The 144,179-nt window shown below is 41.3% G+C and overlaps 5 protein-coding genes and 1 long non-coding RNA gene across 10 annotated transcripts in view; 3 read left to right on the top strand and 3 right to left on the bottom strand.

Moving 5' to 3' along the window:
* LOC147140106 (cGMP-dependent protein kinase 1) overlaps positions 1–50,595 on the bottom strand; it is a 100,592-nt gene extending 49,997 nt beyond the window's left edge. Inside the window, exons 1-2 of one of the 2 annotated variants that reach the window (XM_086045157.1) lie at positions 50,206–50,595; positions 30,583–30,749 (exon numbers count right to left, since the gene is read on the bottom strand). In XM_086045157.1, coding sequence (XP_085901283.1) covers positions 30,583–30,749; positions 50,206–50,462 — 424 coding nt within the window. In that variant the 5' untranslated portion in view covers positions 50,463–50,595. Of the gene's footprint in view, positions 1–30,582; positions 30,750–42,639; positions 43,193–50,205 lie in introns of those variants that run through there. The other variant, XM_086045156.1, reaches the window with a different exon arrangement.
* Positions 50,596–69,896: 19,301 nt separating this feature from the next.
* Positions 69,897–92,689, bottom strand: LOC147140105 (phosphatidylcholine:ceramide cholinephosphotransferase 1-like). 2 transcript variants are annotated; one of them, XM_086045392.1, is made up of 7 exons: positions 92,563–92,689; positions 83,133–83,275; positions 76,981–77,790; positions 75,725–75,842; positions 75,440–75,593; positions 74,485–74,651; positions 69,897–73,632 (listed from the first exon to the last, which is right to left on the bottom strand). In XM_086045392.1, exons 3-7 carry the CDS (start codon positions 77,580–77,582, stop codon positions 73,456–73,458), a joined length of 1,218 nt encoding a protein of 405 aa, XP_085901518.1. In that variant the 5' UTR covers positions 77,583–77,790; positions 83,133–83,275; positions 92,563–92,689; the 3' UTR covers positions 69,897–73,455. The 2 variants fall into 2 exon arrangements, with proteins under 2 accessions (XP_085901518.1, XP_085901519.1); XM_086045393.1 differs by lacking the exon at positions 83,133–83,275 and having other exon boundaries at positions 92,563–92,670.
* Positions 91,762–100,582, top strand: LOC147140104 (multiple inositol polyphosphate phosphatase 1-like). Its single transcript, XM_086045391.1, has 6 exons — positions 91,762–91,941; positions 93,970–94,729; positions 95,742–95,936; positions 96,614–96,711; positions 98,374–98,504; positions 99,802–100,582. Exons 2-6 carry the CDS (start codon positions 94,153–94,155, stop codon positions 100,205–100,207), a joined length of 1,407 nt encoding a protein of 468 aa, XP_085901517.1. The 5' UTR covers positions 91,762–91,941; positions 93,970–94,152; the 3' UTR covers positions 100,208–100,582.
* Positions 100,583–101,636: 1,054 nt separating this feature from the next.
* On the top strand, positions 101,637–117,870 carry LOC147140103 (bifunctional 3'-phosphoadenosine 5'-phosphosulfate synthase 2-like). The gene is made up of 12 exons (XM_086044686.1): positions 101,637–102,195; positions 106,530–106,644; positions 107,248–107,483; positions 108,901–109,039; positions 109,120–109,238; positions 110,641–110,754; positions 111,033–111,144; positions 111,547–111,752; positions 113,447–113,582; positions 114,340–114,608; positions 115,486–115,715; positions 116,820–117,870. The coding sequence occupies exons 1-12, from the start codon at positions 102,169–102,171 to the stop codon at positions 116,959–116,961; spliced, it is 1,845 nt and encodes a 614-aa protein (XP_085900812.1). The 5' UTR covers positions 101,637–102,168; the 3' UTR covers positions 116,962–117,870.
* LOC147140102 (uncharacterized) lies at positions 108,148–121,648 on the bottom strand. 2 transcript variants are annotated; one of them, XR_015088597.1, is made up of 5 exons: positions 121,380–121,648; positions 119,870–119,939; positions 115,475–115,732; positions 113,412–114,600; positions 108,148–111,182 (listed from the first exon to the last, which is right to left on the bottom strand). It is a non-coding gene; the product is annotated as an uncharacterized LOC147140102 (long non-coding RNA). The 2 variants fall into 2 exon arrangements; XR_015088598.1 differs by lacking the exon at positions 108,148–111,182 and adding an exon at positions 112,993–113,053.
* Positions 121,167–138,726, top strand: ptena (phosphatase and tensin homolog A). Of its 2 annotated transcripts, XM_086044687.1 has the most exons (10): positions 121,168–122,120; positions 131,199–131,283; positions 131,388–131,432; positions 131,512–131,555; positions 132,449–132,687; positions 133,369–133,510; positions 134,857–134,925; positions 135,601–135,767; positions 136,358–136,669; positions 137,823–138,726. In XM_086044687.1, the coding sequence occupies exons 1-10, from the start codon at positions 122,042–122,044 to the stop codon at positions 138,006–138,008; spliced, it is 1,368 nt and encodes a 455-aa protein (XP_085900813.1). In that variant the 5' UTR covers positions 121,168–122,041; the 3' UTR covers positions 138,009–138,726. The 2 variants fall into 2 exon arrangements, with proteins under 2 accessions (XP_085900814.1, XP_085900813.1); XM_086044688.1 differs by lacking the exon at positions 134,857–134,925 and having other exon boundaries at positions 121,167–122,120.
* The last annotated feature ends 5,453 nt before the right edge of the window (positions 138,727–144,179 follow it).

Raw genomic sequence — 144,179 nt, 5'->3', positions numbered from 1 at the left:
GGTCACTTGTATCTGAAGGCACTGCTGAATTGTTAAATTAATACCTGTTTGTACTAGATCTCAAACCTGATGTAATAGTTAAAACTTGTGAGAATAACAAATGTTCTTTGAGTAACACGAGGCACTGTGTTTGCAGTGGAGACTAAAATATAAACGCAATATCACTTTTCTACATACCGGTTGATGCTTAATAACTAGTTTAAAACAAACACACACACACACACAACCAGGCCCTTGAAGGTATATCAGAGCCAGGGCAATGCCTGTAAAGAAAAGGCACGGTACAACGCCAGGACAGGGGTGTGAAGTTTCACACACTTGTTCGCCCCCGTCGACAGCAATTGTCTATGCCCGGCAATAATTTTATTCCTCACATTATCTGGTTGCTGAATGCTGTGGTGTGAAAGCACACACAGTTGCATCAATGTCCTGCCTTTCTTCGATGGGTTCTGTATAAAATGGCAAAGGCGGTTAAATCTGTTGTCTCCTGTTCCGGCTTTGAAATTGATAGTTCCCCTCTTTAAAAAGGGGTTTCTTCTTTCAATTTCTTCAACCTTCAACCACTCGAGGAAACTTTTTTTACGTCAAAGAGAGAATACAATTCCAGTTTGCGCGTCTTCTTTAAACTTTTATGGAATACCTTTGTTTTCCTGGGAAAGACGACTGGAGTCAAAGATCACAGCAGTGTACATTTTGTACCTTAACGTCAAATACCACCACTGGTAATTAGTCTTTTGCGACTTGTACTTAATGAGTAAGTACGTAAGAAGCCTCAATAACATAATGCTACCACTCGCTTGAGCAATTACCATAAGTTAGCGCTGAGTATTCTTTCTTCAAGACCCTCATCTCTTGATAGTCATTGGCGAGCAAGTGCTTATTAAAGTAATATACTCCAATTACCACGAAGCCTCGACACTAAAACCTCACGAAGAGACACTCGATCCACACAATTTTCCTCCGCCTTTAGACAGGACTCACAGAGGACGCACGCTGTTGTGGAAACACGGAGTACCGGCGGGATTTTAAACGACTGCAATGATTCAAGAAGCGCAAAGTCGAAGAAAATATTTCGAGGCAAGCTCTGCGGGAAAGTGTTTTGATTGCTTGTTCTTGTTAGAAAAACTGAAGGGGAAAAAACAGAGCATTTTCCATGTCTTTGTGTTCACAAGAGAGGCAGTCGTCACCTCTTTGAATGTGTAACTATATTTTGGTCCAGCACCCTGCTGTTTTGATTGCACTCATTTGTCTTCTGTTTTGTGTCCAAGTCATACAGGGGAAAAAAAACAAACTTTTGCACTCATGTAGCAACAGGTTTTCTATGCTATAAAATGGCCTTCAGTGCTGTTTTTATAAATCTTTTATGAAAGTGACTATTCACTGTGGGAGTTTTAATATAAAATCATCAACACCACAGGCAATCGAATTTATCTTAATTACAGCTGTGTAGAGCCAAACGCAAGACAACAATATATTTTTTTGCTTATGGTGACCCGTGAAGCAGGTGACGCGTTACTAAGTAACAAGTTACTGAATGATGAGCAATATTTTTGAGTAACTAGTAATCTAACGTGTTACTAGCTGGAAAGTCAGTTTCACTTTGTGTCGGCTAAAGATGAAAATATTATGGTTGGTTGAACCCTCCGTGCTGTCGAGAAAGTGTTATCTTGGTTGGTGTTTAAAAATTTTTTTTAAATATAAATACAATCAAATCAAATGGGCTGTCTATTTTATTTATTTTGAAAATATCCTTAAACATTTGTGTTAAAAAGGCATTTCCAATAAAGTACTCGTAAAACTAGTTGCCATTTTTGTCGAGTTATGTTGTCGGCGTCTGCTGAAAGTAATTAATTAAGTAACTGGTAATCTAACTTTTAAAATCAAGTAATCAGTAAGGTAACTAGATTACTTTTTCAAGGCAACTGTTGCAACACTGATGGCGACACATTTTCTACACACTCACGTCCGCAATTATGGAAACGATGGTTTGTAGTCTGCCTTGGGCGCCCTCTCAACACGTTTTAGTCAAGTATCATATAGATGACTTCACACGCCGTTTCTTTCAGGAGATACTGAAAGCATTCACGTGGTCCCCCGTGAGCAAGTTTCTGACGTTATTTCACAAAAAAGAATATGAAGAAAACCCACTGTGAGGTTTAATTTTTAGAGGTCAGCCTTTGAGAATCGATTGAGCTTTAAGCATGTGATAGTCTCAGCTGTTTATCCCCAAAGGGATGCGGAAGGGTTACGTCATGCGATGAATAGCAATTGGAAAATTAGTTTTCACGCTTCAATTTAATGGAAATGGGCAGGACCATAATAATAATTAAAAAAATAAAAAAAAGCTCTGTTAGAACATCAGAATGCTGCGATAAATGAGGCCAAGTTATTGGGCAATTGCTGCAAGTCATTCATTTGCTCTCGAGGATAACCTGATAAACATTTGAACCATTCTGAAGTTTGCCTGGAACCGTAATTCTAAATCTATATTAAGATCAATCGAAATAGAAATTGTGATCGATTTAATACCTTGAGAATACAATGACCTGGACAAATAAAAAACATTCACAGGTATATTATTAACAAAAATGAGTCAGGTCAGTTTTGGGTCATTCAAAGCTACATACCAAATTTCATCCAAATCCAGATTTCAAAATGTTTTCGCAGTCTAAGCGGGTTGAGCTTTAAAACATCTGTGAATAGATCTGAATCCAGAATTTGGATATTAACCCTGATCGGGATCAAAGTGTAATCATTTTATCCCATATGGAAACTACAACAGAAATTTAAACCAAATCTAGTCTTCTCAAAATTTCAACCCCAACTTTTAGAGTTACAGTGAAGGGATTCAAGAATGTGGTTCTGACTCAGGACACAGATCCAAATCAGAATCAATGAGTAACAAATGTATCCTTTGGTCATACTAACTATAGACCCTAATTTTCATCCATCATTATAATTTTTTTGAGTTACAGTACAAATGGAGCTCAAATCTAGTCCAGACTAAGGATACTGATCCAGCTCAGGATAGAGAGTTAATCAATTTTTCCATTGGTCATACAGACGCTACACGTCAAAGTTAATCCAAATCCATTAACGTTTTACACCATACATTATTAAGAAATTGAGGATGTGAATCTGGATTTGGATACTGATTCAGATCAGGAATGAAGATTGATTTTTCTTCAGCCGTACTGAAGCCACACACCCAACTGCATCCAAATCCATTTGAAACTTTTTGAGCTACGCTCATGTCACTTCATGTGATTGGAAATCTGTAGTTAAAGATGAAAAGTTAGAGTTCATCGATTCTCCTATGGCATAAAGCTACACAAAATCTTTTAGATAGAGTGTAAAGTGGTCTCAGATATCAGGGCAGAATTTGGTCGTATCTAAGTTTGTCCATTTGTCCTTCTGGCATATTAAAGCTCCACTACTTATCTATTTTCAATGAAACATTTTGACTCAGGATTACCAAAAGACATCCAGGACCTGGATCCAGATCTTGATTAATCCAGCAAAACCACCGAGTTCTTTGGTCATACCGAAAATGCACAACAAAGTTCATTCAAATGTGTCCTCAGCCTCTTATGTTAGGGTTACAAAAAGAGATTCAAGATTAGGATCGATAATCGAGATAGTGATCCGGATGGAAGATTGAATTCAAAAATGTATTTCATACATAAAATGCATCAAATTACATCCACATCCAATCCCAGAATTTTCAGTTATGCTCTTGTTCCAAAAAGGGAATCTGGATCAGGATTTTGAAAACGGACTCAAACTGTCCATCAGAGCATTTGAGTTTTTCCAGAAACAAACAAACAAAAGTGCATCGTCTCGTAATAACACAGCAGAGGGCAAACCGATCCAAACGTTGCAATTGTTCGTCATCCATCAGGGTTTGGTCTGTCAAGTGAAATGACGGATGGTGTGAGAACATCGTTGTCTGTCTCTGAGGAAAAATGATTGATATCCTTCCCAAGATCTGGGAAGTTTAAGCATCAAGATTAGTTTAATGGGGCTCGAAAAGAAATGTCCGCAGGGATGCGACAAACATGAGCTGAGAGCCTCCTGCTGTGCGAGTCGTGGCTTTTCAGCCGATTGGCTTTACTACCCCGCATGTGAACATGATCGCTTAGCGGCACCGATGCATTTGGCTGCAGGGCAGGACGAGGTCAAGGCGAGGATGTTAACGCGGTCTTGCTGAATTTAACTACTCCTTTTAAACGCCGTCGTTTTCAACAAGGATTGATTTGACGCATTCCAACCGATTTGGCGGCATTCTTGCCGATTTAATCATGTCGACGCTACGGCTCAGGTTTGGTGTTAAATCGTCAACGAACTGACTGGAGTGCAGCCCGGTCGATGCTTTAATGGAGTGAAAGTAAAACTAAAAACGCCTCATCGCTACTTTGAACAGATCATCGTCACAGCTCCTTACACCCCCAAAAGAAATGGCATTATTGTACTTTTAGCGGTACAAAGGTGCTGCTTTTGACACTTTCTTTTAAAAACGTTTTTTTTTTTTTCAGGATCTAAAACACGATAACTTATTTCTTGCCTTTCAGAAGTTAGAAGTCTCATGCAAGTTAGCAACTGTACACTGAATCCCATATACGGGAGGGCCAATGGCAAATTTGGCTTTCATTACCATGACAACCAGGGGCTGTGAATTGACTATAGAACAGAGTCCAGCGTGCGGGAAATCAGCGAATGCCCCTTTAAGACAATACATACATTTTCTCTCATGGAGGAAGTACTTAACCTAGACCTAAGAGAAGGTTGATAGATGGAAAAGGTCATGGTCATTGTGAGGACCCTTAACGGTACAAGTCCCCTTCAAATACTAAGAACATGCTATTTCTAAAAGGCACAACTAGTTAACTTTGAGATCAAATATTACACTTGTGGTCAAAAGTCAAAATAATTAACCCAACCTTGGGTAAAAGTAACCCAATCTTCTCTTTGTTTTCTCCCAACTGGCACTGTCCATGCTCCAGTTGCAAATTCTAGCTTATTTATAAGCTATTTAGCTTTATATTTATAGGACAGGCGGATACATTCTCATCCTATCTTTAGGTCTCTGACAATTCACTGGGAAAGTCGTTTTAAAAGGCTTCTACTGTACCACTTTTCAGGTCAGTGTCAGGTAAACATTTGAGGAGGGTGTTGAACAGCCGTGAAGAGGAAACATTTGTCACCGTTTGCTTTAACCGGAATGGATCCCCAGCATCGTCGGATAATTGTCGACCTTTTGAAAAGGACACGACTCAAGCAAGCAAGGATGTAATAACGCGGACTTGGCTTTGGATCCATGCGAAGATAAACGCTAGCGTATTTTCACATCGTCATGCACAAAACTATTAATTTCCTGTGTAGAAGCATGCCGTTAATTATTCAAGTCAGAGGAGGATGCCAGTTTTTGGACATTGCTGGAATGCTTGCTGTGAATGGCCGCATTGAATTTGATGAATGCAGCTGAAGTTCATTAAATGCAGGCAGGTTTGGCTCTTGGTTTAATGTATTATTATTTTTATTTTTTTTAGCATCTCACAAGGCCCGCTTTATGACAGCGTTGGGTACAGAAGCTTCCAGCTCACCTCTCGTCGGAAAGAGTTATTCAAATCTTATGCAAATAGCACCACAGGCAAATAAACACCTCCACTGGCCAGCACATCTGAGGGACGAGTAACCCCGCAGCTTTGGACGTGTGGCCCAAAGTCAAATACAGAGCGGGACAGTGCAATGTACAGGCATGGAATTAAGAATGCATAAAATTCGGCATGTTTAAATGAATGTCATTACATATTTTGTTTTGTTTTCCCCCCCCCGCCACGCTGGATGTGTCTCAGCATGCCATCTTTCAACCCCACCCTTGAGGATGTGGGCTTTTGTCTGTGATGGATCATTTGAATGCACGCAGTATAGCGCGCCACATAGCGGGACATTGGGACGCACCTACGTCCCCTGCGCCAATTGTGGGATTGTGGAGGCCTTCCGGAGAGCCGCTGTCTTTTGGGTTGACTTTATCTCTCACTGGTGCTAAAAATATCTCGCAGTATAAGCAACACGAGTGACTGCTTGCTCGTTCTCAGCTGAATCATTTGGATGGTACTTTAGTACTTTAGTTTTCTTGCTGCATACAAGTATTGATGAGATGATTTACTGTTTGAATACTATATATATATATATATATATATATATATATATATATATATATATATATATATATATATATATATATATATAGTTTGTCAGTTAGTCCGTCAAAAGTCCATTGGTCCATCAATCAGTCCTTCAAAAAAAAAAAAAAAAGAACAAAAAAAAAAAAACGGGATGCCCACCTACAGTATATATCGCTGTCAGGAGACCCCAACAATGGAAAGTTTGTTCGATCATTAAAATTGCATCATGAAAGAGAACAAGCCTTTTTCAACACTTTAGATTGGTCGGTAATGTGTAAATAAAACAGCCACGCGTGTGGACTGTCTGGACTGTCCAGTATTATCATTTTTTTTTTAAAAACATGAAAATCTCCAAAATGTGACTCATGAGGTTTTGACCTGACACCAGTGATCGTTTTTTTCATCAATACTTTTAGTGCATTACAATCGCGTTATGTTTTGTATTTTTATTAAAATATTCAAGGCTTTCCTTACTTTAGTGAGACTGGTCAAATATAATGTAATTTTTTTTTTTATTATTATAATGTATACATTATTTTACTGATTGCGGTTTTAGTATACTTTTATTTATTTATGGGTTTTTAATATACAGAATGTGTCATTATCATTAATCAGAATTCGCTCACAATAATTGAGTTAATTGTTGTTTTTTTTTTTTTTTTTCATCAGTAACTTTTGTTTATAAGGTGCACTGTAGAATGAGGACGAGCGCTATGAAAGACGGATGGATGATGGATGGCTGTGAGAAACCACCGTGTGCTACTACCTCAAAGTACATCTTACAAAATAGAATTTGCACCGCACTTTAGCTACCATATAGTCCCCTAAAGGGTTAAACAGTCAAATTAATCTGTGAGAAAAGCACATTAAATTCATCCCGAGTGGTTCACACTGAGGCCATAACGCTGAGGGGTCAGAATGTGCTCCCCCCTTCCCCTGTTGTTTTGCTATGGAAGGGGGGCTCGTGATCATCAAGCAACAGGATGCTGGGGAATAGAAATCCCGCAGAGGATAACAAAGTGTACATGCTGACCAGTCATTCTGCTGGACCTCCCGTCGCCACCCGGATTAGTCAATTTTATCCCAATCGAGCCGAGTCACAAAGGAACTGATAGCATATCATGTAGGACATTTGTTTTTTGTCCCGGCGATGAATGGGGCCATTGCCGTCGGCTTACTATACGCGAGCGGCACAATGCGCCTCAAGTTTGTGACCTCACAAGAAAACCCTTAAATCACCTTCTTTGTGACAGTTTGAAGGGTTTGCTGAAATGAGCCGAAAGGCAAGCATTGCAATCTCTTTTGGTCAGACACGAGATCTATTCAGCATAGGCTGGAAAGGCTTCAGAGAAATCACCATCTGCTGTCTTTGATAGATGAAAGATGGTAGAAATTGCTGTTTATTCACACGCATGAAAGTAAGCGCTCCTTTAAAAAAAAAAAAAAAAAAAAAAAAAAAAAAACGGTGTCCCTTTTTCGAGCAGAAAATCACAGGATTGATTTTGTCACGCGAAGAATGACGACATCTTAAAACATACCAAAAAATTAGGGTGTAGAAAAATACCAATTTAAAGCAGTAAATAAGAAAAACTTTGTTTTATGTGCTTGAGTGCTCGCCCGCAATAATTGACTTTTTTAAAGGTGTTAATAAAGGCTACAAAAATAAACAATTGATTTTTAAGAGTCTGGCCGCAACTGAGTCAAAATGCATGTCGACCAACATCCACGCAGACCTTCTGGCATGGAAACGGGAGTTCAGAACATTCAAGGTGTATATAGTCAAAACAACAAACCAAACGACTTTCACAAGGAACTAAAAGCTAATGAATGCACATACTAACTACAAACAACAGCAAAAGCATCACAGACACTGATACTAATGCAACTGGTGAAACTGATTAAAGATGACCCACGGTTGCCTTGGCAACAAGATGCTGCTCCAGATTGTTGCTTTAAGAAACCGCAAACAGCCCCAAGAATCAACACCGTAAAGAGCCATCTTCCTAAAACCCAATAAACCCATACAAAGATATTTATAGCAGCATCGGCTCAAGTGAAATAATATTCTTGCGAAAAAGCCAGTGAGTCCAAACTTTGCTGGCTAATTTATGACACAAAACCACAATTTTAGGACGTGTAATTCCTTCTGATCAAAGAAGTGCCATGTTCCTAGAATTATGGCTTGGGTACAAATAGAAGCATAAAGTGAGCGGGAACACAAAAAAGGAGCAAAAGAATGATGTGATATTAATGAGCTGAGAAGAAGCCGGTGCTGGAGATGACAAGAATACCGCCGGTTGTTGTTTTTCACTTAATGTAGGCGGAGGGAATAAAGGCTGGAGGAGGACGCACAGTTGCAAAAGCAGAGCTAGAAGGTGAGGACAATATATAATGTAGAATACAATCAAAAGTCGGATCACTTGTATCCTGCAGGAAGCTGTACTGTGCAAACGTCTGAGGACACCATTACATTGATTTTAAAGGCGCTGTCGTTATTAGGGCCTGGCCGAAATTGTTTTTTGTTTTTTTTTTTTAGGCCAATGCCGATTCAGATTTTTGCTAGAATAAAATTCCAAAAACCAATTAATTGACCGTTTAATTAAAAGAATACATATAATGAATTCAATATCTTCCTAAACGCTCACAACATTAAAATATGAATTACAGGCAGAACACTCGACTGTTTTACAATAACTAGTCGTTTAGTATTTAGTCATTTTACAAAATCACCCTTTCTTTTCCACCAATTTCTTTGTAGGGGGAAATTTTTGAATGTCATTATCGTATGTGTTTGTGAAATATTAATACAAAAACAAATTTGTAGAACGATTGCTGCAGATTTTAAAGAGCAAATATCGGCTGAATCATTATTAACAACCACGTCAACCGGACATTCATGTTACGCTACACTGAAATTAACTTGCTAACACAATTAACTTTACAGATGGTCAAATTATGTTTAAGGGTTTTTGTCATCTACAAGCCTAACATCACTAACTTTTTATCCCTAACTTACAGTGGCCCTGAAGTGCAAAACACAACAGCAAACCAGGTCCGATGTGTGTGCAAAGTTTGGAGAGTTTTTTTTCATGCTTAGTTCTTCAAAAATGCAAGTTATTACGGAGAAAAAGAATTTCTACCAAAACAATTGGGTCCTTGCAGCATTCGGTGCTCAGGCCCTAATAACTAAACACAACAAAAGCCAAAACACAAAAACATATCAAAAACACAACATCAAAAATGACAAAAACAAAAAACTAAAAAAAAAAAACATGTTTTTTAAAAAACCTAACCGCAACCACAAACCCCTCCAAAAAATCGTTCTGAGTAAAATCATTCCAAATGATGTTTAGTTATTTGTTTTTGTGATTTTTTTATTTGCTGCTGTGTTTTGCACTTCAAGTCCATCGAACCATCGTACTAACTCCTTTGAAAATAAAAACATCAAGAAATGGCAACCTTTAAAAAATAAATAAATAAATAAAAATTGAATGCCATTTATTTTAAAATCAGCACCAAATGAAAACACTTTTTAGGATTCAATTCCCTGTCTTGTAACGCTAACAAAAGCGCTGTGCTTTGGTATGCTGTGCTAGCAGTTGACTGTGGCATCGCAACTGGCACGGCGGTCCTCCTAAATTAGTTTCATTAGCACGCACAAACTAGTTCACCCATTTTCTTGTCAAAGCAAACTTTTGAAGCAGAGAAGAGCCGTAAAAATAGATGGCGTTGAACTAAATGCCCAAATTGGACATAAACAACCTTCAGCGTTTCCTCATCCAGGAAGTGGTCCGTTCCAAACTCCCCACTCGTGGCACTCATAAGAAGCCTTGAACGACGTCAACGCGACTGTGAAAAGCGGGAAAGGCTCGGCCTGCTCCTTCAACGTCACCCTCGAGCATTGCATCCGGCCCGATGCAGCTGCGGAAATGAAAGAGGTCCGCGATGGCAACGCGAGAGGCGGGCCATTCATCTGCATTCTGGTATTGTCTAATTGAGTCCGGTCGGCGTGAAAGAAACGGTACGTGCGCGTGGCGCGGTCTCTTAACCGCTAATTACGCTTGGAGGATATGACAGTTTTTTTGGGCTTGCACTCCTGCTCGGGTGATCAATCAACTTGTCGACGCGCAGGAGCCGCTACGTGAAGCTAATGAATGGAGGACTCGCGGGGCTACACTGATTCAGCTGTATTATTTGACTGGTCTACGAACAGCGGGCAACAGATTGCGGACTGCAGCTTTGTTACCGGCTCACACAGAGCGACTGAAGGAAAATCATTGTTCTAGTAACCCTGCAGTTGCTAGGTGAATTGGTGTTAAAGTTCAACACAACTTGTAGTTTTTTGGGGCTAAAACGCGGATTGAAATGTTGAGTTTGTTTTTTTACAGTGTATAAATTCCGACTGTCTGCGGGGGACGTGAAGCTGTCTGAATGTGATTGGTTGAGAGAGTCAGGGGGTGGAGCGAGCGCGCGGAGGCGGAAAATCGGGCTGGGCAATATGAAGTTAAAATTAAAAAACGTGGTCCGCCTTTGGCAGCGACTAGTGACCCACTTTGAAAGTTAACCCTTTTTTTTTTTCCTTTTAAAAGCAATCGCCACGTTTCACTGTAAACGCTGCACATATAATGCCGAGATAAAATAAACAACATTGCTGAGATTTGTGCTGTTGTTTGCGTGTGAATGTAGTTTGAGCCGTAAAAAAATAGCCATCGCGACTACCTGCTGGTTACGAAGTGAACAGCTAATAAGTTGTGGTACCCGCGTGATTCTCAAATGTAATGACCGTATACGATGGCCACGGTTTCTGTACGCAGAGGTAATTTCCACCGTATAAATGTTCATTTGTGTCAGTGTTTCAACTTAATACCTTGCATGTACGTAGTGAAGGTGTTCAATTGTAAAAAATAATGAGTTTAGAATAATTTGGTACTTGAGTGCTCAGTGTTTGGTATGATGTAACCAATATGAAACAACAGTTTCACGACATTCAACAACGCCTTGCAAACAAAGGGCTGAGTAAACTAGTAATCAACTATCTTTATTTATTCATAGGACACTGCAAGAAGGGTTGATTTAAAGCACATATCATTTTTAACCGGTTTTGCCCCAAGTTCATTTTTGGGCTTACATGTCACACACCTGGACCATGTTTTCTGGGGACCACCTATCTCAGATTTTTATCCCCCCAAAAATCAGATTTCAATTCATTTTTTACCCCCTTCAACAAAACTGTCACTGAACCTGAACACAACCTGAATAAAAGGTTGCTGAAAATGGAAACAAACCTCCGCATGCAATACATTGCACTCCAGGATGCCGCTGAGAGAAAAACGGAGTTTATTTACTCGGTGTATCAGCATAGACAGATGAACAAAAATAAACTATTTGTAGTAAATCAACAACAATTTTTGTGCCGATTGAGCGACGTTGGCTGATTTCCCACCTCTCACGGTACTCTAATGTGCCGCAGCGCAGTGGTTGGAACTCAGAGCCCTAAATGTTGGAATTGGGAGTCATTTCCGAAATTCCCCGGCTGGAATGATGCAAAAAGGTGAAACCAGCCCGAGTGGCACAGACTGCGGCTTGACTCAAGTGTCAGGAGTTAAATATTGACACTGACTTCATGATGATGTTTGGCTTTGAAAAAAAATGAATCTAAGTATTCTTCACACGTCAGATGAGCGCAAATGATGAAGGCAAAAGATGTCAGTTGTTACTTTGCTTCAATAATCTGAGTGCAGAAAACTGTAGATTAAGAAGCCATTATTACATTTTTTTTTTTTTTAACGCACACCTCCCACGCTCACTTTCTAAAGCAGACGTTCGGCTACAGTGAAGATGATAGAGGATCATTGTTACTTTGTTTTAATCATTTAAGTGCCAACAACATTAAAAATGATGTATACAATTTTTACAAACCAACTTTTTTATTTAATTGTCAAAGTTACCAGTTAGGGGCTTTTGTTATCATTACAAACACATTTTTATATTCAACATTTAAGATTCCTTCACAATAAGCACTATTATTTTTAAAATATGTGGAGCCAGAAAACTGACAAAACTTAGGCACTGAAAACAAACTGATATTGCCACTATTGGCAGTTTCCATTGACAATTTTTTTTTTTTTTTAAATATTTAATAATATATTGTGTTTTTCAATGTCCATATTTTTTTTTCTGTCACATTTATCAATTTCGTGATTTTCATTGTTTTGTTTTTGTTTTGACTTCTCATCTATTTGGGGAGATTAATTGCGTTGATCTGTCTATTACAATGGAGGACATTATCTGAGAAAATGCAATACATTATTTCCCGCATATTTGCGATCCACTGATCACCTATTCGTGGATTTTGATTTTTTTTCAGACCTATCCTCCATTACTTTGTGCTCAAAGCCCTGTTTAATATAAAAGTATGACACTGGCACCATCTTGTGGTATATTGATGCCAAGGAACTATGTTGATGTGAGGGGAGGAGCTCTTTTCCGCCAGGACATTGCCCTGTCTGATTGGAAAATAGTGCTTTGCCTTCATCTTGTGGCATCTAAAGGCAATTACAAACCTTTTTTGGGGGGGGGGGGGGGGGGGCGTCAATTCCTCACGGATTTTCGCTATTCTGAGCATGGCTTGGTCGCTAACCCCCACAAAGAGCAGAGAACACTGCATTTGTGTTTTATTTCAGAATGTCAAGGGCTATGTTTCTGTAGAGTAAACACAGACACGTTTTCACCTACAGACTCAGGCACACACACACACAAAAAAGGATACATGTATTGCACTATGGCGGAGTCTGAAGGTGCTTGGTGAAGGTAATCAAAGTTCAAAAAGAGATCAAACAGTGTAGCCTGAACTGAACTCAACAAGGAGTGTGAAGGGAGAGAAATTGAAAAGAAAGCCTTACAGTATCTCAAAGTCACTCGATTCTGTTGACTTAACCAGATTGAAAAGTCCCTCTCAGGCAAACACTTTCCCAGCAACCTTAAAGTATATGTGCAGCAGACACAGACCTTTTTTTTTTTTTTTGTCGCAATGTTTTGTAGCTTAAGAAGCGTAAAAGGTAGCGTTCATTTTATTGATATGAAGGCAGAGGTTGGTTGATGGAACAGCCTATTATGTAAAGGGGATATATTATGAAAAAAATGACTTTTTAATCACTTCTATATAAATAGTTGGTCTTTGGAGTGCCTGCCCACCCGTAAAGTGTGAAATTTAACAACCAGGTGAGTCTTTCGTCAGCTGCCTATTTCTGAAAATGTGTCTGTGAGCGAGCTGTTCTGAATTTTGATGGGTTTTAACGTAACAGTGAAGCTAATTTACATAATACTGTCCCCACACTGAGTTCTACGCCCATGACTTGGCAGCTGGATAGGAAAAGATAAGCCATTTCCAAGTGACGGTCAGAGACCAGTTGTCATGATAATGATCAATTCAGACGAAACAAAACGGAATTGTGTATCCAAAAACCCCAAAACATTCAACAAAACAATATTTGTCTAATAAAAGTCGGCTAACTTAATACTAATATAGAGTGCAAGGCTAACACAAATCTTACCGTAATTGTAAACCTTCAAACAATTGCAACAATGAAAATCTTTCACAAAATATGCTATGAGGACACCTGGGAGCCTTTGATTTGTGAAAAATCACATGTCCCCTTTAAGCATCCTGAAAAATCAAAGCACGCACAGCATTTATCATGCTTCAAGTTGAGGAACTCTCAAAAAGGTATCAGAGCTCAGGGATCATTACTAATTACGTCTTTCGCGGCGGTGCATTCATCGGCCTCTCAGGAGCTAAAACTGGGCAGCCCGGCTGACACAAAGGCCACCTCGGCCTTTATCTGTCGGGAGAAAATGAGGGACAAACAAAGACGGAGGATAGTAGGATGGAAATGAGCCGAAAATGGCTGGACGGCGGACGATGAGGGGGAAAAAAAGACAAGGCGATGAGCGAGTGGAGGACGCGAGTGACAAGAGGACAGATTGAGGTCAACGGGGGTAGAAAATATGAGGCGGAGTGAAATGGAGGGAAATGTGTCTGTCTCACGGAGTTTGAGGAATTGGAATTAAAAAACAAAGTACCTGTGAGAGTGTGCGTGGGTGTAAAGGGACAAGAACATGACGGGGCAAAATGACAAAGCAACTTGTTGATGTCCAATTTTGGCCGGCTAGTTTCGCATTTAAATATTAGCATGGATGTAAATGGACCAAGTATCTGAAAATCTACAACACTGAGCTAAAGAAAATATTTCATTATTTTACTTTTTACGTTTTATGCCCTTATTGTCCAAGGAATGAATTGTGTCAAGTTTCAAGTAAGCAGAGCCCCCTTCTCCATGCTAGTTCGTTAGCTACTACTTGGCTCAATAGTGTTGCTAGTTTAGAAGTAGCACACAACAGCAAACAAACATTTTGTGTAATTTTGCACACATATATCACTTAGTCACATTTTAAATTATGTTTTTTTTAACTTATTTTCCTTGCTAACATTAGCTCTTAAGCAAGAAGACTAGCAAAGCAACACTTGCCATCATTAGCATTGTTCCACTTCTGTCTAGAGGAGAACTGTGTGCCAATCTTCCCTACAATGCTGCTAAACTCTTTTCATGTAAGTATATGCCAAACCGGAATCTGTGGATGAATCTAAGAAGACTTGGAGTCTTTGATCGACGCCTGCAGTCTCGAACTATTCAATCATGAAAATTTAACGGACAGTGTTGAAATACTTAATGACATCACAGAAGTTCTACAACTCTTCAACTCCATCCAAATTCCAGAAAAAAAAAAAAAATCAAACGGAATGTAGCTCCCTCCACAACAAAAGTGACACAGGCGGTTCTTGGGAACGAGCGTCTATTGCTTTCGCATCCTCTGCCGTGGTCATGACTTGCACACTGCACGCGCCTTGTACACGCCATCACACGGCTTGCGCACGCCGTGAGAACTCGTTGGCCGCTTGCCGTGAAAAGAGGTGAATGTCCAGTAATCCACAAAGGAATTTCTTTTGTCTTCATTAGTGTCCTTTTGACGTAAGTTTAACTTCGTAGCACGAACAGTAGCATTGGCATGAACATGTGGACAGACATGCGCAGTTAATGTCCCTCACTCCAAACTTGCAGTGTAGCGACACAAGAAATAAAAGTTCCGGACATGAACACTTGACATTATCAACAGTAATTAACATGTTCCCTTTTTGTTACATCCAAGCAATACATTATATTTACTTAAAATTCTGTATTAATTCACAACAACGACAAAAATCACTGAATTTCTGACTCTACTGGCAAACTATGAATTATTTATTCTCAAATTCAAGAGTTGCAGAGCAACACTTACACGGAAGAAGATTTCGCAGAAATGTCATGTTGAACTCTGAGGGACAACATAACTCACATGCTAGGTGAAGAAGACAAGGAAACTTACCAAAAGTTGGAACGGCTCATCTGGTTAGCCATGAAGGACACCCTGAAGGTATTCATTACAACAGAGTTCACCATATTGGGAAGACCAAAGCTGAGAAACGGCACTCCCGTCACATTTTAACAAAGCTCACGTACTTCAAGATGCTACTTTCCATCACAAAAAAAGGCCGGCGAGCTAATAGGATCCAACTTCGCCATAGTGACCAGTTCTCATCTGAGATCCTGAGAAGATGCAGGCTACTGAACCCTATCATGAAAAAGTCATCCTTGAGTGTTCATAGACAAACTCTTTATTGATAGGAAATTACATAGAAACCTAGAGACAACATACTAACTGCAAAATGCTAACTGGTGAGCCAACGTCAGATAGGGTGTAAACATGTGTGCATGCTTGATACATCATGAAAAGCAACTGTTGCTATGGCAACATAACAATAGCCTTTGCCACAATGATGATTTGATTTGAATTTTGGAAATGTCTTTTTCAGAACATTTTGGCTATTAAGCATTGCAGCAAGGGAATGGTCGCAGTTGATTTTCCTTGTACTGTTCCTTTGAGTTTCTGTTGTTGTTGCTGCTTTGTTTGGTTTTTGTTATGTTTCGTGTTTAGTCCTAATTTAGGCTTCAATAAACCACTCGCTATGGCAAAACTTAAAACAAAACAATATCGCGATTATAAAATGGAACGAATGGGCATAAAATGGAATGACAAGGCTCATCCATACGCCTTTCAGTAGCTGTTGTAAAACTTTGAATGAGTTAACAGACTATAATATCCCCAGAAGCAACAATAAATGAAATAGTTTTTCGGAGGGAAAAAAACACCAGAATACCGACAAATTGAAAAAACTCCTCTTTACTACTTGTGTTAAGAACATTGTTAAAACGTTCAACTGCACCTCAATGAATTAAAGCACCATCACATCATTCAAGACCCGTGCGATGAAATTTTAGTGGCCTCATACCTGTCAAACCCGGGCTGCGCTGAATCTTACAAAAGTCGTAATTTGCCCGTACATTTCTGTATATAAACTTAAACAGTATTTATCGCTCAGCGGGAGAGGTGGGGGGGAACGGAACGGATATTTCTATATAGAATCGTAGACAATATTTATCGCTCAACGGGGGGGGCGGGGGGATTTTGCTTGTGAAAATCGGCCGAAGTTTGCAGTCGGAATCGTTAACAGACGCTCCGGATTAGAGCCGAAATGGGCAAGACGAGATCGGTCTAACAAAAAATGAGTTTTATGAAAATTAAAAAAAAGAATTCCCGTACAAAAATTGTTATACGGCGTACACAATTTGAAATGATCAAAAAGCGTACAAGTTGACATGTATGGTGGCCTACCTAAGCCAGAGGAAGATATTTCTTAGAAGGAAATATGGAAATAAAATTAAAGCAGCACCGCCATTGTACACAAAAGAAAATGAAGCAACTTAAGATTCTTAACAAATTGCATCACAGTGTAGCACAGCTCAATAAAATGGCCTTGCATGCATTAAATGCAGTGCTGTTGAAGGAACTGCGCTCCATTTTGTGGCGCTGTAATAAAATCAAAGATATCTGGTTGAGCATAACAAAGCAAGCAATGATTAGCATAATACGGCCAATCCACTCACACCACAAACATGTATCGCGGGAGACTTGCCTATCTGCGGTGCGTCTCCGAGGAGTAAAAACATCTTTCTCTCCTTATATATGGTCACACAAGAGGAACCCGTGAATAACCGGATTGCTGAAAAGACACCAACCATTAAAGCGGGCTGGGGAAGGTTGCCTTTCGAATGGGAAATAATGAGATTGGCTACGCTGAAACATGGGCGCCACTGAAAAAGTGCTTAATGTCACCATAATACTAATTTGTGTTCCTTTTTTCCAGCATTTTGGAATGAATTCTCGAAACCAGTGTTTCCCTACCACTGTGTTGCGGCACATTTGTGTGCTGTGAGTGATCATCAGGAGCGCTGCGGGAAATGATCCAATTTCACCTAATTGAAAGTGATTATTTAGTTACTAGAAAATCAAATAATGTATATTTGTTCATCTGTCCGTGCCAGCCGTATATAGAGACAGTTAAATACGCTACCACTTAATGGCAGAACCTGTTGCCATAATACTGGAACAGCTTTGTGTTCAATTTATTAAAGAGGGGGGAATCAACCCAAACATATTTTTTTCAAGAATATGTTCCCAGCAGGCCCGCTAGTTGAAACACGGCATTCTGATTAATATTGCGTTTGTGGAATTACAGTTAATCCACACGTTTTTAGCCATCTGAGGGGGCGGCCATTTTGTCACTTCTGTCGACTGAAAATGACATCACAACTACTCAGGGCTCAGGTAACGACCAATCACGGCTCAGCTTCAGAAAACGGGTCAGCCGTGATTGGTCCTTGTGAGCAGTTGTGATGTCATTTTCAGTCGACAGAAGTAACAAAATGGCCGCCCCCAGAGACGTCTTAAAACGAGTGGATTAACTCTTATTGCACAAACGCAATATTTATCTGAATGCCTTGTTTCAACTAGTGGGCCTGCATAGAACATATTCTTGAAAAAAATACGTTTGGGTTCACACTAAGTAGATTTGGGAGTAAATTAAGAATAGGTGATCATTATTTCACTCTACCTTTTGTAACGTTTTTCCTTGGTTGCTAAAGGTTGCCAAACGCTGCTCTAAACGGCATGAATTTTTCAAGGCTGAACATTGTATCAACACAGTCGGTCAAGCGGAGAAGCAAAATACAATCACTTCAGTTCACGCTGAGCTGGAAGTGAAGTCATAATTTCACGTGTGCTTTATTTCATAACAAACTTTTGATTTAATAACACGGAGCCTTTGTTTCTTTGCCAGAAATCGTTTGCGCTTTTCCCAGCAATTGAAGTGGACACGCACAGCCGTCTGCATGCCGACTGTTTTTGTTGTTGTTGATTCATTTATTTGTTTACACCAAAAAGCCAAGATAACCAAGTGAGTGTCATTCCAATTCCGGACCGCGCCATCAGCCTTATCCGTGATGGAATCCTGATGAGCCCCCATTGAGACCCTTTTATTGTCGTGATTGACTTTACAAAAAAATGACATCATCACGGTCCCACTCCACGTCGGGACACGACATCACAATGGATTTGACATTTTAATCCCAAGTAGTTGAAGCGGCGTTCCCTGGTGACCATCAAAGCAAAGTGTGTCAGGCTTACTTCGCTTCGAGAAGCTTTCCCCAAAAAAGCGGCGGCAACGCTCGCAACACTTTTAAGCTCTGCTTCGCTTAAGTTGCCAGGCAACCGTGACAGAACAGTGGCTTTTGTGTGTGCATTTGTCTTTCTGCAATCCCAAGCATTTGCTATTTTCATACTGCTTATCAGCACGTAAAGAGATGGGGGATCAGACGCGAGGGGGGGGGGGGGGGATCCTTATCATTAGTGCATGAACAGAGTCATAATAACGCCAGAGTGCCGGTAGTAGTGGTAACCAAAGGTGCGCCTTCTAATTAGCTTCACAAATTGTGTCCTTTTCACACGGGTGACACCCAGTCACACTCTAGTGCCTTCGCTGATTGCTTCTTTTAGGTTACTACCAGATTACAAACAGATGCCACGGGCGAAACCCATAAGGGGACATTCAAGAATGTTGAAGGAAGTTACATTTAAGACTTGAACATATTTTTTGAAGACCGCCTCAATCAAATTTAAGATCGGATACATCGATCTTTTTTTTTTTTCCCAATAGCGCTTGTTCTCACTCGGGTCACGGGGGACCTGGAGCCTGTCCTAGCTGACTTTGGGCGAGAGGTAGGCGACACTTCAGACTAGTCATCAACCCACCGCAGGACACGCAGACAAACGAGCAGAGGTGGGCATTTTGCTCAATTTTGCTGGTCCGTCATTCGTCTGTAATTTTTCGTGACGAGCTGTATTGTAATCGTCAGTCCGTCACTCAAGTCCGTCAGAGGTCCGTTGGTCCGTCAGTTGGTCACCCCCAAAAAACAGAAATACGGGCATTCACCAGTGACGGACTAATGGTCGTTTTTTTCAGACCCTCACTGACGGACGTGGTTAGTGACGATTACAATGACGGACGAAAACCCACTTCCATCATTCGTTAATCCGTCATTTTCAAAAGGTGTCCCGTCATTCGTCGATTGTCACTAAATTGACAATTTTGTGATAGAATAACGGTCTGTCAGTGACGGACGCAATTAGTGACAATCACAATGATGGACAAAAACCCATTCCCGTCATTCGTCAGTCTGTCATTTTCAAAAGGTGTCCCGTCATTCATCAATTAGCGGTAAAATGGTCTTCCGCCAGTGATGGACATGGTTAGTGATGATTACAATGACGGACAAAAACCCATTTCCGTCATTCGTCAGTCCGTCATTTTCAAAAGGTGTCCCATCATTCGTCAATTGTCTGCAAAACGGGCGTCCGACAGTGATGGACCGATGGACCGGTCCGTCAGTCTGACGGAATGCCCACCTCTGCAACTACGGACGGACATTTAAGAGTCTTCAATGAAGCTAACACCAGAGTCCGCGGAGAAAACCCACGCAAGACTGGAGCCAAGATTGTAAACCAGAACCTCAAAACGTTCAGCCGCTTGTACTGACCAACTATTCTAACTTTACATCTCATTTCAGTATATGTCTGTACTTTTCACACAATTATCCTTATTTCATTAAAGAAGCTTTCTAGGACATCAATGTTTAACTTTGGTTTTATCTACTCTCGCCGTTGTTCGATTACTGCCAACACCAAATGGATTTTTGTCCTCAGCTTTTTGGGTATTTCCGGTCAGTCTGAAAAGTAAAGCCCAGAGCAGAGTTCCCAAAGCGACACCAAGTTCAAAACCAGCCATCGTCTCCCTGCCTTTCAATTACGATTATGATTGTTGTGAGTCAGTGAGACTACGACGTTTACAAGCGCAGCAAACGATGAGCGCTTAAAGCCATTACAGACACATTTGCGCGTCTGCTTTTCAGCCCGGAGGCTGGAGTGCAAGGTGACAGATGCGATAAGGCGCGGGAGAGAGCCAAAAGGAATCATCCCATGATGACAAAATATACGGACGCAAAGAAGTGCCGACAGACACCTGGGATTTTCAATTCCCAGATGTTGTTTGAACTCGATTAAAGATGCGCACAATAACGTCAAGCAGCTGCCTGAGTGTCGCACTATAAAGAGCTGTTAAACTCTGCTCTCGCTACAAGTGGTGAGCAGGTAAACACTGACGCTCATTGTTATTCACGGGTATATCCCGGGAAAAAACGCACACATTCATCATCATCAATTCATCCATTTTGTAGGAGGTGTGTCGGAAAATGCCTAGCCCCGTCACAAAAGATACATTACAAACCCAAACTACTAGACTTCCCCTACAACGTGGTCCAGACAGTCGACCAGTACAATGAGTTCCTGCGGCGTTTGGTGCGCAAAAAGAGGAGATTGTGTTGAGTTGTGGCTGCACAAAAAGCCCTGAGCATCTGACAGTTCCTGGCCACGAGAAGAACGTCGCCGCGTTGGATGGGAAATTATTTGAATTTAGCGATCCGATTCCTTGTCGATTCTCGTACCGATTCTCATTGTGTGTGGAAATGTTTGATTGTTTGAAGTCGTTCATAACTTTAACTTTGGACTCAAGATATAGCATACCCAGTGTGCTCGCGGGGAAAAAAAATGAAGGGGACTTATTTCTCAAAGTATGTCAAGAGACCAAAAAGCTTGATGCAGTATTTGTATACCTTACAAGATTTCAAAATGGCTTTGGAAATTGCGAAGTTCCATTCTTATTGGTCCGGAGAAAATAGTGTCTGAGAACAGTCAAATATATGACACTTTGTCAACTAACATTGAGGAACTTGATCCAAAACCAAGTCAGACGTTTTAAAAAAAGATTTTTATCAATAAAAATGAAAAATTTCAAGCGGTTTACGGCGCAATTATAGGAACCCCCTTTTTAGGAACTGCCATCTCCAGAGAATCGGGGAAGCCTCCCTGAGAAGTGAGCCCCCCCCAACCCTTGTGACGGCTGGTTCTCAACACTTGAGAATTTTTTCTCCTCCTTGTACGTCCGTCATTCTCACCAGGACGTGAGCCCAATCCCAGCCGAGAATACGCCGCTTTGAGCCAACTCGCCAGCGGCCAAGCGCTCGTCAAAGTTGCAGTTCTCTTTTTTTTCCTGTCTCTTCCTATCGCTGCCTTCTTCCCCTGCACCGCATCGGCCAAATCAAATCGGAGAACAAGGTGCTTTAAGCAGCCTCACCAGCGACCGGGCCTTGATCAAAGCGCCGGTTCTTCAAAGTGGAATCAATGAACTGAATCGTCAGGCAGGCAAATCAATGATTGCTAGGAATCGAATTGCTCGAAATCAGTTCTCAAAAAGAACCGTTTTTTTTTTTTGTTTGTTTGTTTTTTTCACAACTTCCAGTCCTGGAACTTTTCGGACGAATTCGTCGAGTCTTCAATGAACAAGTTTTGGGGCATGCATACAATTATTACGTCGCCACGTTTCAAGTTAAAGCCGCACTTCAATTATAGCAGTCTGTCAGATTTGCTACCTTTGCAGAAGGTATGTCAAAGCAAAAAAAAATAATTGGGGACTTTGTAGTGAAAACCTGTCAAATCCAGCAGGTCTTCACCAATACTTGGAGCTGAATAAGAAAGTGCTCTGAGCATCAATGGCCGCATTGAATATGGAAGCCCGGCATAGAAACTGTCAATGTACATTGAGCACTCAGACTCTCCACTTGTACACACTCCGCTCTCCATTTCCCTCCCCGCTCTGCCCACTCACTTACTCCAGCTAGTAAAATGTGCACGAGGGCAAGCCGCCAGCCAGCTCCTCTAAAAGGCAACATGCATAATTCAGTATCAGCGGTATGACTGCAGACACCTTTGTCCATGGAATGTATTTGTTTTGTTCTGCGTGTAAATCCCAAAACTAGTACTACTCTTTAGCTTTCAAACTTTTTTTTTTTTTTTTGAAAGGCCGAGTAACAAGAACTAAAACACAAAGTGACATTGTAAATCGGTTCTTTGTACTTGTGGCGATGAAAGGGTTTAGCTTGGTCAAAGAGATTTGAGTCGCCTCTGATCGCAATGATTACGTATTTCATTTAGCCGTTTTCTATAGCACTTGTCTTCATTCGGCCGCGGGTGAGCTAAAGCCTATCCCAGATGACTTTGGGTAAGAGGCAGAGTACACCCTGGACAAGTTGCCAGTCAGTCGTAGGGCACGTATTGGACAAACACTTCTGGGCAATTTTGAACCTTCAATGAAGCTAACAGGCTTGTTTTTTGGAACATGCTAACGCCAGGACATCTGAAATGCTAAGCTGGTGTCTCCACATTGGAAACGGTCATACATACTTTAATACTGATTTACGAAATACGGTAGAGTGTGAACAATAGTGTCTGGGAAAAGAAATAGTATTGAGGGTTTTTTGGGTTTTTTATGATGGAAAATAGAAAAATCTATTTGAGGAAGGAACTTATTTTAGTGGATGACGCTCCCATGTACTAATTTGGGCATTATATCAGGGACAGCAACTATTTGAGGAACTATGGTCATCCGTTTCTAGGTCTAATCGTTGTCATGAAAGCTTTATGAACTGTAACATTTTAACTTAATGTTAGCTTTATAGTTGACCACTGATCATAGTTCCACGCGGCTTGGCATATTTTCACCCACATTTTGTTGAATTTTTAATTGCAGATTGCCGCCCTCTGCGTTTTACGATAAAAGGATTAGTCCAATCTAAGTGATTTTGAAGCATGCAAAAAACGATGATTCACTTGAAAAATCACGACTTTATTCTCAAATTTAAAATTTCTTAAATACTCATTTGTAGTTTTAGAGGTAAGCAATTACAGGTTAGTTACGACTGAAATCTTATCGCTAACTCCCTTGTGTACAAAATCTTACTTTATTATAATCACACTATAAAATGATTGTAAATGTACATTTTTCACATGCAAATTGTTTTGAAAATGGGCTATATTGCACACTTGTAGTCATTTGACAGGACAGGCTGATGTGATATTAAATTTATCAAGGCACACAGTTGTTGGAAAAAGTTTTCACTTTCTTGTCAGATCTGTGACGCTATCGACATCCCACTGTCCGTTTGTGACCGCCCAGCTATGAGAAGATCCCCGAGAGAGAAAGTCATCAATGGAGGAGCCATTCTGTCTTATCATCATCTTAAAAATATATATATTGAGCTGGAGTCTACCAGAAAGAAGAAGCACTAAGGAGCGACATTGAGAAAAAGACTCACATTTGATTCAACTCCAGATGCTGAGAGGAGATGCGCTAGATGTGCTAAATATCCTTTTTCAATAAAAAATATACACATTTTTTAAAATATGCGTCGCTTTTTCAAACAGCTTTTGTAGAAACTCCACCTTAAATTTGTCAAATAAGTTTGCTTGATTGTAAACGAATGAGGTTTTGAGCAATTTTTCGGAAAATTGCCTGCAAAATTAGGCATTTTCGACTGCCGGCGAAATCCTGGAGGGACTAGTTATTGTGAAAAATGGTGACGTATTTTTACGGCACTGTGCAAGCTACTTAATAGTAGCCTGGAAACCGCTAAATTATAAACGGAGGACCCCCTGTATGACAATTATGTTTACTGTTACAGTATAGAAAATTAAATTTAAGATCAAGGGTATATTGACGGAAGTATCACTTTAAATATTCCAAACCAAAAGGCAGCCTCATATTTGCCGAAAGTCGTTTTGTCCATTTGGGGAAACGTTCATTCACAAACAACAAATGAGCAAAAGTTTTCGCTACAGTGACTCGTTATAGTAGCTGTTTATGCCAACATGTCTGTGTGTTTACAATTCCTCCCTTTACTTAGTTTCAACTTGCCAGGCAAGCTCATTATTCCGCCCTTTTTTTCTGCGAGTCATTTGCCAAAATATTCCCCCAGCTGCAGCGATTGAACCCATCGTGTTCACTTTGCAAATGTTTGGCCCTAGCCCAGTCTTGCACTGTATTTATGCCATCCAAACAAATCCATAAATCTCTTTTCCCAGTGCTCTGGATTAAAATCCGCCAGGTTCACGCGTTACTGTTCGCACCGTCAGCTGAAACACTGTACGAGAGTACAGGTGTAAATTGGGTTCCGGGTCTATTATTTTGCATACTCTGTTGAATTTGATTATGTTTAATGGTGACTGCGAGGCATATTCTGGCTGTTTTATTGTCAATACAGTACTGGATTACTTATCGTCATTAGCCACCTGTCCCGGTTGTTTGTGGCTCGTATCTCCATGGAAACACTTTTGTGTTGAGTGATGGTCTGTCTTTCAAACAGGATCCATGTGGGCAAACAACATAATACAACAAAAGTTCATTATGGCGCGCCTCATCAAAGCGGCGAGCCAGCATCCCTTCTGGCTCGTCTAATGTCTCACGATGATTCATGCAAACTACCGGGGCAAACGGGGAGGCTGTGACGGAAAAAGATCATGCTTTTCTCGGGAGAATTTGGGGAGAAATTATACAAAAGGTTAGGCACTACAGGTATAGCTGGATTCATTTTCAACAGGTGATTTCCAAAAATGCATTGAAATAGAGCAAGACATTCCACGCACGTAGCCAACATCAAAACGCTACTTCCCAACTGAAATGTTCAATGTTGCCATTAAAACGCTCGATTTTGTAAGCAGTTAGGGTTTGTTAATTTTTGACAAAAACACAAAGCTTTCTCAAGCAATGCAAAAAATAAAAAATAAATACAAATGAAAAATGACAGCAGTGGTGAATTTTTTAATTTCTAAAATAAGAAAATAAAAAATTTGACGATAAAAAAAGTCAGCTTTAGTAAAAAAGTGCACTGCAAAATCCAACTAAGTTATCATGAGAAAATGGCCATAGCTTTTTCAAGCAATAGACAAGAAGAAAAAGAAAAACAATAGTTTCCTACCCGGTACGCTGCGTTATTCTTTTTTTTCTTGACATTTATAAAATAAAAAAAAAAAGAAATTGGCTTTGTCTGTAAACCTAAAAGCTGTCAGTTTTCTACCAATAACAACGCATGATTATTTTAAGACAGAAACTCACTTTTCCATGAGGCATATTTCTATTTGTAACATTTCTAAATAAAGGCAAGCTTTTCAAGGAAATGTCAGTCCTCTACTATTTATACTGCAAAATCCTGATAATTATAATAATAATAATAAATTGCATTAATTATCATTGATATCACTTTCGGAGCCCTCAACAACACTGTCCAAAAATAACAATAAAAATGCCGGCCAGACGGCAGGTATACTCTCTATGTTTTCATATAAAATCTCATAAAAGCACACTATACGTTTGGAAAAGACAATTTGTTCACCGTTACCTCGCGACACCATGCGTGGCAGCCATCCTCTCACACCGCCCGATAGCAAAACACTAACGATCAGCGAGGCGAGCGAGCGACACTTCATTTGCTGCGACAATGATGTACGACACGGAGCTGACACCATTTGACATCATCCGACGGACGACAGAGCAGGCGGCATGGATCAAAAAATGGACCGCCGGTAGCCTGTGGCCTGACACTGAAGCAGAGGCCTGGGACAGAAACGCACTTTGTTACCAGAGATGGGCATTTCACTAATATACATATACATATATATATATATATATATATATATATATACATATATATATATATATATATATATATATACATACAAAAATATATACATATATATATATACACATACATACACATATATACATATATACACATACATATACACACATATACATATATACACACTTGTACATATATACACACATATACATGTATATACACACATATATACGTATATACACACACATATACATATATACAGTATACACACATATAGACATATATACAGTATACACACACATATATACATATATACACATATATACATGTATACACACACACATATACACACATATATAAGTACATACACACATATATACATATATACACACGGTATAATGGAAGTTGACTTTTCAAAATGTTATTTCTGACCATGGAAATCAGCGACACAGCTGTAACCGTGCACTCTCATGTTTTCTGTACATGATTTCTTACAAACAAACAAACTAAAACATAAGCGAGTGAAAACTGTAAATCGACATAAACTCACTCAAAGGATCCCACCCCCCGCCCCCCAAAAAAAAGCAAAATGGCAGCCGAGTTGACACATTTCCAATGCGCTTCAAATCACAAAGTCCCTCCACAATTAAGTGTCGTGCAGATGTGTCTTTTTTCCCGTCATCGTGTATGTCGCCAATTCATCACATCTCGTGCGACACCCTCGGCTCATTGGAGGACCCAAAAGTGACGAGACAACCTCCAGGACGTTCATCTTCTTCCAGACACGATCAACCCTCATTACCAAAACACTATGGGGAAAAATAAATATAAATAAACACAATAGACACCGGATTTTGTTTTCCAGCTCAACATCTACAGGCGTATTGTTTCTACCATCACAGTACTCGCCATAAGCAAATGCGTTTTGTAATTATAGTCAAAGATACAATCCCTGATTTGCTTGGAGCCTCTCATCAGCGGTGGGCACTTTTTTGCATTTTATATGCACGATGACACATTAAATGGATCGCACCCCCCCCCCCGTGTGCGTGTCGCAGATAAGCGAGTGATGTCATTCTTGCCACACCATGGCAATGAAGTACACATAAAGTATCCGTGAAGTCAATGTTTACAAGTCTCGTTCGAGCATTTAGGAAGTTGTCGCTCGCGCTTCACTGCTTGGCTGTTTAATCCTCCGCTTTTGCCGTCACATGTCGCCTCTTGATATGGCAAGGGACCATATTAAAGGCAGGTCAACATTGACAAAGTAAATACAGTAAGCCCCGCCCCCCCCCCAATGTATCGTTGGGGGAAGCACTACCTGCGTATAAAGGAACATGTTTTATAACGAAGGACAAAAATGTTTGGCACATTTGTTATAAAAACGCTTCTTGGCAAAACATCTTAACCGTTGGAAAGTCTGTTTATGACTCTTTTGAATGGTGCCACATTTGTAAGGAACATTAATTTTTGGAATCGGTTGCTATAAAGTGCCTTTGGTGTCCTCATCGGAATCAGTCAGTCATCTGGAAAATGTACCAGAATCATGAAAACGGAGTTCTTATTATAAGAGGCCAAACATCTGCACAGTACATTGAGTAGTCTCTTAAAATGTGTTTATGTTGTTGTTGTTGTTTTTTTCCTCAATTAATGTGGGCATGTCCCACACACTGCTCTACGGTGTGTGTAAAAAGTGGTTAAATGATTCTGAATCCGTTTTTAACATTATTTTATTATCCAACAAGTTATGTCATATGTTATTTTACATATGTGATTATTCTTATTTTTATCCATCCATCCATCCATCCGTTTTTTGGATCCACTTATCCTCACAAGGGGTTATTTTGATATGATATATTTTCTGAATCTGTCTGCTTGTGCCTCGATCAAATGCACCAAAATCGCGTTACACCACCTGCGCCACAACTTAGACCTGCTCTGAGCTGGTCTAAAGTCGAGTTCTACTTTCAGTCACCAAATGGTCAAAATGCCATATTCCCAAACAGGGTAAAAACCACAACCGCCCTGGCCTGAAAATCAAGAAGCACCAGTTTTTACGTGGAATGAACATGCTTTCCAACTGTATATTATGTATTGCCCAAGTATCTTTGTTACAACAAAGCAACAAACTACCAAATGTTCTTACTTTAGCTAACCGTAGCTCTAACCCTGCCGCATGCTTTAAACACATGTAAACTTGTGAAAAGTCTTTTCAAAATAACCCTAAATGTCTCAATCTCTCGCTCCCACAGTTCTTCCAAAAAAAAAAGAGGCAAGCCTCAAGCTGTTTCTTTATCACTCCCAGTTGCACTGTAAAACTGACAAATAAAAACTAAGGAGAATTAAACATTAAACCCTCAACTACGTCTTGAATCAAACGTATTAGGCAACACATTGGAAAAAAAAACTTAAAAGGCACGCCATCACCTGCATGCTAAAAGAAAAGTTTTCAATGACGCTAAGAGAAATGCTTGGACTTTGTCCGATATGACTGATTCATATCCCTAATGTCATCCTGTTTTAAAGTCAAATTGACTTTGCCCTTCACCAAATGTTTTGGAACAAGGCCACCAATGACTGACGAGATTAGATGAGGAACAAAAGCAGCATTTAACATTCATGCTGTCATCACAATACTCGTTGTCTGCTCAGGTTCGCTTACGCAAGTACAGCATACGTGCCTGACATGCTGTTGGTATTTAAAAAAAAAAAAAAAAAAGTAGCTCAAATAGCTTTGTCTGATCCTCTTTTCCAATAGATCAGCTCAAAATACCGCCAGGACAAATCGAACCTCCAGGAAATGTGGGTGAGATGAAAAGATCAATATCGGCATTCTCCAAAGTCTGTCATTGACCTTTCAGTGTAATATCGTTTCACAAGACGCCGGCTTATTGCTTCTTGCTTTCCGCACACATTCTTGACACTTGAGCAAAGACTTTCCGCGCGGGTCGATTGTAAATCTTTAGTTGCAACATTAAGTCGGCATATAAGACGCTAAAGTGGACAAATTACGAACCGATAAACGGGGCGAATTTCAGCGAGCAGAGGCCCGGCTATCGGGCATCTCTGAATGATGATTCTTCGAGATTCCTGCAGGGTGCGGACGTCGCACGCCATCCCGCCAGACCCCGCCTCTTAAAGACACATGCACGTACACGGACCAGGGTTATCGTTAACGAAAACTAACACTGAAAAAACATTTTCGTTAACGAAATCAAATGTGGTTTCGTTTTTGTTTTTTTTAAACACTCTAGTTTTTATTTTATGTTTACAAAACTAAAACTGACCAAAAATGTAGCAAAAATGTCCTTCGTTTTTGTCTTTTGTCATTTGGAATGTATTTATAGCCGCTCGGCCAGTTTGACGACAGCTGTTTGCAGCCATACGGAATTTGGTTATCTGCTTTTTTAAAAAAAATTTTAAAATGATAACTTGTTGAGTTTTTATGACAATACTATGACCTTTTTTTTAATCTTGCGCTGTATTTAGAATAAAAACTAAAACTAATACTAAAACATACACAGAAGAAATAAAAGGTAACAAACCCGCTCTACAAACTAATCAAAACCAACTGAATTAAAAAAAAAAAAAATAAAAAAACTATAATGGAAAAACCCCAAATAAGTCTGAATTAGACACTACCATTTGTACAGTATTTTCTGGATATGTTATGCCTGCAATTCGTGAGCCTAAATGCATAAATGCCCAAGTTGAACTTGTTGTCATAATAGCAATAAAAAAAACAGATGTGCTTGCTTAAAATTGTGTTTTTTCTTGATGTCCGTGTGGATTCTCGGTCATCCAGGTTATGGATCCCGTATTGTTTTGCAAAAAATGTTTCTAAAAAAAAAAAAAAAATTGAAAAAATGTATATATATGTGTATATATGTATATGTATGTGTGTATATATATATATATATGTATATGTATGTGTATATATATATATATATATATATATATATATATATATATATATATATATATATATTATATATATATATATATATATATATATATATATATACCTGGGTGTTTTTAAATGTAATCCTACAATAAACAGTCGTTCCCTGTACATTTAACTGACCACATTTTTAGCAGTTAAAAAACACATAAATAAAATCGTGCCCATTCGTGGTCAGTAATGAATTATGATATTTAATGTGCCACTGATATTGCCGCAGTATATTCTGTGTGCTCATCCCTACAGTGATTCATAAAAAGATTTATTGGAGCACTTGATCATATTTTACCGTCGCAAAATATCTTTTCATAGATCCAAACAAAGTCTCTCTGCAGCAGTCTCTCAATTTATTATTTGACCAAAAAAAAAAAAAAAGACTTGCAATTTCCCTGCATTTTTCCGTGTGTGCTCATACCTTCCATGACGTACACCAGCGAGCCCACGTCGCCTTCCTTGATGATGCAACTGTCCTTTCCGTACTCCACGGGATACATGCAGTCCACGATCTCTTGGATCTGCGACAGCTCCAGATTCTTCATGAAGTCGTTGTCCAGGATGGCCTCTTTGATCAGATCCTTAGACCTTGGAGACGAACGGGCAGGAAACAGAAAGTGGCGTTGCCAGATCAGACATCAGACTTAGAAATGTCATGGTGGCGTACGTTAAGGGATCAAATGGAGTGCGAGAGTCACCCAGCGCAAATGTCAACTGATGATGAAGTTCTGCGGGGTTGGGTGTCGACCAGCAAAAGAATTCTTCAAACGCAAACATATTCTCTGTGTGTGTGTGTGTTCCAAAGTGCGCAGCCCACTTGAATAAATCGCCTCCCTTCTCACCATACCGGTAGAATAAAGACGGGTGGTGGCTGTAATCAACCACCCTATGACCTGATTCTACCATGTGCCGTAATGGCCGTCATTCACACACACAATAGCAGACGTGACATCTGTAAAGCTGAAAATTTTTAGGCGAAGCTTTCTAGAACATAAGCTGCAAAACATCTACATTCGTGCCCTATGCTTGAATAAACAGTCGTGCGTTGCAGAGGATAAAGAAAATATGCCCGCGAGTATTGCGATATTGTCAGTCTACGAATGTCGCTCCACCAGTTGTGTTCAAATACCCTTTTGCTAACACCAATGCTAGTTGTTTTACACTGTTTGTTAGCATTAAGCTAACCGCAATCCTTAGGGCGACTCGCTTGTGTGTATTTCTACTCGCTTGTGCTGAATGCGGCGCGCGGGAAAAACAAAGTCAATCAACGGCAATATATTGAATGCAACTTAATTGCTTCCATTCATGGGTGCAACTCTGAAGGCCAAACTGGCCTTCACGCATCGACGAAACGAGAGCATGCCGCCAGTGCGTAGCAAATAATTGATTGTCAGGCTAATGTGGCGTTGTCAAGGTGCGGCTGGGCGCGCAACGAAAGCGCTCAATGCCAAGATGGAATCGGACAGCATGAGGAGAGGGCCCGTCAACTCATTTGAGCGGCGCGCAGGGGCCACTTGATCTCGGCCAAACAAGAAGGGAAGAAGTTTGACCACATCCCGGATAGTCGTCAAAGGCGCTCATTCGACGGAGCGTGTCGCCTTTGTTTCTGAGGGATGGACCAGGTTAATGAAATGCATCGAGGTTAATCCAGCGGCAAAAACAAAACAAAACAAAAAAAGGGAGTCCTTTTCCGCTAAGAAGCGAGCGTTTTCTACATTTATTCATGACCTGCCTCCAACTTGTGCTCATTGGCCTTTAGACCAGCACATTTCTCTGCGCATTGTGAACGTGGCTCACCTGGGGCGCTTGAATACAACAGCAGAAATGGATTTGTAAAAAAAAAAAAAAAAAAAAAAAAAGACTGTATATACAAACGCCTCTGCTTAAGTACAGCCTGTAGCGCTCTGACACAAACTTTCTCACTATACCAATTTAAAAATACCAAACATTTATTTTTTTCAAGAATACGTTCTTTGCAGGCCCACTAGTTCAAACAAAGCAATAGGATTAATATGAAATAGGAGTTAAACAGGAAAATCCACCCGCTTTAAGCTAGCTCAGGGGGCGGCCATTTTGTCACTTCTGTCGACTGAAAATGACATCACGGACCTTCAGGGCTCAGGTAACGACCAATCATGAAAACAAGTGAGCTGTGATTGGTCGTTACCTGAGCCCTGAGCAGCTGTGATGTCATTTTCAGTCGACAGAAGTGACAAAATGGCCGCCCCCCTGAGCTAGCTAAAAACGGGTGGATTTTGCTGCTTAACTCATATTCCACAAACACAACATTAATCAGATTGCTGTGTTTCAACTAGTGGGCCTGCATAGAACATATTCTTAAAAAAAGTATGTTTGGCGTTGACTTCCGCTTTAAATGATAACTTACCAAGATAATGTTTTACATGGCTGATGATGCGAAGTCTTAACTGTACTCTTCTCACTCCAAATGCAAATGTTTTAATGTAAATGTACACTTGAGGATTAAGCTACTGTTCCCTGCCTATAGATGTCAACGAATCGTGGCAGAGTACTTCTTTTATCTAGATAAAGCTCCTCAACTCACTTCAACATAGTGGCGTGGCAGCAAGATGTCACAAGATGGCACGAAAGCACAACTTTTGTCTGACTGAAGATGCTCAACTCACTTTAGCATAGTTCCTTGGCAACAAGGGGCTCCAAGGTGGTGACAAAGTGCTACTTTTATCCAAATAAAGCTCCTCAACTAACATTATTATCATAATGTTGGCACCAATATGCCACAAGATGGAGGCAAAGGCACTACTTTTGTCCAAACTAAGCTCCTAACTCACTTCAACCTCAACTAATCTCAACTCATTTGATTTTACTACATAAATTACGATAAAATAAGACGGGATGTTAATTTACCTCATCTTTCCTCATCTCAGTTTTTCTTTTTACATGAGGTTAACTGAGATGAGACCATGTTATCGACTGTATTTTATTTTATTTTTTGAATGTCAGGACATTTAATCCTCCCTCATGGCCTACTCGACCACATCTCAAGCCATCTCAAAAGATAAAAAGAAATGAGATGAGATCACATGTATCTATTTTATTTCCTACCCTAAGTCGAGAATCGCTTGACACCAACGACTCCGTTTCAGGGCTCGGCCCCATCTTGCGGCATCCTGCAGACTTCTAGAAATTGCACATTCTCATCTAAGATGTCATCTCACCCCTCTCCTCCAACCGTGTGTCTTTTATCTTTCCTAAAGTCCAATACAGCAATACCTCCTTTCCCTTATCTTATCCGATTTCATTTGACCCTCTGTTAGATGATCTCGTGTCATTTTCCGTCCCCTCCGCTCATCTCATTTTTTGTTTTGTTTTTGTTTCATCTCATCTCATTTCACTCGATCTTATCTCAGGTGTGCATCCGTTTCGCGAGGCGTATCCGTCTATATATCGCGTTTGGCACATTGTCACCTGCAAAAAAGCTTTTGATCCCCCCACCCACTCTCTAAAAGCTGACTCGTGTCTTTGTGGTGGGCGTTTAAAGCTCCTGAGAACGACGCCGAAGATCGTCCTCGGAGATTTCTGCTGATGCGGGCGTCGCTTCTATTTTTATTTTACAGTGTCTTTTTTTTTTTTTTTAATTCCTCAGCAGGGCATGGGGACTCATTGAAGGGATTTGATGCTGACGACCTTGTTAAAGGGGACATGGTGAGTGAGGTAAGGCAGAATGTGAAAGATAAAGTGGCAAAACATTGGAAATCTATTATTTTCTGCTTCAAGAGCCTGTGGAAATGCGCCTCATTACCCTTGTTACACTCGGGAGGTTTGTCGCCTCTTCACATTTATATGTTTGGCCTCTTGGGGCAACACTGAGCAGACGCCAATAAAAAGGGAAGAAAAAAGCAGCCTTCCTCTTTTTTTGTTGAGGGTGATGTATTGGACTGCATGGCAATGTTTAAGCCGTGCAAGTCGGGCTTTCCTTAAAAGGACAAACTATGCTATTTTAAAAGCGGGGGACATTAGAGGGGTGGTGTTAAAAGTGGGGGAGGCTCCGGGGGATAAAGTGGAAGGGAGAAGAGGACGGATGCTTGCGGAGCTCGCGTCTCTGTGGGTCTCGTAACAAAGATGGAGTGGGTGTGAGGCAACTAAAAGGAAAACAGGCACACTCAGCCAAACGCAACAGGCATGATCAAAGGACATCACAATGCTAAAGGTTTTTATGATGATACTGGGGGGGGGACATGGACGAAGATAAATTGAATGCCATTTAGTGAATAAGAGCATGTTTATGCAAATAGCAACCCCCCCCCACCCCAATGAGGAAATATATTATACATATATTCTTTATCATATGCGAAGAATGACCAATATTGTTGCAGCTATTTTTATTTAAACAAATCAATAATTGTTTAATTTAAAAGCATCGATGGTATGTTTTTTTTAATAAATATAAATTTGCCATTTTTTTAAAAATACAAAATGATCAATCCTGTATTTTTAATTTATTTTATTTTTTTTTTAATTTTGAAAAATCAAAAACCAAACAAACCTTTCAAACCATCACCACGTCATTTGATGTCAGCAAATCTCGTGAGACTTCAACTCAGTCTCAAGGATCAGCCCCACATTTGCTTTTTCATCCTTTTTTGGGGGGAGCGGCATGACATTTTACCTGTAGAATATTTAAATGATTTGATGAACATCTCTCACCTAGGATGGACTATGTTGTTTATGGGAAATTAAAAATGACATATCAGAGCATTGCACTTTGTTTGATTCTATCTAATTGTTTTTGCTGATTAGCTGGGAGAAAGTCAATGCTTATCATGATCGTCAGCCATTTTCCACTCAAGTTACCAAATATGGTTACTGGCCTTAAAAGGCTACCAAAGGAAGCTGCTCAAAGTAAACTGTTGATCCAGCCCTCAAAAACTAAGCCCGAATTTAGAAGAGAGGGGGAATCATTTACCGGCGTTATAATAAAGAGAAATATGCCATCAGGATGTCACTAAAAGCCCGAGTGGGCCGTCTCTTAATGGTAAAGGCACACATGATAAAAGGTTTAGTGCGCAAATGATTATTGTAATGAAATTTTCATTCGAGCGAGTTGTCCTTATCTCACATTCCAGGGCCGCGTCCAGACTCTTGCATTTATTTATGAAAGTTTAAAGCCAAATAAAGCGCTCAAGATAAACGGGAGGGGGAAACAGTTCCAACGCAGACTCAGTAGTGACCTTTAAGATGCTCCAAACAATAATGAACTTTGCTGTTAATGACATTCTACAAGCTTTGTTTACTTTTTTTTTTTTTGACAGTTGGCATGTTTTTAGATGAGGCATCTCCTCCTAGTGTTTGTGTTCTCTTCGCTTTCTCTGTGCAGACGTATCAGTGAGCTGCTTTGTTGTTGTTCTTTTCTGTAAGCTGCGTTAAAAAAAAAAAAAAAAAAATACCTGGAGAGAAAAACGTTCCATTTTTGTGAGTACAGCAGATCTATTTTACATTTGCATTCACTTATTTCAAAAATAAATAAATAAATCAAACCTCTGCAAGGATGTGTCTCTTAGCGACCATCCTGCTATCAATGCACTGGCAGGATTAACAGTGGAGAGAGGTTGTGTAAGATCTCCCATGTTAAGTCTCTATGGAAAAAAACTAATAATATATATATATATACATTTTTTTTTTTTTTTTAAACATGAACTTCCTGTTCAACTCACTTCTTTAAACAGAAACTCTTTCGACATCCTTCAACTCCTTTCGGAATTCACTGAGTGAATCAACACTCACTCCAACTTGGACCACCAACCAACTCATTAACTATAACCACACAGCAACCAAACTATCAACCAGAAAACTAACCAACAACTGATTAACGAGAAGCACCCAATTAATTACTTCCTCAACTAACTAAGAATTAAATAAGTGAACTAACTAAAAGAACAAATACCGGTAATAACTAATCCATCAACCAACAAACTAAGCAGAGAGTGGACCTATTAACCACTCACACAACAAACCAATCAATCAAGTAACCAAATAACTAGGCGACTAATAAGCAAAACAATCAACGAATATATTAACCAGGCAACAACTCAATCAATTCATTGACCGCCCAACTAGCCAACCAATAACTGAACCAATTAATTCTAAATTACAAATCTTCCCACAAAAAATGTAAGAACTAACCACAAAATAAAATAAACAAACAAAACAACATATTAGCCAATGGCTAACAGCCAACCAATTAACTAAACAAGCAACCAGGTAACCAAGCAATTAACTAAACAGTACGCAAAACAACTAACAAACTAATTAGCCGGACAACCAAGCGATTAACTACTTGGACCAGCAATGATAGCAACCAATAAATAAACCAATTAACAAACAAAATATCTAAATTGTTAATCTGCCAAACAACTAACTAAGCAGAAAGCAAACCAATTAATAATTAATGAGGAAAGACTTCCGGCGCCGCGCGAGTGGCAGCCCGCTACAGTAGCTCCGGCTCATCGGTGAGCCTTTTCGTGTGTTTTTGTTCTTTAATATTACTCTACCTCATACCTTTTTCGTATAATTGATAGTCGTAACTTGCGTAGCAATGGACACCCAAACTGCGGTATTCTTGCTGCTGCTGATGGCTATTTTTTGCGCGATCGTGTCCGGCGACTTGGCTCGGAGCCGAGCCCCCATTGTTTACAGCCGGAATCAGCTGTTAGCACTCCGTGCTAACCATGCGCCGGCTCCCGGGGCGAGACCCGATATCCCCCGTGAGCTGAGGAGGAAGAGACGGGGATCTCGTGCGGGGGTTAAACGCAGGGAAAGGAGGAGACGATACCATCCCGTCCTCCCGTCTGTTATCATGGGGAATGTTAGATCGCTCCCCAACAAGATGGACGAGCTAGCGGCGCTTACCCGGCACGAGAGGGACTTCCGGGAGGCTAGCCTGATGCTATTCACGGAGTCGTGGCTAACAACGCTAACACCGAACGCGGTCGTAGAATTGGACGGCTTCCAAATCATACGCGCGGACAGGACGCTGGAGAGTGGAAAGAGGAAAGGAGGAGGGCTGGCTGTGTTTGTGAACGATAGATGGTGTAATCCTGGGCACATCACGATTAAGGAGCAGCTTTGCAGCAGGGATATTGAGCTGCTAGCTGTTGGCATGAGGCCATTCTACATCCCGCGAGAGTTTAGTCACGTGATCGCGGTGACTGTCTACGTCCCACCAGCTGCCAGCAGCGACACAGCCTGTGATGTCTTGACTGCAGCAGTGAGCAGGCTACAAACACAGCACCCAAATGCCCTGGTACTCATCTCCGGTGACTTCAATCATGCCTCCCCTTCCTCCTCTCTGCCTTCATTCACACAGTATGTCACCTGCCACACCAGAGACAATAAAACACTGGACCTTTTCTATGCCAACACCAAGGAGGCATACACATCACTGCCCCTCCCCCCGCTGGGCAAAGCTGATCACAACCTGGTGGCTCTCCAGTCTGTGTACAAACCTCTGGTCCGCAGGCAGCCAGCTGTGACCCGCACGGTTCAGAGATGGTCTGGAGAGGCCGAGGAGGCCTTAAAGGACTGCTTCAGCACAACTGTGTGGGAAGTATTCAGCGATGCTCACGGGGAAGACATTAGTAGTCTAACGGACACTGTTACAGACTATATAAATTTCTGCATGGAGAACACCATACCCACCAGGACAGTAAGGTGTTTCTCCAACAACAAACCCTGGATCACACCAGACATAAAAGCTCTCCTGAAGGAGAAGAGGAGGGCTTTTGCGTCAGGCAACATAGAGGAGCGGAGGACTGTGCAGCGCCAGCTGAGGAGGAGGATCAGAGAGGGGAAAAGGTCCTACAGGAAGAGGATGGAGGAGCAGCTGCTGCAGAATAACGCCAGGGGAGTCTGGAGGGGCCTGAAGACCATCTCAGGCCACGGACAACCCAAGACCCGGACTGGGGGGGACCTGCAGTGGGCAAATGAGCTAAATCTCTTTTTCAATAGGTTCGATCAGATGCCTGCCTCCACTCCGTCTCTCCTGCTGCAGTCTCCACCTACTCCTCCTGCTGGGCGTGTCACCCCCTCCCCTCTTTTCTCCACAGTCTCCAGCTCCCAGCTACACCAGATAGCCACCACTCCTTCCTGTCCAGCCTTGGCCTTCACAACATCTCAGGTGAGGAACCAGCTGAAGAAGATGAAGGCGAGGAAGGCAGCGGGTCCAGATGGCATCAGCCCCCAGCTCCTCAAATCCTGCGCAGACCAGCTGTGTGGAATTGTCCAGCACATGTTCAACCTGAGCCTGAAGCTGGGCAGGGTCCCCCAGCTATGGAAAACATCCTGCCTGGTCCCGGTGCCAAAGACCCCCCACCCGAAGGAGCTCAACAGCTTCAGACCGGTGGCGCTGACGTCTCACCTGATGAAGACCCTGGAGAGACTGGTCCTTGTCCACCTGCGCCCCCTGGTGAGCTCCTCAATGGACCCACTCCAGTTCGCATACCAGCCTGGCATCAGTGTGGATGATGCCATCATCTACCTCCTCCACACTTCACTCTCCCACCTGGAGAAGGCGGGGAGCACTGTGAGGATCATGTTCTTTGATTTCTCCAGTGCTTTCAACACCATCCAGCCCACCCTACTGGGAGACAAGCTGGAGCGGGCGGGGGTGGCGCACCACCTCACCACATGGATCCAGGACTACCTCACAAACCGGCCACAGTATGTGAGGACACAGGACTGTGTGTCTGACGTACTCCTCTGCAGCACGGGGGCCCCACAGGGAACTGTCTTGGCTCCCTTCCTGTTCACCCTCTACACCTCGGACTTCAACTACAACACCCCTACCTGTCACCTGCAGAAGTTCTCTGACGACTCTGCGATTGTCGGCCTCATCACAGGCGGAGATGATCGGGAGTACAGAGAACTTACTCAGGGTTTTGTGGACTGGTGCCAGCAGAACCGCCTCCTGATCAATGCGGGGAAATCCAAAGAAATGGTGGTGGATTTCGGTAGGCGCCAGCACTCTTCACCTGCACCAGTGAACATCCGGGGAACAGATGTTGAGAGAGTCTCAACTTACAAGTACCTGGGTGTTCATCTGAACAATAAACTGGACTGGTGCGACAACACAGACGCCCTCTATAGGAAGAGTCAGAGCAGACTCTTCCTACTCAGGAGACTGAGGTCTTTTGGGGTTCAGGGGACACTCCTCAGGAACTTTTATGACTCGGTGGTTGCATCGGTCATCTTCCAGGGAGTGGTCACCTGGGCAGGCGGCGTCTCGGCCCGGGACAAGAAGCGGCTGGACAAACTGGTCAAGAGGGCCGGCTCTGTCCTGGGCTGCTCCCTGGACTCTGTGGACTCGGTGGGGGACAGGAGGATGTTGGCCAAGCTGTCATCAATGCTGGGCAACCCGGACCACCCCCTCCAGGGCACCCTAACAGCACTCCACAGCACCTTCAGTGACAGACTGTTACACCCTCGCTGTGCAAAGGAGAGATTCCGCCGTTCCTTCTTGCCTGCTGCTGTCAGACTCTTTAACAAGAACATTGTGTAGTCTCTACAAACTGGCGGTCATTAGTGCAATTGTGCAGTCCTGCACCTGAGCTCGTATCGTGCAATACCCAATATTCCCCACTACTGTAATACCGTGCAATACTCAACATTCCCCACTACTGTTAGTCTAGTTTTATTTTTATCCAATGCTGTTCCTTACATTTCACTACAGCACTGCAGCACTGTCACTTAGAGTATTTTTTCCTCTGTACTATGTACAGGCCGAAATGAGTGTTCCTCATATTTTTTATGTAGATGTAGGTTGGTGTGTATACACATGTGTATATACACATGTTACTGCGTATATCTACATAGGTTTGATTCTAAATGTTTGCCGTCAATGTTATACATTAATGGCCACATTATGCCGCCGCCCCTGTGTGACCTATATCTTTGCTACTGTAACAATGAAAATTTCCCCACTGTGGGATCAATAAAGGCATTCTTATTCTTATTCTTATTATTCAGCAACAAACCAGCATATGGACCAACCAGTTAACTAATGAGCAAACTTCCTACCTTACCAAACAAACCTGAAAATAACCATACAACCAACCTAATAGCCACCGAGCCACCGACCAAGAAATCAATCAATAAACTAAAAATCTAAAATCATAATAACTAACCACACAACCATCCAACCACGCAATTAACTAACTATCAACAAAGCACCCAACAAACTCAAGAATTAACATGAGCACCAATTATTTAACTACTTGATCAACCAACTACCCAATCAATTGACAAACCAATTAACAGAAAAGTGGACAGAGAACCCGTTAACTCAGCAACTAATTAATGAAATTAACAAATTGTTACGGTTATTTGTAACAAATTGCAAATTGAGTGGGCTCACATCATTATTTTTTTTTTTTTAATTGAAAAATCAGAAATGTTATAATCAGGCCGCAGTAGATCAGCGCAAGGCAAACCGGAACCTTTTGTCAGCTCGGCTGACGCAAGGGGCCAAACGGAGAGAGCGTGAAAGAAGGAGGGAGTCTTAAAGGAGGAGAGATAGTCAAACCTTCAGGTAAACACGCAGCGGGGGCCTGCGAGAACTCTTCGTCAGCATACTGGCAGTTTGTTTAAAATACGCTTTGGCACACTTCAACCCTTCCAAAAAAGCCCTCCACTAAATCTGCTGCCAGCATGTGGAAAATTCTCCCGCGCTGAATCAGACTGCTTTTGTCCGCTTCCCGTAAGATCCCTCGTTCGCCTTTCACCTTCCGCCGCGACCGAAACAGGCAGTTTGGGCACAGATGTGGATGAGTGGTCAATTATGTGACCTGTCACCCACAGATCCCTGGTTCGATTCCTTTTAATGACCCTTGAACGACTTGCCTGACTGACCATATTCTTCTCCGCACAATGCGCCAATGTCAGACGGACAGACTAATCCAGTTTCTCAACCTTGATTGTGAAAAGGCACATCGGAAAAAAAATTCACTTAGCAAAACGATTCGCAAAAAAGGGAATATCATCGCTGTCCTGTGAAAAACACATATGTCCATTTTTTTTTTTTCAATTTTCTTATTCTTACATGAATGGTGTTTCCGCGTTACAGACATCGCATTAACGTGATTTTTTTTTTTTCTCCCAAAACTGGACATGTGTTTTTCACTGGACAGCGATGATATTCACTTTTTTGTGAACCGTTTTGCTAAGTGGTGCGCGGTGAATTTTTTTTTCCGATGTGCCTTTTCTCAATAAAGGAAAAGTATAAAATGCATGGTTTGTCTTCTAAAAGTGCAACATCCATGATTTGTCTTCCTTTTAGGAAAGAGCAACATCTGTGATGTGTCTTTTTTTAGGAAAGGAGAGCATTTCTGTTTTGTCTTCTCTTTAGGCAGGTACAACATGTCTCGTTTGTCTTCTTTAAAGGAAAGTGGAACATCCATGGTCTGTCTTCTTGTTACAAAGTAGGAGAGTGCAACGCGCTTGCTTGTCAACTTTTCATTGAAAGAACAACACTTGTGGTTTGTCTTCTTTTTCGGAAAGGGCAACATGTTTGGTTTGTCTTCTTTTTTATAAAAGTACAACCTCCATGGTGTGCAACATACATGATTTGTCTTCTATTCAGGAAAGAACAACATCTGTGATGCGTCTTCCTTTTAGGAAAGGAGAGCATTTCTGCTTTGTCTTCTTTCTATGAAAATGCAACATCCATGGTTTGCCTTCTTTTTCGGAAAGAACACCATCCGTGGTTTGTGTTCTTTTCAAGACAGGACAATATTTCCGGTTTGTCTTCTTTTTAGGAAAGTGCAGTGGCCATGGTTTTCTTTTGAATGTGCAACATTCATTATTTGCCAACTTTTTAGGAAAATGCAATTTTCTTCTTTTTAGGAGATTACGGCGATGACGTTTTTCTGCTTTGTTACTTCCCACAGATGTTGTAGTGGCGCATTCACCTGACTGGTGCAGACAGAGTGTGTTCAGTTCCCGCTCAGTGACAGTGAATACGATTGTGACTGGCTGTCCGTCTCTCTGTGTGCCCTAGGATTGACTGGCGACAAGTCCGGCTTTGTCCGCCATTTGCCCTAAAAGTGGGCATAGGCTCCGGCTCAACTGCAACCCTGAAAGGGATAAGCGGTGTAGAAAATGTATGGATACATTCCATCACAGCCTACACACTCAATCAAATCATTCACCAAAACGTAGCCTACCGAACCATGCGACGATGAATTGTGCCTTAATTACCCATGACGGCCTCAAACAATGAGACGCCTTACTAAGAAGACGCGATATGAAATCACATTGTTCTAAAATAATCATCTTTGAGTCAAAGGCGACTTTTAACGCAAGCTCGTCCTACAGGTGCTCCACCTGCTGCGCCACCCGCAGCATTACGCACCACCAAGCTCGAGTGCAACAGCCAGCTCAGTCAGACGACGGGTCGTGGAAGGGGAGGGGGGGGGATGAGCGGCGGGGGGGGGGGATCACCTACTGTGGGCTTTTGGGGTAGAAAGGCAGCGTGACGTGGCTGAGATCGTGGATGTCGAAGGCGGTGGGCTCGGCCGAGATGGCCTGCCTCTTGGTGCGCTGCTGCTCCGAGTGCAGCTCGCTCTGCTTCTGGACCTGCTGCGTGGCCGGCTTGATGACCGAGCGGTACTTGTCCAGCTCGTTCTGCAGCCTCTGGATCAGCTCGTCCTTCTGGTCGAGCTCCAGCTCCAGCTCGTCGATGAGCGCGTCGCGCTGGCGCAGCTCCTCGATCTTCTCCTGGAGCGCGTACTGCAGATCGCGCAGGGTGCCCATGTCGGCGTCAAGTTTCCACTCGCGTTGGTGTCCTCGCTCCTCTGCTCTGCCGCGCCGCGCGCAAACTTTATCCGGCATCAACAGCCTGCGCCTCCTTTCCCTCTTTCCTTTTCTTTTCTTTTTTCTTTTTTGGGAACACCCCTCCAAGTCCGTTTACGCGGTGCTACGCGCGCAGGATCCCGCGGCTGACATGCCGGGCTTGGTCCCAACCGCGCAAAGTTTGCACCGGGGTCTCTCTCGGTTTCGCTCCCTCTCCCTCTGCCTTCCTCTCGTTCTCTTCCTCTCCCTCCTCCTCCGCCTCCTCGTTGCCTTCGGTGCACTTCAGGCAAGGGAGCCGCATGCAGAGAAGGGCGCCTACAGGAACCCGAGGGGCGGTGCAGCATCGGCTCGTCGTTGCGAATGAATGCAAATTAAGACGGTGATGATTGCAATTACAACGTCGGGGTTCCGTCGCAGAATTCACCTGATCGCAAGCCAATGGAAACCAATACAAGCGATTCATCCATCCATACATTTCATTTTCGAGAGCACGTATCACGGCGGAAAGTAAATCAATCAAACAACACATTTAGCAAGCAACTCGGCGAGGAATACACTTCCTAGTCATCAATAAACAAACGAACCGAGCAGGCAACAAACCAGACAGCACGAGGCAAACAGCTAATTAATGAAACAACTAACAAAAGTATCCAACCTACGAACTAATCAGACCATCAACCAGCATGTTCACCAACAAATTAACTTTCCAACAATCTAACAAAACACAAACACATTAATCAATGAAGTAATTGAACCAAACAATTAATTATACCAAACTTAATAATCCCTCAAACAACAACAAACCAAGCAATTAGCAACAAAATGAACGACCTAACAGCAAACTTGATGATCAGACAATCAGCCACTTAAATAGTTAACCCACCAAAAAAACCTTAAACTAGCTATGGCGACAACCAACGAATGATTAAATCCGTTATCAAAGTAACCAACCAACCAGCTAACTACTGTAACAACACTGACAAATGAACCAAGAAATGAATGATTCAACTTACCAAGTAATCAACCAAACAACTAACTGATTGGACATCTTGTTTATTAATTAACCAAGCAATAAACCCACTAAATGACTTCAGCGACAACCAACCAATCAACAACCTGAGCCACATATTCATACACGGCTCACAGGAATGGTATTTTCAAAACACTAACAGTTCAAAAATAGTCATAAGAATAATAAGAGTTATTTCATGCTCATAATATCTAATAATAAATCTGTATCCATAAGTGTCATTTGGAGATGTACAGTGAGCTTGTGGCTTGCATGTCAGCCTCAGTTCTGAGGTTCTGAGTTTCAATCATGGCTCCAACCTTCCTATGTGGAGTTTGTTCGTTCTGCCCGTTTGTGCGAGTTTTCTCCAGGTACTTTGGCCAAATGCCAACTTTTTGTGATATAAAAAAAAAAATGAGACCAAGATAAAACCTTTCGAAACTTTCAACTGCATTGGAAAAAAAAAATATCTTCAAATGGGAAAGTAGAAATCAACAACTTAGAATGTTTTCTGTTTGTATTTCAAACCGTTCAAGAAACTACAGCCAAAAAGCTCAACCTTTGTCTCATCAGACCAAAATAAAATCTAACGTGGGAAAATGTGTATGGAAGTTTATTTTTACATCCCCTCGCGAGAAGTAAAAAAGAAGAAAAAAAAAACATTCAGTTGGGTTGTAGAGGTTATAGGTCTGGTTCATGTAAGAAAATGTTTTGAGATTGTGACATGATTTTTCTTGGTCTCATTTTTTATGACACAAAACGTGGCATTTGAACAGGGGTGTGTAGACTTTTTATTTCCACTGTACATATGGGCCCTCGATTGACTGGCAGCCAGTCTAGAGTGTACCCAAAGTCAGCTGGTATAAATTTTAGCTTAGCCGTGACCCTAATGAGCCAAAGGGTTGAAAAAAACACATGGGTGAATGAATACCTCAAAAGTGAGCATTACCTTTATCTTCTATCGTTAAAATCGAAGAATTTGCATCGATTTGAATGTATTTATAAAGGTAACAACTTCGTACCTGGGCCTTTCAAATTCAACAACAATCGTCGGAGGCAGCGGTAAAACATCCCCTGGTCTCATCTTGAGCCTCATGTGCACATCTCCAAAGTCATCTCCCGTGCAAATTCAGCAGAGGAATAAAGTGTCAAGGCCAATCAGACGAGATGGAGACTTAGTGGGCTTTAAAATAAAATCGCAATTACAAAGGCGAGAATGGGTGGCAACATGCCGGCGAGGAGGATAAACTGCTTTGTTTGTTTGTTTGTTTGTTTGTTTTGGTTGCTAAAAGGGAAAAGCGGGGGGGGGGGGTAACATGTCCTAAGACAAGATGAGCTATTAAGACGGGGCTAAATGAAGAGCACAGCTGCCCTCTAGTGTTGGATTAAAGTATTAAAAAAAAAAAAAAAAAGTAGAGGCTCAGGCGACCGACAACAAGAGGAGATGGCATGCCTCTTGTCATGCAATCACCACGTGATGGCTTACGAGGACAATTTGGCAAGTGGGTTGTGTGAGCAAACACAAAAGATGCAAAAAGCGAGAGGGATTTGATCTGAGCAAAAATGAAAAAAAAAAAAAAAAAAAAAAAACAGACCTCATTTGCACAAAAGCAACTGGAATGCACTATTTTCCAACAGAGTCCTTGAGTATGAATTCATTTGCAACACAATTGGGGAAACTTTTCCCTTAGCAACCATTAGAAAAAAACACACACACACACTTTAAGTGTATACATTTTCCAGGTTTGCTTGAGTATATACTCAATCTATTGACACAAGTATCTGTACTTAGTACTTTGACTTCAAAACAGAGTGTAAGTACATTTTCCACCTCGTACAGCGTAAGGTAGTATAGTACACTCTCAAAAGTAATAAATATGCGTACCTGGGGAATGTTCCGATGGAAGCCCAACGGGGGCACAAGCGTGCTAATTGCGCATCACGCAAAACTGGATTAAGGTACAATACAGTTAGCTATATCGTATGTGACCACCACCAAATAAACATAATTAACTTGAAGCATTTATCTTCATATTTGAAATGTGTTTGTAGGCCATTTAGATGAGTCAAATTGACATGATGAACTTCATCTATCGTGCTTCTTGTTTCAAACATTTTTTTTTTTTCATTTGTTCTTTTTTGTTTTTCATTCAATGGACATTTATGGTGTCCGATGGTCACAAAGATGATAAGGGATGGACTGGGACCACGTGGGTCGGAAATACCGCCCAGAAGTTATAGATGGATATACGATGCTAGCTCACCTAGCATATGATATCAATTGACAAAGACAAAAACAACGGACATTTTCGCTATAATTAGTTAGCTTAACAACGCAAGATGTCGTTTCAGTTCGTTTTTTGTTTTTCCTACGCATTTGTATTTTTTTTTATTTTATTTCATTAATGAACGTGTTTTTTCAATTTCAGTTTTCCTTCCGGTCCCCACTGAAGGCCCCGGTACCGCTGACAGTTGAGCAACGTATATTTGAACGTCTATATGATCCCGTATATCATTTTGACCGTGGATAAGGCATGAAAAAAAAAAAATCCGTGAAATACTACACTACCAATGACCAAGCAGTTATTTTGAACCGGAGCACTTTCTAACAGAGGACAGGGCAACGATTCAACAAAGTTGAACTCAGCAGGTACCCAGAGACTCCAGCTGTGACCCCACTACCCTCAGCACACATCCTGGCACCATGAAAAAAAAAAAGCCCACTCACTGTCCTTCAAAGCACCTCTGGGCTTTAAATTTCACCTCCCCATCCATTCAAGCTCAGCCCTTTTCCTATCCAGATCAATAGGAACAGGATCCGTCGCTCCACCGGGCGGTAATCCGATAACGGCTGGTGCCGCGGCCTGCTCCGAGGCCGGGATATAGGAAGGGTGGCTCGGGGGTTGGTGTGTGTGTGTGTGTGTGTGTGTGTGTGTGTGTGTGTGTGAGGGCATCACATCATGTCAGACATGTATGACACAGGTGCCCGCAGTGAGAAAACACGTTACGTCACCAGCGCTTGTTTCTTGCTTGACGGCATATGGACGCGCAGGATTACACGCGGGGGCCTCATGTTGTAACGTTTCCCAGCCTCGCAAAAGACATTTTGTCCTGTACGTTCGTATGCCTCCACAAGCCTCCGGGGAGTTTCCCTTGCTGCCGCTCGCAGTCCAAGCGTCAATTAAAGTTTGCAAATGAGGACCTGCCCCGCGCGTCCTTTTGCCTTGATTGAAATTCATTCATCGGACACATTGGAGCCGCACCGCCCGCCAGTTAGCGGTGGTTCCTTTGCTGAGGCACGCTCACTGGTCGCAATATTAGGTACACCTTGCGCAATCTAATGGACATGCAAGAGCTGGATCGAACAGAAGGGATAATAAAGCATTATTAATCTTATACACATATATATTTTTTTTTTACTGACCATATCAAGAGAGGTACTTGTTTAGCTACCACAGTCTAGCATTCCCTGACAAGTTTAATAATTGTATATGCGATTAATTCGTTCCTGCACCCCCCCCAAAAATTTTTTTTTTAAATTTACAAAAAATAAATTGTAATGTAATACTACTTTACATTATTGTACTTTATAAAAACTAACATTAATAACATAAATAACATATATAATATAATATAATATAATATATTTGTGCGTCATGATAATTCAATGGGCACTGTGCTCCTCGGCCACCAGGGGCAGCATATTTTTTGTTTGTTGTGTTTCACACAAACAGTGTCAAACTCTGTCATTGGTATATGTATTCTATTCTGTATTGTAAGTGAATACAATATTGCGATTGAACGACGTAATATTACTGAGTAACTCACAAAACAATATCTAGCTCATAATATCATTAGGGATGGGCAAGTACCGATACCAGGTATCTGTATTGGGCCGATACGACCTTATTTCAAAGTATCGAGTAGTAAGGAGGGTGCCAATACCAGCCACTGATACTCAAGGCAAAAACAAAAACAAAAACAAAAAAAAACAAAAAATATATATATATATATATATATATATATATATATATATATATATATATATATATATATATATATATGACATCATGTAAGTTCTCGGCAGTAGTTGGCGCCATACTAGCTTCACACATTAGCAAATCATCATGTGCATCAGAAAGGTATTTATTTACAATTTGTTATCGTGCTAAATGAAATTTTATATATCAACACTGTACTATTATCTAAAACAATAGGATAAATTGCGGTGATGATATTTTGCCATTTCAACTTTTGAATTAAAGAAATATATTCATTTACTATACATGTCTTTGTTCAGCTATCTATGCTAGTGACGTCGCGCGACAAGCAAAACAACGACATGCTCTTCCACTAGATGGCAGAGTGTACACGATTAAAAACTGCGCAGCAACTTTTCATGACATTCTTATTTAGTAACGTGCCATAACATTTTTTTTAACATGTAAAAAAAATGCGTGCCTGGGCTCAATGGGGGGCGGGGGGAACTGCACAGGATTGTGGGGGTGTACCTAATGATTTGAACCGAACGTAATGCACTGCAAATCCTGCACTATGTCTATTTAAAGCCCATTTCTGATGCTTAGTGGGTGATAAGTGACAAGTCAAGGCACCCATGGGGGGCCAAACAAGCCGTAAGGCGACATGAAAGGAGGGCGGGGGGTCTGGGCAGTATGGAATGTCCTTTGAGCGCTCGTGCGTTCAGATACGTGCACTAGTACACGCTCTGTCCTCACTTCTAAGACAATTAGTTGCTAGTAGAACGACTGTCATTTCGCCTTCCACTATGATACGGCGTTTTTGCACAGTAGTAGCACAACTTTGGAATTTTTTAGGTTTTAGTATACTCTGTCCGCACTAGTAGCACAATTCACTGCTAGTAATGTATTTTCACTACTAGGCCCACTTTTTACTGACTAGTTTACAATTATAACTACCTGGTAAACTACTGTGCTGCACTAGAAACTTATAGCCATCTACTAGTATTCCAAAGTTGTCCTACAAATGTGCAGAAATGTTAAACAGTAGTGGGTAAAATGTGCTACTAGTACTGAATTGTCTTACTAGTGAGGACTAAGCGCATACTAGTGCTTGGACCTTCAGCTATGACCAGAGACCGGATACAACCGGCTTTTCATAGTTGTACTAGTAGGCCAATAGTGACACTGGTATTGTGGCAAAAATGTTTCTAGTAAGACAGTTGTTCTACTAGTAACTTGAATTGTCTCACAAGTAGAAACAGCATATTAGTAAATGGAGCTAAAGATGGATATCAAGAATATATATTTTTTTAAATGCTTAAACAGCTTTCCATAAGTAGTAAGACACCGTCATTCTATTAGTGTTCTCATTTTACTAGTGCGCTGAAATGTCTTACTAGTGAGTACAAAGAGCACATTAGTACATGGACCTTAAACCGGATATACTGTATATGACTTTCTATAGTTGTACTAGTAGGCCAAAAGTGGAACGACTAGAGGACATAACATTACTAGTAAGACACTGTCGTTCGATTCGTGTGCCCTAATCATTCTACTAGTGCGCTGATTTGTCTTTTGGACAAAGAGTGCACTAGTATGGACCTTTAACTGGCTTTCAATTGTCACACTACATTAGAGGAAACAACGTTACTATGAAGAGAACTATTCTGCTAGTGTGCTTAACCGTCAGGACAAAGAGTGTACTAGTACACGCACCTTAAACTGCATCTCAAGGATAACACATAAATGCTCACACAACTTTTTAAGTCTATTCAACATGATTGATTTCCAGCTTAATGTTGCAATAGTAGGCCAAAAGTGACACCAGTAGCGAAACAAATATGACTAGTATGACTCAGTTGTTGTTGTAGTTGACTGAACAGAGCGCACTAGAGCACATGGACCTTTAAACTGGATATGAGGACTGGAAGAAACGCTCAAGCGCGCTTTCCCAATAGGACAGGAAGCATATGGTCCGGCACGGTGCGCCGTCGTCTTCTTCTAATGGAGTATTAAATATCCTCAGACATGCACTTGGGCTACTAAAAGCCAATAATGCATCACACTTCCTCCGGACGCCCCCCGGGGGAGCGTGCGTGATGGATCTGATCAATTAGGAGCCCTTTTACAGGGGCTGCGTCATCCCAATCACCCCCCCCACCCCCCATCCCCCCACCCCTAACCCACTCAGCGCCCCATTCATGAGAAAGTTGAAGGTGGCGATGCTCACCAGTCGGTTTTGGCGTATTTGCGGAAGGTGTGCTTGGACACGTCCTGGTGGGTCTGCGGCTCGGCCGAGATGCCCTGAGCGCGCCGGGTCCTCGGGCCCAGAAGTTGCGCGCTGGGCAGCACCGACTGGCACTTGTGCAGCTTCCTCTTGAGCTCCTGCACCTCTTCCTCGCGGTCCAGCAGACGCCTCTCCAGCTCGCGGATCCTCTCCTCTTTGAGCAGCAGGATCTTGGCAAAGTCCTCGTCCAGGTCGCTCATGCTTGCGGCGACAAGTTTCCCAGCACACCACCTGGAAGAAGAAAAAAAAAAAAAAAAAGAAAAAAAGTCGACTCCACGGGAAGGGGGAGAAAAAAAAAACCCGTCCGTCCGTCCGTCCGTCCTCGAGTCCTCGCCCCCCACCCCCGGCTCCAATTGTTGGGATGAGCCGAGTAAAGCGTGGCGTTAAGCGGCCGGATGGAGCGACGTTAGCCCGCCGAAGCCTCCCTTCGCTCGGCTTCTCTTCTTTTCTTGGGAGGGAGGGGGCTGATGTCTCATTGAGAAAACCAATGACAGCAGCTCTTCGTGGGCTCGCGGCCACGCACTCGTCCACCCTCCTTCCCCCCCCCCCCCCCACCCCCTCCCTCCCTGCTCTTCCTCATTCGCCCAGCAAAAAAAAAAAAAAAAAAAAAAAAGGACGTAAATAAATATTTGTGCTTCTTTTAACAGCACTCGCACGCGCGGAGAACACGTCGCACTTGAATGGCGTGCATTCAGAAGTCGGTTTTGCTTGCTTTGCACGGTTAGAAGTGTTTCTAGATGCTGAACACTCTGTCAAAACAAGAATGGTCTGACATCATGATCAAATGTGTGAGGTGCAGCTCCACTCGAATCATTTGTCAAATCGGGGGGGAACCACCAAAAATACATAAAACATATTTAGGGACGCCCGAATTTTATACAAATTACAAATAATTCAAATAACATTAAATAAAGTATGGGGTAAATATTTGGATAAACTAAAAATAGTGTACAAACAGTATTAAAAAAAAGAGTAAGAAGTAAAAATGTGTTGATCCATCCGACATACTGTATGACCATGTGGCGTACTGTACATCCTGTATAACGTCAATGCACAGACGATATCATTTATGATTCAGTGTCATCCACCAGAGCGCCACGCTAACGAGCCAACAGATTTGCACTGTTTTATCTGGCTGATTAGCATAAGCAGTAATTATATAGTTTGCCAAGCATCACTCGCATCGGCGCTCAGAGTTCGCTACCGACCACGTCTCACTCGTCTCAATGGCGCTGATTAATCTCCACAGAGAAAGTCATTTCTGGGCTTCATTTTTTTTTTTTTTTTTTTTTTTTTCACTTCACTGTTTAAATCTGTTTGAGGGGTGATGGCGGAGTGTGTGGAAATGGAGGGGAGGTGGGTTGTTCATTAAGATTCTGGGTTAAAAATAGAATGCACGTTTTCCTGTTAGCTGCTGTAATTCATTGTGTCTCGCCCTGGCATTTGCTACTTGGTAATCAACATACCTGTCAAGTAGGAACGCTAATTCTGCATCGCTTCGGAATCCTCTCAGCTGCCTGAGGTCCCTTGGCTCCACTGGCGGAGATAGGATTTTTTTTTTTCCCCCTTGCGGGGACCATGGGAGGGCCAAGGATATCTCCTTGGGGGTCCGCACAACAAAAACATTTTTTATTTTCAAACCCCAAAAGATTATTCGGAAAATGCTTATAAAAAAAAATCATTATAAAGGGACGGGGGAGAAATCTGGGGGACAAAAATCACAGAAAAAAAAAAAGGGAAAATATACAAAAGTCAATTATCTAATCTGGCACCTGGGGGGCAGTGCCCCTGCGGCCCCCCCCCCCTCTAGCTCCGCCAGTGCTTGACTCTGCTTCCCGTCTCATGCTGCCGCAGACAAGGGATGGGCATTTTCATTTTTTCCCCAAAACTGGATATTCCACCATAGTTTCAGCAAAACTCCTGAAGCCCAAGGTAACGGGGTCAGCGGGCGCGCAAGATGATTTTTTATTTTTTTTCCACCGCCAAGTCATACTGACATTTTGAACAAATATGACAGACAGAATTCTATGAACTATATCCCCACTCTCTCTCTCTCTCTCTCTCTCGTGCAATACTGCTTAAGAGCTTTGCAGATAATCGCCAAGAGAGTCATCGGGCAGTCCGAGTCTTCCGCGTCTCCCGGTGACCGCCGCAATTCAATGACGAGTCAGCGCAGTGGAAAAAAAAAAAACAAAAAAAAAACAAACAAGTAATCGATTAATTATGCATGCGTTGGTGCTCCTAATGACGGTGGTAAATTATGAGTCACCTTGCTTGACCCCTGAATCTATCCACCACCGGGGTGGGGGTGGGGGGGGGGGGCGGGTGCTGGCGGGATAAGAAGCCACTATCCTATTCAAGAAAAGGCCATTCATTAACGCATGGGGACAAAAAGACAAGTCTGTCTTTGATGCGGTGTTACTGACCATATCAATGTCCGTGAAGTGATTTATTTGCATGTGCGCACGAGGCTAGAAATGCTGCACCACCAGTTTGAGCGTGGCAAAACACAGCAAAGGGAGCTGACCTCATCGGCTCTCACCGTACCCGCGGGGGTCACGGAGGTCACGCCCAAGGACCGCTCGCCGTGCCCTCCCGTCGTCCTCAAGTGGGGGGGGGGGGGGATCATCTTACGGAAGGCGAGAGGGCAGACATGAAGTCACCGTTTTCCTGTAAAGAAACAAGGTGGGGGTGGGGGGGGTGCTTGGGGGTCATCAATATTGGAAGCAATCATAAAGGCAATTCGGTTGGCTCATGCTTCATTGTTGAATAAATAATACAACATTTTTATATTTTATTTCATACATTCAATTTTTATTTTTTTAAGTCTAAAAATTAAAAAAAAAAAGAAATCAATTTAATCAAGGAACATTTGCACAATATTCACGAAATTAAAATGTTAGATATTTGGTAGTATTTGTTTTATTTTTATTGGACAAAAAAAAAAATACAAATACAATGCAAGAATATTTTATTTATTTATATTTATGTTCATATATTAACACAAAATGATTGTAAAACAATGTACAAGACCGAAATTAAATGTATTGGGCACACCTGTGCTATTCAAAAAATAGAAATAAAATTGTGCATTTGTTTTTTAAATTTTTTTAATCAAATTTTAAAAATGGATTTTACGTTAAAAAATACAAAATCAATCCAAAAACATACACAAAATGCATTCGGGCAGTTTTGATTTTTACACATAAATTGAACATTTTCACACAAATTACTTGGAAACTAAAATAGATTCAAAATATTGACAAAATATAACACGTCGTGCAAGCAGCATGTAGAAATGGGAATTTTGCGGAAGGGAGGAATGAAAACGAATGGAATCTACTTCCGAGCAAGTGTGCCCTCATATTCGTGCAATTCATAGTACACCGTTTGTAAACTCAAAACGCCGTCTGTCGGGAGCCTTGTCAACCGAGGACCCAATGTGCAAAGTACCGTGGAGTAAAATGTGCTCTTTTTGCATTTAATGCATCTCCGAGGAGCAGTGGGCGAGGAGTTTAGTCAATGAAATGATTCTAACAGGCGTTTTTTTTTTTTTCTCTCCATTTTTTTTTTTTTTATGGTAGGTGAAACTGGAGTACCCGGGCCCCACCCGGGATTCAAACCGAAGATCTTTCGAGGCAACGCTTTCAACCGGTGAGTCACTCTGCTGCATTGGTGGGAAGTAACAAAGTAGAAAAACCTCATAAATCTACTAAAGTCCATTTTTCAGTTATCTCTACTTTACTTGAGCATTTTTTTTTTTTCCAGTAGGCTCGTTCCTTTTTCCAGCCTTCGCGGATGAAGACAGAACATTAAAAAAAAAAAAAAAAAGACATAAATAGAGAGTACGCCTCACCCGCATGTTCCAGTTTTGTCTCATCTGCTTTCTGGGAGAAATGAGAACCGGAAATTTTGGCAATGCACACCAGCTCAACGTTCACCAACACAAAACTGAAGCATATCAAAAAATTTTTTAAAAAAGAACACTGTCCCTACAGTGAAGTCTCTGTTATGTTCTGGGGCTGCTTCACTACATCTGGCACTGGATGTCTTGAATCTGCACTGGATGCGATGAAATCTCAAGACTGTCGGGGTATTCTAGAAAGAAACGAGTGTCAGGAAGCTTGAAAAAAAAACAGCAACAACCGGATCGTGACCTAGACGATGGCCAGGCAAAAACTCCCTTTTGGAAAGTTCCATCTTCATGTTATTTTCTTCCATTTCCACGTCCGTGTGCCCCGATTACATATGGTGCGTCTTTTTCACTTCTCCCAGCTGGTCCCGCTGAGACCGCACCAGCTGGCTGCCTGTCTGGACCTGCCATCCCAGGAGAGGTGAGATTGAAACATGGGAGACATCTTTACGGAGACGCCGGGAACTTTTTCTTCTTTTCTCCTCAGATTTGTTTTTTTTTTTTTTTTTTTTTGAGTTTCCGAGCCGCGGGAAGGGTCGGTAAGGAAACTCAACACGAGCGGGTCTCACGCCGTAACATGATATCACATCGCGCGGCCTGCTGATTGATCGGCTGCGTGGCACCGGAGACGGATTGAAGCGGAGCGCAGGAAATTGACTTAGCAAATGCAGTAATGATACTTCCTCCCGGCGCGGCTCGAATGGATGTCGCCGACTTTGCTCGGTTTTTTGGGGGGGGGGATAATAATTGTTTTTTTGTTATTAAATCGGCCCCCGGGCGCCAACAGCAGATGAAGTGAAGAGGTCAAAGTTCAACATCCGGAATGCACTGTTCCCATCATATTCCAGGTGTGGGGGGGGGGCTAGCTGAGAGGTGCGTTATCTTCTCGAGGCCTTGGAACGTTCATCGGAACCACTCGGCTACTTTGAAAATCTGAATTTTAATATTTGTTTCATGGAATTGTGTAAAATTATTTCCAACAGTCTATTCTCTTCGTTTCATAGTCTTTGGTTTGGCTGAGCATCTCTGGCGAGTCATATTTATGTAAAAAAAAAGAAAAATGTTTTAAATGTCATGTTAATCAATAGTTGTGTTTTAAGTGCGTTTTGCGTACTGTTGGTTTCTACATTAGCGACGTGATTTTAGCTAGAGATAGGCCGATATGCTTTTTTCAGCGCCGATACCGATACCGATTATTAGTAGTTAATGCGGCCGATAACCGATATTTGGAGCCGATATTAATTTTTCGTTCCAAAAAAAATATATTGGCATCAAAATCTAAAAAAAAATAAAATAAGAAAAGAAAATTCTTAACTCTGTTGAAACGTCTTTAAGCATATCTTTATTGAATAATTTTTCAGATTTGCATAATGCAGTTTTTTTTGTATTATTGTTACGATAATTTTTTTTTACAATATACATCTTTATCAAATTCAAACAAAAAGTTCAGGGAGAACGCGATGTCGTCAGCATGTCTTAAAAAAGTGAAATGAACACACTTAAAAAATAAAATAAAATAGCTCCGTATAGTTTTCAACGATAAATGAAGTTCTCCAAAAATGTCCAAATGACAGAAAATTAAACTTTCACATATCTTTGTTTTTATTTCAACACAGTTTTAAATTGATTTATTAATCGGCCATCAGATTTTTTTTAAAAAGGCCGATGCCGATATTCGTCAAAACGCACAATATCGGCGCCGATAGTCGGCCCGGCCGATAATTGGTCCGTCCCTAATTTTAGCGGTACTAAGAGGTGGGAGTCAGGACTGAGGGCCCACAGCTTGCCACTGTCTGAGGACAAGTGGGTGTGAACATCTGATATTGACATTCACCTCAGACAGCATGCGCCCAGGAAGCGAGTAGGCAGACTCTCTGTGCATGGTTCGGTTCTTAATATTTCATACCGTGACCACCCCGCAGTGCCTTTGTGATTTAAACAGCCCTTCGGAAAAAGGCGTCAGCAAGGGCAGTCGTAAGCAACCGTCTGCTCGAGGGCTTTCGATTTGTCCAAATTATGAAAGGGGAAAAGTTGAAATACTATGAGAAAAGTTCAAACATTGACAGAAAAAAAAAAAAAAATTGACAGCACTCCAAGAAGAAATTTTCAATAATAGCCCTTAAAAAATGTCAGAATATTGCAAAAATAATTTTAAAGAAAAAAAAATAATAATCTACAAAGATTACGTTAAAAAAGTAAGACTTGTACAAGAATAATTTTCATTAGATTGGGAAAAGTTATTAAATGAGTAAAAAGTCCTGATTTTCCAAAAATTTGAAAAGTTTTTTTTTTTTTATATGAGAATAAGGATCAGGTTCACCTAATGGTGTGGTTTGTCGAAGGAATACAAAACCAGAAAATCCTTAACAAAGAAATATAAGTGCATCCTCACCGTCTGGATCTGCCTGTAATAACGGAAACAGATGAGTTCGTCCCGGGGGGGGGGGGGTCAAGATAAGTGTTTCTCATCTCACCTGTCCCAAAAAGCAAGAAAAGAAAGAAACAGTTGAGTGATGTTCTCATTAAACAAGAATATTCTGCTGACCGTCTTTTTTTTTTTTTTTTTTTTTTTTTTTGGGCCCCGTGTTTATGTTAAACCAAAGTGGGGGCCGTGATGATGCTTGTCACATTGTGAGGAGTCAAAACAGACGTCAGAGGCCGTTTTACTGATGCATACACACATCTGTGGCGCAGCTTTATGGGTGTGTGGCTAATTATAATCACGATCGTTTTGCACTTCCAGTCGCCACTGATTTATAACGGAATTTTTACCGTCAATTTGTCTACGGTCTATTTTTGCCAAAGTAAGTGGAGAATACAGATACCCGTTTTCAAGTGGCGGGAGTGCATGAGATAAATATCACAGATATTAATAAATCTACTGAGGTACAATACTTCATTACTTGCCACCGCTGCATCGGATTAGCGAATGGACAAGAATAATGTCATTAGAAAGAGGGCAAAAAGTTATCACTGAGAATAAAATCAGAAAACGTGAGTGAGTGAGTGCGTGTACTAGGGTTTGTGTGTGAGAGTGCGATTGTGCGTGTGTGTGTGTGTGTGTGTGTGAATGTAAAAGTGAGCGCGTGTGAGATTGAGTTGAGCGCGCATGTGAGCAGGTGTGAGTTAAAAGTGAGAGCGTGTCGGCGTAAGCGAGGGTGAGAGTACGCGCGAGCGAGGCCTTGTGCGTTGAAGAGTGTGAGCCTGTGTATGTGTGAGAGTGCATCTCCCTTCGGGCCCGTAGGCGGGGTGACATCTGTTGCAAAAACATGTCAAGCTCTGTCCTCACGTAAGGGTAACAACGATGTAAACACGCGTACGTGTCGGGACGGGAAACAACGGGTGGCGAGTCAGGCCTCTACGGCGGAGCTGTCCCTTTTCCCCTCCCCCCCTTGACATCGTAAAGCGTACCATATGGAGGCCATGCGCAAGAATTTCAGTGCTATGGTGGCAGGAAACGAGGGGTACGCTGGCTAACTCCCCAAACAGGGGCGCCTTCCAAAAAGTGGCAGTTGAGCTTTTACAAGACACGATTCAGCTTGTGGGCTGACTGTTATGAGAAGGGGAAAGTATGCCAAAAGTAAACAAAGGAGGGAAGGCCGCTGGAGTTTGTGGTCGACTACAAATGAGCACAATAAAGCACATTCCATTGGATTCGGTGCGGAATAATTGTGGAAGAAATTTGAATTGAACACCTAGCGGGCCAACGCAGACTTATTGGTGAGCACTCATCGTTTTTTTTTTTTTATGTCGATGTCGAATTATGATGGCCTTGAGAAAGAAACTCCAAATACATTGGTTTTAAGTGGATCACAAATTGCACCTTTGCAGAAGGGATTAGAAAGTAATGATTGAATTTGTCAATCCTCTCCCATCCTGCGTTTTATGCCGACGGAAAGCAACGGATGTAGGTTCATTGTATAAATGGACATATCGATCAAATGCTGTAAGAACACATCCAGACACGTATTATATTCTTCTTAATCTTTGAAAAACTAGTCATACTAGTAAACTCAATCGCTACTTTCTTATCTTAATATAAATGTGTACTCCATGCATGCATGGCACCACACTGGTGCAACAGTTGATATGATTATTATTTCTTTCCATAATCACCCAGCACAAATGTACTTCTTTGAGCATGATTATCGATGTATATTGTGAGATGACAAGTTAAAGGGAAAGGACCAATCACGGCTCACCTGTTTTCTGAAGCTGAGCCGTGATTGGTCGTTACCCGAGCCCCGAGCAGTTGTGATGTCATTTTCGGTCGACAGAAGTGACAAAATGGCCGCCCCCATGAGATGGCAAAAAAGGGATGGATTTTGCTGCTTGACTCATATTCCACAAACGCAATATTAATCGGAATGACGTGTTTCAACTAGCGGGCCCGCCGGGAACATTTTCTTGCTTTGATTTCCGCTTTAAATACCAAGCTTTGTTATTATTGGAGAATAAACCAAACTAAACGTGTGGCCTTGGCGGAGGGGGCTAAAGGCTAAATTCGGGGGGGAAAATGCTCTTTCTCGGTATATCAAAAGTTTCTCAATGTGCTTGTATGTGTTTTTACACACTGGAAACCTTTCACGGCCACCCGACTAATCGGCGAAAGAGAATCCTCAAATAGCTTTTTATGACAAGTGATCCTGATCATTGCATCATCAGCTAACTGCATTGTTTGGGTTATGTGGCGCGGCAGCTGCTGTTCTGCTTTAAAAAAAAAAAAAAAAAAAACACACACACACCAAAAAAAAACAGGGCCCTGAATTCCTTTGGCACATACCTATCTCAGCAGGTGAGCACGCAGCGAGCCGGCAGAGCCGAGGGGAAGGCCCGACTGTCGGCAGCAGCTCTGATAACGGCGGCACAGCGCGAGCTTGGCTTCTAGCGCCACATTCAAAAGCCCTCGCGGCTAAAGATAGACACGGGCGGCGCGAGAGGGACCCCGGGGTTGCGACTAGAAAGCCCTGGCCCGCTGTCATTAAGCCGATCGTCCACGTGGAACGCCGACCCGGCCCCTGTCATTATAAAAATGCGGCTATTTGTTACCAAACAATGACTGCACGTTTTTTTTTTTGTTTTTTTTTTGCTTATCTTTGCTAAAAATAGAAGCCTCCCTGTCGCATTCCTGCCCGGGCTGGACGTTCAACAGGTCACCACTTGCAAACAGCCGCTACGCACGGTCAACGCTACAAAACCCCCACATGCTCCGTGTGAAAGCAGTTCCCGTCACTCCAGCTGGAAGTGCTAGTAAAAGTGCCCCAGAGGACGACTTTAATACTGGACGGCCACAGATCAAATCAGAACGCGTCACACGGGACAGCGTGTCCCGAGTTTAACCACACCGGCCGGCAAGGGTCGGATAACAGTGGCCAGTCTGTAGGCCTGCTGGTAATGCCCGAAAATAAAAATACGGAAATAAAAAATGATGTAAAAATCCATACAACTTTTTCAGTGCCCTTTTTTTTTTTTTTTTCAGATCCACCATTGATGTGACCTATAACCTGTGCAGTTGAAAGAGGGGAAAATAGGAAAAAAAAACCCGAAAAAAAAAAAGTACTGTTGTTGCAAAAGTGGGCACACCCTCTTATAACTGGGATTAACCAATCACATTCAATCTCATGTTAAACGCACATGCCGCCATTTGTTGATTTATTCCAAATAGATTTCAGTTGTTTCAATTAGTAAGCTTTTCCTGATTTTTTTTTTTATTTGATTTTTTTTCCAATTTGGCAGAAACCTAAATTTGAATTGAAAATTTGAAAACACTGAATTTTTCAGATGACATTGGCAGTCTGCAGGCCTATTCTTGATGCCCAAAAAATAAAAATAAATAAATAAAATTGGTTCTCATTCATAGGAAAGTGTCTCAATGTAGATACCGAAAGTCTACATACCCCTGTTTGATGCCATTTTTGTGGAGGAAAAAAAAAAAACTCTGGAAAAACAAAAGCTGACCAAAATGACCCCCCAAAAAAAAAAAAAAAAAAAAAAAAAAAAAATCACCATTGATGTTACCTATACAACAGTATTGAAAGACAGGAAGTAGAAATGAACAACTGAAATAATGTAGTTGCAAAAGTGGGCACACCCTCCTATAAAAGGGATTGACCAATCACATTCAAATTCATGTTAAACTGACACCATTTATTAAGTTATCCCAAATTAATTTCAGTTCTAGTAGACTTTTCCCTGACTTTTTTTTTTTTTTTGCTTTGCACTTTATGAACTGTTCATTACTTTCTCCCCCTTTACAAAGTAGGTCCAGTCCCAGCTAAAGAAAATAGCCCTATACTTCACTCTAGCTACTGCCTGGTGTTCTATATGCGCCAAACACACCTTTTAGACAACAAACAAACAACAACAAAAAAGTTCATCAGGATATACACTTTCCCACGTGTGTTTGGGAGATTTTGCTAAGGTGAAAGGTGCAAATAATTGACTAGGTTAAAATCAGGCTTCTGAATGCTAATAAAAAAAAAATAAAAACATTAAATCTAATCTATTAATGCAAACAGTTCAAATGTGTTTACTTCTAGGACAATAATGCCTGAAGGTTTACAGCATCTTAAACGAGAAATAAGAGATGAAAGTTTATGAGCAGTGTAATAATAATAATACCAAAGTTTGCTTTGGAACAGTGGGACGAAAAAGTATTTAGTTGAAGCGCTGAAAGAGCCACAAAAAAAATTGGACTACCTACCTACACGTGCCCACTGGTTTGAAAAAGAGTGAGAAATGAGACGTCGCAAGGGTTTCGTGTTAAAATGAACAAAGGCATGATGGGTTGACAACTCCAAATGAGTGTTTTGCCACTTTGAAAAGATCATGCGGAAAGAAAAAAAAACAACACAGACGACACAGTGGAAGGCTGCCATCCCTGATTGACGTTTATTCGTGCTGGGGTGTCCTCCTAACCGCGGGGGGTATTTTGCTCTGTCTTGTCTCAGCTGTCAAGTCTGAACTTGTCAGTGTTGGGACATCAGGTTCTGTGCTAGCGGTAAGTATTGACCTACATTTACAATTGAAAGTCTAATATTTGTTCCATTAAATTGGAGTCATTTATTCCCGACACTGTTTCCAGTACGCGTTCGATTTTTTTTTTTTTTTTCTTTCTTCCAATCAAGCTCAGCCTCTTTACGTTGCCATGTCAATCTCATCTGCCCAAGGCCTTCAGAATCGGTTAAATTGTCCCAAGGAACTTAATTAGCAACGGAACATTTTGGGTTAACCAATCATATTTCAAATTCATCCAGAGTGCTGGCTCAAAATAACGTTCAAATTTGTCCATTCGTCAGAGCAAAACTGTTCAATTAGCAACACATCTGTACTGATCTGCACACATTATACATTCAATAGTCAGCATCCCTGATGACTATGATATATTAAATTTCGATTTTGGCAATGTTATTCAATCAATATGAATTCTGTGTTCTTATATTGTGATTTTGTTTAGTATCACTATCAATACTATGCACTTTCTTTAACTTGATTGACAAATGTACGGCCTGCTACTGGAATTTGAGATGGTTGGGGAAAAAAATAATTAAAAATAGGGCCTGACCAAATAATCAGCCAGCTGATTAGATCAGCCAATATAAATGCAAATTATAAAATGCAATTATGAAATATAAAATGCATTTTTTTAAACACATTATAACATTAGGCAAAAACAATGACATTCAAACATTACGCCACACCGCCCCCCCAAAAAAAAATTGGCAGATTTTTTTTTGTTGCTTTTTATCATACACAAAAGTACAAAGTATTGTAAAACAGTCAAATGTTCTGCCTGTGATTCACATCTTTATTATTGTAAGCGTTAAGGGATCAAAAAAAGGGTTTTTTTTGCATGGTATATTTGTTTTTAAATAATTGGCCGATTAATCGGTGATCAGAACATCATTCTGCCAAATATCGGGAATCGGCAGAAAAAAAGTCCGCATTTATCCAGTTGGGCCCTAAAAAAGACCGAGCACACAACATCTCAGCTTCACGTTCACGCGCCTGTTCCATTGTTGCTCTTATTTGTGTTTCGTCCCCTTGAGTATACGCCATTAAGACTTTTGTCCTCTGATGGATTCATTACCGTCCTTTAAGTGCTGCTGCGCCTTTGATGTTTCATTCAAGAAAAAAAAGCATCCTTCAGCCAAGTAGTTCGTGACACGCGAATGCAATTTTCCACATTTGCATGACAAAGGCGACGGCGGACGATATTGCGAGTTGTCATCATCGCCGGCTCCGATTTTTGCATCGCCGCCGCTATATTATAACGGGATGCAGTTGCCTGGTAGCCAACGACGCGTTCTTCGCTTCTAATCTGCCGGAGGGGCTCCGAGGGAATAAGACTGTACTCCAGAGGGCAAGAGCTCACTGATGCAATATCACGGACGGGTCTTCATGATGGAGCGTGAGAGACTGCAATATTACATCCATAATAAATCTGCTGTGCAATACATTAGGTACACTTGCACAAACGAGAGCAGTGCACTAAATGTAGTAGGCGCTGGGCTACGTTGCATCAGAGGTGTTTCGACTATTTTGCTTGATTTTTTTAACATGATGCAATACAATTGCAGCTATAAATGTGTTCGGACTGAAAAATAATAGAAATGTGTTTTTTTTTCCCCCCCTCGATATTGGGATTACGGTTCAAAATGTGATTATTTTTTCAAGGTATGTATTCTTTAAGAAACACAAGCCATGTTAATCTGTATTACAATAAACAATACGTATCAGCTTTATGTCATATAAATATTAGAGCTGTCAAAGTTAAAGCGTTAACTATGGAGATTAATTTAAATTTCATAACGCACTAATTAACTCAGTTAACTTTTATTCACTTCCTGTAGAAGCTGACCTCAGTCAAACTTAGAGGAGAGTCACCGACGCAAAGACTGACTTTGACGTAGTTTTACTTTAAAAAGTTGCTTGACGGCTCATTGGAGAAATCCAAAATAATTTGCACACTTTGCACAGCCGAATTCAAATACCATATTAGTTGTACGTCTTTGGTGTAACGTTCAACTGTTGTGTTTTACAGGAAAAGAATCGTATTCAAGGATTAAAGAAAGCTATTAGAACAGTCTTAGAATTGAAATATACTTGTATTTTTTTTCCACATTAATTCCAAGAGTTTACTCAAGGAAATATCTGTTCCAAGCTTTGAAAAAAAATTGTAGTTGAAAAATACGATTAATCGCGATCAATTATGGAAAATTTTGCGATTAATTTGTTTTAAAAATGTAATCGCTTGACAGCACTAATAAATATACACTTTGGGCTTAAGGTCAAATAAAGGCAAATAAACCATGAGTTAACCTGGACGACAGCGTATGTAGTTGTTAACTTACTAAACATGTTGACTTGTTGGGTTCACAACAACAACTTCACAAAATTCTACCAACCGAGTGTTGCGTGAACATAAATCAAGAGTAAGTCAGAAATCAGATTAAAACAATAATACAAACGAGTCTGTAGATAGAAACTGACCTGTTTTTACGGCTAGCAAATCTAGAAAAAAAATCATTTTGAAATGTAAGAAGATTAAGTTGAAAAAAAAAAAAGAAAAAACTCATATTTAACACGGCCTGTGTTAAATACATTGCCCGCATTTAGCCACGGCTGCATCAACGCAGTGGAAACGTAGCCATATTTTTTCGTATGTGCTGAACATATAAAACTGTCCAACTGGTGCATGAATCAGCCTCGGGGAACGCTCGCAGATATTTGGAAGCAAAGTCCGGCACGGCTGCTGGGAAACAGTCCAGCGAGTGTTGCGTGCTGGCGGCGTGATCGCTCTTGATTTGGCTTGCGGCGCACTAAATCAGCCGTGCGAGCCTACATTATGAGAACACTCTGACCCTCTCCGACAACAAGCAATCACGTCGCAGCTATTGTAGAACGGGACAGGAGAAATTAGCGTCTCCAGTTTGGCAGTTGAGCCAATTTGTGATATTATGGTGTGTGTGTGTGTGTGTGATGCTCGGAGGTGTCGTTATGCACGCTTGGTGGCCGCCTACACTTGCTATATGACTACATGAGCTCTCGAGTCTCCTCTGGCCATTCCTTGACCATAACATTGTCTTATTTACTGTATGTAAGGACGCATGCACTTGGACACTGTAATGTGGTCCGATATAGTGGTAACGCTTAAATAAAATACCGAGTACTCCAAGCAGTACCAACGTTAAATTTCAATAGTATAGTAGGCCTAAGTGTTCATCAAAAAACGGCACATCATCACAACACATGATTTACATATTTGTAAGCCACGTAACATTTTGCGAGTTTTGAGTTAACGCTGTGATTTTAAAAAAATTAAATAAAATAGAAATTTCAAAAAGTGTACTTAGCTCTTTGTGCGCAGTTGACTTGAAATGTCGTCAACGGGAACCCTAACGAAGTCGTCAACTACATTTTTTTTTATGGGAATGGGCGGAGAAGAGTCTTTGAGCAGCTCTGGTTGGATCATAAGGCTGGAAAAGTAGAAGAAGAAAACAAAAAAATATTAACTATGGACAGCAGATGGCAGCATTGGGTCTCTTTTGGATGAGATCACCATACAACAAAGGAATATGGATGGATGGATGAACATGGCAAATCTTTGGAAATATGATGGTTACGAGCGGCTTGTGAGTAATGAAAGTGTTTGTCATGTTAAATCTACTACGAAGAATGTCACGAAAGAGAAAAAGACATTTATGTAACACTGTATTTCAAAGGGAAAAAAAAGATGTTGAATAATGTATTTAATATGTATTTCAATTTAGCAGTAGACAATGACGTAACGTCCACATACATGTATGGCATGTACACACGCACACACACTACAAAATACTACTACGACTAAATAGCGTGCATGTAGTTTGTAGTTTGTAAAATGTCAAATTGACAAACTGGTGATTATTGTAATTACATTATTTTGCCATTTTCATTCTTTTTGTTGGAATTTTATAGATAAGGACTGTTCAGATGTTTGAGGCATCACTATTTCAACCTAACAAAAAAAAATAGTTAACTACTGTGCTGCACTAGTAACATTACTAGTCCCAATTAGGAGGCATGTGTCACGCATTAGTAGCCATCAAGGATATCAAATACAATCCTTCCCATCAAGCTATTTGAACATTTTTTGGCATCCTTGATATCCATCTTGATGTACTAGTTTGTTCTTTGACCTCACGCCTAGGACAGCGACGTTAGTAGTGAGACAAAACTGTGCACTAGTTGACATCCTTGCACTACAAGCGAAGCATTAGACATTTGTTGCCACGACGACTACAGCAGCGCCGTGACTTGTTGAGCCACCGAGCAACTAAGCCCTCACCCAGACTTGAAGCATTGAGTCCATTTTCCCTCGTGGATGCAGCACTTCATCACCAAGCCAATTAGGTTTCGGGCCAGCAGTGGAGGCCTTGCTGGCCTCGGTTTTCACAATAAACGGACGCCAAAGGTTTTCCCACGTGTCCTCTCCTCATGAGCATCACTCCTCACCATCTTTTAGTCTGGCGAGAAGGGGGGAGGGGGGGGGGGGTTTGGGGGGCGCAGTGTCACGTTGGCTGTTGACACGCGATGAGTGAGGCACCTCGGCGGCGGCGGCGGCGCCAAATGGACCAAAACTGCGCTCTCATCGTAAGCGGTCAGAGAGGCTGCAGGCGAGTGTTGAGCGAGTTAGTGTGCGTGGGCAAACTCATTTCATGGTCCCTTGAGATACGCGCGTGTGTGTGTGTGTGTGTGTGTATGAACTGAGAGGATGACACAACATTTTTCGCAATAATGGCATGCGTGAGTGTCCAGGGCGGCGGTAAGACACTTTTCATTGCACGTAAGGTCATCTCTAGACACTCGGAATGAAATCCCAGAGTGTACGTGACCCGACCCCATTACAACATAGCACAGCCTCGCAATTGCTTTTTACGTAGTAAAAATAATACATTTAAGCTTTTGATTGCACGTACTGTGCATTTTCCGAGTCAAAATGTGCTTGCTGTGTACCAGGGGGTGACAAACTCTTCTAAAATTCATCACAAGACACATTATGGTTTGCCTCAGTGATCCATTATGACTGTGATAAACCATCACAAATGATTTAAATCAGTTTTATATTTAGACATTTTAACACATCTAAGGTAAAATCTGAATTCACAGAAAACAATTTAGTGATCGTATCATACTGCGAATAGTGAAAATACGCAAGTAATTGACACTTCTACTAAAAGGGGTTGTAATTGTGTATGGATGTCACAAGGTGGCGCCAAAGCACTTAAAGCCAAGAGGATCATAAAGCATCAACACCATACATCTAGCATGTACACAAACATGAAGCCATGGTACATGAATGACTAGTATTGAATGGTTACTTCATTCAAAACAAACAAAGCACCTTAACATGAGGCTCATCAATAGTAGTAGCTAGCATACTAGCCTAAATAGCATGCTAGCACAAACTCATGGGCAAACGAAAATGCGCACTAGCACATCGCACAAACGGTTTAAGTCGGTGAACCCGCCGCACTTTTTGGCATTTACACACTATAATACATGTTGCGCAATAGAGGCGAATTGTAACTGCAATTATCGATGACTAAAATAATGCTGAAAGCATTTTTTTTTTCTTCATTATGCTACACATTATCACGAGGCAAGAAATACTGATACCGTTTATTTTGGCTTTCATTAGACTGAACAAAGTGTATGGGGAGTATGTTATTATATTCAGACCACTTGGGGATTTCATATTTAAAAACACATGCTCCATGAAAGAAAAAGAGTGTGGAAGGAATCGAGCCCAAAAAAAATAGAATAAAAATTATTTGATTACATTGGCACCCCGTCGGATTTGGCCCCATCTGTCGCGGCTGTTTTTTCCACAACGGACCGGTCATAACTCCTCACCGACTTGCTTTCAACTAACATCTGAAGTCCAATTAAGTCTGTGATACGGTTCTGTGTTACAACAGCAATGTGATGGGCGATAGCAGAAAAATCCCAAAGTGTGGGTTCAATCACTTGTTCCATATCTCTTCCCATCAGCTTTTTCTCGCTATTGCCTATAAATCAAAGCGGAGGGAGTGAGAGTGCAGCAATGTACAGTAAAAGTGTCTTTGCAGACGTCAAACAACTGCATACACATAAGCGGGACTGTGCGTGCGTGTATACGATGTGGCTGTTTTATTGCCAAATCACCCCCCCCCACTCTATTTTCCTGAGCCATCCATTAAAAGACAAGTCCATTTGCTCTGCAACAACAATATTATCTCCACGGACTAAGTATGGTATTACAGCGAGAGGCCGCGGTGCCGCTGAGAATAGAATTTGCTTGTGAACCCATGAATCAAGACTGTTGTTTGTCTTGGCCCGGCATCCTTGAGGAGGGGGGCAAGGGGTGGGGAAATACTCTATTAGTGTAAGTGTGTAGGTGTGAAAAGAAAGTGTGTCATGTTCTTTGTAAATGTGGTGCTGACAGGTACCGACAGACATAGAGCGAGACCTGTGTGGATGTGCGTGTGCAACATGGAAGTCATTTTGTGGCGGTACCTCAGAGGTTGCTGTGCTTGAGGAGCAGTACTTCACTAGATCCACCAGATGGCACTGTGGTGGAAAAAAAGCGTCTTCATCGTCAAGGTATTGAAGAATTCGAAATACTTGTACATGTAACATGTTTCCCCAAATACAGGGGTGCCTTGACTTAAAAGTTTAATTCATTTCATGGCCAAGCTTGTAACTAAATTTACCGGTACACCGTACCAGAGTAAACCTGCAGATTCACAAATGGGTTTTTTTTTGTTAATATTAAATAAATAAATAAATATCCAACCCGTGTTATTCATGACAAAACCTTTTGGAGGTTTATCATCCCTTAAGAATGTTTCGGTATTTTTTTTCCCCTTATGCATTTATAATGAGTTTCAATTACTCCGGTCAATCAGAGATGCAAGTAATCTATTCCAGATTCCTTTTTTTTGCATTTTACATATATTTTTTTAAGTGACCAAGTGGTAGCTCGGAAGTTGAAAAGCTCTTGCGTAAAGGTATAAAAGGAAAAAAATACTGTTTATGTAAGGTATGGTGCTGGATAAATTCCTCATTAGGAAATACGTTGCTTGGAGGCAAATTCAACCTAACAACAAGTGACCAGGAAAAAGAATTTGTGGGCGCTTACTTGATAACTATTTTATTTTTGTTCCCACATTTTATATTGCATGACAGACTATTTGTTGTCTGTGTGATCTTGCACGTTGATTAAAATTCAAATTGAATCCTCAACTGTCTCTTATGTAATATTTCACCCGCTTCTTAACCTTGTGTGAAGGCAAACTATCAAGGTAAGAATTTAATCGAGCGCTTTTCACCACGCACATGACAATAAACGACACTGTTAGTTGGCTGGAGCTTTGAATGACAAAGCCAGACAGGAAGCGCCCCCCCCCCCCCCCCCCCTGAAAAATTAATCCTGCCAAAGCATCATAATAGAAGCAGACAAGCTGGGAAATGAGAGCGTCCCTCAGCATTATGTGATGAAGTCAGCTCCAAAAGTCAAGGAAGAGGAGGAAGGAGGACGCGGAGGCCCTTCTATGTATGCAGTAATGTGTGGGAGGGTAGCAGCACTCAGGCTTTTTTGGGGAGGGAGTTGCAAATTCTCCAGCGGGGTAAGGGCAAAAAGGAGGTAGCACTGCATAAATAACCCCCCTTTTCAATCCGTGGCCAGAGATACGTCCATTTATCATCAGCTGAGGTCATGAGCAGATTTCGTCTTGGTCAAATCATTCTTGCCTCTCTCCTTCGAGGGGCCACTGTGGGAATAATCCACAGTGACTGCTGACGGATGAGATTTTATAACGATGCGGAACATTTCGTTTTTACTAAAGGTTACTTATACATGGAGGCAGCTGAGGTTCTCGGGTCGAATCTCGGCTCCGGCCTTCCTGTGTGGTTTGCATGTTTCCCCCTGTGCTCGCTTGGCTTTTCACCCACGTTCCAAGAATATTATCACACATGTGAGGTCCGTGAAGACTAAATTGTCCATTGGTGCGAATTGGAGTGGCAACCAGTCAAGGTTGTATCTCAATCCTAAATTACATATACTTAGTATCAATTTAGGTTAACAAAAGTAGCAAAACGTAGCTAAAAATGCTGAATAATCCTGCCAGATTTTTTTTATTCTCCATGAGTGACAGGTTATGCATTTGGCAACTGTGTCTATAATGTACACTCTGAGAGCTAAATCATATACACGGTACAAAACTTAAATTTACCATAGTATACAGTGGATGCAATCCATCTGTAGTTAGGTGGACCTCCCTTATTCACCAGCCACTTCATTAGGAACACCAGCTCATCTAATCTGCCTCAAACAAAAAAAAAAAAAAGAAGAAAATGAGCGAAATCACAACAGTAGTTAAAAATGTCATCAAGTTGCTGAGGTGGTTTGCTCCTGTTGCTAAGCCACTGCCTTTGGCACACGCACTTTCTATTTTACCATACAAACATGGCTCCTTAATTAAAAAAAATAAAAATAAAGTGTGGGGGCTTCAGATGAATTACCAGAGCAACATCTCAAGTGTACAATTTGGATAACTCGAAATCAATACAGAAAACAAAAAGTACTTTACCTGAACTGATGCAACTCAATGTGTCCACTTGCTGGCTACTTGTGGAACTGCCATGACGTCATTCTTTGAGCTCCAAGACCAGAATGACTCCACTGAGAATCCAGTGCTATATAGTAAAACCTTTTTATTCAAGGGCATCCCATATAGATTCCTTTATCATATCTTACAAACAAATGGTGCATACACAAAACGAGACAGACCGTGTGTACAGATGAACATACAAACAGGATAATTAAAAACAAAAAGAAAAAAAAGACAGCTTGATTGGCAAACCAAAGAGGCAAATGTCTTCTCCGCCTTTCATCAAACATTATTACAGTCCAATTTGGACAATTAGTTCAACCTAATCACTACATGGCTGCACATGAGGAACATGTTGTGCTCTTGTGGAAAACAAAGAGATGATTGGACAACGCCTGTAGAAACATTGCCAAGCTTTTTGAACTGTGTGCAAAGTCACAAAAACCAAAAGTCGCTAACCTTCTCCCTTTGAAACGCTCGACAGAAGAGGAAGAAAAAAAAAAAAAAAAACATTTGTAGTTTAGCTGAAACCTATAACAAGGGTTTTGAACTTGATATTAACTTGTCAGGTTTTCAGCCTTTGACCGTCAAGGGATCATGAAACCAGGACAGTGCTCACATTCAAGGAAAAATGACGCCATTCCCACTTCACACCTCCATCTGGTTGCCCCTTTTCGAGACATCTCACGCAAGAATTGTTTTGTCAGTATGTTTGGAAGACCTGTGAAGTAAAAATACACCGTCTCCAAATTGAAATGTGAAGAACAGGCATGGGGAACCAAAATAATATAAATAAATAAATAAATACACTGCTCACCCCCCCAAAAAAAAAAAAAAAAAAAAAAAAAAAAAAAAATCTGGGATATTTTTCTGTTGGGTGAAATTCCAGAATGAACCTAAAAAGCCCAATATCCCTAATTTTTGTGAGTAACATAGGACCAAACACGTTTTGGAGAGCTGTTTTCCAGAGCTGGGCGTCGCCAAAGCGCCACAGGGTTACCGTCTCCATATTTGAACGACTCACGTGGTCCCGGTGCGTCCCTCGTCGGCGTCGAGAACGTAATCACGTCACACGCGGGCGCTGCGCGAGCAGACGCGCCGCCAAACAAAGAAAAAAGATCAAACAAAAACAACTGACACACAAACACACGCGCAGCGTGGTGATCGGTGGAATAAAAAAAAAAAATGGGGCACGTGTCATTGCGTCTTTGGGACCGCAAGGGTACACATCGTTGCTCTATATTTTTTTTTTCCTTACTCGGCCGCTTGTCGGGAAGGCGGCACCTGCGTGTGACGTTGTACAGGTTAACAGTTTGGCTGCCTCGGACCGACTGGGAGCACGTGGGTCGTTTCAAATATGCAGACGGGAACTCGATGACAGTTCGGCCAAGGCCAAATCTGGTGTTTTCTAACAGTTCCTCTGAGGTAGGTTCCCCAGCCCTGTACTGTGGTTGAAGCACATTCACAACCATTTCAGTCACGCCTTTAGCTCGTGTAAACTATTTGAACACTTGACTAGAACCTTCAATGAACATTCTCGAAGCAGGAAGTGATGCTTAAGAAGGGGTACACGCAGACCGATTTTTAAGGCCGAATTTGAGCAAGGGCAAGTAAGTCAACAATGGAAAGATTATTTTAGTGATTATCCTGTGGTGTGGGCTGCTAGGAGTGATTTCTAATCCTAATGTCTTACCAGAAAAGTCTTTCACACTACTAGTGCCGCTTTTGGCCTACTAGTACGACCTTTCACCATTTGAAAATGAATTCAATATTTCTGATATCCGACTTAAGGTCCTTGTTCTAGTACGCTCTTTGTCTTCACTTGTACAACAACTACAGTATTTTTATTCTTTAGGCAAAATACACGAGTAGACAACTAGGTGCTACTAGTGTCATTTTAAATTTCTATTAGTTGTTAGTAAAGCCCGTCACACACTGAGCGATGCCAACCAAGAGACATAACTGGACAATCTGGAAAAAATTATTTCGGTGACTGTAGGTTTTCTTATCGGGGAGCAATGTTTTGAGGCTCCACAAGTAGGGTACTGTACTGTTTATTTGACGTTTTTTTCCCCCGTTGAACCACAACCAGCATGGCGCGATTGTCGAGGGATGCTGTAGCTGTGGTAATACCAAGAGAAGAAACGGGTAAGGTATAAAAGGAGAGTGTGGATATTTCAGAGGCTAAGTCATTGACTACTCACAACACAGACTCTCCACGCTTCACTTTCTTATCCACAGGTATGTTTTCAAATATAAAGGTAGTCAGGTATTATTGTAAACTAAAATAAAGTAAAAATAAATGTGGTACTACACTTTACCGGTATTGTTTTGCAATGGTAGCAGTCAAGCGAATCTCACTTTTGGTTACGAAAGCATTTTTGATTGGCCGTTACATCTTCGACCTGGCGTTTCCTAAAATTTTGAATCGCAGTGTAACTAGTGGATGATGTGTGACAAGAGCAGTGCAAAAACTGTTCCTTTTCATGTGAGGGGTCTCTCACATTTAAAAAACAAAAAAAAATGTTTAAGATGTTCAAAAGCGGTACACGTGTACCCCACTTTAGCGCTGGTATTGTTTTAATACTTAACTCAATGAATGAAATGAGATGGACATAAAAAAAAAAAAAATTGTCGCAATTCTGGTTATCCACGCATGAAAGGACATCATAAAGCATCAATAAATACACAGGCGGGACAAGTTTCACACTCTAATTTGGGGAAGACCAATCTTTGCAGTAAGGCTGGCATTTGTTTTTGTTTTTTTTGGGGTGGGGGTTTTACATTCATGGGGACGAAACCGGACCCGTTGCGACTGCAAGGTCGCCCAAGGGACAAAAGACACACGGTACTTGAAGTTGTTTCACAATCAAGCAAGAAAAGGCACTGTGATATTTCGTTATAGATCCTTACAATTTCTTGAAAAAGGTAAAAATATTTAAAAAAAAAAAAAAAAAAAATCTTTTGGCGGGTTTTTTTTTTCTTGAAAAATAAACATGCTTAGAAAAAATAGTTATTTGCACCTTTGACTCATTTGAGTAAGTTTAGATTACAAAGACGTAAATTATTTTACTACTTAATAAAACGCAGGTGACATTTTTAACTTAAATATGCTAGCTGTCCAACAAAAAAATACTATCACATTTGATGATCTAAAACAAAATGTTTCTTTGTATTGGGGATGTCAAAAAACAAACCAAAAAATAAAAAAAATAAAAAAATTGATGTATGCTTTTTATTGGACAGCTATGACTGGGAGAGGGAAAAGCGTGAAGACTTGAAATATGTTTTTGTGCTAAGTGCAAGGGGGGGAAAAAAAACGCTCGTTAGATACATTAATATTACTGAGGATATTTTTTTGAAATGCTCGAAACTCTGAAGGTACGCACAAAGATGATATATCAAAACGAATAAAAAGAAATATTAGATACTACCTGCAGAGAAAAAGAACTAAAATACAAACAGGTAAAGGATGGGATAGGAGAGATAACAGAAGGATCACCTGCTTTTAGAGGGAGGAGGGGAAGGACTGCGCTACATCAAAACAGTATGTTCCTCCTTAAAAAGATAAAAGAAAAAACCCAAAAAAACAGCACTTTTGGAATTCACAGTCCTGCCTGCGTGACGTCCCGGCGGGGGGGGGGGTCACTGGACGTCCAGCCGGCTGTACATGACGCCGCGGTTCCACTGCAAAGTTCGTACCCACGGCGGCAGCTGGTAGGAGCGGGGCACGATGCCGCTGACGTTCTCCTCCAAGTACTGGAAGGGCCGGTACCACCACACCCGCGAGAAAAGGTTACTCTGCGACGTCTCTTTCAGCAACTGGCAATCACAAAACACGCCAGACATGTTGGGAGTGAGCATACAGGTAGAGTTGGAAGGGTATGATAACGTCACATCAAACTCAATCACGATTACCGATATCATTAATGTGCTGCTAAAAGATAAAAGAAATTCAAACTAACATTTTAAATTGAAAATGTGCTTATCTATAAATGTGCTTTCTAATCTTCTGAGACAACTCACGATTTCATATCCAAAGGTCCATGTTCAGTGTGGTACACGCCATGTAACCAAACAGCACAGTGACTACATTTCACCCTTTAAATAGGCCAACTGACTGATTACAAGTTTGGGAAAATAAATAAATAAAAACATTTTAAAGGGCACTGTAATTTTTGTCCAGGATTTCATTGTTGAACCACAATTCAAAAGCAGTCTTCTTTTTTTATTTTTTTCGATCCAAGTTATTTATGTGACCACTGTGGGCTTTTCTTTCATTACCGAATATTTCGTTGAGGTATAACCCTAGTGAGAGTAAGCGGTATAGAGAATAGATGGATTTCAAGCCGATTTGATATGAGCTGACAACATACAACTTTCCACCCGGGTGTTAGTTGTTCTTGCCCAAGGCTCCGAGGCGGATTTGTCTGCTACTCCAAGACTCAAGTCAGGAATGCCTGCACGTCAGGGCTGAAGTCTTGCATGATACGCAAATGTCTAGCGATTGGAGGTATTTTGGGGTCATAATGGAAATTGTACAATTTAAGGGATCTTCTTTGACAGAGATATTCCACTTTTAAGGCAGGAACAAGCATAATATTGGAGTCTTAATTGCCTCAGGGCTTTTTTTCCCCTCATTAAAAGAGAAATCCTGCTGCACGCCGCACTCACCAGCTGGTTGGCCATTGTATGGTACCACCAGAAGAGGCGTGTAGTGATAAAGTAGGCCACCACCACATCCACAGTGTAGTGGTCGTGCGCCAGAAGGATGCAGAAGACTCCCACGGCGCTCAAGGTCCAGCAGAACCAGTGGTACCACCAGAACCGTCTGGGGGAATCTGCCCAATAAACATGTTGGCAATGAGATTTGTTAAAGGGGACATATTTAAAAAAACAAAAACAAAAAAAGACTTTTTATTTGTTTGCATTCAAATAGTTGGGTCTCTAGAGCATCTGCCCACCCATGAAGTGTGAAATTAAACCTTTTATTAGCTCCCTATTTCCGAAAATGTGCCTGTGAACGAGCTGTTCCGCTTTTCCGCCCCTCATAACAGAAAACAAGCCACTAATTTATAAAGTAACTTCCCCCCAAACAGTTTCTCTACCGACGACAAAATCAGCTAGAGTGGGCGAAGGTGCAGAGCAAGTCGCCCACCACCACGCCCCTTAAAGACAAACATCCAACACATGATACCCACAGTAATTACATTTTATAAAGCCAGTTTAGTAGCACTGAACGAATGTATTCTTTAAAATCCAGGAGTTATTTTCTCCACCAGAGGTCGCTATTGCATCAGTCAGGCAACCTCACTCAACTGGACAGGAAGATAAAAACATCAGCTCATAAAAACTTGCACAAGACGACCTTGTTGCTCTCAAAATGCCTGCTGACAGTAACATTCCAAGTCAAAAACAGCCAAGCGTGCTGAGGAACAGAAAACGGTGTCACGCAACCGCCCAGTCTTAGCATGAAACTAACATGCGGCATGTTAGCGGTTAGTCAAATGTGTGCAGTCAGTTTCCTGTGTGACTCATTTTATGGCAAACTTTAGAGAAGTGTTACTTTTTGGCCATTTGACTCCCGCATTTCATAACTGACATTTTGAGCTTGAGCATCTTGACTTACACTCCTTGATGAAGAGGTATGTTAGCGTTAGCATGACCGTGTGGCCGCTGTACAGGTAATCTCCGCACATGGTGTGGGAGCCCGTGATGGAGAGGCCCCCGCCGGCAATCATCTTCATCACTCTCCTCATCTGCGCTTCCCAGTCGCCCAGAAGCTGAAAGCAGCACGACACGCACACTTAAATCATAGCAACAGATATTTACGCATGATTTTGCAGACAGACTCACAGGCTTTGTTAACTAACCCCTCGAGGTAAATTAAGGATGTATGTAGTGTGTATCGTACCTTCGGAGAGCATTTGAAGTGCATGCCGGGGACAGGCAGAGTGGTGATGTACATGGTAATACACCGATACAAATACAGTGTGCCCACAATGAAAAAGAAGCGCCTGCCTATGATTGACCTGGCAAAAAACAACAAAGTTACATGATTAAAAAAAATATGTACAGTATAGCGGTGATTGTCAAACATTTTAAACAAAGCACCACCTATAAAAAAAAGCAACACCATAATGATCAACACTACAAAACATAGTAGGCTTGGTATTCAGAGGCAGAGGTTCCTAAAAGTTGATTTAATATTAGTGTAATCCGCACACAGTAACATTGTGCTTACTTTGAACATTAACACTGTGCTTAAGGAAAGGAAAATGAACCCCTACTGGCAGGTGTGGTGGTACCCGCCTTTCCTGTTATATAAAAAAAAAAAATCTATGCAAATGTATTGAATTTAAATGTAACTGAACTGTATTTAATAAATGCACTGTACTGGATTTGAAAAAAGGAGTCTAAAAATTAAATGATTTTTTTTTTTTTTTTTTTTTAAGTCAAGAGAATCACTGCCATAAACCACAAATGTTAAACTAAAAGATCCACGGGTCAGACTATGGAACTTTCTATTAAATTTGCCAAAATGTATCCTTCAGAAATTACAATAATCAAAAGCAAGTGCCTCATATCACATATTAGGTAAGCGACAAAGAAATGCAACTGCCCCACATTAATCACAGTGCAATGCTTCTGAGCTGGAAGATTTAATTTTAATTTCAAAAATAGCACCTGTTTTGTTTCATTAGGTTCCCTTACTTAACTAGACTACGACCTTAAAAGCATACCATTACACCCGTAGCAATTCACATTTAGGAGTTTGATATTCCTGCTCTATACAGTATTTGCACAAATAGTTGATTATTAGTCCCCACTAGTGGGAGGGACTCATTTCTTGGAGTTTCAAACCCAACATAACTTAAGAAAAATGTAGCAAGAACCAAGGCAGACTGGACGGGAAAAAAATACGTTGAATCGCACCATGGAATATAAACAGACACTGGAACAATCATGTCTGAGTGCACTGGAACAATAACGTCACCACAGTGTTTGGCAGAGGGGGGCATTTTTCTATACTTTGCTAGTCTGTCATTCGTTGCTGTCGACTGAAAATGACATCACAGTTGCTCAGGGCTGGATTTTGCTGCTGAACTCACATTCCACAAACGCAACCCTGTCGAACAGGGTTCGGTCGAATAACAGTCAAACTAGTACCTGTGCTTGAGAACGGCCCACTGTATGAGCCACAGCGCCACCAGCAGCATGCCGTTAATCTCGCAGATGGAGAAGGCCCATTCGACCCTGTTGAACAGGTCGAAAAACTTGTCGGGCAGCGGCGGCGTGTGCTCTTTCGGCGGCACCCTCTCGTGGACCACCGATATCACGATGGTGGTGGTGACGAAGCACACCACCGCGTAGACGAACGCCGCGCCCGTCTTGCCCCACTCGGGCGGGAAGGAGGTGCGCGAGGCCTCCATGGGAGGGATGGGAATGTGCACCATCCCGGCCGTCCGCAACACGCCATTCCTCTGGGGTTTAACCGTCCCGTTGGGCAGACCGCCGGCGTGGCCGTTGGCGTGGCCGTTCTTGTGCGCCTCGATGTGGGTCTCGATCCGCAGCGTCTCCAGGCGCTCCAGCAGCTGCTGCCCGCCGTCCGACGACACCAGCAGGAGCGGCGGCGCGCGGAAGTCGGCCCGCGTGAGCCGCAGCAAGGCGGCGCCGTCCGTCTGGCGGAGGGCGTCGATGTACTCCGGCATGCCCTCTTTGCTCAGCCAGTCGGCGACGTCCTCGGAGGACCACGCCGCTAACTTCGGCATCTCGGCCGGTGGGCGCGTGCTCGGATGGCAGGTGAGGGGAGGGGAGAGGTTTGGCGCTCTTAAAGGGCAGTATTAAGTCCACACCAGCTCCGGTGCATGATGTTTACGGAGCATCGAATGGAAGGTGGTGGGGAGTGGGGCACCCGGAGGGACCCCTCGTTGTCAAGGTCAACGGGTAGAAGTCCAGGTTGTTTTTCTCGCCGCGCACCTGTCAAGGCAAATAAATGCTCTCACTATATCACATAGCACAAAGCACTTTGATCCTAACTGAAAGCATTCATGCCTCAAAGTATCCTTTTATCCAAAAGCAATCCTTGGATATCCTCTTTGAACTGCGTTTATTTTGAATCTCTTCCTTTGATCACTGGCACGCGACTACTATAAAATATGTGACTTCATTCACAAAAGGTGACTTTAGACAACTCCAGACCACAAATCTACAATCTTTGCAAAATGAGGATATTTCCAAGTCTACAGCACATGTATTGCTCACTGAACCCGGCAAGTCCTAAGTTCTGCTATTTGACCTTTTTTTTCTTTTTTTTTTTTTTAAACATGTGACTCATTATGAAACTTTGGGTTTTTTCTTTTTTCTTTTTCTTTTTTTGCATATCCACGCGACCAAGTGTAACCATGAAGAAAAACAAATATGCACAGCAGTGGACATATTGTATTAAAGTAGAGAATTGTCAGCTGATGCGAGGTTAACTACAGGCCAGAGATGTTATGGGAAGAGGAAAACATGTACAGTGGAACAGCTCATTTCGAAGGTCCCTGGGAGACACAATTTAGGGGAAATGATGACGCTAAACACTTGGCGTAAATAGCATCATGGAAGTAATTCCACCTTTTGCTTTTTTGCCATTTTATGGACACAGCAATGGATGTGCAATGCAATGTGCATCAGAAGCTATGGCTGCAGAGTCACAGGGAGTTCATCATTTATACAGTAAAAAAAGTAAAAAGTAAAAAGTGACATCACCAAAGTGATGTAAAAAGTAACTCTTTCCCCTTCTATTTCCACTGTTTATTATGGGGTAAACAAAAAAAAAAAAACAAAAAAAAAAAAGTATTCCACTGTACAAAAAAACATGCAGGACATCTCGAGTATTTCCAAACCGCCGGAAACATTCTTTTTTCTCCCAAAAATGACTTTTTCCCCATTGTAAATCTGCTTGTAAAACACCGTGGGCAACAGAGTGTACCGCGCGAGGAATGTAACCTTGACATCCATGGTTTGCATTTTCATGATATCAAGCCTTTGTTTACACAGCGTCACATCCGTGATGGACACCGGGAGGTTCTGCTAGAGGCCCCGGGGGTGGGTAGAGGTGGAGGTCGGTCAGACAGGAGGGAAATGAGACCATGGGGAGGGGACAGGGAGGAACCCATAAATCAAAGAGAAGGTCGACGCTGAGGCAGCCCCACCCTAAAGGCTGCTTTTGCTCAGCCCAGAGCAGACAGCGGCCACTGAGCGATCAGTACCTCGCCGCATCCTCTGTGGCTGCAGGGCTGAACAAACGACAGGTGGAAGGGGCCCACCTGTCATCGCACTTACTCCAACCAAGATCCAGAAAACAACTAAGGCTAAGCGTGTGACTCTGCTTAAAGGGAGGCGGGTCTAAAAACAAACATATGAATCGCATGCAAACGGCTTGGCCGTGTGACAAGCCAGCTGCGTAGCAGCGGTGTGAGGCTCTGCGGGAGAACATTAGTTTGCAGAGATAACGAGCAGGAGACAAAGAGCACTTAGACCAATCCGAGATTAGCTGTCAATGACTCAGCGGTGTGCCGAGGACCTTTGGTCTGTGAATCGGCTTACAGCTAGCGAGCTGAGGAAATAAGCTCACCTCAACTGTACCGGCGAAAGGAAATGCACGATAATCCCTGAAGGGGAGTATGGACCAGAAATCTGGAACATGTTTGTGCAGTCACATCAAGCATTACTGTGAAAGGGCAGTCATTTTGTTGGTTGCAGAACCTTAACGCACAGAACACATAGCGGGCACGTTTGACCGTACTTTTGCAGTGACAATAAGTAATGGGAATAAAAACACTCAAGTGGGAAACAAACACACCATTAGTAGAGTCACTTAATGACCGGCATTATGGTACTGATTTATCCAGGCCTGTGCCACGTTGCAAGATTCCAAAAAGCCCAACAAGAACCTCACTAAAGCTGAACATCAATGGGCGGACTCAGAAACAAAGGCTAAAAAAACTAGAGATGTCTGGACAGTACTTGTACTCGTAAAAAAAAGCACTGATACCACTTAACCAGCCTGACGTATACCTTCGAGCGAAGGAACCACATCAGCCGTGTGCAGATACTTTTTAAAGGGGAAGTCAACCCAAATATTTTCTTTACAATAATACTGTCTGTTCTATGCGCCTCCACTAGTCTAAATACAGCATTTTGATTAATATTGCATTTGTGGAATATGAGTTGAGCCGCAAAATCCACCCGTTTTCCGGTGTCTATTGTATATAGTATTTTGTGTTTTAATTTATTGCTTTCGCTTGTTATATTATTGCTATTTTGTTATTGTAATGTAAAATGCTTTGTTACAGCTGTAGCTGTTATGAAATGTGCTATATAAATAAAGTTGGATTGTGCGGTATTGTATAGGTGGCATCAAATTAAACGGCACTAATAAACTAACCACGAGAGGGTTCTGGAACTCCACAAATGCAAAACAACTTGGGCTTTTGAACAGATTTGCTGCTATTAATATTGTGACATGACAACGACGATATATCGCGGCAATTTTAATACCGCGATATCGTTGATATTGTGACATCCCTACTCGTTACCTGAGCAACTGTGATGTCATTTTCAGCTGACAAAACGGCCGCCCCCTGAGATGGACAAAAACGGGTGGATTTTACTACTTAACTCTTATACCGCAAACACAATATTGTAAAGAAAAATTTGGAGTTGACATCTCCATTAAGTTAAACCGTCCGTTAAGCACCGAGTTTCGTTGCCCGCTCAGCTCAAATAATGTCAGCGACACCCGGATTCTGATAAAAATACTGACAATATCAACTCAGATGCCAAATCAAATAATGTTCGATTGCAAAGAACAACCAAAAACCAAGAAATGTTCAGCCCTAACACAAAACGTATACAAAAACAGTAGATTGAACATTCAAGGTCACCCACCACCTGAATAAACAATCATCTTTGAGATGAATTCGAAAAATATGACTTTTTGTCTTGGTGGTGTGTTAACTGACCAGGAAGTCCCAGTCGTACTATTCATGCAGTTGTGTTTACTCAAGGCAAACAACCCACCCAAACACTGACAACATTCAGTCACCTAGAGTGAAAAGTGACCAGAGGAAGTATTCAGCCTGTTTGGTCTTATTTTTATTATTATTAATATTTTTGGCCACAAAGCACTGAACCAGTGCCAACCAGCGTTTTGCAGAGCAACAGTCACGCTGTGAACTTTGAGTCGTAATAGCGCTCACAGAGCAGCACGTCGTTATCGGCAACTGGAGATGATAAAAGGAAACGAGATACAAAACCTAATTTGACAAGGTTTACCTGCTCCTTATTTTATAAACCTACATTTATTTCGAAGGTTTTAACCCATTTTCATTCATCATCTGTTTTCTTGCTGGACTGACCACATCACAATAGTTGTAATAGTGACTGAAGCAAAAACATAAACAGCAAGTTTACTTTGGATCCCTTTTCTCTCACCAAAGGTTTCTAACATTCAAAGTATTGGCTAATTTCTAAACCCACATGTCTGCACTGCTCAAGTTAAATGCGCCATCAGTTTTTCCAAAACACGTAGCAAACACCAGCTCTGGTATTTGCTGAACATCTGCGACTCCAACGAAACCAAAAAGAGCACTTGCCCCGCATGTGTTACATTTTTCCCACTATGAAAATTCAGTGGGGCCCGAGTTGAGAGAGGCTGGCGGGGGAATCACAGGGCAGCGCACGTGACGCGACCAGAAAAGATCCCACCCAGGAGGACAATACGTCAAGCTGACACAAACATAAACACGCCATCCGCGGCTCGTCTTTATGAAGCCCGGAGTGGAAGCAAATGAGTCATTTGGGGGATGCTTTGAAAAGGTCTTGGCATGGGAGAGGAAACTCGAGATTGCCTTTTGTGTCATGGAACTGAAATACGGCGGCGAGTCGAAACGCACACCAAGCATCTTCTGCGCTCTGTCCTAAAGAAATCAGTTTAGCTCTAATTAAGTATGCTGCTGACAAATATTGTACTGCGGATACGCTAGGTAATGACGTGCCCTGCTTTTGATCTATTTACTGATGGATCCATTTCCGTTGGTGAGTCTGCGAAGTGATTGGTCGAAATGCGTCATTATTTTGCTATCAAAAGGCGGTGAGGGTAAAGCATACTAACATTGCAATTTAATAAGAACCTTTAGAAGCCAAAGTCAAACATCTTTGGAAAAAGAAAGCCTGAAAGTCACCGTCGCTCTGCCAATTTTCTTTGTCTGGAACAGCGAGCAATGACATCCCAGTTCTGAGAGCATAAAGGAATTAACTGCATGCGTTTTGCTTTTTCTTTGGCTTTGTTTGGATATTCAAAAAGGATGACCAGGCTGGCTTGTGAAGACAAGTAGCATCATCGGAAGTTGTTTGAGGCACCTTCGCGTTACTTTGTCATTAAAGTTAAAGGGGCTTAAATGACCTTTTATTGTTTAAATTTTAATAGCAGTTGACTCCAAACTGCACTTGTATGACAGTTAATAATGTTAAAAAGTTACTTAAAACAGTGCCTGTGAAATTTATGACCCAGTAAATCAGTGATTCTCAAAGTACGGTACGTGTAAAATGGCAAACTGTGCCTAAAGCTCCCGTTCACCCATTCTCTCTCACAAACACACACACACACACACACACACACACACACACGCACACACACACGCACACACACATTCATAGACTTAAGAGCGGTTGTTGCTCTGCAAGGCGCTACCAGGCCAACTGGGAGCAAAATTAGCGGTCAGTGTATTGTCCAAGGACACTTTGACAGCGGACAACTGATATACAGCCGCCCACTGAGAATCATTGCCTTTTAGTACATTTGCGATTAATCATTAAGAAATGTTTGATCATTAGCTACAATTTTTATTTACTTTTTCTGAGCAAAAACTTTTAATTGAAGTACAAGTACAGTTTACTGATTATCCAGTGTAAGCTGTGCATGTTATAGTGGCTTAAGTATATTACCTTTATAACCTTCTCATTTTTTATGAAGCTACGACTTGCACTACTGTGTTTTAACGTTGAGCATGGCAGCAGTACGTGGAGAGCTACCAGTAAGTAATTCATAAGGCGGTAAATATTTCAGGACCCACTTCAGGAAATATAACTAATAATTTCCATTAGTTCCCCCGGGAGAATTGTTCTGAAAACTGAACAAAACATCCTAGTTCGACATGACATTCTTTTGAAAACAACTCCTTTCAACCTCTCTGCTTTCGACAGCTGAACGGGATTGGCCTCGCAGGACTTGACAACTGTGTCACACACTTGTCAACGCTTTCTTTTCTTGCCTTTTTCCGCCTTTTTCTTCTGTCTCCTCCTTCTAGTCCGTGTGATCAGTAGCCAGCGCCAAGGCCTGGAGCCGCTCCCGCTTCTACTTTGGGGCTCAACAGTTGCTTCCCGTCGCACGTCGCCCTCAGTTTTGTTTTTCTTCCTGTTCTCCAAAAAAAAAAAAAAAAAAAAAGTTGCATTCTGTGATATGGGAGCTGGTTTTGACAGTTAAATGGTGTCCAAACTTTAGTGTATAGTGCTTCAAGATGTTTCTCAAATTAGTTAATTATGTCACATAAAACAAGAATGATGTCAATGGGCAGCAAGGAGAAAGAAAATTGTGAATAAATTACTTTTCTTTACCGAAACATCTCTGAATGTTTGTACAGAAAAGTAGTTATAGCAAGCACTACAAATCGCTTTCAAAAAAAAAAAAAAAAAGATAAAAAATTGCCCCTGAGCCCACTTTAAAAAGGGAGTGTTTTGTTATTCATTGTACAAACAGGTGCGGATCTTTGATTGGGACATTTTTTTTCCCCCCTAAACAATGGTATCCTGTTACAGACTATTTACTTTGTGGGATAAAGGTTGACTAAATACTCTCACCTGTATCCCTTTACACTTGGCACACAAATACTCGACTGGTTCCATCTCACACAAAGGCAACTACACTCGGTAAAAGGCAACTGTGTGTGTAACCTTTGGGGATTTGATTTTTAAGCTATTAAGAAACAAAAAAATGCCGACACACTCGTTCATTTTTAAACTTCCCTTGACGACTTTGGGTTGATTGTCAAATTAGACATAATTGCATGTATTGGGAGCAAGACGGATAATACAGATAATAAAAAGTGTGACAGAAAAAGTGGGCAGAGATTTAGTAGATCATGTGATGTTGCTGACAACGTTGCCCTCAACCCCGCTGTTAAAAGAGGACAAGGTGCTCTCCTGGATGCTATATTTACCCACACGAGGCCCTTTCTATTGATCCTTGTGGGCAAATGACTGCTCAAACTCGATAAAGAAAATAAGCGATCATTGCCGCCTGATTAAAGTCCACAGAAATCTTTAAGATCTTTAAGCGCTTGGGGTGAAGAGTCGTGACTCGCGTCCTGCTGTCTGGATTCTAAACACACTGAACACAGCATATGTTGCAATGTCCTTGCCTCATGGTGGACAGATCAATAACTGGGCATGATTTATGTGCGGTTTAGCAAAACATGGCGACATCATTTGTTAATAAAAGCAGCAACCTAACCACTTATGTTTCCAGTGCAAAGAAGTCCCACACTGTCATCGTTTGTTTTTTTTAACGGCTTTATACAGTACACAGGCAAGGGAATTTATAGTTGCGCACATTCAGTGCTGTATCACGTTGTGCGAAGAAGAATAAAAGAGTCAAAAGGTCCCCAACTAAATTCCCAGAAGAACTGTTCCCACAGAGAATAGATGCCTGGAGTATTTCACTTGGTGTGCGTTACTACTCCGTGCGTGAGGTAAGCGGTTGTTTTGAATAGCAATGGGACAAATGTTCCCCTAAAAATGACAGTCATCAAAATGCTCAGTATGGCTAGAGTGGCCACTGCAATCTGTGTACAACGCATCAGGAATTTTGAACAACGGACAATTTGTTCAGGAGAAACTGAGCATTTTGTGTCCAAAAATTGTTTTCTTTTTCTGGGGTATCGCTTGTGGAATATCAAGTCAGAAAACGCCTTCAAATTACAGTCAAAAATGGAACCTTATTCATCAGAGCAGTGTGGGCATCATTGATTTTCTGTCAATGTATTTGTTACAGAGGATTTTAGAGGCGTTTAGAAGTGCTGATTGCTTTATTTGTTATTCTACAATGACGATAACCACTTTCTCACGTTGGTTTGAACGTTTAGCGCACTTTCATTAGAACGGTTTTCATTTTTCTGTGTGAATATGCAGTGTTTGAATCCTCGTTTGTGTGTCACAGTGTTTGCATAAATGATAATGAGTTTAAATATGTTTAAAGCTTGTGGGATGTGGGAACCACAGGTGTATCTGGAACTGGTATGCAGTAAACTGGGATTCACCGTTATCATATCACTATGTACAATGGCGACTACCTAAAACCGGGAAGCTGAACTTATTGCCTCTGATTATTTGCCAACAAGACCTGGGTCCAATCATCCTGAATAAATAAGCAAATACACGTCATCCTCCAGAGCTCAGCAACCACACTATGAGGGCAACAACTTGAATGAAAAAGCCATAAAGCGACAGAGACTCCTTCGGAAGCCTCGGGGGAGCAGAGAGCAACCGGCGCTAGTTGCTATCTGCTAATGAGAGAGCCTCCTGTGGTTTTATAAGCCCCTGATTAGGATGTCAGGCCCGTATGGCCTTGGGGGAACAGCACAAGTTGCAGATTGTCTCCGTTCGATTGCATGTCCTGCACACACCACACCGGGACTCGTCAACAGGAAGCCATTAGAGTGCATTTAGCTCATCTTTGTATTTACACGGGGAATGTCGGTGTGGCGGCTTCAAAGTAGGCAATTACTACGCTTATTATCAACACTTTACACTCTTGAATTATTAATAGTGACAGTGAAATACAATGTTGATAGCCTCTCATATAACGAACACAAAGTTCCCGTCTGCATATTTAGACGATCCACGTGGTCCCAGTTGGTCCGAGGCAGCCAAACGGCGTCGGGAACGGACTTAACCGGTACCACATCACACGGAGGTGCTGCACACCTGACATGCAGCCAAATAAATAAAAAAATACAACAGTGTTGTATACCTTTCTGGACCTAAAGACGCAATGACATTGTTGTTTTTTCACCGATCACCACGCTGCGCGCGTCTGTTGTTTTTATTTGATATTTTTCCTTTATTTGGCGGCCTGTCTGCTTGTGCGGCGCCTGCGTACGACGTGTACATTAAGTTCTCAACGCCGATTGGCTGTTGCCAAAGAGGAATGGACTGGAACTACGTGGGTCGGCTAAATATGCAGACGGGAACTTCGTGACGGTTAGGCGATGCCCAGCTCTGATAATGAACATCAGAAAAGGCCTACCTTTTCATGTCTATTGAAATCGAACCACCATTATGCCTCGTGCATTTCTATGTTGAAGTTTGCATGACTAAAGTAACAGTCCATGTGGAAAAATTATCACTGCGAAGGACAAATTTGGGGTTCGCTCAACCATGTTTTGATTTGATTTGTTGTACTAAAATGACATATCCACACAACAAGTCTTTAGATTCGTCCATGAGGTCGGTGGGAAAAAATGAGCACCAAACAACCACCACCTCTGGTGCTCATTTGAGAACCACACCAAAAATGTTATGCGCACCTCTGACTGTAAATATATGTAGAACTTGAGTGTATTGTAATTTTATGTACATTTCGTTGACGAAATGGCAATACAGTTACAGTACATGTTGTGCAACTTTGAATCCCGTGAAGAAACCCGATTTGTAGTTTGTGAAACTCAGCCTGATAAGCCGACAGCACTTAAGGGAAAACTAGAGTCTTTTAAGGTAGCCCATAAAATGAAACCTGATCACATTTTATGGATGTGGCCGACAAATGGTCCGATGTCGATTTTAGAAAGTGACGATGTTTTTGTGTGTGTGTGTGTGTGTGTGTGTGTGTGGAAAAAGTATAAACAACTTGCATCAAGTTGTTCTTGGGCCAACATGTAACAGATTGGGACACCCTATATTGTTGAGAAAACAGAACACCAATATGATTTTCATCTACTCACATTTAGCATTGTTTTCAATTTTGGGATTGTATTCCATTTCAAAAGTAGGACAATGTGAGAAAGGTGGTGATAAAGCACTGCTTAGCTATTTAGGCTTTAGGCAAACAGTAATTACGGCCTGACAACATTTCAGCAGAACCCAAATGAACTGTGAGAAATTTGAGCCACGTTGGAATGCAGGGCTGGCAGGAGGGGAAAAAAAAAAAAAAAAGACACTACCGTAAACATACGACAAGTCGCAACAGGAGGATCCCTCAGCTCAGGAAGGCAGTGCTGTTTACAATTTCTTTCGTGAAATCCATTTCGGCGGCCAGGTCGTCATGTGTTTGTTACTCCGATGTAAAAACACTGACCTTATTGCATTGTGGTCTTGTGTTTTTCCTCAAGTACACAAACGTAGGCTCAAGCTAGCAGCACTAACCCAGCATTCCAAAATGTAGTTGTAGGCCACAGGAAACTGGGACATCATGTGAGTGGGAGTAAAACTTCACGTGTTTCTAATTATGGCACGATAAAAAAAAAAAGAAAGCTAGTTTGTGTTGTGTTTTTTGGGGGGGGGAAACTATGATGGAAACCAAATGATCAATCTCTAACAGAAGGCTCTAAGGAGTAAACATTTAGTGTGACCAAAGAATGGCCAAAAGCTATCTTGTTAACAGGAATCTGCCCAGGCCGCATTTGGTGTCTTTCTGCTAACAACGTGACGGAGTAAAGAAGATAGAAGCATACAATGTATTACAAGTTGAGGCTGGAATGTTTTTGCACTGGGTTTTTTTTCATTGGGTATTCAAATACACTTGTGAAAATATTGTGCAAAGGTTCAACTAGTCACATGCGGGCAGGCTTTAGGCATTAAATGAATTTGTTTGAACAGAAAAATGTCAGCGTGTTGTACTAATTGCTACATCTTAATAATTGTGATCAACACCGAGATGTGGTGGTGTCAACTTTGCCGCCATTTTTTGTCTAAAGCTGTCAGTCAGAAGATAAACAATACCCCGCAAAAGGAAAGGGGAAGCTTCAACCGTTCTCAAATAAGGGCTATTCATAGTGAGTTGAGTTGTACACCAATGTCAAAGAGATCAAATGACCAACACTATACAAACAGACAAATAGAGTCAACTGAATTGCCGTGAATTTGGAAATCTAAGAAGTAGCAGAGTATCAAAAGCCCCACAATTTGAAAAAAAGAACAGAAATACTATCAATCCGCCGTCATTACCTGCGCCACTTCTGCCACCGTCCCTAGACTTTAGCCAATATCACAACCTTGGTCCATCAAAAGACTATTTTTGATGAAAACAAACAAACCAAAAGTCGACCAGAGTCCCAGAATGACTTGTGTTCGACTGAAGAAATTCCAATTTTCATTCCTTCTCCTCACCACATAAAATTTCTGAAACAATATAACGACTCCTCTTATTAGACATTTTTCTCTTACGACAGTTGAGTCAAATGCAACCAGCCTAGAAGGAATCAGATCGACAAGCAGTTGATGATGAGAGGACTCTGCAGTAGAGATCTGCCTGCTCGGTGGTAGGTTCAAGAAACAAATGCGATAGACAAGACTGATGTTGACTACTTGAGCGTTGCTCGTGCCTTTGAGCACAGCACTGAGCATTATTAGGAAGCAATACATCTCTCTAAGACGGATCATTTTCTCCCATGCCAAACGGTGTTGATGAAATACGGCAATGACTGTTTGCCATTGATGTAAAATGAGATGAGTGTTTTCCCACTGCTGAATCATCATATATCCCGACAGAAAAGTCATTGTTTCCACCAGGGAGGGGAGGAAACCGTGCGCCTTCCCTGCTTGTGGACAGTCGGATAGTCTTTGCTTTGGCACTGACACATCATGGCAACAATAAACCCCTTTGACTCAACGACATTTTGTCTCCGAACTTAACACTGACTACAGTGCACTGTTAGCACTGCGCCTGAGAAGAGTTGCTTTCTCACCATAAAAAAATTAATAGGAAAAAAAAAAAAAAAGTCCCCATGACCATTTGTTTGAGCACATACACTGTCATGCCAACAGTATTTGCTCACTTGCCTTGACTTGTACCTGATTGTCATCTAGGGCTGCCATGATTTGTCGACTAATCACGACGACGTCGACGATCAAAATCGTCGACAATTCATTGTAATCGTCGACGCGTCGTTTATTTATAAAGTATATTTATTTATTTGGCACATTATTTTTCTTTCGAGACTGCCGCGTCTCGCTCTTCTCCCGCTGGCTGTTTTACTATCTGCAACGCACATGCGCAGTGGTGGTAATCCGGGTAAAGTAGTGTAAGCCTTACACTGTAAGGGCTAATTCGTGTTGGCAACAGAGTTCGAAAGTTACGGCGCATTTCACCAAATATACTCAATACAATGCTAACCTGCCTTTCATGGCAGCACGATGGGCATGCCCAATCATTTGAAAAAAGGAAGCAAGTTATGCCTGATTTCATATCTGACATAGGCAGTTGTGTCTAGAAGCTAGCTGCAGTTAGCATACACACATTACGGTGTGTTTGATGTAACGCTCCTATTTGGTATGCTAACACGTCGTAGCATCTTCTATGGATTAAGCAGCCATTATTCAGTAAACTCGCGTTGATTAACAACCAAAACTCTGTGTGTTTATGCCCGTGGTGCACATCGAAGCAGGAAGCGCACGCTTGCTCTCTCTCCCACTGGCGAACGGAGTGATGCGTTCATGAACTGGCAATAATGAGTCCGCTAAAAGATAAAGTGGTCCTAAGGCGGGTGGTCAACGATGATGTATGCACTGTAAGAGAGTATTCGTTCACTTACATTGGATGAACATTGAATGAAGGCTAATATCTGTCAACAACTGCTTTGGGGTAGACCTAATGCAAATAAGCATTTACAATGCGCTGATGGAGGACAAACTGCACATTACACTACATAACGATGTACAAAAAACAGTTAACTGTAAGTTAAAGAAAAGGTTTAAAACAAAATCAATAATTATCAATATTGACTGGTATGAAATAGTTTGTGACAGTTTTTCAAACATTTCTCAGCCCTTCTAAGCACATTATCTTTACAATTGAGTTTATTTAATCTTTATATTGACCAGTTTATTTCACTCTTTCATAGTTACATTGACCTCTTATTAAAGCTTAAGTATTATGTTAAAATAAAATAACCTAAATGTATTTTTCTTTGGGTCATTATTTTCAATACCGGTAGTATAAAAAAAGAAAAAAAAATCAATATATATCGATATCGACCAATATGAAACACTTATATTGTGACATGCTTTTCAGTCATATCGCCTAGCCCTACCCATTACTATGCAAATTAAAGTTTAAGCATGTTTATGAAGTTTATATTAACGCTTAGAGAGCATTATTAGTGTGTATTTAACATTTGCTCCCTCAATTTGGGTGGTATGATGATTTTCTCCATTACAGTATTTTATGTATTTACATTTTTCTCACCCACTGAGAAAAATAGAATGCAATTATTATTCAGTACATGTTACATCTGTTTACGAAATTAATTGGTTCTGGAAGAAATTTCTTAAGTAGAAAATTTTGTAAGTAGAGACATGTTTTCCATGTAAATGCCCTAATCTGTTCCAAGCCCCCCAATATTCAGACATAAATGTTTTACAAAGCATAAAAAGGCATCAAAACATGTAACACATACATGTTATAATTGCACAATAAATGAGAGTTGTGCATAATGTAAAAAACAAAGAATAGAGTAGAGAATAAAAATGATGGTTGTTTACCTTTTAATTGCTGTCCTCATCACTTTTTGCCCTCTTTGGTTTCATGTTCCCTCTCAGAAGTGGTTTTTGCCTGGCGTTTTGTAAAGAACTGATTTAATAACGTGGCGACTGTCGATTCTTTGGCGAGATCAACCAAACGCATCCCTTTTTCATACTTTTCAATTATCTCCTTTTTTTCTTTTCCTCGTTTCTAATTCACGAAAATCTATCGGAACACCTCATGGCCCAAGGGACGACTGACGAGGACGCTGCATAGACATATCTATCACGTATATATCTATCTACCTATCTAGTAACACACATAGACACATACGGAGGTCCCTCTTAGCCAATGGGATGCCAGGAAGATGCTAGATAATAGCCAATGGCAGAGCAGCTATGAGTATGTTGCGTTCAGGAAACCCCGGAGCTGCGACTAGCAACTCATACTTTATTTTTACCTTTCTTATCCTGAATTTTTTTTTGTAACAAGAGGCAATATTTTCCTGTTGAGGCGTTTCGTAACTTGAACATTTCGTATGAAGAGACGTTCGTAAGTAGAGGGACCACTGTACATTAATGTTCTATTTTTCCTGAATGCACAACAGGCAACGGAGAGCTTTTACTCATTTGTGTGCATTATACAGAGTGCTATACTCACTTATTGCCAACTTCATGTCTTGCTAAACAGTTGAACCTGAATTACCGTACACTTGAATTTATTTTGAACAGACTCAAACTCAAGGAGTGTTTCATTTTGCACATTTGTCTGAATCCTACATTCTGAGTTGTTTGTGTTTTATTTTTTACTTAAAATTCTCAGAGTGCAGTGAGATGTTCTTCCTTTTTTCAGAACTAAACAATATCTTTCGTTAAAATTGCCTGTCAGTGGTTTAAAACAAATATCTGTTTCAGTTGCTTGATATGGGTGAGTACTCGAGAGTTAAGTACTCGTACTGATCAGTCTGTTGGATCTAATATTTATCATCGCTGGAATCACCTTTAAAAGATCTGACATAGCTAGTCTCGTGTAAGTCAATATTTTTTGGGGAAATTTTACAAATATACCTTAATATTGTCAATCCATTGTCGATAATCACGTTTGACCAATTTAAATAAAAAAGCGAAACGTATCAATACAACTCAGTGGGGAGGAAACGTTCCCTTAGTCCCGCCCTGTTCCACCAGTCCAGTACTAGTTTGAGCCTAACAACCCTCTAAGCAGGATTGTGTTACTATTACTACTTGAAGTTAAAATTTACCAAGGGTCGAGCCTCGGTGTGGGTGATTCACTGCCCCTCTGAAACGTTAGCCGACACACCTGTGACTTAGACATTCGTCCATACGGTAGGTTAATTTAAACATGCTAAAAAAGACACACAGCCCGCATGTACACGAAGGATTGGAGCCGACGGCGATAATGTGTTGTGAGGCTTAAGGAGCTTAAGAGGCTGGAAAAACCTAAAATAGCCGACGGCTATTTTAGCTAGCTTCACAGGGTTAGCCAAAAACACACGAGACACTCGGCTCGGAACCGTTAGCTGGCTCGACGCCGTACCAGACGACATTGGCGAAAGTGCTAAACTACCAGCTAAAACACTAAGCAGTGATGTATTTCCACGCTTGAATTACATAACAGAATACGACAAGAGTCACTCAAACTCGGCGTCCCCGTTAGTACACGGCGCGACGTCATTCTCGTCATAACAACAATATTCGGTTCCTTCGCAAGGCCAGGAGAACAACATAAATTAGCCGCATTAGGACCGTCCCGTTGTCGAGCGTGTGGATGACAACATGAACGACAGGGGCGCAGAATCTGAGTCTGCGTGGGGAAACTGTTACATCGGAACCAGATTGGCTCGGTGTTGACCGACCGACGAGTTAACACATGGGTGAGACGATTTCGCCACGACTGTTTTCGACGCTTGAAAACGTCGTAATTCAACATAAAAATCGTGTGGTTACCTTGCCGTGTACTCTTTAAACTAGTCCTCTTCAGGGTGTCGTGGTCACCACTGTAACGTGCAACCTGTCACTCTGTTAAATCCGACTGGCGCCCTCCTGAGTGAGTAGGCGCTTAACAACAGTAGAGAGAAGTAGGGAGTCCTTACGTTTCGTCACCCATGCTGCATTCGCTTGCTCTCGGAGAGTGTGTATACTCAATACGCCCCTCGAGGAATAACATCGTAGTCTGCTATTTCAAGGGGTCTATATACGCCTAACTTCACAAATGGCAAGTGCAATATAATTTGGTGTTTGTTTTGATAAAATTAGCAGCGCTACAAGGCATTGCGCACAGTAGTACTCACATATCGGATCCCGTGAGACGTAAGTGAACACCGCAACAGTGCAAAACCACGCAGAGAATGCAGAGCTGGAGTTGGATCAGCTTCGAGGGTTCTTGCAGCCATCTGTTGGCCAAAATGTATCTTACATTAGATTAGAGTCACACAAAAAATGAAGCTTTTTAACTTGAACAAAATAACAAAAATGTACGTTATCTAACACTCTTTTTTTTAAACACATTCAATCACAACTCGGAATTATAATTTAGTTTCACACTGTATAATTAAAAACTAGTTCATGTTAATTTGGATTTTTGAATCGCATCAGATTGGATTTCTTATGTTTATATTGCATTTTGCTTAGGGAAATCCTGTTTGGTCCTTTTTCGTTTTGCTATTGATTACATTAGACTCACAAAAAAATGTTATTTAAAGAAAACAACAACATAAAATGTGCGTTATGTAGCACAATTATTGATTTATGGAGATGTTTAATGCAAGGAAATCTAAAAAAAAACATTTCAATGACAACTTGAATAAATTAATAATTTAATGATTTTTTTAAAAATAATTAAATTAAATAATTTAGCTTCACGCTGTGTAATTAAAAACTAATTAATGTAAATGTGGACTATTTTAATTGCACCAATTTCATGTGATTGTATCCCAGATAAAAAAATGTATCATTAACAAAACAGATGATTTTACGGAGTGGAAAAAAGAACCACACAGGATTTCTCTAAACAAAATGCAATATAAACATATGAAAACAAACACAGCTGCATGCTGTACCATCATCAGCCATTTAGTTCTTGCTGCACGGGAAATTGGAACCAGTCACGTCAGTCCTATCTAGAACATGGGCCAAAAACATGTGTTTTACATTCTGAACATGCTACAAAAAGATGTTGTGATATGGCACTCACATCAACTTTACACTGGTTACCAGCAGGATTTAGAGGATAGACAAGGCCACTGGTATCATTTATTACAAGTTGAACGGCATTCTTGTCCAGTTAACTGATCTTGGTGACCACATTTTAAATGCCTCATAAGGTTACTTGACATACTATGTTTTCCTTTCCAGATTAAACATATTGAATTGACCACTGGAACACGTCACATGACAGAGTATTTGCAGCACAGATAAAGTCCATGTCACTTGTGCCAAAGTTCAGGATATTGTGAAACCCTCCTCAGGGAAACTCATTTTTCGTCTTTTAAACAAACTCTTGACCAGGGCAGCACTGTTTTTGGACGAGGTTGAATCATGCAGTTCAACATTCGGAGAATCCTCATTGTTTGCTTAGTCAGCACTCTTGGCTATTCCAGCTGTTTTCTCAACAAAGCCAGCCCAAGTATTCCGAGGATTGCCAAATACTTTGGCACAAAAGGGCGATATGAAGAAGTGAACCCCCATCTTTTAGAGGACATCTTGGCTGTCAACACATCCATCCTGCGGCCTCCATCGCCACAATGCCGTCCCATTCACCTGACTGCCATTATACGACACGGCACGAGATACCCAACGAGCGAGATCTTCAAGCACATGCAAAAGATGTACAAGCTGGTAAAAAGTGCCACGCCCGGCAATGAGAGCTGGGCATGCGAGATCCAGAGCCGGTGGAGGATGTGGTATCCTGATGACATGAACGGTCGGTTAGCCCGGAAAGGCGTGGATGATCACAAACATCTGGCCGTCAGGCTGTCCAAGCTGTTCCCCACGCTGCTTTCTGAGGAGAACCTTCGAGGAGGCTTTGTGAAGTTTATAAGCAGCTCCAAGCACAGGTGCATCAACAGCACTCTGTCCTTCATGGCCGGACTGACAGAGCTGTGGAATATTCAAGGTACGCAACTCACAAAACGGCTTTATTTCTAAGGCACTTTAGCAACAACCGTAGCTGTAGCAAAGTGCTGTACAGAAAATAAAATATAAATAATAACACTGGGGGAATGTTTGAAAAACATTTATGTTGTGTTCGAAAACTAAAACGGGCATGCTGATTCCAAAATTGCAGTCAGTTTTTTTTCTAGCACGTCAAGTTTTTTTCTCCACAGCTTTCCCTCCAGATAAGCAAAATTCCACTGATTAGATGACGTGACTAACTGCCGTTAGAAGAGCTGATTACGAATGGACTCATCTACAGCTATGTGGCAAACTTGTTTGTGTAGTCACAATTGAGACAGTGCGGCGAGAGGTGTGGATTCCACTCTCAAATATTACTTAAAAATTAGTTAAATAAAGCTGTCGGTAGTAATGGGAAAATGACGCTTCAAGATGTTTCATGAACCAGTTGTGTTTATTGAGCCTTCTCGATGGCACTCTTTGTTCAACATACGGCTGAAAGCACACTGACTTGCCGTTTCTTAAACTCCTTCCTTTAAACCAACAGTGCCATCTAGAGGAGTAAAAAAATAATACAACTGGTTCATGAAGCATCTTGAAGCTTAATTTTCCATACCATAGCCTTTTTGATGTTACATCTTTGAGCGTTCCTCTTTACGTACAAATTTGAGTTATACTACCACCATAGGAATGGAAGTCTCGTAAATGTACGGACATACAGTACAACCACCGAAAATACAAGACATAAGAAATGAAAAACAAGATAATAAAAGAAAACTATCAATATTTATAACATCCGTTTTCCCCGTAGGATATAATGGAAATCAATTATTTTAAATAAACAACGAATAAGCTAAAGTAAATATTGAAATGCAAAATTTAAAAGTCAAACAGATTTAGAGGTCAGCTCCTTCATTCGATTTTTTTCATAAACTCTTTTATTGGATCCCTTCAGACGCAATGACCCGTTTATGCTGACACAGTCACTGCTCTCTTTCCCGTCACCAACCTAGATCAGACATTTGACTACGAGGTGAACGACGCACTCATGAAGTATTTTGCCCACTGCACCAAGTTTGTGGAGGACGTTGTCAGGAACCCCTTAGCCTTGTCGGAGGTCGCCAAGTTCAAAGAGGGACCAGAGATGAGGAGGGTCCGGGAGAAGATGGCCGACCAACTCGGAGTCCCCTACAATAACATCACAGCCGGTCAGTGGTTCGATTTCATTTACAAGATGTTCTGAGTTCTCGCACTCTCACGTTTCTATTTAAAACAATGATCACAATGTCGTAAAAGTATGCAGACTCCGCGCTTTTTTTTTTTTTTACATCACAGATCAGTTCCCTTTGAGAGAAATGCAAAATTACATTTTAATGATACCTGAGGCTAGGGAGAGGCACAGTATATTCACACATTTAGTACTCGAAAAGCACAATTTAGTGGTGCTGGCCAGATGGGGATAATGTAATCAAGCACTAAGCCAGCGCCTGTGAATTTTTACAAACCAATCTAATCATTTATTTCACAAAATGTTTTCTGCACACTCATCAGGGGCGGAGCCATGAGTGTGCACAGGCCCACCCAGATTGACAGACTGCCCACCCAGTGAGATTCATGACAAAATATATATTTTTACATTTTTAGTCAATTCCCAAAAATATATATTTTTTAAATTCATGTTTCATTTTGTTTTTTATTTCATTAAGAATGGCGTATTTGTGGTTTTCTAAGGAAGATCTAAACTTGATATTATTCAGTTCGTCATTTTATTTGAATATACGGTTATGTCGGGACAGGAGGATTGTGCGAAGTGAGAGAAATATTCAGGCCCACCCATTAGCCACCTTCTGGCTCCGCCCCTGACGCTCATGTTATTTCTCTACAGACATGGCTGACGCTGCAATGAACCTTTGTGCCTACGAGTTTGCCATCAAGACCGTCAACTCTCCCTGGTGTCAGAGCTTGGATGAGGTTGACGCTAAGGTACAGGGCCGCAATTATATCTTACTGTAGGTCTTATCACAAAAGGTAATTCAGAATCAGTACATATGGGCTATTCCAAAGTGTATCTTTGGTAAGTCTGCAAGAAAACAGGTAGGCTAACGCGCAAAACACTGTATGTTATCATGTCACTATCAGTCTTCAACACTATCAGTGTGCCAAAAATGTTGCAATTTGAGCAAGAAGCAAGACAGTGTCGATAGGGTGATTTGTGATTGGCTAACAGTTGCACCATTTTGGAAATTGAAGGGTGGGCTCCTATAATACAAGGTTAGCATATTTTTGGCGGGAACTAACGTAAATAAATAATCCAGTCAAGGGCCAAACTGGCGCCATCATGAAACATTTATTAACCGTACAAGCAGTGACAAGTAAGTTTTTAACATTCGGTTAACCATTCTTGAGTCATCTTTTGACATATTTGAAGAGAATTGTGATAGTGTTACATCTTTTCACCATTTCGGTTGTCCTGATTTTGGAGGGCATGGCTAAAACACTCCAGTGACACCCTTGGGCATCTGGCAGACGCTCCCCCTCCCACACTACATATCGCTTGCACGTGAAGTCACTTCTGCTTTGTATTTTCTTTTTTTTTTTTTTGCTCAACATCTTGGGTAGGTTTGCATTTTCATTGCATAACACGCTTCTCAGTTGCTCTTAAAAACAGTGCACTCTTGTTGCATCATTGGGTGTTCTAACAATGCCAAGAGAGAAATAGATCAATTTTTCTTTCGGATTCCGAAGATAATCATGTGCCAAAAACAAGGCAAGCGAAGTGTCTGAGTAACATCTCCCGTGCAAACCTGCGTAGCCAATCCATAGTTTGGCTTCATGTGTGCCGCAATCACTTTGTGATCTTAAGTTTGTTTACCTTTGTAATCGTAGCGATAGGTGATTATTTTTATAAACCACGATAAAAAAAATGTCATTAAATAATACTAAACTACAAGCTGCTTATGTTTTGGATTCATGAGCATGCTAGCTAGCTAGTACAAGGTAGCTAGTAGATGAGTCCAACGTTAGCCAAAAGCGAGCATCTTGAGGTAAATTCATATAAGCGATAATAGCAAATTGTTTGGTGCTAAAGTGGGATCAAATAAAGCTGTCGTTGAATAAGAAATACGATGTTCCGTTGATTTGTCTGTCGTTCACTGTAAATGTTATAACGCGTTGACAATGTGCTCACGACAACTTTATTCATCGTAAAATAACAAATGCTCACTGCACTGTGGTTATGTGCCCATCATTACTAGTAGCTGTACAAAAACAATGCTCGATATATTGTATTTGTGCTGCTCAAACATGTTGGAATGTATAGGCATAAAAATCATGTGAGACAAAGTAACATTCATTTTGCAGCGGGGCGAGGAGGATGGAGGTCTTCTCAGTTTGAGCTCCCAATTGTTCGACCTAATGGGCATTTGACTGTACACAGTTAAGTCATTGGCCCACTAAACCCACAATGCATTTCATTCTCAGCTTTGTCACAGTGGTTAGTCCTTGACAAACTGCATTATTCTCATCACAAAAGACGTTTTGTGTCCGAGCAGACCTCCAGCTCACGTAGCCTGAAACGTTACCTAGCATAGTAGTGGACTTCAGGTGAAAACCACATTGCTTTACATATTTTTCTGGGGTCAACAGATAGTGGAGTATGCGAATGACTTGAGGCAATTCTGGAAGAGAGGCTACGGTCACGATATTAACAGAAAGTCCAGCTGTATTCTTTTCCATGATGTCTTCAGTCGTCTGGACAAAGCAGCCAACGAAAACAAGTGAGTAAAATGTCAGTCAACGCGAGTTTCTTTCTGACTGTATAGTCTACAGTGGAGCTTTAACTTACAGATGTCCCAATTTCTGAGTTTTGTGAAGAAAAATAAGAGTAGCTAACATGTGGGTAAGGAGAACCAGTCGCCGATGCATTTTCGGAAATTTATTGAACGGGACAAACAGTCAACACACAATTATAAAATTATTGTATTGTTTGAAAAGTGCTTTGTTACAGCTCTAGCTGTTAGGAAATGCGCTAAATTAATAAAATTGTATTGTATTCTCTTTTATGTTTTACAGTGAGTGAACCCACGCTCTTTGCGGGGAATAGAGACCAAGCCGTGAATAGAGAAAACCTGCATGGTTTCTGTCATATCAGCGAATAGCAGAGGACAAAAAAATAAAATACAAATTTGACAAATTCACTGTCTTACAATTGACCCCCCAGTCCGCTGATAGTGTAGTGGTACACACGCCTGAGTTGTGTGCGGGCAGCGTGGGATCGATTCCCGCTCAGTGACAGTGTCTATGTGTGCCCTGCGACTGGCTGGCGACCAGTTCGGGGTGTAGTCTGCCTTCGCCCATTGACGGCTGGGATAGGCTCCAGCAACTCCCCGCGACCCTATATAGGATAAGCGGTTTGGAAGATGACATGACATGACAATTGACCCCCACTACCCCACTATTAGTGGGGGATAGAACCCAACTCCGATTACGAATCGTGAAAAACTGTTAATGCTCCCCAATAATTGCCATTAAAAAAAATCAAAATAATACAAGTAAGATGAGGATTGGGTCAAAGCCATTTCCGGGAATGACGTCTTTTTTTTTTTTTTTTACTCCTTTCTTAAAGAGAAGTCAATGCAAACATTTTTTTTCAAGAATATGTTATATGCAAGCCCACTATTGGGCATTCTGATAAGTATTGAGTTTGTGGAATAAGTGTTAATCCACTCGTTTTTAGACATCTCTGGGGGCGGCCATTTTGTCTTCTGTCGACTGAAAATGACATCACAACTGCTCACAACGACCAATCACAGCTCAGATTCAGAAAACATGCCAGCCGTGATTGGTCGTTGTGAGCAGTTGTGATGTCATTTTCCGTTGACAGTAGACAAAATGGCCACCCCCAGAGATGGCTAAAAATGAGTGCATTTTGCTGCTTAACTTATATTCCACAAACGCAAAATTAATCAGAATGCCGTGTTCTAACTAGTGGGCCTGCTGGGAACATATTCTTGAAAAAAATATGTGTGTTGGGTTGATTTCCGCTTTGAATTGATTTTTTCCAAAACAATTTAGGTACGGCAAGCAGGTGACCGAAGCAGCAACGATCCAAGTAGGCCACGGAGAGACACTTCTTCCACTGTACACCCTTTTGGGCTTCTTCAAGGATGATGAACCCTTGACGTCGTCAAACTACGACTCGCAACGCCAACGCTCTTTCCGCCCCAGCTTCGTGCTACCATACGCGGCTAACTTGCTACTAGTGCTGTATGACTGCGGAGAAGGAGACTTGAAGTTGCAGCCACTGATTAATGAGAAACCAGTGAGCTTCCCTGGTTTGACTGAGAGTCAGCAGGCATCCATGCCGCTGTATAAAGACGTCAAAGAACACTACAAGGAACTGATCGAAGGCTGTGACTTTGAGAAGGAGTGTGAACTATTCAGTAGACCTAATCAATTTTTAATTAAAGAGGCTTTGTAGATGCTACAACCTCTTTAAAAATACAAGATAGCAACATGTGTGGAAATACGGATCAGACAAGAAAATAATGTAACATTTCAACGTTAAAAGTGTGACAATTCACAAATGACACAAAAACAATTTTTTGATTGAGCTGGGTCATGGTAATTAAGTATACAATAAATGAATAAGATTAAACAGTAATAGGAATCACATTGTTTACATCCCAAAAGTGTGTAAATGTTATTAATATTACCTCTACAATACACTTACTTGTGCCTTGAGATAGGAGTTTAAGTCATTCCGTGAAAGAAAAGAAAAATAGCACTGTATAATGTATTTTAAAAAATACAGTACAGAGATAAATAGATTGTTAAGAATAAATGGTAAACCATGTCAATGGCGTTTTGCATTGTGACTATTAAGATGACTTTCTATTTTCTTAAGGCAAAGGTGTGGTTGTTTGAAATACAGTACACGTGATTCTCTACCATGTTTAGTTTAACAAAATTTCAACTGGGAGTGGCATTAAACAGCTCGAAGCCTTTTTTGGGGGGGGGGGTCGGAATTGTTCAATACAGTATTTGCAAAATTGCTGATAATCATGAGATTAATTTGATTTAGTTCAGTTTCCAGTTTTCAATTGAAACAAATAATTGGCCAAATGACGGCTTGAATTCCCTCGAAAATCCTGAAAATGAGAACACTCGTCGTATCTTAAGGCGCCACTGTAGTTAATGAAGAGTAAATATTACCGGTAAGTGCTCTTTTCCAAAACTGATACAAGCTAATATTGCAAGGATCCGTGTAGCCATGCCATTTGTGTGCAGACTCAAACTTTTTGTTGAACATACTCAGATTTAACCAAAGAATTGTTTAAACAAAATTAAAATGTTTAAATCATGGGTGCGAAAAAGATTTATTGCATATGGATAAAAGCTCTACAAATATTCAGGAAAAGCCCACTAATCTCATGTTTTAATTTGAAATCAGACGTACTGTAGCTGCCCTTTACTCAATCAACTGTCTTGATGGTCGATTCACTCACTTTAAGATATGTGTGACACAGATGGCTCCAATGAGATGTGTGCTACTGAAATGAGTGAACATTTGTATGAAGTGTTTACATATTTACGTAATTAGGCAGGGATGAAAGATCTCAGCAATGGACATGCGGGGCATTTATTATTCAGAGAGACTCAACAAATTGCTTTTGATGAAATAACCACAGTAGTAGTAGTATATTCTGTCATCAATCATCCAGTACAATCTATAATATGCACACAATACTGTACATATAGGTCCCTCATGTTTTAAAAGCATGTCTATAGTGGGTTTATGAGTGTCCTCTTGACATAAACCCACTTTAATTACAGGTTTACGCCGAGTGTGAACGACGTTGTAACTCAAAAAGTGGACAAACGTCATATTGTCACGCAGTAGAGTGCAACGTTAGCTAGCCGTGGATGCTAATAATAGTCAAGCTACCCAAGCTAGGTAAATGCATCGTCCACGGCGGCGAACTACTACAAATGTTCGTTTTAAAATTCCCCGGGGCGAGTTGACGTCCGTGACGAGACATAATAACATAGTATTGAACAAGGCGTAAGTAAGAAAGAAAAAAAAGTGCTGTACTCCAACTTCATGGACACCGTAATGCCCGGCAATGGTTCTGCCGGGTTCGAGGGGCTCCGCCAGCCCACTCGCGTCATTCCGCTCCGGCATTGGCCAACTAACTTGGGCTAAATTATGTGGATGCGGGCGGAGGAGGGAGGAGGAAGGCAGGCTGGAGGCTGGGCCAGCCAGCGGAATGCTACGTGTCTTGGAGGCCCTTTTTAAAGCCCCCCTCGTCGCCTTTGGTGACCGGAGCCAAAAAAAAAAAAGTTAACGACGACCGACTGCAGCTCCATCCCAGGCCCCGTGAGCAAAGCGCAGCGAGCCCGGTGTCCAGCAACCCATTGGCGGCGTCGCCCTCGTCGAAAATGTCCGGAGTGAAGAAGCCTCGTACGGTAAGCGCCAGAGCGAGTCACCCGCAAGTTGTCATCCAATTTGCCGAGGTTTGTCAAAACACATCGACTTGATTTTTAAGCGGTGGAACATCAAACTTTGGATTCTTAGCAGTACACCCACCGGACACTTCATTAGGTACACCTGCAGAAGCATACAAGATCCAAGACAAGAGCTGTCTGCATTTGATAATGATGAATTAAATCAAGTTGGATTAAAATAACAGTATGTTCGTTGTTGTTATAGTTGGCGATTAAAAACCTCTGTCTACTTGATGCAATGTTCTACACTGCTGACAAAAAACACAAAAATTAGCACATTATTAAATCACAATTGAGCCATAAAGCCAAATATATTAATTTGCAGCTCCTGTATTGGGTCTCATTACATTTGCCCAGTGTACCTAATGTGACTGTCAATGTAAATGTCAAATACCGTGTTCCCCCCAAAAAGTGTCCTTTACTTTGATTTAAGTGCATTAAAATCATAATTTATTAAACACCGTCATCCTCTGTACCATCGGGTGTGATGTTGAACTCCTATAGCGACTCTGAATGGGCTTGTTGTTGTTGCCATGAATTCATGTCAATATGCCCTATTCATAAGGTGGGATGAGAAAGAAGCCACTGTTGAACACACTCGGGCATCAGATGCAGCTCAAGCTAGAACACTATGGAAGGGACCACCAAAGATGAGTAGCGACAAAAGAAAATCTTAAAAATATTCATTTTTTGTTACATGATCAAGTACAAGGAGAGTAGGCAGGCATTAATGTAGGATGTTTCTCTACTAAAGAAGGGGATGATAAAATAATTTATAAATATCCTGTATGTTTAGAATTATTGTAGGTCTGCACGATATTGGAAAAACATGATATGGTTGTTGACTACAGTGATATCGATGTTATTGCGATATTTATCTACCTAAAGAAATGGCATTTTTCTTATCTAATGAAAGAAGTCCATTTTTTTCATTCGGCAAAATAAGCAAACTTCTGAGAGTTCTCTGAGAGTCAACGACAATTACGGCCATAGATTACCACACTGGACAGATTTATATGGAGTGTTAGCATTCTGTTGCAGGACTTAATTTTAACATGGCCACAGAAGTATCAAGGTTTTGGGGTTACGAATTGTACCACACTTTGGGGTTTTCAATTTTCATTTGATTGTTTTATATGGTCTTTAATTTTTTGAATTGTTATCACATTCAGCAATTTTAATTAGTCAAGCAGACATTCCGATACAGTATATTAATAAAGTTTTTTTTTTTTTTTAATTAAAGTCCAATAGTGTCACATGAGCATCGTGATTAGGACCCATATGCAGACATGACACGGAAGTTGAAGAGTAAAAAGTCTTTATCAACGAAAATACAAAAGTAACTAGAGAATGCAATTTCTGGAGAAATTGCGTGTGAAGGCGAAGGAAGCTGAAAAGAAACTGTAGAATGCTTTGGAATGAAGTTGAATAAAGTGGAATAAAGTTGAATGATACTGAATGAATTTGAATGATACTGAATGAAGTTGAATAAAGTGGAATGAAGTTGAATGACCTCGATGAAAAACTGTGGAATGCATTGAAATGATACTGAATGAAGTTGAATGACGTCATATTATAGAGAATAGTCTGGAATGAGGAGGACATAAAAAATCAGAAGGGAAAGACTTCTGGTTCATTTCTGGGTCATGTGGGTCACTTCCGGTTCATTTCCGGGCCATTTGGGCCACTTCTGGTCCATTTGCGGGCCATTTGGGTCAGTTCCGGTCCATTTCCGGGTCATTTGGGTCACTTCCTGTTGATTTTGGGTCCGCCCCCAAGATGGCCGCTGCATTGGGGAGACCTCGGGGTGAGTATCCCCAGTCGAGCTAATGTCCCTGTCCAAGATGGCCGCCGCACTGGGGAGACCTCGGGGTGAGTATCCCCAGTTTAGCTAATGTCCCTGCCCAAGATGGCCGCCGCAATTGGGATACCTCGGGGTGAGTATCCCCAGTCTAGCTTAATGTCCCTGTCCAAGATGGCCGCCGCACTGGGGAGACCAAGGGGCAATAACACTGGTCCACTGGAAATGAATGGTGAATACTTGAATTTTTGTGGATTTTTTGATTGTGAATGAGTTTAATGTTTGGAAAGTAGGAATTTTGGGGGTGTTGAAAAGTTGAATGTGAGCTGAATGAGTTGAATGACTTGAATTTGTGGAAATTGGAATGGTGTAGATATGAAAAGTTGAATGTGCCAATGGAAATGAATGGTGAATAGTTGAATTTTTGTGGGTATTTTCATGGGTGAATAAGTTGAATTTTTGGGAAGTAGGAAATGTGGGTGTGTTGAAAAGCTTTACCAATGTGAGTTGAATGAGTTGAATCTTATGAATTCGAAATTGGAATGGTGGAAATGGGAAATGTTGAATATGCCATTGGAAATGAATGGGTTTTTTTGGGGGTGAAAAACTGGAAATTTGGGGGAAACCGTACATTCTTTGAATGAAAGAAAAAGGACCACTGGAAGCTGTGAATTTTTGGAATACATTGAAGTTGGAATGGCGAGAATCCGTTGTAAAATGTGGAAATAGAAGAACGCCAAAAAAGTGCGAGGAATAAAATAGAAGAAGAAGAAAGGTGAATGGTGTAGAATAACATATGTATGAAGGCGATTTAGAGAGATCAGAACTGGAGGAAATCTGCCTGGGAGAGAGCTTGCATCCTCACTCGAAGAAGGTTTGACGTACTGACGACAATGTGTCACTGAGTTACTCAAGCTTATAAACAGACAAGACATCAAGCCGATTATGACATAAAACTCTAATGAAGTGTACAAGTGGTCAGCAGTCTATGAGTTGCTGGCGAACACTAAAGAATCGCTTAACTATGCTATTTCGATAAACAAAATGTCAATGACAAAAAAAATTCTTTTGAGAAAAAAAAAGGAAGACGTGTTTTTTTCTGGACTGGAATTACAATTATCCTTCCAAGTTTATTCGATCGACGCTTTTTGTCAAGAGCACACCGGAAGCAAGAGTTCACTTCTGTATACCTCAACTGGAAGATAAAATGATGCTTTCAAGGTTCAGTCACTCTAACAGTCTGATTAGGTGATGGAACTACAGAGCACCTTGAGAAGCTACAATAAAACACCACTGTCAAAGGTTCAGTACAATAGTTGCACGTTTACAGGATCCAGGAAGGTGGAGGTAAGAGTGGATCCAAGAGGGCGACATGTGAACCCGACTTTTGCCACATCGTCTCTGGCCTTGCAGGCAGCACACTGGACACATTGTACAGTCCGTCTACCCACCTCCACCACCATTCCTTCCATGCCTCTCACCCTCACTACCTCCCCTCAGCAAGTCAATACAGCCCCTTTCATAAAACATCCTGGTCCATGTAGGCACTTGGGACCTGAGCGTGCTACTTTGACTCACTCTGTCAAAGAAAAAAAGTGTTTGGTCTTTTTTTTTTTTTTTTTTCAAAGCCGCTGGAGAGTGGAAAAGGGGTTGGAATATTACAGCCATTTAACGCAGCAGCATTGGGATGGGGAGAAGGCAAAAGCAAAGTATCAATTTGACTATGATGAATTTGTGACTGGATATCCAAGAGTGGAAGATATGACATGAGTCGAGAGTGAACCGCTTCAAATGAGCTACCGTGAAAGACTTTGATTGATTGTTTTCCGCAAAGGATTGGAGAGGAACGAATCCTTTCCATCATGTCTTGGGAATGACATGTTTGAGTCACATCCCTTCTCTTAAAAAAAAAAAAAAAAAAAAAAAAAAAAAAATGAAATGATGCAACAGCTAAGTGCAGTTACTCCAGTGCCAAACATTAAGGAGTGCCTGGGGATAAATCAACTAATGAAATTATGAAAACAAAATAAAACCTCAGATGAACTTTTCAAAAATATCCCAAAACATTAAAAAGTCGAGCTACACCTACATTATGTTTCATTTAATGGTATTTGCTCCGTTGTATTTTAATGGCTTGCTACTGTATGTACTGCCCTGCTGTGTACACTGGAGAAACCAAAGATACCCTTAGGGACAATGGCGTCCATCACTCAATGTAAAACCACATGTTATACAAACAGAATTATGACAATGTAAAGAGGGTGGAGTAGGATATAATAGTTTGCATAGTCATCTTTGGTCTTCACATTCGTCTGCTTGTGTGTCAACTGTCAATGTCATCGCATCGAATAACTGAGCTTTTTCGACTCAAGGTTAGATTTGATCAAATTATCAAGATACATAAGATACCGCAGTCAAATTGCACAATTATGTCTTTAGCAAGTAGTAAACAGCCCGAGTTGAAGCTTCTGGCTTTTGTCGTCTTCTGTTACAGAACCTCAACAGGTCTACGAATGTGGTCTACCAGGCCCACCATGTCAGTCGCAGCAAGAGGGGGCAGGTTGTGGGCACCAGGGGAGGGTTCAGAGGGTGCACCATCTGGCTCACAGGTAAATCACATCATGTAATTTTTTGTTTTGTTTTTAAATAACAGTTGTAAACAATGACATGCTGGTTGATGACAATAGCTTGTTGTGTTTGGGGTAGCACCGCCAGATATAAATGTTTTTTTTTTTTTTACTGGGAGACAAATCTCCATCATTGGGTTTGTGGAAGACATTTTCCCTCATGAATGTACAAAATGTTTTGTTGCATTCTCTTTGAAGTAATTTAGCAAAGCAGAATATCCAGCCGCGCAAATTTGTATCTGACTTACCTGTATCAACTGTAAATTACAGTCAGCGTTTCAACTTGGAATTAATTTCCCTCGCGTAACAGGCGAGGAGGTGGGGAGGAAAGTGAAGCGGCAGTAAAACAGGCTAAAATCCAGATGGGGCAAGAGATGAATTGCATACTAGTTGTGGTTTAACCAAATACCAAAGTCAAGATTTTAACATTTCTACAGACGTAGCTGCGCTGAGTCCCGTAAATACTGCATTTCAGAGTACTGGAGCCCGAAAAGAGAATGTTCTAGAACCTGCTAACTTCTTTGTAGCAAACAAAGGTTGAAGGACTAGGAACTTTTATTTGACATTGTTTCTTTCTCCTACCAGGTTTGTCTGGGGCTGGAAAAACTACCATCAGTTTTGCCCTGGAAGAGTTCCTGGTATCCCACGCCATCCCTTGCTACTCCCTGGACGGCGACAACATCCGTCACGGCCTGAACAAGAATTTGGGCTTCTCAGCCGTGGACCGCGAGGAGAACATCCGTCGCATCGCTGAGGTGGCCCGTCTGTTTGCCGACGCGGGACTTGTTTGCATCACCAGTTTCATCTCGCCCTTTACCAAGGTCAGAATATAATCCGTCATGCGAGGGGTCAACTTGAACAAATAAACGCCTCACCTCAAATAGATACCGTGTTTTTTTTGCCGTCACTTATAAGAAATGAAAATACATAATTCTTGGTAAATGTGTAATTTTGGGAAAAAATGAACTGACATTGGATAATTACCCACCCTGTCCAGTTTAAAAACGACATGAACATTATTCAACGTTATTACCAAAATGCAATTGTCCAAATAAAGGCCTGGTAGTCTCGGCAGCTCAGTATTTAATGCTCCTAATAACTGTTGGTCACATCAAACACAATTCCCATGAATATTTTTTTTCCTGCTGTAATTGTGGCCCACATGACTAAGTAAACACACCACACCTTAAATACACTGCTTTCCAAATTATTTTGCAAAAGTTTTTTTTGTTTTTAATTTTCCTATGTAACTGATGAGAATGACTTTCATCTGAAGTTTTATTTCACCAGAGTGTCATTTTAATGTTTTTGAACAAGACATCCAATATTAACAGCATTTAAAAAAAAAAAAATAAAATACGCAAAACAGAGTTTCAAAAACACTTTACACATGGCAAAGAACTAAGAATAGTCATTTATTGTGTTTGAGTTTTTTATTTTGGAACAAAAATACTGGTGTCATTGGAAGCTCTGTTCCTAAACATTCGAATTATATTGTAACTTTTGATGACTTGAAAATTACGCTGACTGTCGTTTGCGTATACTACTTCGGAAAATCGCAGAAAAATATCAATCAAACTCAGTGTTTTTTTTCCCTCAAGGCTTTAACAAATCCCCTTTACCGTGACGTCCGAGTCCATCACGTGTCTCTGTCTCAACGCGCTCCGGAACAGAGGTGGTATCTGTAAAGCTGACATTCACGGTGGTTTAAAGAGAGCATTCTGGAGCTAAAGCTACTAAACGAATAAGAACTAGCTATCGGCACACTCTTAAGTCATTCAAAGAAGGCTGTAATACAATATTGAATATTCAGCGCTGGGCATTCCGTCACTGACGGACGCCCGTTTTGCTGACGAATGACGGGGAACATTTCAAAATGACGGACTAAGCACTGACAGAAGTGGATTTTTGTCCGTCAGAGTAATCGTCACTGACACTGACAGACGGCCGTCCGTTTTCATGAGTTTTTTTGGAGAGAGTGGGGGGGGGGGGCGGATTGACGGACTGACGAATGACGGACCAGCAAAATTGAGTAAAACGCCCACCTCTGTGAATATTACTTATTTGCATAATTTATTGTTATTAAAAAATCATTTGGCCAAATCATATTGACACCTGTTATTCGCTGTAGCTGAATAGATAAATGTCCGTGCCACTAAATGAGCAAATCCGGTATATTATAGACTCATATTTATTTTTTTTATTTTTATTTTTTTTGTGTCATTATCATCCCCATAGGATCGTAACGAGGCCAGGAAAATCCACGCAAACGCCGGGCTACCATTTTTCGAGGTGTTTATCCACGCCCCCTTGGAGGTGTGTGAGAGCAGAGATGTAAAAGGGCTCTACAAGAAGGCTCGGGCTGGCGAGATTAAAGGTTCTGTTTCGCGATGTTGAACTACTTGGGACTGCCTCCGGTGTGGTAACAGAATTTGTTTTACACTATTTCATCGGCAGGCTTCACAGGGATCGACTCCGACTACGAGCGCCCCGAGGCGCCGGAGTTGCTGCTGAAAACCGGAGAGCTTTCAGTGAATGAGTGCCTGGAACAAGTGCTGGAGATGCTCCGCGAGCAGGTGGGTGTGACAAGTATTCGCGCTGTGTTGTTTGCCATGATAGATCTTACAAGGATTGATCTCTTTTCGCCTGTTTGACTTGGGAATGGAACAGTCGTAACGCAACGGGTTGACAAATATGCACAAGGTTGAATTTGAGTCACGTAAAACTGAGTGTGCAAATATCCTGCATCCGACCGCGATAAACGCACGTCGCGATAAAGACTAAGCGACATACAAATGGAGGCATTGCTAAATAAGTACTCAGGACTACATCGGCCGGCGTGCGTCACAGGACGGTTTCCAAGAAGTTGTTGCCACATGTCTGATGTGGCTTTGTGGCTAGCTGTGAATTATACATCATCGCTGTAAATCATGTGATTGTATCAGTGTGGGGAAATGTCTTTCTCTTTGAAAATTCAAGTTGAAGCCATGAAAAAGAAAAGTAGCCTTTGTAAGTTGGTTGTGATGTTTTTGTTTTGCTTTTGTTGTCGACCAGCCGGGCATTTGAATTACCAAGCATAACTTAAATCAAATTCAAATCGACCTCGCAATGTATTAGAACGCAATTTTCAAACTGCAAAGGCTGCAACCTCCTCTGTGTGATTATTTTTTTTATATACCTTATATACCTATATTTAATTAATTAAATTAAAGTTGGTTAAATTGTTTCATGGTGCAAAACAAAAAAAAAAAAAGATCAGTGAGAGAGACCCCTGCTGGTCACTTGAAGCATGATGTTTTTACGTTATATTTTATCAGGGTGTGGCAAAAAGAACACAAATTATGGTGCATTCATTGTCCTAATATTTATATTTCTCACAAAATTTGGGGGATTTTTGTCTTTTGGGCATGAACCTAAAATGCTGATATTAGTTTGACCTTCTCTAACAAGAAGCTGAACAGAAAAATAAACAACAAGTATAAAATAGGTGACAGTTTCCAAGGAGGTCCACTTCTGTGCCTTTCAGTGACTCTTACAGTCACTCTATCTCTCTTGCAACCTGATGTTGGTCTCAAAATGTGAACGTTGTGATGAAAAGGACTGTTGAAAATGATAATGGTCAATTCATGGCTCTAACACTTTTGCCGCTCAGCTGCTAGTTAGACAAGGTCAAATTAAGTCCACCTATAAAGGTTGACAAAAAAAGGCATTTTAGGTTAAACCTCAAAGCGGCTCTCAGGCTACTTTAAAAATAAGACCAGGGGACTGGTTCTGTCGGCAGCCTGAGTAGCCATGGCGATGAACTCTGCTCCAAAGAGAGCTCTCCGAATGGATGTTTTTTTTTTTTTTGTTTGTTTTTTTTTTTCAAAACGAAATGTTTACTGTGTTGCGTTTTGAAAGGAAAATATGATCACACCATGCCATTCAATACCTCACTAACATGCTCTATCTAACATTTATTCCTGTTTTGTTGTGTAGAACATTGTGCCGGGGGAGATCATGGAAGAGGTCAACGAACTATTTATTCCCGAGAACAGGCTGAATCTCGCCGTGGCTGATGCAAGCACGCTGCCCACCATAAGCATCACCAAGGTAACTCAATTATGCTTCACCATGAATATTTCTTTTAGCTGAATAATTTTTCTTGTGATTGCCTTCAACTCAATATTATTCGATACAACGGGGTATTACAAGCAAATGTTTTTTGTTGAAAAGAATAAAGTACAATAGCTGTCCACTAGACTATCAACAAAAAGATGATAATGAAACGCTGGGGCAATTATGTAATAGTGTGATGAGTATGAGTTTACATTTATGTGATCTCAACTTTATCATGTTTTTTTTTTTTTTTTTTTAATCTTTGATGACAGCTGGACTTGCAGTGGGTGCAGGTCTTGGCCGAGGGCTGGGCAAGTCCTCTAAAGGGTTTCATGAGAGAGCGAGAGTTCCTTCAGGTCTTGCACTTTGGCTGCCTCTTGGACGGTGAGTGTCAACACTGTCATGTCCTCTCTAGTCGTATCCTGCAGCGACATTACCGGTGGAAAAATGTTGCAATATCCATCTGAAAGAGGGGAGTCAACCCACAAATGTTCTTTACAATAATATATTCTATGCGCCTCCACTAGTCAAAACACGGCATTCTGATTCATATTGCGTAATCCGCCCATTTTTGTCCATCTCAGGGGACGGCCATTTTGCCTCTCGCTCTCAACTGAAAATGACATCACAGTCACTCGGGGCTTTTTCCACTGCTTCCTTCCACCACTCTGTGATATTTCTACACACTAAATATCAAGGATATTGAATCGATTCTTAACCAATTATCGCCATCCAGAACACACGAACCAGAAGCGATTGAGATCACTTTTTCTGCTTCCATCTCAGGCGGCGCCATCAACATGTCCGTCCCCATCGTCCTGCCAGTGAGCACTGAGACCAAGCAGGAGCTGGACGGCTGTGCGGCCATCGCGCTGGAGTACGGAGGCTCCCGTGTGGCCATTTTGCGGAACCCGGAGTTCTATGAACACCGCAAGGAGGAACGCTGTGCGCGACAGTGGGGAACCACGTGTCCACAACACCCTTACATCAAGGTGTCTTCTCTCCAGAGATAATTTACATTTACCGTACATACACAGTACCAACTTGTACCACAATTCCACATTTTCCATGAAAAAAAACCCAAATCTCATTGAAATTTAACCCATGCATGTACTTCCATATTTCACAACATATTCAACCCAGTCAGACTATTCCAACTTCATCCTCATTCTTCAGCTCAGTCAAGACTTCCGAAGCTTGACCTTCCCTAAATTACGTTCCTCATTTCCCATGACGACAGTCCCAATTTAATGCGGACATTTTACATACTGTAATTACTTCCTCCTTCTACATTTCTTGACTAATTCAAACCATTCCAACTTCCAAGTGTTCAACATCAACAAAATGTTCATATTATCACAAAAATATTCACGTTAGGTGATATTTACATAGTTAGTGTCTCCTTCCACCATTTCTTGGCTGCTTCATTAGTCGTACTTACAGGCGGGTCCGCGTATCTCAAATTTGTACTTCGGTTTGAATGTGCAGTGTTTTTCAAACTTTTTTGAGTCAAGGCACATTTATTTCATTGAAAAAATCCCGCGGCTCACCAGCAGCTGAAATTGTGAAAAAAAAAAAAAAAGTTATTTTAAGATAAGTGTTGTATTGTTTATGCAAGCATTTTTTAACATTGAAGAATGACGTAATATTATAACGCCTTGAATAGGAATTAAATAAAAATAAAGACAAAAGTATTTTATAATGTTTCATATTGATACTTACTCAGTGTGAAACATGGTCCTGTTTGGATAAACATGCGTCGCTAATTCGCTTGTCTCTAAACGAAGACAATTGGCTACCTGCTGCTGCCACCTGCTGGTATGAAAGAGTACTACAATGTAGTCAAGAGATGATTACGCTGCCAGGCGCTGGACCGCACAGGCACACAAATTAGATCATTTCCCACGGCACGCTTGACAATATGTGTGCCGCGGCACACGGTTTGAAAAACACTGCGAATGTGGAACGAGGCTATCAACAGTACCCATGTTGATGCAGTAATCTTAAAGTCCTGCACCAAAATGATTTTTTCCTCATTATTTTTCCGGATTTTATTGCTAATATTTGACATATCCAAGATTCAAATCACTCTCAAAGCCTCATATCCCTGCTATTTATTATATAAAATATTTACATTCAGTTGCTTGTGGGTTCTTTTGTATTAAAGAGGAAGTCAACCCAAATTTGTTATCTCAGCTTCAAAAACAAAAAGGTGAGCCGTGAATGGTCGTTACCTGAGCCCTGAGCAACTGTGATGTCATTTTCAGTCGACAAGTGGTAAAATGGCCGCCCCCTGCGATGGACATAAAAGGGTGGATTTTGCTGCTTGATTCATACTCCATAAACGCAATATTAATCAGAATATTATGCTTCGACTGGTGAAGGCTCATAGAACATATTATTGTAAAGTAAAATGACATAGAACATATTATTGTAAAGAAAAATGAAAGAATTTAAACATTAAACTGGCATTTTTTTAAATGCTCCAAATGATTGAGTTTTAATAAAAAGTGGATGAGGTGGCTCAAGCAAAAAAAAAAAAAAAAAAAAAAATGAAACAAATATTGACATAGAGGATGTTGATTTATGATTTGTGTTTGTGTGTGTACACAAATGGACGTAAATTAGAGGCGGGCCCGAGGGTTACTTACAGCAAAGTGACACACTGGATCCAACTTGTTTGCAGATGGTTATGGAGGGAGGTGACTGGCTGGCCGGTGGTGACCTGGAGCTACTCGAACCCATCAAATGGAACGACGGCCTGGACCAGTACCGCTTTACTCCGCGCGAGCTCAAGCAGAAGTTCAAAGACATGAAAGCAGGTCCAAATTACAACATACGTCTTGTTGTCACCCAACAAGCCAACTTGGAGGCATTTTAGAATGTGCCATTTTGTCTTTCAGAAGAACATAGCAAAGGAGCAGATGAGAATAGGACTTGGTAAATTGAGAGCATGGTGGTGTTTTTGTGCTATCTAGTGATCAGCAGTTGTCACTCACTTTTGACTGTGTAAGATGTTTGTGGTGCAAGCATGATTGGTAAAAGTCAAATCCACGCACGAGCACATTATAGAAAGCCATTTCAGAAGTTAATACATCTTCAAATTAGATATCATTATGAAAAGTGGTTTGAGCATTTACGCAATATTATTGATTTCCATCTTAAGGTCCATGTACTAGTAGGCTACATTCTGTTTTGTAGTAAAAAAAAAAAAATTCCACTACTAATACCAATTTTGACCTACTTGTCTGCAATTAAACCTTACTAGCAATTTACTGTGCTGCACTAGTAAAATTTCTAGGCCCAACTAGTAGACATATGTCATGCATTAGTAGCCCCCTGGAACCTACTAGTGGCACCAAAATGCCCGCTACTAGCATGCTAGTATAGTTCTGCTAGTATGCCAAACTTGTCCTGCTAGCATGCAGAAATGTCATACATGAGTGGAAATCATTGTACTAGTGTACACTCGTCGTTCTACTAGTGCACTTTTACATAGTGCATGGACCTTAAGATGGATTTCGAGGATCGCAAATAAACCGCTCTTGACGGCATCATCTGTGTTTTGTCTTCCCTCAGACGCCGTATTTGCGTTTCAGCTGCGCAACCCGGTCCACAACGGCCACGCTCTGCTGATGCAGGACACCAAGCGGCGTCTGCTGGAGCGCGGCTACAAAAACCCCGTCCTCCTGCTGCACCCTCTCGGCGGCTGGACCAAAGATGACGACGTGCCCCTGCCCTGGCGCATGAAGCAGCACGCCGCCGTTTTGGAGGATGGCATCCTGGACCCGGCCAGCACCGTTGTGGCCATCTTCCCCTCGCCCATGATGTACGCCGGACCTACTGAGGCAAGGAATTGTCAACTTGCCCAGTACTCACACTCTGCGCTTACGTTGAGATATTTGTGTAAAAAAACGATTCTGGTAAAAGTAGACAGTGATTTAACTTTTGTCTAGCGGTAAAACATACAGGAAAAATAAACGTTTTCCTGTCAATTTTGATAACTTTTGATAACTAAGGGCACAACGGAAAAATATCAGAAACTTCTCAGTACACAAAAATAGTATCACTCTTTTATTGACATTCGCAGTGCTTGGACTGAGACGTTAGAAGTCATTAGGTTTGTATTGTACAACCGTTTGATCAACTGATTTTATTGATGATGATTTAACATTATCTGTTTTTTTTTTGTTTTTTTGCAACTTCTGCTACTCCAAGTTGAAGTTAGTCGCAGCTGACTTGCAGTCCTCACACCAACAACATGGCTGCGAACAGAGAGGAGCTGGTTTACAAAAGCAGTTGGTGTTGTCTGGGGCTTGGAAAACAAGTTGACTCATTTGGATAAGTCGCCCACAAAAATATGTCAACACCAAAAAAAAAAAAAAAAAAGGTTCACGGGCACCATGTTGCAGAATCCACACAGAAAATTAAAACGGCAGTGTGCTGTAGTCAAAGTACTCATGACCGTTTCACAGTCTGTTAGCACCCTCTAGTGTTGGTGGGTGAAAATCCATCCGATTATTCGATGGAATAAAAACCGATTCTAAAAACATTCAATAGTGACGTCGTAACTTAGCAACTTTTCCAACCCCGTGGTGTATAGAAAGGGACTTCTATTAGCAAAGGTGGAAAAATCAATCAAAATTGGATTTTGTCAGAAAACATCAATGCCATATCGCCCATCCCTACTCTGTAAACGTGACAGGATACTCACGTTTCCATTAGGTGCAGTGGCACTGCAGGGCCCGCATGATCGCAGGAGCCAACTTCTACATCGTCGGCCGGGACCCCGCCGGGATGCCCCACCCGGAGACCAAGAAGGACCTTTACGAAGCCACGCACGGCGGCAAGGTGCTCACCATGGCGCCGGGCCTCACCTCGGTGGAGATCATCCCCTTCAGGGTGGCTGCCTACAACAAGTCCAAGAAGGCCATGGACTTTTTCGACCCAGAGCGGTGAGCCGAGAAATGACCTGTCGAGTATGGAAAGCCGTCTAATTATCCGGATTGAGGTCCATGTACTAGCGCACGACAACTTTGGCATACTGGTTGGATAACTACATGTTACCAGTGATGCCAAGTTGTGGACTACTGTAGTTGTCAACTGCGTGCCACTTGTACTACCGGTGACTAGGCGTTGCACAGCTTCAGATTTTTTTAAATCGACGCAAACGTGAGTTGTCATCGACTAGTCAATCATTATGTTATTGTTATTTTTAAGTAAAGGACTAAAGAAAAAAAAAAAAAAAACAGGAGGAAGGAATGCCAAAGACAGTCAGGTAACTTTTACACAACATGGCCAAACAGGAAATCCTGTCCTAGTCGATATCGCACTCTTATACCGTTGTTGAGTACTTAAATCGACTAGTCCCTGACCAGTAACATTAAAAAAAATATACTAGTTGATATCTAGCACGATACCGGCCGTACTAGTAGTTTAACGCTTCATTTCGTAGTGTTTCTCTTGTCTGCATTAATTCGAGTATGTGGATGGTTGTTTTTTTTTTGTCCAATCAGATTTCAGCCTCCATGTTCTGTCATGTTTATTTTCATTCTGGAATACATAAACAATTAGTAAAGTTTAACACATCATTAGCAATCTAATACATTTTATAATCAGCATCTCTGGTGAGTATGATGTATTTCATGAAAGTTTTTTTTTTTTTTTTTTGTGATGTTACAGCCAAATATTGTGAGCGGCTTCAGATGATGTACTTTACATGTATGTTGTTTTATTGTGTTTTTGTAGTTTGGTATGTATGCACTGTATGGCCAACCCTGTGGCTATAACGTTGTATATACTATTATGTCCTGTTGACTCGAGCTTGTTCTTATTTTCTTTCGTGGACCGAACTGTATATGCGTCCTCAATTTCAGCCATTGTTTCTCTTAGCCCGCAAGCTGACACACGATCCGTGTATAGATCGACTTTGCTTATGTACCACTTGTTGTTTTTGCAGACGTACTCCTACTTATAACTGCCATATCTCCTCTCCAATCTCGCCGTAACCTGACCTTGCCGCTCTACCCCACCCCCCTCCGTGTTTCTCTTCCTGTTAGTCACGCCGACTTTGAGTTCATCTCCGGAACCAAGATGAGAAACTTGGCACGCAGCGGACAGAACCCACCGGACGGCTTCATGGCCCCCAAGGCCTGGAAGGTGCTGGTGGACTACTACAGCTTGCTGCAAAAGGACCAGTAAACCAGCACGATGCTGCTCTAACTACTGCAAGACAATGACGGTTATTCTCAGAAGGTGTACTGAATTTTTAGGGCCAGTATAGGAAGTAAAGAGGCAACTCACGTGGGTGTCGGGGAACTCTTTGCCAAATCAAAGTACTTTTTAAATAACTGATGTGCATTCCTTTTAAAGGTGTCCGATTTATCATTCCATTGTGCAATTGCACTCCCTTGCCAATTTAGTAGGCTGGAGCCCAACTCTTTCAAGATAAAATATTTGGAACTGGTTCAGTACACGTGGGTGATTAATTTAGTCCACCTAATAAAGTGGCAAGTGGTCATGAATGCACATGCTATGTATTTTTATACAGAAGTAGTAACATAAGACTCTAATCTATTTTTAACATTGAGCCCGACGATATTTCATGTACTATCTGAAGGATACATGGGGAAACTTCATGCAACACATTTTAAGACTTCTGTTTATTTCTTTTAATTGAACGAAATATCACTACCTAAAGTGCCTATAGTTTATATTACATTAGCGCGAATGTCTCCTGTCTCAGCACAGCGTACGTACAACTTGAAAGTGCCTTTTCACAATGATGTCACATGTACTTCCCGGAGGCAGTCTTGCAATCTTTTCTGTACTACTGCTACTCGATATCTAGAAGTGCAACACCAAAATACAACAGATCTGTGTCATTGTTTGCCATTTAAGTCAGCGGTAGTCACTCACTTCTCTGCTACCCGGAAGTGCCCGGTCACCTATTGTTTACAAACATTATGAAAAGGTCTACCATGGTACAAAAGAATGTCTTTGGGGATGTATGTGTTGCTGTAAAAGTGGGCATTCAAACGCTTGCAATATGAGGGGGAGGAAGACGAGAATGTAAAATGCAGTAATAATAAACCTATTTGTTATTATGGATCATTCTTTCATACACATTCTATTGTGCTTTTTTAACATAAAGAGTACCCGGAGTTCAATGTTGGTATCAGACGTGAGTTGGATTTCACTGCTGAAAAAAGTCGAAGCACAACGCCGCCCTCTGTTGGCCAAAACTGCTACGGGCACAACTAAAAATGATGGTAACTGGCTCCAGGGGGTCCTCGCTTTACGACGTGGTTACGAACAGCGCGTGGCGAAAGAAAAGGTCACACGATAAATAAGGCACTGTTAATGGTATGATGTGTTGTTGTTTTTTTCTAATCCAAATATTTACTGTAAGTATGACTAGTGATAGACCACGTCGCGTTGCTACTTACGTACGATTCTGAACGAGGACCTCCTGAACTGTTTTTAGGGCAGTCGGTGGTCCGTTAAAAATATTCAAAAGGAATTTAAGATGTTTCTCTATTGGAGGTAGAATAGTGATTAGTGGTGAGATCATCTGCCTCACAGTTCTGAGGTTCTGGGTTCGAATCTCAACTCAGCCTCTCAGCCACTCGTGTAGAGTTTGCGTGTTATCATTTTAAAGTGCTTACTTGTAAACAGCACAACCTCGCTGTTTAGTGTTTTATAGTATGTTGTTTTTTAGTAAAAATACAGTAAATAGTAAGAAAAGTTCTAAATAAATAATAATAAAATTCGCATGCCACGCTATCCTAATGTTTGAATTTTTTTTAAAACAATCTGCTGTGTGCTTCTTTAATTTATACTACCGTAACACCTGACTTTTCTCTCTTGGGATCATTAAAAGATTATTTTATATGAAACAAAATTTTTAATATATATTTTTTTGAATGTCACTAATACTTATAATTTTTTGCTATTCCACCAATAACATGGAGTTGACATTTATACTGCTTCACATTACGTTGACCTATAGCAGTGATTCACAAAGTCCTCCCTCTTGTGGTATGCGAAAGACGCGCAGCCTAATTACCATTCAGTTGTATTTAACTTTTAATTTCAGCATTTGTTTTAACAAATATATTATGACGCAATTTTATTGAAAATTTATGTGCAATTTTAATGAAATCATTATTTAATACAGATTTTTTTTCTTCCTATATTTAATCGCAAATGTTTCCAACTGCATAATGTTACAGTGACCAGCAATAATACTAAAAATACTGTTCATGATTAAAACCTCTGTTTCAAGCTAAGTATTTCCTTTAGTGGAAAAAGTTTGGACATCCCTATTCTACGGCAATTATGCTTCCTCAGCCATCCTGACATCCTAATAGGTTAAAGAGCTACTTTCAAGTGATACTTAGGAGGTGTTTGGATACATTTGTATGACTGACGATTAATTGAGCCAGTCATTAAGCCTCGTGCCGGGCTTAAAGCGGGATGAGCATTCTCCTGATGAGCACAACCATCTTCTCCTGCAAGAAGCAGATTTTTAATTAGCCTTACATGGGATCAGATCATTTAATCTGTGATGTTCCAGGTAACCCAATTTTCAAATCTGCTGAGCGGCACTGCCTGGGACTTAATAAAATCTCCCAACTACGACGCAGCCGACATGTCGTGTTACAAAGGAACGACAAGGACAGCTGTTGGAGTAAATCTCTCCGCATGTGGCGCACACTTCCTGGGGGTGGGATTCTGGAGTGTGTAACCTAATTCAATCCACATTCACGTTGTTCGACATGGATGCTGGTGATCACAATGACTCTTAAATAAGCCATAATGACACTTAAAACATTTTTGTGTGTATTGGGATGCTTTCATTGTTCCAGATGCAATCTGTGTCCAGATGTGCTTAATCACTGGACTGCAGTGATTATGGAATCTACATGCGTTTCTGATTGAACATCATCAAATACTTCTTCGGTTCAATTGAGGATGGGAAATGTGAGCATTCGATACGGCCCGCTATGAAGTTCTTCGGAGGAGTGAACGCTTTATGGAACGGATAAGTGGACACTGAACAGAAATGGTGCAGCAACACGTAGACAGACAAAACAAAAATACTCACAGACTTATAGAGGCGCTGTAATCATCTTTACTTTCATAAATTGGATCTTAGTCGATATCATCTTGTTTGCCTGAAAGAAAAGAAGCAAATGAGAACCAGCGTGGGCTAACTCCATGTTGTCAATTTGCAGGAGCGTGATTATGTCCTCATACTAAAAGCCTGCACAATTATATCTGCATGAAATTAGGGTTACAGAAATAATCACGTTTGAAACCAAATTAAATAATTTGAACAATGACAATGCAAATTATTGTTACATGCGTGTCTGTAGAATCATTGTTACGTATCTATGTATCTAGCAATGACCCTTTTCCCTGCAAATGGAAAATGCACTCCAGTGAGATAGTTCTCACATACATTTTCAGTTTTAAAAAAAACTTTATTACACTATAATTTAATAGTAGAACTTTTTGGTGTGTCAGGGGGTCTCGGCAATGTATGGCTACATGTGGCCCGCTCTGAAATAAATGTATTTATTCATCCTTTATGCATTCATTGCTCTCAATGAATAATTTGTTTTTTGATTTATTGTCAATCCCCGCTGATTTTGGTTAAGAGTTGGGATACACGTACCCTGGATTGGTTGGCAGCTAATTGGTCTATCTCTGTTTTTGACATTTTTAAAGTAAGTGGAGGGATGAAATGAGGAAAGGCATATCTTTCAGATTAATATTGAAAGGCTATTGCACTGAACCAACATCTGCTATGTGAATTATCAACATCTGCGATTGGTTAGTTAATTTAAGATATCTACATGCAAATATTCAGATATCCTAAATCAAGTTTTGACTAGGCGAAATAAAGTTGTAGATACTGGAATCTCCATACATATGACGCAAACGTGACGTAATCGTCCTATAGGCTAAGTGACATTGCAGCTCTTTGTCTGTCGTTTAGACTAGTCACAATTACGTCACAGATACCTTGTATTAAAGGTCTAACTGTACATTATCTATTATTATGTAAACCACGACTACTTAATAAAGGCTGTTGATTGATATATATTAAAAAAATGATGATCCCAGATGGTTAAATTAAGCTTTTTAGTGTTGAATCTGCTTTCCATACACACGCTGCGTGTACTGACGTCACATAAACAATACAATTTATTGTAGTTTAAAATGAGAATGAATTTTTACTGCATTATAAAAATCAACAATTTTCCCTATTCTAATATACATAGCGGCTCAGTTGTGAGCGAGGAAAAAAGCGCGAAAAAAAGTGACATTTTATGTGAGAAACTTCCCTAATTATAGTCACACGTGATCACTTTGACAGAAGGGAGCCGTCGCGTGCGCACCTCACGGATCCTTCCGCCGCCATCAAATATGAACCGATTGCGTCCCTCTTTTCGCTTCAAATATCACCTCATACCGCAGTTAAGATGAAATCGCCATTTATAAGATTTAGCTGCGGTTGAATAATCGTCAAATGGTCCGTTTGAATTGAACCGAGGGACTACACGGCGAAGGCGGCGGGATACGTGTACTAAAAGCACAGCCTGCTCTACCTTCTTTTTTCCTCGGTGGAGGCCATGATGGGAGCCTGAGTTCAGCTGGAGCGAGTAAAAAGGAAAGATGATTCCCCGGGACGGAGCTGTCAAAGCAATCTGTGCATAATGCTGATTTTTGTATAGTCTGCACACATCTGAGGTGGAGCCTGTCACTTTTTCCCCTTTCCGGCGATGTTCTCGACGAGCGCTCGGTGACAATGTTGAATCGCTAAGGAGGTCTTTTTTGGATCGTAGCGAGCTAGCCTAGCTCCAACCTCCCCCCCTCACCCCGTCCGAGTGACTGGATACGGGCTTTTTTTTTTTTTCCCCCTCTCCCCCCTTCCTTCGGGGGTTACCAGTGAGTTTTCTTCTCGCTTCGGACCGAACCCGGGGCTTATTTTGTGGACAACTGCATGCATTTCGCTGGGGAGTATTTGGAAGAGCGACCGCGGGATTGGAAAAGTCGGGCCTTCGCCGAGGAGAAGCCGAGCAAGGCCCGTCTTTATGTTCCAGAGGAAGCCTGTCTAATCCCAACGAGCTCGGCTGGCTAGCCCCGAGGAGGACCCCCCTCCCCTTCTCCCCTTACCGCGACCTACCGAGCGGAACCGCCGTGTACCACCGAGCCACCTAAAAGCCTGCTTTCATCATTTCCCCATAATAGACTCCTGTCAGCCGCTGCAATGACTGCCATTATTAAAGAAATTGTCAGCCGGAACAAAAGGAGATACCAGGAGGACGGCTTCGACCTGGACTTAACATGTATCCTTTCCTCCAGTGGGTTATTTTACTCATGCATAACGCCGCGTTGATGATTCTTATGAATCTTACAATGAGAAATGTGAGGGGGAGCTAGCGGGGGGCTAGCAGGGGGGCTAGCTGGGGCTGTCATCAAGCGTGTTTGAAAGATGGTGGATCTGTCAAAGCGGCGTGCACTCATGTCACCCTCGTATCGCAGCAGGAAATTCCCGTCCTACTGGAGACCGAGTGTGTGTGCTTAATAAAATGCAAGGTAACCGGCTGGTGCTGCTTCGAGCTTTAGCATTTGTCAGGCTCTCTAGTTTTATTCCTACCCTATTAGAACCACATGCATGTGATTCCTATCGGGCAAGATACAATGAGTAGCAATTGATTGAATTTACTAGTAGTGGTGTAGTTTTCATAGCTTTATCTGAGTTATTAGATTTGCGCGATTATGGGCAAAATGATAATCACGATTATTTTTTAATCACAGTTATTCATCATGTTGTCAGGGAATATCTGTTATTTTATTGCACTTTTCTGCTAAACAACAGTGTCCAATGCAACTTGAAAACGTATTATTTTTGGATAAATGATCATTAGAATACTAGCATATCGCCGCTGTCCTGTGAAAAACACTTATGTCCCATTTTTAAAAAAATTAAAAAATAATAATTTCGCATTACTGCAATGTCCTTAACGCGGAAACGCCATTCACGTAAAAATAAGAAAATTGAAAAAAAGGACTTGTTTTTCACATGACAGTGACAATATGCAAGTTGTAAATGTTACCATAGGCTAACTGAATTAAAATGCTATTACAGGGTAACTGCAGGTTACAAATTCATGTTTCGTGAACTCGTTTGCAAACTGAGGCAATGTTTACCATTGAAATGAATGAAAATGCAATTAATTTTTCCTCATTTTGATTGTTGTGTGGTTAATAGTTAAGTTCTGTGCAATATAGAAATAGGTGAAAACACAGTTTATGATAATTGAATGAGAGTGGGTTCACTAGCAAATCACTTGGCAGCGTCTTAACTAGACTTTTGGCTGGATGGGATCGGTAGATGTTTTGTTTTTTATGCTGAATTGGTGATCGGTTTTAATGTCATAATTTGCCGATTTGATCAATGGCGTCATTGATCTGATCTGCAAAATAAGACATTACAACACAAATTCATTCAAGCCAGGGATGTTCTGTGGTGCCATTGTTGATGCACGGTTTCTCAGCATATACAGTTGCAATTCTTTTCACTTTTTTCCGATATTTGTAAAGAATTGGGATCTTTTTTGGGGTTGCGGCTGTACAGTGAATAAAAAACTGTAAAATAGAGTGGCTAGGTTGGTCCATCTTCTGATGGGATCAGTTACCGTTTTTTTAAAAACTCACTTATAAGTGATCGGCTCCAAAATCCTGATCGTCTCAAGACTAGTTTTAAATTTTTAGCTCCAGTCAGGTTCACCTTTTTACTGCTAGCCCTAAATGACTACCAGCTCCCACAATGCAGCATGTTTTCTTTTATATACGGAGGCAGTTATGGTAACGCAACACGAGAATAAGCTCAAAGTTCTTAGCCTTCTGCGACCATGCCAGGACTGTTCATAAAGCGAACAAAGTGTATATAACCCGAGTTACAATTTTTACTTTTTAAAAAATGTTCATAACCCCAATTGTTCGTAAAACCGGGTCATTCGTAAGCCGGGGCTCCACTTCATCATGTTCGACGTCATTTGCGGTTCGCTTTTTTTGCCAGCTTGCTGAAGCTTTAACCATGTGCTCGCCCCCTGGTGGTCGGCTGACTACTGCTTGAGCAATAGCTTGTTTAGATGTAAATATCGCACATAATCAGGTTAATTTAATCGTGGCTGCCAAAATCGCAATCACGATTAAAATTTGACTAATTGTGCAATCCCGGTTTGTCGTTTTTTTTTCCCCTCCACAGATGCCTTGAATATCCTCAACAATGATGCGTGGTCCTTTTATATCTGTTTGTTTAAACTCCTTAAAAATGCAGAATATGCAAACATTTCTGTAGTTTTTCACCAGTGAGGCCTTGACACTTTTCCTTATGTTATCAAGGCCTTCAAATGCCAGAAATTGTCGGACTACCCTAAACTTGAAGATACCTTGTTTTTGCTGGCTAATTTTCTACTTTCATTGGCACAGTTTTGTACAACAGGCTGGTGCTGCTGCATCAACCGCTTTGGGTTTTTTTTCCCCTTTTTCTAGTTTCACTAGTCTATAAGTATATTCAAATGATGGTTATTTGTAAATGCACGTGTTGCCTTGTACACATGGTGCGCCTAGTGGAAATAGACTGACAATTTGAAATCATTTGATTTGGTTTTCCCTCCATGGCCAATAAGGCCTTGGTTATCCTGAACGTTGACACTTGGTTCTTAAATCTGTCATTCATCTATTTATATTTGATCAAAATTGACTATTAGGTTGTGTTGGAAAATGAAATTGAGATAGTAGATAGCATGTGTGTTTTTTTTTTGTTAATATTTGTCTTAAATCCCTTGAGGTAGTAGCCTTAAAATTCTCCTGAAAGTCTTAGAATTGCCAAACTTAGCCTTGTTTTGGCCATCTCGTCATGCTTGCGTTCATTTCTTAACATTTTTATATTTTTATGAGAACTGTATGCAGGTTCTGGATAATCATACATACATGTGTTCCCTTGCAGATATTCTTTGTAGGGAATGTGACAAATTTCTCATTAATGCCTGGTCGGAATTGGTGGAAATATTTGTTGTCATTCTGTTGGGTTGGGAAAGGAGATATTTGCCAACAGTTTGTAATGTCATCTTTTTGTTCCTGTCAGAGTTGTTTTAAATCCGTTGGAAAATCCCACTACCTTAAGCTTGAAGATAGGCTGTTATTCTACATTCATGCATTGGCACATTTACGTACTAGTGGTTGTCGGCCTACAACTCAATTTTTGTTCTTTTTTTCCGTCATAAAATCAGGTTGAGTGGCCGAGGGAATGTCTTGCTTGCGCTATTGGTGTGTTAGTCCCTAAAAAGTCTAAAGTTTGACTCCCATAAGCCTGAAAATACTCAGTGTTGGCGCAGTAATTCAAATCCCCAACTTAAATACTGATTTCTTGGGATGCTCCGATCGATCGGGCACCGATCACGATCGGCCGATTTCCGTGAAAAATTACGCAGTGGGAATGTTTTGATCGGCAATAAAAGGCTTCGATCGAGTATTCCGTCCACCGCAGTTGGCGTGAGCATGGCATTGTCTGCTATGTGTGTGGAGTTTGCGTCTTGTAATACTGTATATGCCATGAAAAGGTAGCTCGCGCGGGGAGCATGGCCGAAAGTTTCACTACAACCAACTTAATCCGACGTTTCAAGAACAAGCAATCGGGAGACTCCGGTGAGTTTCCGAGGCTCACCGCATTGAATAAAGTTAAGGCGGACACAGCGCAGTGTAAGTGGCATTATTGCCACAGGCAGACGCATTGTAGGTCACTTGTGGGCAACAGACCCACTATATCGTTTTTTAATTCACAAAAAGATTAACTGACTTTTTTCTCGTTGACAAATGAACAAGGTAGTTTGTCTGCACAAGACGACGTTTCTGAGTCGTTTCAATTTAGGAACTCATTGAAAAGTTTATTCGAGTGAAGCCTGCATGCGACTGTTTTGTCTACTTTGATTATATTTTGAACCACGCAATGTTTAGGTGGCGTGTTATTTATTTGACTTTTTGCATAATTAAGTCTTTTGAGACGGCTGATTATTTTTGATCTGTTAAAAACGGTGTTACTAAAAGCTGGTAAATGTAAGTTTTTCAGTTATCTTTGTGACTGACTAATTGTTGTGTTGTGCCAGCAACGGTTTTGTGTTTTTTCATGCTTTTGAAAATATATATAGATTTTTGTCAAAATTACGGCACTAATATGGATGTTTTTTTGTTTTTTTTTCAGATAATATTGCATAATAGCAGTCACCATAAATAAATGGAAAACTATAACAATATTCCATGTGGTCGGAATCGGTCTCACTCATGCATGATCGGTATCGGTGTCATAAAACCTGATCGGAACATTCCTACTGATTTCCTTTTTTTTTTTTCTTTTGGTTTTTTTTTTTTAATCACAAGATTATGGGGCTTGGTCATATAGTTGGATTTTTTAAAATGTTTTCGCAATAATAGTTACATATTAACATATGCATACCGCTTGCTAGAAACATGGACTGAGCGCTTTTGGATTGTTGTCTGAACTGGGAATTGGCGTATCATTCGATTAATTGATATATTTGATCGATGGTGCCTGGCGGGATTCAGATTGGAATTTGCCCGATGGCAAGCCATGAGGAAGAAGGGCGCAAAAGGCAATGTCCAAAGTGTGGGAAGAAGATAACAAAGTGCGGTGCGGTGTGTCTACATGTATCATAAAAGCATATCTACAAAGTTGCTGCATTGCACAGCCCGCGGGACAAACGAGTCCCCAAGTCTGTTTCGCCGAACCCCCCGGCGAGCGCAGCCTGGAGCTCGCGTAGCTCCTCTGACGGGAGGAGATTGGGTGCAGTGGGTGGCCCTCGTCGGATTGTAAAGCCTCAGCCGTGTGCTCACATGATTGCAGGAACAACTCGAGTCGATCCGATGCGTTGGCTGTGGTTTTTGTTGCGGAACTGTGTACCTTGCAGAGTTCAGTCGGACGCTATCTGATGAAATGTGTCATGACTCCATGGTTTAAGTGATTGTTGTATGTAGCTTGTGGTGACGGAGGCATGTCCCTCAAGGGAGGGCTGGGGGGGGGGGGGGCGACTTCTCTGTTTCTGGTTGTTACAATGCGGGCCCTGTTATCGCTTTTTGGCGCGGCGTCTGAAACAATATGCAGTTATGTAATACACAGTTAAAGTGGAGTTAAGCGGTGATCTTGTTTCGGCCCACCGCCTCGCTCGTCTTTGCTCTTTTTCTTGACTACTCCCACTCTAATTCTCCCTCCCCGCTTGCCCCCTTTTCCTCTGCTCTCCTCCTTTCCTGCCCCACCAACAACACACCTCCCTCCCCCCCCCCCCCGCTCACCAGTTCCCACTCTCCCTCGCTCTCCGTTGCAGATTTGGCGTATGCACAGAACCCAGGCGAGGGCTAGCTTTAAAAAGAAGGCGTTCCTGAAATGGCAGATTTTTTTTTTTTTCTTTTCTTTCTTTTCATTTTCCCCTCCTACTCGGAGCTTCCGTCAGGGGGTCTCGCGTGTGCGTTTCCTCCCAGCTGCAGACCCGAAGCGACCCCCCCCCCCCCTCGCCCCACCCACTCTAGTCCACCTCACCTCCCTCCCTCCACGCTCCTGGGCTGAGTCTCTCCTGGGTCGCTGTGGATGTGTGTTTAAAAAAAAAAAAAAAAACCCCACTTGAAATAGTTTGACTGGCATCACTTTGGCAGTAGGTCCAAGGGTTAGAGAAGGCTATGAAACGCCGTGTTTGACTTCTAATAAATGCTTTGATGCACGGCTGGGATCATTGCCGCCGCCCGTATGCGCTTTGGCTACCGTTACGGGAGCCACGCACTCATGGCTCACTGTAGCTGCTTGAAACAGAAGCATGAACAAGGGCAGCTTGGTGAGGGTGAACATTTCTATTCAAATATAGAGTGGAACACAATGGTTGACAATTTTGCTATAGGCAACACCTTTTTTTTTTTAACCCTGTAGGCGCTTTTAGAAGTACCATTTTGTTTTAGCTGTTTTGTAAGTTAAAAAAAAAAAAATGTAGCCGAAATTAATATTTGTGGTTTGGAAGTTTCCGGGATTTAATGTTTGCCCCTCATTCTGGCGTCAAAAGATTTGAGAAGTGTTGTAAAATCTCTCTCTGCAGTAGTTCAAATGGCAGAAAAATGACCACCTGGAAAAATTCTTCCTTTTTTTTCCCCTCCCTAATTTCCGGTTCTGGCCTAGGCGTCTGTGTAAGGTTTCCTGGCGCACTTGAGTCTAAAAGTGGGTTTTTAACGTTTAAAGTAATAAAATCAATCATAGTAGCCAAGCCGGTAGTGCCTAGCCAACTGTTGGCTAACGCTAGCAGCTAACAGCACTGCCTGGACTTGCTCCTCACCAATTGTCATTATTTTAACTCAACCTCATCGCCACTGACCCTGTGAGGACAACTTTCACTTTTTCTGTGTTTTCAGGTTGCGAACCGTTTACAACGTACTAGTTTGAGCGGCAGCGTTTGACCGTATCGTTATGATCAGTTACCATCCTACTTGCTGGGGTTATTTTTTTTTTTTTTTTTTTTTTTTTTTTTTTTTTTTTTTTTTTTTGTGGTGGTGGTCTTTTACCGTTGTGACTTTGCTAGGGTCCATCACGAGATTACCGCATGTTCGACCAAATCAAATTCCTGCCACGTCACAAGTGTCTTACGGTTGTGTTTGCGCGCACAATCTGCAGAGGTGGAAGTGTGTGTTTCCAGCTTTACTTCTTAGCGAGGATCTTGACATTCACTAACATGGCTCAACAGCGATGCGGGGAGAGGAGGGAAGGAAAGAAGTAAAAGAAGCTCAACATCAAAACGACGTATCCAATTAGAAACACTGAGCTTCCCTCTTTTGGACACAGGAAGTGTGAGAAAAGCTTGCCCTTTAGTCACTGGTTAAAAGTGTGAAATCCCTCGGCTTTACGGCGGAGTGCAGACTTCACTTTCAGGTAGGCGGCGGCGTTTGCTCGCGCCAACTCGATTATTCTCTCTTCACGGCAACCTGACACTGATGTGCTCCTCTTTTAAGAGCGTATGTGTGTCACTGTATAATTGGCCCTGACGCTTCCAGTCGCCTTTTTTTTCTTTTTTTTTTTTTTCTCTCTCCTCTCTCCCCCCCCCTCCTTTGCTGCAGCCCTGCTCGATGACATCATGCCATTCGAAAAAAAAAAAAAAAAGGCAGTCGAGATGCGCACAAGGCAGTGCCCCTTTCTTTATCTTCACTATGCCTGCTCGTTCACTGGCCAATCCATTAGGTACGCTTTGCTGGCACCAGATTGGACCCCCTTTTTGCTGTCAGATGATGAGATTTTCGTGGATTATGGATATGATAGTGTCAGACAGTTGATGGGTGTATATTTGTTGGATGCCCGTCCATAATGCAAATGTCCCACCTTTTACTGGATTAGAATCTGGTGACTAGAGACTCACTGCCACTTTCCAATAGCTCAGTTACCGCCGTATTTACGGTTATTATTTGATTGCTCTACATTTCTGTCCTAGAAGTTTTTTTTTTTTTTTTTTTTTTTTTTAAATATAAACTATAATTATAATTTAACGACCGCGTTGGCGTAGGTTAGCGATAAACTACGGCACGTTCTGACTTGCATACGAATTGGGTTATCTTAGAGGGAATCAAGTAAACCAAGGACCATCTGTGTAAGATTTTCTTCTAATTTCACTTAACTGCTCCGTACTTGGCATACTGTGCTGTTTGAACTGTTACTATCGGTTCCGATGGGTTTAAAGAACCACCAGACCAGATACTAGGCACAGTGGTATTGTTATAGTCCCCTATTTTTTTTTGAGAGCCTGATCAAATTTTGTTTTTGTTTTTTTGTTTTTTTCCTACGCTGATGACAAAAGCACCTGTTTTGACCCTGTGATGCCAAAGTCCCTTCTCTTCAGGCTTTTGCTCTACGGAAATGCTCTTCTGCCAAGCTCGTTCATCATGACTGGTTATTTCTGTTAGCTCAAAGGAGATTCTTTGACCTCTGCCACCAACGAGCCATTTTCTCTCAAGCCTCTTACTGGATTTAGTTATTTTTTATTTATTTTTTTTCCAGAGCCATTCTCAGTAAAAACCCCGGAGATGGTTGCGCTTCAAAATCCCAATAGAGCAGCATTGACAGAAATACTCAACAAACATACCATATACAAAGTCACCTTTGAGCACGTTTTAATTAGACTCTTTGAGTTCATTTCCCGATCCACGAATCGATAGAATGGATAAACTGGATGTCTTATGGTTTGACACCAAATTGAATCAATTGAACCAATCAGATGTTCTGGACGATTTACAGTAGGTGTTTGATCCATCAATTGTTCAATTCATTTCCTGGTTTGATTTGAGTTGGCATTCAAACCTGTTTTGACATCATGAGACCAAGACGACGTGTAAAAATTGATCGCAACAAGATGTTGTCAGAGGGAAGTTGGCCCTTTGCTGTTCAGCTCCTTGTTAAAAAAGAACAGCAAGTTGGGCAAAAGTCACGCAATTTTGAACAATTCCACAAGTGCGTTCAAACGTTTAGATCAGGTCAAAAAGTTTACCTGTAAAGGTTAAATGCATTTTAGGTTCATCCTAAAATCTCACCCAACAGTTGACATAATGGCGGTACGTATGAGTAGGACGTTATTAGCGCCATTTTACTCATCCATGCACCAAACCTCATGGTTTATGTAGATGCGTTTTAGTTTCAGTTTTTATCTCTTGTAAAATAAGAAAAATGGGACCATGTGCAAGGCAATCACCCAATTCGGAGTAGAGAAAGTCCAAATCACGTCTCTTGGTCACTCTCGCGCGCTGTTTGAACTTCAAGTGGCTCGTCTCGACCATACCTGAGCCGCTTCAACTGTCTACCGTGTGATATTCACCCCAGGGCGCCCGGCGTACCTTAGCAAAGCCTTGCGAACGCGTGCAAACTCAACCCCGGGAAGAGATACTCTCGTGTTGCAGCCTTGCTGATATAACGTTTGCGCTCTAAAAATACACGCAGGTCACGGAGCGGAGACTCTCCTCTCGTGCGCCCACATGTGGTCCTGGCCCGGGCTCGGGCAGGAGCGCAGTTCTTGGTGTCCTATCTCCTCACCGTCAAGGCCATCTGTCACAACACGCATGCACACAGATCAGCGTCGCTCCTGCGCTCTCATCTAGCCGCGACTGTAACGACACGGCGGTATTGACGCCGGCTCGAAACTTTGTCACGGTCTGCTGCCCATGCCCGCGTTGGCGTACTTGTGCGCTCCTAATTCCTAGCGATGGCCATGTCTCGTTAAATAGCCAAACAAGTAATTCATTGTGTTACGTCGCCGGCCAAAAGCGCCATTCAAAAAGGCCCCGTGCCCACAGACGCTGCACCGTTCCTTGACCCCCACCCGACTGAACAGATATCTACCCAAACATCATTGCCATGGGCTTTCCAGCAGAGCGACTCGAAGGCGTGTACAGAAACAATATAGACGACGTAGTGCGGTGAGTTGCTTTGCTGCCGCCGGGAAAAAAAAAAAAAAATGTTTGCCCCGCCGTGATCTCGCGTCCTGATTTTGCATTCCTTTTCGGCTCTCTCCCGCAAACAGGTTTTTGGATTCGAAGCATAAAAACCATTACAAAATCTACAACCTGTAAGTGTTCCTCGCAGTTTATTTCCACTTTCTGAGTTGTCTCATTCCTGATTTCTGACTGGATGTTTTCCCTTTTCAGCTGCGCGGAAAGACACTACGACGCTGCCAAATTTAACTGCAGAGGTACGCCACTTTGTTCCCCTTGCCCCCATGTGCCCACACTTTTCCATAACAAGTCATGACTCACCAAATTGCAAAATTGCGGGAATTTTCAAAGAGGGAAACGTTCCATGCGAATTAACAGGAATTTATGAGAACAAACCAAAATGAAAGGGTGGCTCTTAATAAGGAATGCAAGTAGAGTTGGAGAAAATGTTTACATTTTTTGCATCATCAAGGCTGAAACCAGATGCCATGCAATACCGTTGAATTTCCGATTCTGAATTTCTCAAACACAACATATTTTTTTCAAGAATATGTTCCCAGCAGGCCCACTAGTTGATACACGGCATTCTGATTAATTTTGCGTTTTTGGAATATAGATTAAGCAGCATAATGACATAATGACATAATGACACTGAAAATGACATCACAACTGCTCACAACGACCAATCACGGCTAATCTGTTTTCTAAATCTGAGCCGTGATTGTTCATTGTGAGCAGTTGTGATGTCATTTTCAGTCGACAGAAAATAAAATGGCCGCCCCCAGAGATGGCTAAAAACGAGTGGATTAACACTTATTCCACAAACGCAATATTTATCAGAATGCCCTTTTCCAACTAGTGGGCTTGCATAGAACATATTCTTGAAAAAAAAAAAATGTTTGCGCTGACTTGTTCCTTTTGAATGTGCACAACGCTTTCTGCAGCAAGGATCCTAATGGGTCTGATTGGGTCATAGAAATATGCTTGAATAGTTATCAAATTACCTTCCATTCCCAGTTAATTCCAATTTTGAAAACTCCCCATTTTGACTTCCCGTGGAAATGTACCAAACAATTTGCCACCCCTTTGCAATCCCATGACTCACAGGCTAGTTAAAATCTCACCAAAATGTCTGTCTGGCTTGCTCCAGTTGCACAGTACCCCTTCGAAGACCACAACCCTCCTCAGCTGGAGCTGATCAAACCGTTCTGCGAAGACCTGGACCAGTGGCTCAGCGAGGACGACAATCATGTAGCGGCCATCCACTGTAAGGCCGGCAAGGGCCGCACCGGGGTGATGATCTGCGCCTATCTCCTCCACCGCAGCAAGTTCCTGGAGGCCCAAGAGGCGCTCGACTTTTACGGAGAAGTCAGGACAAGGGACAAGAAGGTGAGCTCCACTTTCAGGAACATGGCCTGACCGCAGTAGGTCGTCTGAACTCAAATATTCAGGTCAAGAACGCGCTTCCTGGTTCAGAATGTTTGAACAATATTTTGATACTGTATATTAGGGCTGCAACTAACAGTGTAGTTTTATAATCGATTTATCTAATGTTTATTTCGGCGATTAATTGAATTAAATAAAAAAAAAAATTAAAAAAAACGTTTCAATTTCCATCCACTTATTTAAAAACAGGACATCACCGTATTTTACGGACTATTGAACGGGTCTATTTTAATACGTTTTCAATTCATACATGAGATGCACTGGCTTATAAGGCGCATTATCTTTGTGAATTATTGTATGTTAAATAGTTTATTGTAATAGTACCGTATGTTTATATAGCTTTAGCACTGTTATGCTAGCTTCAGATCAAACACGAAATAACGGGTGTCAACATCGTGAGTCAAACAAGTGACCGGCGGTTGTATTATTATTGTGGCTAATGCTAAATGCTATTTTGGTTGACATTTAGCGCACATTTCAGTTAGTCTCCTCAGTTTTTCAGTAGTAAATATTTGCTCTGGAATCACAAAGCCCAAAGTGGCCAACAGGTGCCTGGTGTGTTTGTCCTCTCTGAACCTGTCGTCGTTGTGTTTTTATATATTTTTTTATTTTATTTTTTGCCAGGGAGTGACCATCCCCAGCCAGCGCCGCTACGTCTACTACTACAGCTACCTACTGAAGAACCAGCTGGAGTACAAGCCGGTGGCGCTGCTCTTCCACAAAATGGTGTTCGAGACGCTGCCCATGTTCAGCGGGGGCACCTGCAGTGAGTCACACGCGCACATATGCTCATGTTCAACTTTTGGGAGCCTCAAATTGGGTCGGAGGCGCGCGCACACTCGCGTAGTGCATAGTAAGGCTCACCCACGCTGCGTTTTACCGCCGCAGGACACTGTGGGTCCGGAGTGGAGCTTCTCGTCCTTTTTGTAAGCAAATTGGAGCGCCGTACTCGCGGCCTGCTTTTTATTGATGAGGCCCCTCTACTTTTACTTCTCTTCAAGGTCGACTTGACCTTTAAATAATGAAGCTTTTTAGATATTATTAGCTCTCGCTCAAGAAACGTCTACCTCGGGAGGCTCCCAAATCGCAGACATACCCGTAATATTAATCATGCCCAATACACAGGAGTTGGCTTCTAAATTTTTAAGACTATGATACACCTTCAGGGACACTAATCACTGGTTTATGTTCACATGGATGATACATTATTGAAATTCTCACTTTTCCTTTACTGTTAATTCAGTTACTATATTTCTCGAAATCAGCAGGCTGAAGTTGAATTTCTTTACTTTGACTGTATGCGGTCTGAAATTTGAAGTAAAGTGACACATTTGCTGAATGGGTGTCTACTGCCTGGGAATGACACAAGTGACTAAAAAAATGCAGTTGAGAGTTATGTTAATGAAATGCATTTGCCTGCATTTCATGAATTTTTTTTTTTAACACGTGACGTTTTCACCTCAGTTGTCCATTTTGGGCTTAACTGTACACACACTTACATGTTTGTCTGCTCTGTTTATGGTGGCAAAAGGAAACAAATAACCCTGTTGTGTTAACTCGTACATGTGTGACTCACAATTTTGTCTTCTATGTGAATGCCGTGGTCCAAAAACTCATCTGTAAAATGTTTCTGTGGCTTCCTTACTCTTAACTGGATGGATTCTGCCTTTTGATTCCTAATTCTCATTTTCATGCTTTAAAGAGAAAAAAAAAAAGTGGACCTATTCTGAGTGATATACACACCCCAGGTTCTCAGTCAACAGACATCAAAGATGCTTATTTTGATTCTTTTTTACTGTTTAGTGCCATACAAATCATTATGACGTTTGTTTTATTTTATTCCTTCAGCTTTTTGTAACAGTTCCTTTTGAAGTTGTATTTGTGTGCTCTCACGGGCCTTATATGGCCCACGGGTTGCAGATTCCCCACCCCTGCCTTAAGTGTTTTGGTCGAGAGCGAGTTCCCTCGCCCCATGTAAATATATCTGTAAATATTTGTGTCCACCTCTCTTGTGTTTGTGCCTGCTATGCTCTCACTCTCGAGAACCCCCCCCCTTGCAGTCGGGCGCCGTTTGTGACCACCATCTCCCTTTTTTTTTCCCCCTTTCTTAAGGAGACAGTACAGTTAAAAACAGGAGCGAGCCGACCCCTCAGGGCTTCAAGAAAGGGAATTGGCATTGGGGTAAATGAGTCTTTCATCCATTTTTCCATTCCATTCATTTTATTTTACCAGGCCCCAGAGCAGGGGCGGAGCCATGGGTGGGCCTGGGTGTGCACAGGCCCACCCAAATTGAAAGACTGACCAACCAGTAGGATTCATGAAAAAATCTATCCTTTTAAATTATTATTGAATTATTTTTAATGAGTGTTTCGTTGTGTTTTTTTATTTTTATTGAATATTAAAAATGGCACAATTGTGGTTGTCTAAGGAATATCCTCACTTTATATTATTCACTTTGTCGTTTTATTTGAATATGCAATGTGTCAGGACAGGAGGATTGTGCTCAGTGAGAGGAATATTCAGGCCCACCCCGATTTTTTCCAAGCCCACCCATTAGCCACGTTCTGGCTCCGCCCCTCATCCAGAGATCCAGCATTTGTAGGCAGGACCAGACTTTAGGTAGCAGACTTATTGCCTGGCAGGATGAGACCAAACTATCAGAATAGGGTCCTGCATCTCTGGTTTTGGGTCTCTTCATGTGTAGCATGTTGCTTTCTCTCTTTTTAATGTCGGTGCATTTGCATGCATTCACTCACGTAACAACACATTGGCATCGTCACTCGCCTTGGGCGCTAAAAGCTCCTTCCTCACGATCACGCCTCGTATGTGTGGCGTCCTCGCCGCCGCCTCTTGCAGATCCCCAGTTCGTCGTGTACCAGCTCAAAGTGAAGATCCACACGTCCAACCCCACCCACACCCGGCGCGAGGACAAGCACATGTTCTTCGAGTTCCCGCAGCCGCTGCCGGTGTGCGGCGACATCAAGGTGGAGTTCTTCCACAAGCAGAACAAGATGATGAAGAAGGTCAGTGGATGCTTAGATGCTTTAGAGTGCACCGTTGTCAGCCATGAGTGCCTGTACTTTACACAGAAGAGACAGGAGTTTTTTTTCTTCCCAGCTTTTGTTGAGCCAATGCAGAGTACACATTTTGTTAATGTGAAGACCCAGAGACCCAACTATTTGTATACAAGCAATCAAATAGTCAACATTCCATTATATGTTCCCTTGAAGACAAATAAATGGCTTCCTCAAATAGATGTCTCCCTTTTCCACTGTTAGGAAAATGCTGTCAGGTAGTAATGGTCTCATTTTATAGATGCTATTATTCACACACAGACATAAAGGAGACATTTTATGGAAAATTGACTTTTTAACTGCTTGTGTCCAAAGAGGTGAGCCTCTGACACTTATCAAGTGTGAAATTACACAACCTAGTTAATATTTTATTGGAAAATATCTAGCTGTCTTTACATTAATATAAATAACGTGTCAAACAGAAATGTGTCATATTGTTGGTACAGCTCCGGTTTCAAATCTCAGTAGATTCATGGGAAGTCTTAAGAGTAAATTGTCATCTTTGCTTGAATGACCTAATTTCTTCTCGTCCGCGCCAGGACAAAATGTTTCACTTTTGGGTGAACACCTTCTTCATCCCCGGGCCGGAGGAAGGCGTGGAGAAGCTGGAGAACGGCGCTGTGAACAACGCCGACAGCCAGCAGGGCGGCGGGAGCGGCGGCCAGGTCCAACCGCAGCTGCAGCCGCCGAGCAGCGCCGACTGCAGGGACGGAAGCGTCGGCGGCGGCTGTGGCGGCGGCGGCGGCAGGGACGGCGGCGACAGGGACTACCTCATCCTGACGCTGACCAAAAACGACCTGGACAAGGCGAATAAGGACAAAGCCAACCGCTACTTCTCGCCAAACTTCAAGGTGAACCACTAATCCATTGTAAAATGAATCAACAACTATTTACTAATCGATTAATCACTTAAGAGACCTTTGTTCAATTCAAAAATGTCCAGACCTTTGGAAGTTCAGACTCTTACCAGTAATTATTCTCAGATTCCTGTAGTTCGACATGAAAGCAGACTGATTACACTTGTGTTTAATTAAGACTTTTGCATGCGCGAACATTTTGGCTGATTTTCTGGCGGACCAAACCGATACCGAATCATAATCCGTTTGTTTGTGCATTTTCTTCGCCAATTTGAAATGTCCTGCTTTTGAACAGAGGGATGGAAATAGATCATCGGAGAAATAACACACAGATAAACGATTGGTATGGTGATCGTTAGTTATTTTTTGTTTTTAAAAGGACAAAACACAAAGTGAGTAGCCCGTGGTCCTGTTCTAAACATAGATGACCAGTGATGGGATGTTGTCATTGATCATTTGAAACCCTAAACACTGGCCGTGGAAAAGTGTTGCATTTTGACAATCTGCTTCTTAATTATTGTAAGAAATAATTAACTTGATCTGTGTTGTCACATGAATGAATATAATTTTAGTAGTTAGTAGCATATAATGAACATAACGTTCTTAAATGTCATTTGAGCAAAGAAATGTGCATCAAACTGGTGGCCCTTTGCATAACTCAATACCCAAGAAGTAGCTCTCAGCTTAAAAAAAAAAAAAAAAGTTGTTGAACCCTGACCCTAGAGTCTGCTGGGTAGTAACATAGGATGCCGTGTTACATCTGTGTGTAGACCACAAATTAAAGTGAGTGAAAAGATCCATCCTGTTCTCACTCTCTTACTTTCAAGACACTGAAGACTATCATGTAATGTAACTTTGAGGAAATAAAAAGACAGTTTATCAAATAAGGGGCTAAGTGGAATGTTGTATACTTAACAACTACATTTTTATCCAAACCATGTCATGAGAAAAGTCAGCTAGCTTAATGCTAACTTTTAATGTGACAGGCTAATAGAAATGAGCATATATGTTGCACTTCTTATAAACCAAACACTGCTAATTGAACACATCCAAACAGAATATAAAACAATACTCAAGTCACTTGCAAGTTTATTTATTTATTTTCCAGAAAACCTCACAGTTACTGATGTCTATTTCCCCCCCACAGGTGAAGTTGTATTTCACTAAAACCGTGGAGGAGCCTTCGAATTCCGAGGCGAGCACTTCGACATCCGTCACGCCGGACGTCAGCGACAATGAGCCAGACCATTATCGATACTCTGACACCACTGACTCTGATCCGGAAAATGAACCTTTTGACGAAGAGCAGCACACGCAAATCACAAAAGTGTGAACTCTTTTTAAATAAGAAAATAAAAATAAAAAAAATACAACAACAAGAGAAGAAATTATACAGCAGAGAGAAAAAAAGGAGAAAACTTGAATATAAACTTAAAAGAAGAACCTTTTTGTCCCTTACCCTCCCCCCAACCTAGATGGCAATAGAATATCATCATGTCAAATGCCAATTTTAGGGGAAAAAAAGATGAGTATCCTGACCAATATTATTATTATTTTTTGTTTTTTTTTTTGTTTTGTTTTTTTGTCTTTATTTTTAAATTTTTTATTTTTCCCTTTTTGGCACGGCCATCGACCACGTGCAAGGTATTGACACTGTTGCCCACCGGGAAAAAGGTGCTGTAGCTATTAAAAAACAACAACAACAAATGTGTTTATATCTATATACATACATATATGTATATACATATATACATTCATATATAAAGGATTTTTTTGTGTGTGTGTCAAAGACAATGGAAAGAAAGAGAGTACCACAATCAGGAGAGACGGGAGTTGAAGTCAAGGACGATCTACTCGGGACAATGCTGCTCCTTCTCCTGTCCAAACCAAGGCCAGTGCTGCAGTCACTTTGTTTCACTCCCTCCTCTTCCTCCTCTTCCTCCTCATCTTTTACTCCTCCTCTTCCTTTACTGTGAATGCTTCTTGTGCTCTTTGCAGGCTGTCTCACGTGACTTTTTTGGCCTTTTGTGCAGTGCAAACTGCATGCGGGCCGCGGGTTTGGGGGGGCGGGGCGGGTCAAGGGTGGGTTTGAGGGGTGGGCGGGGAGGGGGGCTGGGCGGGGTTTATGAAGAGGCTGTGATGATGTCTAAAAGCATTGCCATTCCTGTTCCCACTGTGTATACGTTTAAATTATGCAGAACAAGGCATCCCATGTAATTGTTAATGTTTTTTTTATCCTAAGATAATAAAAATATAATACACAAAAAAACAGTAGGGGAGACGAGTGTTTGCAATCATGTCCACGCGACCGTTTAACGCTTGCATACAGTTCGGGTGGCTGAAGCGCTCAAGCGTGTAGGAAAATGCACGCAAGTACGCGTCTGTGAGTGTGGGCGATTGAGAGTGAACAGTCTAGGTAAAAAGAGCACAAATGATTGATCAAGCCTACAAAAAAACAAAATATTAAATATTAGGTATTTGAAAACCAATAATGTGTTGCTGTGTTGCTGTGATCTCATTTGTTTATGAGATATGTCCTGGTGGTCTTTTTGGGTCGGCATAAGTGAACTTCAGGTGGGCCGACACGGTCACGTGATGGCCGTCGGGCCACTCTTAATGTTGGATCCTGTATTATGAATACCCAAGAAGTCATTCTGTCACACTGAAATTTCATGCGTTGTCTAAAATAATTTTTTAATTTACCAATGTGTGCATCAAGGAAAATGGTAGAAAATTTGAAACGGCATACAAAAATGGGTGTTTTTTAAAATCATCCGAAATCTGCCATTTTAGCCATTTACACATTGCAACATGAGACAAAAATATGACATTCCGGCCCCCCAAAAAATCTGCGAATTTTTGCTGATTTTTCTCACTGTTACAGAGTTAATTATTTCAAGACAGAGTATTGTAAAACAGTAATTGATAAGGGACCAAATAGAAGTAATTTTATTCATTATTTATATATATATATATATATATATATATATTTTTTTTTTTTTTAGATTAGTCGATTAATCGGTAAACACAATTTTATTCTGCCAAGTCAGAATCTGCATCATCTTGAAAAAAAATCCTGATTGACTACAAGTCAAATGCTGTTCAAACTGTTGTAGAAAAGTCTCAAACGATAACCACAGAACTACAAATTGAAGTTATTGTGAGATGAACTGCTTTGGCTGCTTTGTGTTGTATTAGTATTTTGTATCTATTGCGTGTGTGAACGGTACCCGAGTGCAGAACTCCTCCTGAAAAGTACAGCAGAGCAAGTCGTTGTGGCTCTAATGTAGCTTCCTGTGCTTAAAGGTCAACGCAACAAATAGTGGGCGGAGGGGAAACGGAAGTTTTATTATTTGTCAAATTTCAACTTTCAAACGTGAATTGAGACACCGCAGCAAATCATGGTAATCCCCACAGACATGCAGTATGGATACCATGCAAACACAAATAATTGCAGCAAAGTCTATTGCGTGCGATGGAAATGAACAGAAGTGGAATAAAAAACAATGGTTCAGTTTCATGTAAAATGAATGCCAGGTTCTCAAGCATTGAGCAGAGAGTCAGCCATCATGTGGTCATTTCTGGTAAGAGTCCATTTGTTTGACACGTGGGCATTTTTAATAAATGCTGTTTGAATAACGCTTGTTAATAAATTGCCCCACAGGGATAAAACGTTACCTGAATCTCAGTTTCGGGTAAGTTTACATTTTCTGGACACATACTAGCTTTTGGTGAATTGTATTTTTGACACATTGTCATTAACTAATTAGCCCATTGGGATAAAGTCAACTGACCTTTCTGGTAAGTTTACATGACTTTGACATAGTAATATTGACATATGGTAAGTTCTGATATATTTGAGTTTGTTTGACACATGGTTATTATTGATTGTCCGGAGAGGATCAAATTGTCAGAATTTCAGGTAAGTTTACATTTCCTTGACACATGGAAATTTCTTGTATGCATTTGTTTGATACATAATGCATGTTTTTTTGGTTTGTTTTTTTTAACAGTAAGTTAATATTTGTTTTACATGTACTTTTTGGGTGAGTTTGCATTAAACACCTGGTCATTAAATAATTGACATTGATTTTTTCCTACTAGTGCAGTGAAATGTCATACAGTCGTGGGGGAAAAAATGTCCATGCATTAATACTCTTTTTTTCCTTACTGGTAAGAAAATTCAACACACTAGTAGAACCTACTAGTGAGGAAATAGAGTACACTAGTATATTGGCCTCAAGATGGATATCAAAGATGTTGACTTTATGCTTTCGATGGTCCACATGAAATGAGAACAGAGGAGGAAGAGGCCTGCTCCACTTTTGGAGTCTCCCCAATGAAAGAGTAACAGGATTAGCGTCCGTGTCGCTTGTGATAGCAAAGAGTGGCGAGACCCCGACTAAAGCGCACCCCCCTCCCCCCAGTCCCCTGATACTAACCTATGAATTTCTGATTATATGAACATATATATTCACATAATCCCCCCTCTGCTCTATTAAGACATTCCCCCGGCTCCAATGCGCTTGATGGAGACATCAAAGCTCGCCAATGCGACGGCCAAACTCGGTCACATTTAGAGCGGAGTGAATGTGATGCAACGGACCAGGCTTGACCGCATGGTAGGGCTCAGGTAGAGCCTTTAATTTACATTTTGATGCCTTTAAATGCTATAAATTAGCTCATGAGATCCGCGCAACTCTAAATTGTGGAGATGACCTGGCACCAATATTACAGAGTGTTAAGGTAGCTGGGGTCGCCATGGCGATGAATCTACTTGAAAGGAATTCCAAACCGTTTAAAATAGCAGTCAGTGTTAGCAAAAAAAAAAAAAGCTCCTAAAAGATTATTTAAAGGATATATTTTAGTATATTGTGGTCACCGGGATGGTTTCTGATTTCCAGTTGTGCTGTAAAAGTTTGGGGAAACCCTCTTTTATATAATCCGGCAGATTGGCGGGGAGGATTGAGGAAAGCCCACCTGGCAAAGGGGGTCATGTAGCTACGCCATGCTGAGCGAGGCCTCTTATTTGGGTCACGTTGAGGTCGGATTACACAGCCTCCACGCTAGTGCTTCTCAAACGGGGGTCCGCAATATTGCCATGAAATTAAATCAGTCCTTGTCAGCGCAAAAACCGGGAGCCTTCTAGAAACTAGCAAAATGTCAAGAAAGCCTACTAGAACATCTTAACCTTATTTAGGGTTGTGGACTGACTTAACACAGCCACAATCCCACTTATAAGAGGGTGTGAACACTTTTGCAAACACGTGTTTTTTTTTTTTTTGTTGCTCTTACCGAGTAGTACTGTGTGATAGGTCAAATTAATCGTGATGAACTGAGAAGTAGTAATACTGAAATAATCTTTTTTTTTTTTTAAAGAGAATAAAGGTGTCAAAAGTTTTAAGGGCACTGCCTTCTTGGAAATGGGACTTGCGTTACTGCTGCACTGATGAAACAGCACACGTGCTGAATGCAATAATGGACTGCCCCCTACATGTCAAAATTGGAACAGAATGTTGATTTCAGTCTGCCCTTTATAACCTAACTTAAAAAAAAAAAATGGAGTTTGTCCGCTCTAGTTCTCACTGACTCAGTAGAAGTTAAGATTATGCGGGGACTTATTGTAAAAATGTTTCCCCCTGGCCCCAGGAGTCTTGTGGGTCATGAGGTCACGGTTTGGGGGCTAACATCCAAATATGCAGATTTACGCGTCGTATTATGACCAAAACGAGAGGGTGGGCGATATCTGTTGTAGTCTGGCCTACAAAGAAGATAAACCCAAACTGGTAACCCCATTTCCTTTCCATCTGTTGGTAGCACGGCTACACTCGCTAGGACCTGGCAACCCAACCCCCTTTTCCCTCCGTCTCATCTCCCCATCCCTCGTTTTCTCTCCACGCACAGCTGTGTTGCGTTTGGATTAGGCCGAGAATAAAACAGGAAGTAGAAATTAAACAAAAAAGCTTAAACACACATGGAGCGCCGCGCACACACTCACGCAGGCCCTCCGTGCTGCAAAAGGAGGCCTGTGGAAAGTACACACCCACACACCCACACACACACACACACACACATAATAAATATGCTCGAGAATGTACAAAGTCCTAGCCAGCCTCCCACTGTCTCCCCATAAAGCCAGCGAGGACCACAGGCGTAATATTGGATCAGCGCAGTGTGCCCACACTGGTGCTCACACATATGGCGTGTATGTGTGTGTGTGCGTGTGCGCGCGCACGTGTGTACATGCATTCCTCCTCCTCCTCTTCACGGTGGTCTGTGGAGGAGGAAGAGGGGGAGGAGCCACCAAGCATGCAAAGCAAAAAGTCCGAACATGTATATTCATGCTCAATATTTTAATACATAAAAATAGATGCTACTTTGTTAGCCGACTATGGTGTTTCGCATTATATGTTAGCATTTAGCTAGTGGCCTGACAATGTTTCACTTTTTTGTTGTATGCTTTGCTTGTAAGTGTTGCCGCTCCATGTGTTAAAGTAGCTGTTGTTTGAAGGTTTGGAATTACCGTAACATCTTTGCTCATTTGGTTAGCGTTGAGCTAGCGGGCTTCTGTTAGTCATGGTTTGTTTGAACTTTTTGTTGTTTAAGTCGGGACAATGCTGTTGTGTGCTCTGCCTGCACGTGTTGCTGCTCCGTGTGTGTTAAAGTAACAGTTGTTTGAAAATTTCGAATTAGCATTACGTCGATGCTAATTTCCATTGGCCTGACTGTAGCATTTTGCATTGTTAGCATTAGGCTAGCAGAGTTTTATGCTCTGTATGCATTGCTGCCCCATGTGTTAAAGTAGCAGTTATTTGAAAGTTTATGTACAACATCTTTGCTAATTTCGATTAGCTTGACTATGGTGTTACATTGTAGAGTATAAGTTTATAATGCACTATGTCCAATTCATCGCAAATCTGACTATTTGTGGAAATTAATCGGCAGAAATGTGCACTGAAAAGAGTCAAAGCATACCAAATATATTTGTTCTACCTGTCAGTATAAGACACAATGCTTTTAGCGACTAGAGGCCAAGTATGCTTGCCAATATTTGTCGACATGATTCATATCATTTATCATATCTCAGTTCTGTGTTAACGATCAGGCATGACAGCACGCAGGAAAAAAACAAAAGAGGAAGTAGAAGTGGGAAGCATACTGTGAGTATGACACGGGATGTTATGCTAGGTTTTCTAGCTTTAATGCTAACATATAATGTGAAACACCATAGACAGGCTCACTGAAATTAGCATACAAACAACGCATTTGCCTCTTGCTCTCAATTATGCTGCTTCACTTTCAGTAGAGCTCACTGCTGCCTGGCATATTGTGGCACAACGTGGTACTACATTGAATACGCACAACTCTAAATCTTGCCTTTGTGTATCATGAAAAAAACAAAAAAACAAGCGCAATATAGCCAGGCGAACGCTGTAATAATAATTAATAATGCGAATTAATGCGTTTGTGTGAGTGTAGGAAACACATGGAAACACTTTTTGCT

Source organism: Filicampus tigris, chromosome 11, assembly GCF_054856515.1.
Source record: "Filicampus tigris isolate MCC_2025a chromosome 11, RoL_Ftig_1.0, whole genome shotgun sequence".
In the NCBI taxonomy this organism is placed as follows: domain Eukaryota; kingdom Metazoa; phylum Chordata; class Actinopteri; order Syngnathiformes; family Syngnathidae; genus Filicampus; species Filicampus tigris.
This window is presented reverse-complemented; position numbering and strand designations above follow the sequence as displayed.

Coding starts and splice junctions, on each gene's coding strand:
- LOC147140105 (XM_086045392.1), bottom strand. CDS start 77,582: ATGCCGAAGTTAGCGGCGTGGTCCTCCGAGGACGTCGCCGACTGGCTG. Junction 75,843..76,980: donor TGGGCCGTTCTCAAGCACAG/GTACTAGTTTGA, acceptor GTTTTTTGCCAG/GTCAATCATAGGCAGGCGCT. Junction 73,633..74,484: donor ATACAATGGCCAACCAGCTG/GTGAGTGCGGCG, acceptor TGTGATTGCCAG/TTGCTGAAAGAGACGTCGCA.
- LOC147140104 (XM_086045391.1), top strand. CDS start 94,153: ATGCAGTTCAACATTCGGAGAATCCTCATTGTTTGCTTAGTCAGCACT. Junction 95,937..96,613: donor CTACAATAACATCACAGCCG/GTCAGTGGTTCG, acceptor ATTTCTCTACAG/ACATGGCTGACGCTGCAATG. Junction 98,505..99,801: donor AAAGCAGCCAACGAAAACAA/GTGAGTAAAATG, acceptor AAAACAATTTAG/GTACGGCAAGCAGGTGACCG.
- LOC147140103 (XM_086044686.1), top strand. CDS start 102,169: ATGTCCGGAGTGAAGAAGCCTCGTACG. Junction 106,645..107,247: donor GTGCACCATCTGGCTCACAG/GTAAATCACATC, acceptor TTCTCCTACCAG/GTTTGTCTGGGGCTGGAAAA. Junction 114,609..115,485: donor TGTACGCCGGACCTACTGAG/GCAAGGAATTGT, acceptor CGTTTCCATTAG/GTGCAGTGGCACTGCAGGGC.
- ptena (XM_086044687.1), top strand. CDS start 122,042: ATGACTGCCATTATTAAAGAAATTGTCAGCCGGAACAAAAGGAGATAC. Junction 131,433..131,511: donor CATTACAAAATCTACAACCT/GTAAGTGTTCCT, acceptor TTCCCTTTTCAG/CTGCGCGGAAAGACACTACG. Junction 132,688..133,368: donor TCAGGACAAGGGACAAGAAG/GTGAGCTCCACT, acceptor ATTTTTTGCCAG/GGAGTGACCATCCCCAGCCA.